The following is a 143,712-nucleotide window of genomic DNA, read 5'->3' on the forward strand; positions in this document are numbered from 1 at the left end:
ATCAGATTGATTAATTAGTTCTAGCTTTTAGTTATGAATAATGACCTTCTGTGAAGGAAAGCTGAGAAAGGACTGTTTATTTAAATGATAATCATTTGAATTCCTGTAATTGCTTTCTAAGAAGGATAACCAAGTTCCAGCAATCATACAGCCAATAAATCTGAGGTTTATCTGATACAGCAGTTTGCCTTGGTGGTGCAAAACCAATTTCATACCATTGTTGTCAAGAACAGGCTGCTGGCTGCTTTTGTGTGTCTGTGTTGCGCTTGCATTCACACACACACACACACACACACACACACTAATAGGTAGGTATGCTGCATAAGAGCTGTTATTTCTTAATACCAGAGGGTTTATTGTACACCAATGCATAATTACTGAAATTCTCATAAATTAAGCAGGCTAGATTTTTACACACACACACACACACACACACGTGAAATGCTACTGGTTCGGACCAGTTCACCCAAACTGGTAGTAAAAAAAAGGAAACCAGTTTAGGCGAACCAGTTTTTCTGACGATCAGCTGTAATGCACAATTTATATTAGCTAGAAAGAAGGATTTCCTGCTTTCTGGTTAATCGAAATTGCATGGCACAGAGGATTCCCCCCCTTGCTGTTCGCTTACCTTACCTTTTTGATGCTCTGCACATTCATGCTTGAACGCTCACATTGCTACCGAACCGGTAGCAAAGGTAAGTGGATTTTACCCCTGCAAACACACACCAACTGTAGTAAAAGAGAACAAATAAATCAGACTTGGGACCAGAGGTATTTTTTACACAAGAACATAGATACTGCTGAATGATCCTTAGAAGCAGAGAAACAGCATTTTCAAAATATTTGAAGGACGTCTAGTGTCAGAAATAATTTTCTGGGTTGCTCTAGGGTAGGTACGGAAATTAAATTTCTTTCTCTATATAAACCATACTAAAACTGAGTGTAGCCAAGCTCCTGCTGATTACTGATTTGTGCAATGATTTGAATCCCTACTGTATTGGGTAGGGATACAATACTTGGCAAAACCAAGATGTAATTCTCGGAAAGTGGAAATTAACATACCTTTAAAAGAAAACAAATAGCAGAACGCTACTGTCTGTATAAAACAAAATTGGATGCCTGTTTGTATCAGTTTCAGTGGTACAGTGGGCCAGTAACACAGATGGAAACGTGTATGTAAAATCACTAGTATCCTGCCTCAATACTGCAAAAAATAATAATAATAATACATGAATATTTGACAATGTACAACTTGTAGTATGTGTACAAAATGGCTCTATAAGCTTCTTGGAATTTACTGGGAAAATGCTTTAGCACTTTAAGTATAAAAGGGCAAATAAGTTGGGGTGGGGTGGGGTGAAGATGGTACTTTGGAAATAAGGGACAGGATTTCACCCTCTGTGTTCCATGCCTGCCATTATAAATGCTCTTCCATTAAGGAAGCCTGAAATATTTCACTTCTAAACACCAGGGGATGATGAATAAGACACTTTCACTAACATCAAAACAGGGAAAGCACATATGGCTTTGTGTGCAAGAGGAAGCAACAAGGAGCAGAGGTGTGTTTTGTGTATCTGGAGTGTAATGTCTATACAAGGAATTCACATGACTTCCCTGCAGTAAGACGACTGGCGCCTTGCACAGAGACACCTCATATCTCTCAACACGTTTCTTTAGGTGTTAAGCTAAATTCCAAAAAGCTGATGCCAGTCTTCAGCTTCCTGTTAATACCTGAAGCTGCTTAAGATAAACCCCTGAATTCAGACTTCCTTCATTGCTACCAAATAAGAACATTATGGCAATTATTATATTAACAAGTTTTTTTGTTCTTCATTGAATCAATTGCTCTAAATTGTCTATGCTTTACTTACCCACCCCAAGCACATATTACACCAAGGTATTGTAACTTGAAAGCAATTATATTTCCAATGAGCACCAATTATTACAACTATTGACAGTTTAGTTACATAAATTGCATAATTTCTAGTTATATGTATCAGGGGTGGGCAACTGTTTTATCTGAAAACAAACATTGTACAGAGGGAGGACCCTCAGTTTAGGTCAAGATTCAGTTATACACAACATAAAGTTCTTGCTTACCAACCACAATTGGAACTGACAATTCTGTTGCCAAGCGCCACAAATGCTAAGTGAAAAATCTTATGACCTAGCAGGACTTATGTCACTTCTGCTTCCATTATTAAGCAAACCACAGAGGTCATTAAGTGAGACATCATGTGACTGACTTGCGATTTCACTGCCATCTTCCCCATTAATTTCGTTATGAAACAGTTATGACTGTGAGACAATGCAATGGTCATAAATGTTTCCACACCAGTTGCAAAATATCCACATGGCAATCACATGACTGTAGCACATGTGACAGCTGTAAATATCACAAAGCTGAGGTTTTCTTTTTCAACCCAGTCACTAAAGATGATAGTGAGGACTATCTGTACCCATCTCCCTATCTTTTTTTTTCTTCCATTCAATTGTGTCCAATTCTCAGACTGCCTGGGCAAGTCCCTGCAGTTTTCTTGGCAAAGTTTTTCAGAAGTGGTTTACTACTGCCGCCTTCCTAGAGTTGAGAGAAAGTGATTGGCCCAAGATCACCCAACTGCCAAAGGTGGGACTAGAACTCAGGGTTTCTTGCCTGTCATTCTAGCCTGATGACTTAACCACTGTACCAAACTGGCTCTATTGTCTATTTAGGTAAAGGTTCCCCTCACATATATGTGCTAGTCGTTCCTGACTCTATGGGGCAGTGCTCATCCCTGTTTCAAAGCCGAAGAGCCAGCATTGTCTCTGTGGTCATGTGGCTGGCCTGACTAAAGGCGCACGGAATGCTGTTACCTTCCCACCAAAGTTGGTCCTTATTTTTCTACTTGCATTTTTACGTGCTTTCGAACTGCTAGGTTGGCAGAAGCTAGGACAAGTAACGGGAGCTCACTCCATTATGCAGCACTAGGGATTCGAACTGTCAAACTACCTATTTAACATTCCCCTTTTCTTTGTGATCCAAATGAATTACTGTATTTCTTTTTATCAAGGTTAGCAGTTTTCTCTTTCTGCTTAAGTAGAGGGGTGTCCCGACAATAGGAAACTTATTCTTGATATACTACATATGTGTGTGTGTTGTGTGACCTTGAGCCAGTCACACTCTCTCAACCCAATTCACTTCACAGGGCTGTTGTGGGGAAAATAGGAGAAGGAAGGTATATTGGATATGTTCACTTCGTTGCGTTATCTGTCAAAATAAGAAAGGTGGGATACAAGTAAATAAATACATCATACTGGTATGTAATATTCAAAAAATTATTTAACAAAAATCTGAAACATAATATTTATCTCACACAAATTATGTTGTATATTTGTTGGACATAAATGTTCAAATTATTTCAACACAATAAGCCTCTCAAAGTCCATTGGTTGCATTCACATTTGATGCAGAGGAGACACAATTTAAAACAGTGCCATCAGATTGAAAACTGTTAGCAGATGCAGACTGTTTTAGTCCAGATTTAGTATCCTTAGTTTAAGTCTTTTTATGGATTGAAGTAAATTCTGAAGGTCTCAAAAACTGGATAGGATAGCGTCTTTCCATTTATTCTTTATATTCTCAGGCAGTTCAACCTCCCAATAAACGTACATATTTGTTAAGTGTGTTGAAATACATATTTTATCAGCAATCGGGCATTAAGAGTAGAGACAGTGCAGCAAAGAATATACGAACAACGTATAAAGTTAATTGTAACTTTGTGATCTTTTCTGTTGGATACACAATCTATTAAAAATCCCATGCAAGATTACAGCCCTTTTCTTCATTTTACTAGAACTGTGAATTTCCTTTCCTCTAGATTAGTTGTGAAACGTGTCCACTCAAATACGGGCGCTATCTTGGAAATCTCAGTCTTTTATCGTAAACATTTCGGCGGCCTCCAAGCCCCCCTCTCTCCCTTCGGGCGCCTCAAACCACTCCCGCCCCCGCCGAGCGGCGGACCCTTCCCTATGGCCTCACTCTCCAGGAATGCACACGCTTCTGACTATCACACAGGGTAAGGCCTTTCTCGTCGTCAGGCCCACCCGGCGAAGACAAAAAAAAACCCTGCAATCAGGAACGGTCGCGGCAGATGAAAGCCTTATTCCCAGGGCAACGGCGCAAAGAAGAGTTTTCGGGGGAGGGAGGACGAGGGGGAGACGATCAGGTTTTCAAGGCCGAGCTAGACCGCGGCTTTGTTTTCCCCCAACCGCCGTGCAACCTGCAAAGGAGGCCTAGCTTAACTCCCTTTGTGAGAACCCGGAGGGGACTTCCTAGAAACCCCGCTCTCCCCTCTCACTTTCTGCCTCCAAGGCAATCGTGGAGGGAGCGCTCTTTCCCCCCCCCCCTCCTCCCCGGCAGACTTGAGCAATATGGGTTTCCATGTTCCCCTCCCGCGGCGCCCCCCACCCCACCTCCGTAGCCCCAGAAGGCCTCCTCTCCACCCCAGTGCAAGCGCAGGAAATTGCTCCTCGGGAGATCAAGGCTTCCAGGCATGTGTCCCGCAAACGATCGTTTCCGACGGGAGTCGCCTTTTTTTCTCCCGCCGCCTCTCCCAGCCAGCAGAGAGCCCAACACCCGCCCCGACTCCCGGGCGCTTTCCCCTCCCAGCTGCCTCCTAAACGTTGAATCACGGGGGTGATTAGTGGTCGCAGCGGGGCGTCCTGAGAAGAAAAGACCCAAAAGTAGCCCTAGTAGCGGTTGCCAAGAAACCGGGCCCTGCGGACGCGCTACTCCCGAGAGCTAAGAAGACAGAGCCGAAGCCCCGGTCGTGCGGGGAGGAAACGAAGCCTCGGAAGATTAGCTCTCGCAGCCCCAGAGGAGCTTCCACGTACCTCAGATGAACTGAAGAGGGGTCGTATAAAGAGGGGGCAGAGAAGCTGGCACCCTTCTTAAGAAGGCCTTGATAGGGCTGCGCGGGAAAATGCTTTACTCACCGCTGAGTGCTTTACTCAGATTGTCTAATCTCCATTGTTCTTTCAACATGTGGTTCGTTGCACTCCTGCCCTGTTGCTTCTACCTCTTGAAACTTGTCGCAGATTTGGGCAAATTAGGGCTATCAGATCTGGCTGGAAAAATGGAGATGGTCAGAAAGAGGGGTTTTCTAGGCATGACCAAGATGGAACCTGGTTTTCCTTTTGGACTTAAAATAAAGCACTACATTCTAGAATTCTGCTACATGGTCTCAGATCTGCTGCAGTTCTGCCAAAGTGGAAACTTAGATGGATCCCAGTATGATTTTACAATGCACGGAACTGTGCATGTGAGTGTGATAGGTAGCGCCTATCTTGGCCTACTAACTAGAATCTCTGCCAAGATGTCAATGCTGCATTGAGTTCAGAGATCCTGTCATTGTTCCCCACCCTCAATGAAAGGCTTCCCCTCCACCTGAGGTATCCTAGGAGAACCAGGGCTGAGAGTTGGTCTCCCCTCCCCATATCACAGTTCCTCTTTGCTGCAGGTGTAGAATATGAGGTGCAGCGAGAGCCCTTGGCAAGGTAGGCTGAATGGTGGCTGAGCTTCTAGCCTTGCTTGAAGCTGCTACCAGAGCTAAGACCTATTCTTGCAGCTGCAATTCCTGCTAAGGCTGGAGGAAGATGAATAATGACTCCATCTTGATCTACCTACCTTCCCCAGAACCACATTCAGTAGACCATGAACTTGAGACCCTTGCCCTAGAGCAGGGGTGTCAAACTCGCATCGTCATAGCTGTGTCACATGTCAGGACTCTTTCCCCTTCGCTAAACCAGGCGGGGGCAAGACCAGCACATGATGCATCTGGCCCACAAGATGCAAGTTTGACACCCCTGCCCCAGAGCATACCTCCACATGTTCATCTCCAGCACCCAGCAGCTCTTAGTTGGCCTTACTGGGTGGGGTTGTCTGCTGAAAATTAAGTTGACCTCTGCAACCTTCACTCCGGGCAGCCTATTGTGTCTTATTAATGAACACTCTTTTGTTCCCACAGGATTGTGACATTAATCTTGCTTTAAAAAATCAAACATAATTGTGACCACAAAAAAAAAAAAGATTCTAGGTGAGTAAGAATAATCATTTGTGCTAGGCCTGTGAATATTCCCATTTGCCGAAATATATGAAGTCTAGCAGAGAATGGTTTGAAAGCTTCATATAGATTCTCAAGTTATTTAATGGATAATATACCCAAATATTTCTTACACTACTTCACATAAATATATATTTAGACATATATATGTACACATAATGCTAATGTAATACACTATTTTATTAGCTAATGTAACAGTATTGCTTATATGCTTATTACTTTTATAAATGATTTAATCATTATGTATGAAAATGACTTACATAGTCATAGCCCTTATATGCAATTATCCGGGATACTTTACACCAAGATCAGTAATACAAAATAAACGGATAGTAGCCATGGCTAAGAGTGCCTTTGTGTACCTTCAGGTTATGCACCAGTTGTGCCCATTCTTGAAGCAGGAGGCTCCACTCATTGTTACTCATGCCCTTGTTTGGACTACTGCAACACACTCTACATGGGGCTGCCCTTGAGCATCAACCTCAGCTGACAGAATGCAGCTGCACAAGTTATAGTGTGGGTTATTTGGCACATATAACATTTCTTCATTGCATTGATTGGCAGTGAAGGTGAGACTCAGGAGACATGGCTTTTCTACTGGAATAGCCTATGGCTATGGATACTCTCCCTCCAAAAATTAGAATGACCCTTGATGGTCTTTTGGAAGGCCTTGAAGATTTTGCTATGTGCCTAGGCCAAGGGTCCAAATGGCCACGTTTCTTGGTTATGTTGACATTAGTACATTATATTATCTCTTGGATAATATATCTATTTAATTTATTTTTATATTATGTTCTAGCTTTTGATTACATTTATGATTGTTGACTGCCCAGAGTCACTGGTTTGAGATGGGTAGCTATACAAACTATAGCCTTATAAATAAATTAATAGCCTTGCAAATAACCATTGTTATCTGCTCTTTATATGTGAAAAGTAGGAGGTAGCCTTACCACTGACAGCAGATTTTTTTTAAAAGATTGACAGAAAAATTAACAAATTATGAAAAAATGCCACTGTATTTAAAAGAATCCATGCAACTATTAGACTGCCTAATTTTAATAAAGTTTACTTTTTTCATTGTAAATGTCAGTGTGCAATCTACATCTGCAAGCAATTGTATTAATGGTAAGCAGCATCAGGTATTTGGAGCTGTAAATTTATTTTTCCAATGTTGAAGAACTGATCATTTAACAAAAAAAAAAGACATTATACAGCCCTCCAGTTTCTCTGAAATAGATGTGTACATCCAAAGAATATGAAGATTTGAAAATATTAAACCATTCCTGAAATTTAATTAATATGTGTAAATTACATATTCCCAGAAGATACTCATTTTAGAACATCACAAAAACGTGTTGTGATCATACACTATTTTGATTGCCTCTTAGATAACACAGTGATTTACAATTTTACTTTCTAAAGAAATAACAGTAGAGTCCAATATGTCTGAAATATATTTTCATTGAGTAAGTTACAGGTTATAGAAACATTACATATTTCAGGATAATTAGCAATTGTTTAGACAAAATAGGAAGTTTAAATTCCTTGTTCCATGAAGAAATTGTAAAGATAAGGGAGTCTTTAAAATGTGCGTGTAAAATTGTTCATCAGTAACAAGTATAAACACTAAAATTGTTTTTTTTTTAAATCTTATAGGACTTAGTGATCACTTCTATTTGTTTAGATATCCTTGAAGCTGAAAATGTCACTTTTTCCGAACCGAGATGCCAATAAAATGTTGTAACTGTAACTATTGCTTAAATGTTGTAACAGACAAATGATATTTAACCTTTAACACCAGAAATGTTGCATTAGTTTATTAAAGACATTTATAAGTTACATCTTGGCTTTCAAAGTGATTCACAAAGTACCCTACAATATAAAAATACAGTACCCCCTCTAAATTAGGATACACAATCCTATACTTCACCATATACTGTATATGATTTAGTAAAATGTGAAAATGGGAGATGTGATAGGTCCAAGGAAAACACAAAAAGAGACATCTCAGGGTGAGGTCAAATTTACTGATCCACACCCAAATTCCCCATTTTTCAGTCTCTGCTTACTGGAATGCAAATACTTCAGTACATCCCATTTGGGGGCTCTAGTTATTTTCCAATGCTCAGCTTAAAAATGCTGCCCGCTTTGGAGGCCAGATCACCTTTTTGAAAGCTTGTGTGTTTTGTACAGTTTCTAGTGCTGCTTTACTTTGTTACGTGAAAGGCATTACAAAACCCAGCTGAAAGTAGCCTTCTGTATTAACTTTATACATGGCAGCCGGGGAGCAGTTTTAGAAGACTGATGTTCAAGTGTGCTTGAGGGCTACACAAGTTTTGGCAGCAAAGACACTTGCATAAAGAAAAGCAGAGCATTTTCCTACCCCAAAGATTTATATTTGTTCTCCTGACAATTAGCTATAAAAGGTAGATTTGGAGGAAGTGTTCCAGCCCTGAGAATATCAACACTAATGCTTGTAAAGGGAACAGATTCACAGCAGACCAAAATAACAGCTAAACAATATGTGTATTCTACAGTTGTTCTAATAATAGTATAAATGGCTGATTGTTAATTCCAATAGGAGCTACTTGTTTTGTTTCCATTACAATCCACCTTCTTCAAGATCCTCTAGTACGGCGGTAACCAACAGGTGGTCCATGGACCACTGGTGATCCACAGAAAAATTATTTGCATTTTTTATATTGCACTAAATACTATTTATCTTTAAATATTCCTATCCTCCACTCATGCCAACATTACTCTAAACTGTCTTTAAAGAATCCTGTTCAGACTGAAACCCATTGACAATAGCTTGCAACATATTCGGTTTGGATTTGACAACATCCAAATTAATAAATCAGCCTAGATAACTCGTGGCAGAATCAGAAGGGCGATGAGCATTTATCTGCTCCAAAAAAAAAGTGTTCTTGCTCTGAGGTAGTCCTATCAAATCATTGTGCTGCTTCTCCTGTTCAAGGATATAGGACAGAAGGCAATATCAGCCTAGGAGCTGAGGTGAGAATTGCTGCCAGTGGCAACCCTAGTTTTCCAGAAGCTCTGCCGATTTTCAATAATACACATGAAAATGTCATTTTTCCCCTGCAGTTGAATGGGAAATAAATTAGCTTAGCTGCCCAACAAACAATATTGTGGAAACAGAAGAGCAGAGTTAATTCTGGAGCAGCACAAAGGGAGGTATTCACTGGCTGCAGATCATATAAAATGCTTCAGTAGTAATAATAAAGAAGAGAGAATGGGATGTTAAGAGCTGGAGGATAATGTTACTTTTTGATTGGAGGGGGGGAATTTGCAGGGCAACATAGACTTGAAATTTGATCCTGATCCTTTCAAAAATCTTTCATGTTCTTTCTTTCCTCCCAACATTCCTTTCGCTGTAGTTTAAACAATTTCCTTTGCTGCCATGGCAACATTAAAACAACCTCAGAGCACAATGAAAAGGATGGCAGTCTTTTCATGAATCCTGGGACCAACCAGAACAGAATTTAAAAAACAACAACAACAACCAGGAAGAATACTACAAAAGTAACCTCAAGGGGAGATGATAATATCAGGTTACACTTTCCAATAGGTTACTTTTCTAATTCTAGTTTCATACAAAACTTCTTTGTGGATTAATGTTGCTGTTATGAAATTGAGCTATACTTAATAACATTGTTAAGCTCTAAGTCAGATGAGAACGTCTTATAATGAAATATAACTCTGCTTTTAGAAGCAAAGGGAAGACTCCTGAAGCGGCATTGCATTCATCTTAGAAATGTCCAATCTGTCTCTCTTAAGTCGTGGCACTGGGCAGGTGATCAGAAAGAAACAGGAGAAACTGGAAGTGCATTTTGATCCCCAGGTGAGTTGAAGTTTTAATACAAAAAATGAGTTGCTAATACGAATCAGCTTACGCTTCCCTATATACCACTAAGTGTGTGGAATCTCTGATCATCTTGTCCAGAGTCTTAGGATAAATATTAAACAAGAATAAGGTTTTTGACTCTTGAAAATAATTCCAAAATGAAAGAAAGACTGCTTTTTCTTGGTTTGGTTTTGTCTGCAAGATGGGGTGCCTTTTTCTTTTGCCTGGATAGTATTTCAACACTGGGAGTCTTGTGAAATTATCCTCTTCTGTTTAAACAGTCAGTAACATACTGCATGCCAGAACTTCAGTGATTCCAAAATGATGGACTTTTGGTGATGCTCAGTTTAAACCTTGAGAGTTTTGTTTCTTGTCAGTTAAGAATTTTAAGATGCCTCTTTTGCACTAATTGGGGCAACAGTGAGAAGTATGATGTTGTATGAGGACTATGGAGAAATCACATTGATTCTGAAGATTTGGTAGATCAATGAGATGATAAGAATAGGGTTTCAAGATGGTATAGAGAGGCTGCATAGTCTGGGAAGATGAACAGTTGTGTTTTTTTCTACAGATTACTGCATAGCATAATAATTTAGCTCATTGTAGTAACAACTAATAATAACTGGATGTAACATATAGAAGCTTGCCAAAGAGAGAGCTAACCTAGAATTAAAAAGAAATTTCCTGTCAGAGAACAATTATCGTAATCAATAGGACAGCTTGCCTCCAGAAGCTGTGGGTACTCCAGCACTAGAGGGTTTTTAAGAAGACATTGGACAGCCGTTTATCCAGAATGGTAGAGGATCTCCTGCTTCAGAAGAGTGTTGGACTAGAAGACCTCCAAGATCCCTTCCAACTTGGTTATTCTATATTCTACTACTATTAAGTTGGGTAATTTCCCAATATTGCCCAGTCTTCTGCATTCAATTAAATAAATGAATATTTTGGAGGGGGGGTGTACAATAGGATCAAAGATCTTACTAATGTATCAAAAGGATCTAGAGTGCAATGATTTAGCAATTCTGCTAAAAAAAATAGATTTTCAGAATGTTCTGTTTTCTTACTAGCTTTTTGTTCTAGAAGGGAAATCTGTACAGAGCCAATATGAAATAATTGCACTCTAGATTTTCAATTTTGTTGTTGATGTTATCATCCCCAATTTTGTCACATCTTATCTATGATATTTTGGCCTAAAAATGCAAGTGCAAAAGTAATATGAAAAGCAATGTGGTATTTGTAGATAACCATTCTTTTTATTTCAAAACCATCTTGTTTATTTTGTTATGCTTGTTGTTTGGAAGTATCATATCTTCTGCACATATTCTTTCCTTTTCTCTTTATTTTAATGAAATATATATTTGGCTAACCTGGGAAAAAGAGAAATTATGAAAACAGATCAGCTCTTTTGAGCTGGAAAAGTATAAATGGACAGAATATCTTAACAGGAAGCTTTCAAATAACATAGCTAAAAAAAATTTTGTAAACAGACAGCGGTATGGTTTAGATCATGAAGTTAAATAATTAAATATGACATTAAATAGTATTATATAATGTTTATATATCAATTTCCAAATTTTATTCTATTTCAGCTAATTATAGTATTGTTCAGCAACATATAAGAATTCTAGAAGAGAAATAATGTATAATAAACAAAGTATGTTTAGAATGATATATTATTAATCTTTTATTCACTGAATTAGTAAGAAAAATAAATTTAAATTGTCCCAGTGTTATTTTCCAGTTACAGTACCTTTGGTGATGGAAACAAATAAGTGGCCTACCAAATCTATTGTGTATTTACTTAAAAACAAATCTCATTATATCTAGTGGGGCTTACTCTCACAAAAGAGTAAATATTTTGCAGCTTTCCTATATATTATGATACAGAGAAGTTACACACTTTAGCTAGTAATATTTGTTTCTTCTTAATTAGGTGCTATGAATATTAATTTTCTGAGCATTTTAAGTTTTCAGTTTGTGCTCAGTCCATATAATAAAACCTTTCCTTTGCTTATTATGATTGACAGTTTCATTTTCTGCTTTTAAGTATGTATATATCCATTTTCCTTAATGGCAAATGCTATAATAGACCAAACTACCATACCTTTGACTAAGCAGTTTTATTTATTTATTTATTTATTTCATGTTCATATAGTAAAATAACTTTATTGTTATGGATTTCACTTTTCAAGTTCTTTTTTAATGAAAAAAGAAGGAAACTCTAGAATCAAACCTACCCCATGGATCACACATAGGCTGAAATCTTACATCTTTATTAGTGCCCTGGCTTATTTTCTTGTGACTTTTGAAGTCTTTGACTGCACAATTCATTTATTCAAGCAATCATTCATGTAGGCAGTAGAGGAAGCCCAGTATAAATCTACTGGACAAGTGGCTGAAATAAATCTGCAAACCCCCTAAGCATCATTGTCCATGCATATCTCTGATATCCTGGAGAGTTGACACTATACAAGCCCCCATCCCAGAGATCAGTCAGGTATCACGCTGGGCCATAAACAATATACAGGAGCGGTTCATGCAGGCAGGGTGAAATGGGAAATGAAAGAACCTATCACATCACTGTGAGGGTCAAAACAGAACCCGGGACTAGGGAAGTCTGTCAAAGAGGAGTGTAGATTACAATTGATCCAACATCTCTGAGCAAATTATGTGGGTTCTAGAAAGAATTTATCCAATTCATTTCTGTTCCTTCCAGACAGCAGAAAAGTCAAGAATTCTTCCAAATATGTTAGAGAACTTCCTTTGATTCTCCATCAAAGAAGTCAAGTCTGAAGGGCTGTGATTCAAATCTGCTTTTTATACCATGCTTACAATCACAATGTATATGGTTAGGAGTAGACTCATATTTATTATGGCTGTAAAAAAAAAAACATTGGGAGGGGGAACATTATGAAGCATAGCTCTCCAAACCCATTGCTCGAATCCTCAAAACAATGCTTCCTTCAAAGGCTCAGCATAGCTGTTTTGCTTTGGCTACAATTATAACAAAAGGCCATGTGTATATGCACACACATACACAGAAAAAAGTGGGGGAACCTTGAAGCAGCTGCACCAAGTTTTCAAAAAGACGTAATTCTTCAGGAACTCTTTTGCAGAACCTCTTCAAATAGCTTTCCACAGTCTCACTTTTAGGCAGTGAGAAAGTATCACATCTTGCATGCTGGGTCAAAACATCAATCAGATGATGTAGCAGAGGCATGTTTCTGTCAGACACATTTGGAAAGGACTTCAGAAGCCGCCACTTGAAAAGCAATGCCTCATAATGTTATGCCTCAGGACTTCCTCCCATATTCCACAGCGGAAGTCACGAGCCACAGCTAAGTCTGGATAAATTACTACTGGAAGCTATGCTGATCCCCTGTGGATGCTGAAATGTAATCCCTCTTTCTGAGGTTGCTATCTTATGACTCTGTCATCATGTGGGAATTGCAAGAATGGCCTTTGCTAACTGCCAGCAGCTTCTGGGCCCTCCAAGTAGTCACATGATGGCCTCTCGTTGGTTTGACGTGTGCAATCCGTGCAATGCTCTTGAGAAGCTGCTGGGTTCTGCTTCACTGATCCAGAGAAGCTCAAGCTGAGACACCAGAACTGTCTCCAGCTCTCTTATTTTTATTTAAATAGCAAATAAATAAAAACCCTAGAGGACTCCAGGGATGGTTCCCACATTGTAAATTTTAAAGTGCTCATACAAGACCAGAGAGTAATCTTTATTTAAATACAATGGAATAAAATTCAGTTTCTGATTTGACCCCACCTATTACTTTGTGGGAAATAGCTTCCAAGATCCTATTTCAAGGCTTGGTCTATATTGCACCCACTTGAATTAGACCCTTCCCACAGTCCAATTCAGTGGTTATAATAAAAAATTATAACTATTTATTTGTTAGATTCTCCAGCTGCAGTATAACCTTAAATGGCTCACAAGCAATAATAAAACATTTTAAAAATCCTTAAAATCCAAATTAAAAATCTCCTATATCCTCCAAACTCAATATACCTTCCAAAATCCAGAAAAGTAATCAAGTATTCACCCTAGTTAGAAGCAAAAACTTCGGGAGGTTATTAGGTAGCTAATCTCTGCTTATGGGAATATGTTTGATTGTCTACTCTCTTTATTACATTGCTTTAACGGAAGAGTTATCTGCGCCTCACACCCCCTTACTTGTCTATTCTAAAGGAGGAAGGAGATTCATATAAAATGAAATGTTTCAAAATAAGAAGAGAAAGCAGTTTTGTCAAATATGCTGCTGGCATAATTGGAAAATTCATGAAAACATCTGCTATGCCATCTCACATTTTATTAATGTGATTGATACATCCTCTTCAAATGACAGTTGTTAACAATTCTCTGTGTGTGCGTGCATATGTGTGTATGCACACAAATGCCTTTGAGCCAGTCTTGACTCCTGATCACTGCCAGAGCAAATCCCTGCAGTTTTCTTGGCAAGATTTCAGAAGTGATTTGCCATTGCCTCTTTCCTAGGGCTGAGAGAAAGGACTAGAACTCCTATTCACCCAGTTTATAGTCTTATGTACCAAACTGGCTGTCAACAATAGGACTGCCATGTACGATATGTGCAAATAGAAAATAGTATTATAAATGAAGGTGAATATATGTGCCCCAAGATAATGTTGCAGGATCCAATCTGGGACCAGAGGTTTTGTCTTCTGAGCTTTTGGACTTGTGTTGGAGCCTATCTTCAGGGAACCTCTCTCTAGCAGTGTGTGTGCTGTTCTGTATATGGTATTTATATGGTGCCTACTATATGTGGCTTTTTAGATGCTAATTGGGGCGTGGTATGCTGGTGGTAAATCAGCACTCCTGTTGACTGACAAAGGGCCTGTTTCCCAGGCTTCAATCACTTCCCTGGTTGTTTTTGTGCTTGCTCCTCCAACAATCTTAATAGCTGCAAAGTTGAATACCTCAAGTACTTAGAAGGCAAAGACTAGGCAGCACAAGCAAAGGACAGTCAATGACTTAAAAGCCAGCCAACAACACACTCCAATCAGCATCTAAAAAGCCACATAAAATAGGCACCATATCAATACCACATGCAGAACAGCACACACACTGCTAGAGAGAAATTCTCTGAAGATGGGCTCCAGCACAAGTCTGAAAGCTTGGAAGACAAAACCTCTAATCCCAGTGACCGACCCAGATTGGATCCTGCAGAAAGTTGTATTGAATTTTTGTTTCTAAAATCCATTCTGTTCTTGCATCTTCTCCTTCTTTTATTCATATTAGGATGACCTGAACTGGATGTCCCCTGAAGGCCTTTGTAATGTACTGGATCACAGGCAGATCATGAAGGAGTACTGGGGGCTGTGTCTCCCCAAAACATATTGCACAAGAAGAGGCACACTCTTTCTTTATTCGGAAGATGTAGCCAAACCGTGGAAATGGAAGTTGCAGCATGGATGTCAGAACAAAAGCCAAACATTAAGTGTAGATCTTCACACACTTCAAGATTTGGCATGGGCTATCTTAGTATATGGAAGCAAACAGGTATTGTTCATATATTTAAGATGTACACATGTTCAGTTAGGCTAATGGCATTTATTTAAAACATTTCTATGCCACTTGTCATTTTAAAAATTCCAAACCAGTTTACACTCATTAAACATGCAGAAGAGAAAAACAGGATGAAAATAAGAGATGCCTATCTCTGCAGCAGTTTGCTCTTAAAAGGTACAGGCCACATGCTCAAGGCTTTCCAGAAATTTTAACGCTTAGCTTTTCCAGAAGAAATCATAGAGCTCTGCATACAGTATTCTCTTATTGGACATGCATATTTTTGCTATTGAAGCTTTAATGCATAATTTTATTTCATTGCTATTTTAATATCATTAAATTATGTACAGACCTTGTGGACTGACATGACAGATAAGTTGGAGAGATGGATAGATATTCATGAAATCCCAAATACTAGGGAAAGGTAAAGACAGAAGGAATAAGAATAAAAGATACCTAAACCATGCCATCACTGTAGTCTGAAAAACAATGGAAGGGATGTCATTCCACAGGGCAACTAGAAAGCCCATCATCCTCAAACAGCAACTTGCAATCCATGTTTCTGACTTTACTATGACTTGCCAGCTCACTCCAAGCAAGTAATAAATTCTATCAACTAGTGCTAAATTCAGTATGGCATTTCACATGATGAGAGTAAAGAAGTTGAAATTAAACCTAGTTAACATTAAGGTATTATGATCAGTGGAAAACCGTTTTCTCCACATTTAAGGTTCTGTGCAATTGACCTGAAACAATAGGTCCAGGAATTGGGAGTGCCTTTTTGACCCTTCCCCATCTTTTTTTTTTAGTGCAGGGACATCTTGTGATTTTGAAAACAAAAGATCATCAAAGAGAAACTAAGAGATATGGAACTGCAGAATAACCTTGCAGCTGGTCCAAGCCTACCCTGATTTTTTCTTGGAGGATAATAAAATATTTGTTTCATTCAAAACCCCTTGCAATCTTTGTAAACAGGGTGGCCGAGGCAGAAGCAGTCCATACAAACAATTCTGTCAAATATCCCAGCTGCAACTGACCCTTAGCTGATGATATGGTGTAATCATAGACCAGACTGAATGTTACAGTATTATTAGGTCATTCTAGAGAAGTCTGGAGGTTTTAAGTGTTGCAAAGTGGAACATCCCATTTGCTTACCACTGCACAATACTGGAATTGTATTACGCCCAAGGGTGCCGGTTACTTTTTAGTATAGTTTAGAGGGTTGGTTTGAACATTTCAATGCTTGTTGCCTGTCTTTCTGAGGGGCTGTCCACCTCAATAAATTACTGTAATGTCTCAATATGAAATATTAAAGTCAATAGGAGAGGCTGTCTTAGAGAAGCCCTCACATTTGGGGGTCCTTAGTGGGGCACCAACCCCACTTAAGAGAAAAAATGTAATTTATGATGATTTTTACTTCTTTTATCAGATTTTACATTAAGAATGGTAGCTTTGGGCAGAAAAGTGTTATGCGTATTAAATTAACACTAATACTAGCAACAGGAGCAGCAAATGTCAGTTTCACATCTAATTAAGCAAGAATCACTTTCATAGGAAAGAGGTAGATGTGCATAAACATCTGTTGCTTCGTGGCTTGCTTCCCCACAATTGTTTTTAGAAGTATCTTTGGGGAAAGTACTTTGACTCATTGCTTTGTGAAACCCCTTGTTCTTTTGCCCAGAATTAGGAGTCTCAGGTTTCATAAGAAGACAATCCAACTCAGGCCGCTGTTTATACATTTGGGAGTTTGAAACAAATGCCCTTCAACGGCTCCTTTAAATGAGATCTCAAACAGTTCAGGAATGCCTCCAGATGCTTCAGCTAGTGATTGCCAGAAGCATTTGGCATATCTGAATACATTTTCCTTCCAGTCAATTCTCTGTTGAATACTCTGGGAAGAGATCCATTCAAAAATACTGTCCAGCCCAGTGCAGACACCATGCCTCGACTGTGGACAAAAGATGCCTCTAAAATCACTGCCTGTGGTACAAGTCCATCAGTGTACCCAAGCATTGCATCCGTCAAAGATTAAAGGAGCAGAAAAAGAGGACTGCTGTGATGAAACAGATGAAATCCTGTGCCGATTGCCACCAACAATTAGAGTGCAGCAGGGGTACTCCAGGCGCTTTCAATGCATGCTGCCATAAGAGGAAGCGGAAAATTAAGATAGAGCATAGACTGAGACCAGGCACAGGGTTGCATTCTTACCAGGAAATCGTCTTAGGAGGCTGCATTTCTAGACCTTCCCTTTCAAAGTTACTCTTGAGTCTTCCAAGATGTGGATATAAAGTGTAGAAAATTACTGCTTTTCTAAATCAATTACTGACAAGGAAAACAATTTTGATTTGTTGGTTAATTTATTAAATATGTGATTTACCTTCCCACTTGCAGTATATAAGATATGGAGAGTTTGCTTGATGCTGTGTTGTAAAAAACACTCCCTCCCAAAAAGGCCTAACCTCATGCTAAGAGTTGTGATCTATGTAATGCAACCTGTAAGTTACTGGTCTACCTACCTCAGTCAGGAAAAAAATATTGGGCTGGATATAGCAGAGATCTGTTTTAAATAATGAGTTGTTGCCTGACATCTACTTCAGAAAGACTGACTCAAAGGTTATCTGTAGATTGCAAGGAATTTGGGAGGGTGGGAGGCAGATTGGGCTAAGTTGCCTGTGAAGGCAGAGGTAAACAGCTGCTAATTCCAAATGAGAGCTGAAGTAGCACTGCCCAATTGTTCTGGCCTTTTCTCCTTAACAATTTTTCCATTAAAAAAGTGAGGAAGGAAATATTAGTAAAACATGGGAATATTGCATGTGTCAAGTAAATGTGTCCAGTTCCATAAATCAGTGCGTTTTAGTGTTAAAGGCCTCATCTAGATGTACCCCAAAGATAACATCCATTATAAGCACTCTCTGTGGGCTGCCATCCTGTGTCATTCCTATGAGTGACATCTACCAGGAACTGCGTTTAGGTCTCTTTCCATTTTCAGGAAAAGGAGCTTAAAACAAGAGCGCCTGAAGGTAAAGTCAAAGAATTCAAGATGGCAGCCACAACCATAAAAGGAAAACCTCACTTCTTTTTATATGCATCCATGAACCAAAAAAAGAGAGAGCAGGGCTACAATCATCTGGTCACAGCCATCATCTTGCATTAGTTTCAGTTGAAAAAGTTCTCTTTGAACAAGTATTTTAAATGGCAACAATTTGAAACATTTAAATTCCTTTTTTATAGTTAGATTTAGCCACTATGAACACAAATGATGATGAGGCAAAGTTTGAAATAAACTACTAGTAGTGCTAAGCTCCTTTCACATTAAACCGTTACTTACTAGCCTTGTTGAAGATTTGCTGCTGAAACTATAAAGTACTGGAATTGAAATGCCTATACAAATACCCTGGAGCACAAGTGTATAAACTGAAACTTGAGAACTGAAAATAACTGGCTGCTACCAAAGAAAACAAACAGGTCTACGCATGTCTGCTTTGACTCAAATCCACTTGAGTCATTTTCTTAACAAAGCCCCAGTACATGCTAGAAGTAGGAGACAAAGTAGCATTCAGCTTAGTTAGAAACCAAGAGGTTTTGTCAACTCTCTGCTTTTCAAATCTTGATTCATATTATGAAAGGGAGGATAAGGGGACTGAAGAAGAGGAGGCCTGCCTTGCCACCGCAATTTGGAGAAGGGAATTTGAATCAGGAAGCATATTTCATGAGGTAACCCAATCTCAGTACCTTGAGATTTAAAAATAAAATAAAATAGAAACTAAAGAAAACCTTGATTTATTCCAGCTTCTGATTCAATGAAATTGTTTTCAATTCTGGAAAGATTTAATAGCAATTTGACAATAAAATTAAGTATTCAAATCATTATAGAAGACAATTTCTGTTCAATAAAGAAAGAAGAAAGGATTCTGAACCAAAAATCCTCCAGTCACCTCTAAGCACAATTCATTCTGTGAGTCTCTTCCTCCGGCTTCATCTGATCAGAGACAGGATGTTTTCTAGAGCCCCACGGAATCAGAGAAAAGTCGAAAATAACCCAAAATAGTTTTCTACATTACATTTTATCTATTGGGATGGATTCTTGTTCGCAAGTACATATAATATGATCGTAGTCAAAAAGTAACTTCTGTTCCCATGTATTCTTAAGTGTCCGAGATTAGACTCAATGTCAGCATATGGTATATCTAGTAGTACCAGAATTCCTGTGACCTGACAAGGCCCATTGTTCCCTAGTTAGGGAATTGAACTTCCTAGTAATCCATTGCTGGTGGTTAGTGCTTCATCATTGGCCCAGGTCTTCTACCAATCCAACATCGTTATGTGTAGGAGGGAACCCCATGCTCTTCTAATTGCTGTCATTTTATTTCCCCTCTGTTGTCTCAGACAGAAAACAAATGGCACATCGGGGGTGGAGTAGAAATAAAATGTTAGCTGCCAGAAAGGAAACCTGATACTCCTTTCATGAGTTGAAAAAATAAATAAATTAAAAATTGCAGGGAGAAGCTTAGTAATACACTATGAAATAAGCACTCCCTAAAAAAAGATTAGGAGGGCCTATCAGCATGAAGGTCATTTTACCCAGCAGCTGACATTGCTTTATTTCCATTAAACTTAAAGTCACTTTGCAATCACTTAGGTGAGATCAGTGATGTATAACATAGATAAATAAATAAATAAAGTGTTTGTGAGTCATAAAAAAGTATTTTCTCCTTTTCTCAGCATTGCTTCAAGAATTAAAGTATATTGTGTGTAAATATTACTTTAGGGTTTAGGCAATGTAAATAGTTCCCCTATAAGTCTACCATAACTGGGCTGAAAGAGTCCACATAACCCCCAGAGGCAGAGGAGAGCAAAATAAAGTTCTAACTCTTTATTGCCATCTTGTGTTCTTCTGAATATTTACATCCCAGATACGGGAGGCTAATTCCCACTATCACAACTTGCATTTCCTCTTTACTGTGAGGATTCTCCATCAATTCTCTAAGGCAGGGGTGTCCAAACTTGGGAACTTTAAGACTTGTGGACTTCAACTCCCAGAATTCCCCAGCCAGCCATGCTGGCTGGGGAATTCTGGGAGTTGAAGTCCACAAGTCTTAAAGTTCCCAAGTTTGGACACCCCTGCTCTAAGGAAAGCAGTCATTCATTTTCACAAATACATCAGATTACTCAGCTTTGTAAGACAGTCGCACTACAGAAACCAAAAGGGGGTTGCATGTTACATACATTTGTAAATGTCTCTGGAAGTCTAGCAGGAATTTATCTAACTGATGCTGGACAATTAGGTGCTGCTCCTAATCCAGTGAGACATGCATGCAGAGACCCCTACAGGCATATTTACGAAATCCTCACCTGGACCTGGATTTTCCTGGAAGTCTACTTTACTTATTTATTTATTAAATGTGTTGGCTGGCCATCTTACTACAAGGTATTCCTATGGGAGTCCCTTCTCTCAAAAGAGAGAAAAAGAGCACTTTTCTGGATGGGATATTAGGTTGTTTTACGATGGCACATATTTCATTTCAAACAAATTTGAAAGACTAAAGTATTCTTGCTTTGTTGTATAAAAAATTGCAAACCTTTCAAGACCAGTTGCAAAACTATTGAAAGAACTGATTATTCCCCAGCTATTAGCCAAAAGGCAACATTATGTTGGAATAAATGTCTATCTGGGTTCAGTTTAAGTGGGGAGAAAAAACTAGACACATTGAAGCTGCTTGGAAAGATGGTTTAATGGTGGATAGGATCACATGGTTTGAGATCTTGGGCAAAAGAAAAAGCACATGGAGAGAGAGAGAGAGAGAGAGAGAGAGAGAGAGAGAGAGAGAGAGAGAGAGAGAGAGAGAGAGAAATTTATTTAATTTTAATTTTTAATTTTATTTAATTTATAGACCGCCCCCTCTCCCCAAAGGGACTCGGGGCGGTGTACAGACCACAATAAAACAATATACAAACTTAAATAATTATAAATACCCATTAAAACAAATTATATGATAGGCTGTACAGTATAGTTAAAAATTAAAACAACCTATAAAATCTATCCCTAAACATTTAAAATTTAAAATACAGGCTAGAGGGACACAAAAGCTACAGTTAGGCCAGGCCAGCTAAATTAAACAGGTGGGTCTTTAGTTTGTTACGGAAGGAGCGGAGATCGGTTGTTATTCTAATGTCGGGGGGGAGGTCATTCCAGAGGGTCAGGTCCATCACAGAGAAGGCCCTACTCCTGGGCGTTGCCCGCTGGCACTGCCTAGTGGAGGGCACCCGGAGGAGTCCCTCCCTGTGAGAGCGAATCGGCCGCAGGGATGTATGGGGCAGGATGCGATCCCGCAGGTAGCTAGGTCCTGATCCATGGAGCGCTTTAAAGATGATAGTCAATACCTTGAAACGCACCCAAAAAGCCACAGGTAGCCAGTGCAGCCCGCGCAGGAGAGGTGTTACATGGGAGTATCTGGTACCTCCCATAATTGCCCACGCAGCCGCGTTCTGGACCAACTGCAGCCTTCGGGTGCATCTCAAGGGAAGCCCCATGTAGAGAGCATTGCAATAGTCCAGTCGGGACGTCACCAGTGCATGGGTGACTGTGCGCAGGGCGCCCCGGTCCAATAGGGGGCGCAATTGGCGCACCAAGCGAACCTGGTGGAACGCCCCCCTTGCCACGGCCGTCACATGGTCATCCATTGACAGCAGGGCATCCAGGAGGACGCCCAAATTGCACGCCCGCTCCACGGGGGCCAGCTGTTCGCCCCCAATGGCCAGTGATGGAACCCACTGGTTGAACCGGGGCGCCGGTAACCACAGCCACTCCGTCTTGGAGGGGTTGAGTTTGAGTCTGTTACTGCCCATCCAGACCCGTACGGCCTCCAGGCACCGGGACATCATTTCGACGGCCTCGTTGGGGTGGTTCGGGGTAGATATGTACAGCTGAGTATCGTCAGCGTAGACTTTGTAGTGTATTGGTTCAAATTTGGTTGAATCTTGCTGGGTGATGTAATCTCCCCCCCCCCCTTGCCATGTAGTGAGTTTTGTTGCTAGATAGGTAGAGGGCTAATCCTACCTTTGTTGGATCATGGGTGTGGGCATTTGCTTATGAATAGACCTAGCTAAGGTATCTATTTATCTCTTAAGTGCTGACATATGCTGTGGGATATTCAGGAGGGTGGGGGCTATTAAGAGTGAGTCTGCTTTCTGCCTAAAAAACATGTTTCTCCATTTCTCATCCAGGGAAATATAATATTCTGCCTTTTTAATATTTTCTAGAATATTTCATTCTTCTAGGAGAAGGATGGGTACTAACTTCCTACAATTCAGAGTTGATTTTTTTCAATTCAAAATACACTGAAAATTCAAATTATTATTTTTAGCGTGTGCTGCAAAAGCCATATATGCCTGGCTGCTTTCTAACCTGCTCTTACAGTATGCAATATGTCTACCTTCACACTCACGTGGCTCTTTGTAGTTTTCCATTATTTATTTATTTATTTATTTAGTAGGATTTATGTGATGTTCCATTCTGAAAGAATTCTGAGCAGTTTACTGCGGGTTTTTTTTCAGTAAGAAGGTTAAAAATAAGAACCAGTGCAACAAAATAAACATTAACAATTAAACTGAAATCATAAAAAGGCTTTGGAATTTGAGAACACTCAGACATCCCCAAGCCCAACCCATAATGAGGCTCTCTCCTTTATCTGTCTGTCTGAACCACCACATTGTTTCCTCTCTAACTCAAGTGAGCTGGCGACACTTTCAAAGAAATTTTGGGGGGAAACTGAATAAAATCTATTGTTCCTCAGTTTTATGTAGAGGCACCCATTTTAAGCTTTTAATATTTTGTTTTCATTTGAAAGCTGTGGCAAGATGAGAAAGGAATTGCTCAGCAGCCATATCTGTACTTCCTGAGAGATTCAGACTGTGAGATGAAGAGATCGATGAGACCAGGCTATTCAGCTAAGAGGTACCTCCTCAAACTGTCCCAAAGCTGGGATCCAAATGTTTTGCAAAAGCTTCAGAATGCAGGTTAGTATTATAAGAAAAAAAAACCCAAATTATTAAGATAGTAATTTTCACCTTATCTGATGAAACCAGAAAATAAAATGGTAGAAAGTGCCGTATATTTTCAGATCAGTCTTAACCTTCCTTACATAATCAATTCAAATAAATAGAAGAGTAGATTGGGCCCAAATTGCTACATTCCTGGAGGACAAATTGTGCTTAATAATAATTTGCAGAGAGAAAATACTTGGTTCTTTCCTCGTATGCTATGCCCATCCTCTGTTTAAATAATTAAAACACATGCTTTGTGAGCACGGTGTCTTCATTTCAATCCCTTTCCGTTCCCAGATGATGTATTGTAGACAATACTCAATAGATAGATCAATGTTGAGTTATTTTACCCAACGGCAGGTATATGCTATATATTTTTCAGGATATATCAGTGACCCCTTGTTGTTTAAGGAAAATGCAGCCGCTCTCAAGAAGAAATTACAGGATCTATCAGCTATTTCACCAAAGTATAATCTACATATTTTCTACACTCCTTGCTTGTACTCACAAAATGAACGGGAAGAACAGACGTATCCAGGTAGAGTACAAATACATATATTTTAACAGAATTAGTTATGATTGGATTGTAATTTTTGCAAAAACATCCGTAACAATTTAGGATGATGTCAAAGGGGCAACATGCATGATATCATCACACAAAAGCCATAATTATATGCTTACATCACAAAGATGATAGAAGTATGTTAAATTATTAGCTTTCCCTCTCCCGCTCTGCAGATGTCTCCAAGATTGTTGGCAGGAATGGTTTGGAATATCTGCTATATCTGCTCCTAATTTGGCCATGTTTTTACATTCATGAGATTACTGCATCCTGGTTGACATTGCTTTTCAAACTTCAAATGTGATGGGGGAAAAATTCTGGGGATGTGTGACCCCTTTTTTCCCACCTGCCTGCAAGTATCTTTCCAAGTACAATTCAAGGTCTGAATATTAACTCTAACTCCGTAAGGCAGAGCTCTCCAACCTCCAGGCTGCGGCCTACTACTGGGCTGTAAGCCATTTGGAACTGGGCCGCAGTAGCAGCAACAAGTGTGTGGTCACATATCCCCACTTGTATTAGCAGCAGGCAAGCACAGGTGAGCACGGTCCATTTGCACAAGCAGTGGCACACATGACTGCAGCTTGCGCAAATGGAGCTCCACACATATGCACGCACTTGCAGGCCACTTCTGCGGAAACCCCCCTCCCCCTCCCACAAGTCCACAAAGCCAGAAATGTTGGGGAACTCTGTCCTAAGGAGTTTTGGAAAAGGATCCTGGAGTACTGTATCCTGTTCTGTGTAATAAGTGTGCCAAACTGTTAAACTCTTGGGTGATGGCCTTGTTACTAAGAGTTATAGTCCATTTACCAGTGACTGACAGAGATGATCAGATCTGGTGCATCATTTAACTACCCAACATACATGTAACTTCTAAATGGCTGAGAGACTAATGAGATTGAGGCAGTATATACTGTACATTCCCTAAAAAAATAAAATAAATGTTGGTGTCAGGGATGGGTTGCAAATCCCGTTCCAATCGGTATGGTTGGAACAGGGCCGGCGGCATCCTCATGGAGGCACGCAGCGCACGCGCATGCATCTAAGCACCTCTGTGACGCTCCAGCTGCTCTGCGGAGCGTCACACAGGTGCTGTACGCGCCATGCGCATGTGTGGCAGCGCAGAAGCTTTAAAACACAGGTAAGAAGCTTGGGCGGGCAGGTGAGCCCTCCAGAGCACCGTACCAGAACGGTATCCGGTGCTCTGCGCTGGCTCCGATATGCCCATACCGGGGCGTACCGCCTGCAACCCACCACTGGTTGGTGTATTATTCTCCTTTATTTCACTAAGGTACACTGAGAACATCTTCCATAATATATCATATTGTCACATCATGTCATAATATTCATAAAAAAGAAAAACCATCAATATTTTCTAATTCAAGTGAATACCTCTAGTTATCAGCTAGAGCAGTACGGGTAGTCCTTCACTTACGAGAGTTCATTTACTGACTGTTCAAAGTTACAACGGCACTGAAAAAAGTGACATGACTGTTTTTCCACAGTTACGGCCATTGTAGCAGCCCCATGATCATGTGATCAAAATTCAGATGCTTGGCAACTGCTTCATATTTATGACGGCTACTGTGTCCCAAGGTCGTATGTTTATCTTCTGCAAACTTTTGACAAGCAAAGTCAATGGAGAAGTCAGATTCACTTAATTCACTTAGCACCTGTGGCAAGAAAGGTTGCAAAATGGGGCAAAACTCACTGAACAAATGTCTCACTTAGCAACAGAAATGTTGCGCTCAATTGTCGTAAATCGAGGACTACCTGTACTATTTTTAGGAAAACATCAAGTTTAAAGTTTCTAAAGCAAATGAATAGGATGGTCGTTTGTTAAGCCTGATTTGTGAAAGCTGCCCATCCTATTTAGGAGTGACCCGCTGAATGTGCTTAGACCAGTGGGGGGTTCTATTTTTTTTTACTATCGGTTCTGTGGGCATGGCTTTATGGGCATGGTGTGGCTTTGTGGGCATGGCAGGGGAAGGTTACTGCAAAATACCCATTCCCTCCGCACTCCTGGGAGAAGGTTACTGCAAAATACCCATTCCCTCCCCACCCTACTAACCTGCTTTCCAGCTCTGTTCTCCCGTTCAGGGCAACAATAGAAGATCAGCTGGGAGGCAGCAGGGGTGGGGCCAGCCTTTTTGCCAATTCTCCGAACTACTCAAAATTTCCGCTACCGGTTCTCCAGAACCTACCAGAACTGGCTGAATAGCACCTCTACCTTAGAAGTATTTATGAATAGCACAGACAAGATTAGGCTGAATCATAATTGTTGCTTGATGTACAATGCAGCCACGCTGGTCATTTATTTCTGGGCTGTGATGTTCCTTAATTCTTAGGTCTTGGTCCTCCATTGCGTAAAAAGTCAGAAAATAAAGCTTGCCCGGTGAAAGGTGACACAGAACATAATGCCAGAGAAACAGGTCGAATCCCTTTAAGAATTTCTGTAAGAAAACTGAGTTTTCATCTTCAACCACAGCATTCCAGAGGAAGCATCTGGAATCAGAATGAGGCACACTGGCAGATCTCTGAGGTATTATATTTTCTTTCCCCATCAAATAGTTTCTACAGCGCCCAACTGTTTAATGATGTCCTGTTCCCATTAATAAAATAAACAAAGAGTTGAATGCTCTTTCAGAGATGCAAGGGTGGCTTGAATGCCTCAGAGGACATATGTGGGGATGTATGTATTTGCTGACCTGTTATACTGTTCCTATTGTCACCGGGTCTGAATGGCTTACATCTGCTATTCCATAATTGTTTTTCATCAAGATTGAATAACTGTTAAAGTCACAGTTTCTTGCCAGGACAATAAACAGACTCAGTTCAAAACAGAGTATCAGACCTCAGCAGGAAAGCCTCAATGCACGCCTGTCCCCAAGGCCTGCTGAAAAAGAAATTGTTGTGGCTTTTCTAGGGTCCACTTTAGTGGGGCTTTAACAGGGAGGGGGGAGGCTGTTCCCAAAAAGAGGGGCAGCAATTAAAAAGCTCCTTTACTTTAGTTAGGTCTCTGTCTAATAGCTGGCTGGAAAGGAGTATATTGTAGAACAAGCGAGGGTGCGATGATGTCATGGGATGGGAGAGAGGGAACATAGGGAAATTGGAGAGGAATTGCAGCCTCTCCCTCCCGCCTTTGTTTTAAGGTTATATTATGTTTTACATACAATTTACTGCAATCACAAGGAGTATTATAGGAAAAAGCTGCAATAATTTTACTTCTACTATTACTATTACTGCTACTACTACTATTGTAATTGCTTGGTAGCAAACTCTTATGTGCTTCTCCCCTCCTTCTCAGTTTTTATAATATGTTGGCCACCATATGTCTCCCCTTTTTTAGTGTGTAGGGATATCTGCATGTTAGGGAAAAATAGAGAGATTCAAAACAAAATGTCCCCCCCCTCTCTCTCTCTCTCCCTCCCTCCCTCTCCTTCTCCCTCTCTCCCCCCCTCTCTCCCCTCCCTCCCTCCTTCCCTCCCTCTCCCTCTACCCCTACCCCCTGTTATGTGTGTTTCATACATACAAAGATAATATGCTTAAGTAAATTATGAAAGTGAGGCCTACCCGAGTATAATTGTTCAGGAGTAGGAAGCTTTCAAATATATGGATAATTCATTGCACCTCCCCACATAAACCAAATAAAACCTTTAAACTGTAACTACTGCTGAAGCAATGAGAACAGTATAACCACTAAATTTCCTCCTCTTTTATAAAGAGGAGAAAAATATCCTTTGTCCTTTTGTTTTCCTTTTCTCCTGATATTGCAGTCTTCTGAAATAAAGGCAAGTGTTTTACCTTTAAATGGCAATTTGGAAAGTTAAGTAAACTACCCCAAATGAGGGTCCCTCTGTTATCTTGATTTCAAAGAGAAAGTAGGTTCTACAGCCTTTAGTTCATTTTTATCTCTTTTGGCCACCAAGAGGCAAGACATTGCTGGTTTCACCTTATTGGGAATCATCAGATGTGAGTGGCAAGATGTTATTCTGTGAGGCTCAAATTCTTTACTGGGACTTGAACTCATGGCCATTTGCACTTGAATGACTATATACAGTGCAATAGCTTTATATGTTACTAGGCTGCTTACATTTAGCAGTTTGCAGGGAGGGATATACAGAAGTTACTAGAACATTACTATATTATAAAATTACTGTATTAACCAATTTTGTTGTATTTATTTTGTACAATGACAAAACAGGCTACATACATACATACATACATACATACATACATACATACATACATACATACATACGTATATAGCCTGTTTTGTATGTATATGGAGAGCTTTATTTAGCTAGTGAATTGTTCTCTGTTGGCATCAAATAGAAGTGCTTGGCGTTCATTTAATGAAGCTAGATAAAAGGAAGTTTTACTTTACACAATATTACCCACCAACGTGAGAGTTTTCAAAGGGAATTAAACAGATCTGTGGAGAATACATCAGTGGCTGCTTAATGGAAGTTGAGGCTACTGCTACTTAATGACTGCTTCATTATCTTACCAGTATTAGAGATAGTATTCCTCTCAATAATAGTTGCAGAGCAACACAACCAACATAATGCTATGAACTTAATATTGTGTTGTGAGCTTTTTGTTGGTATCTGGTTGACCATTGTGAGAACAAAGGGATAGGACAGAAATGTCTTTCATCTGGACAGGCTAGCAATTTATAGCACATCCAGTCATTGTTGTGGTGCTACTGTATATCACTGCAGCTTTGTCTTCCCGTGGTGGTGGTTAGATGATGTTATAAACTGCTAGTGCAAGAGGACTCTTTATTTTCTTATGAATAGAACAGTTGGCTTTCCCCCCCTCTTTGCTGGTTTTTAAATGTAGCCTTTCAAGTGGTCTTGTTTACCTTCTTTTAGGACAGAGGGATAGAATGTCATCAAGGTGGAAAGACGAAGAAAGAGCCACATAACTCTGAAATGCCAAACCAATCAGTAAATTTTCCATTATTGGGAAACACACGAATTGACACTTCTGAATTTTGGTGTGAGCAATCCCATGTGAATTTCTATGGTGGCTTCTTTCCAGGAAAAAAGATCACATACAGTGGTAAGAAGATGCTGCAAATTTATGAGCCAAATTAAAAGCCCCCACTATATTTTTATTTGTAGAGACAGTGGGTAGTTGAGAACCATTAATGACACCAGTGTTTTTGCCATTCAAATAAAGGTATTTAGTATTACAGAATGTAGAAATAAATGCAGGAATGAATGATGTTGCAGGATGGTTGTATTTATATATTTGTGTCCATGACACATTGAACCACAAACTGAAATGCCAACTACATTGTAGTTACTGTCTGGTAAAAATTGAGTGTGCATAATGTAGTGGTCCAGAAATTGGACTAGAATCAGGAACACCTGGATTTGTACTGGAGAAAGGAAGAACTATTTAATTGGCAAACAAATAAAGGTTCATAATGTTATGTGGATTGAGAACATTGAGCTAATTGAGTAAAGCGCAGCCGGGAGAGTTAGCATGGTATGCAAACACAGTCATTATATCTCCCTCTGCTGGAATTTTTTGAATTAAGTAGAAAAACCAACAAATATCACCACGGGGCTACACTCTGCTGTATTATACTTGCTTTCTGGTAAATAACCTCTTTTATATCAGAAGCAAATACTGCAACATCTGGAAAAGAGAGAGAGATACAAAGAATTGGAAACTGGTTTTTGCCAGTTGGTATAATGTTTGGTTGGAAAGCATATCCTACAGTAATATAGAGTTTTATACCCCCAAAAGTTGGTGGTGGGTAGCATATCAGGGAAAAGAGTATGCTAGTTTTTTGCATCTAAAGTTGTAAAACAGTCTTGTTGGCTCCATTTCCAATGTAATATCTACAGCCTATCACAGAGTGAGCACTGATTCAATCATCAGTTCAGCTATCACAGTTTCCTTCATAGATTTTGATGAGCATGAACCATGGCTAGAGAGATGGAAGGCGATTTTGGATCTCTGTTTTCCTGTTTGTTTCACAGTTAACCAAAATCATCTGAAGAGCACAGCTAGAGGAGGAAGAGGACTCTCTGAAGACACAGAAGTGTTCCCCCCGATTAATCCAGGAGGTAGCAGAGAGCAAGATGAAATCACAAAGAAACACAGGAAGCAGGTCAGTTCTTTTGCCCATCTGCCAAATCCTACTATTCTGGGGTTGAAGGATGACTCTGAATGCCTAGGAACCATAAAAATAGTTCAAATATTTAGAATTTGTTAGCTTTAAGAAGGATTAATTCTGGAAAAACTTCACATATGTATATGGAATAAGTTGGATATTACAAACAAAGTGCACTATTTTGCTGAAGACAGAGGTCTGAGGCAAGACTGATTTGCATGGGAGATTTCAAGTATGCCTCTATAGGTCTTCTGCATGAAAAAAGATCAGGAGACAATTGTTCCAAAGTTAAGAAAATATTAAATCAATGAATTAATAAGTCTAGAAATGGAGGAGAGGCTACCAATTTAATAAACATGGCTAGTGATCTAGTCTTCAGCTTTCTACATGGCCTCCTATTCTAACATTGTATCATAAGTCAACTGAAATGCAATAGTGTGTCCAACAATTAATCGCTCCCAAAGTATATCCCAATAAGGGGAAATTGTGCTCTGGGGTACAATATGATGTAATTCAGTGTCCCTGAGGCTGCATTTCAATTTTAATTGGAGGGAACTCCAGTGAACAGTTGATCAGACTGTGTGGCTCATTAAAAATCAAAGGGAATTAAGCCTGTTTAACGGTTTATTGCACTGCGTCCTGTATACTTTTTTTTTCATGTTGTATATATAACAGAAATTCTCCTAAGCATGGTGAAAAGCTTAACACAGCCTTCCCCACTGGGTGCCCTCCAAGGGAATTGGACTTTAAGTTCTTCTAAACCCCAGGCTATATTGGCCATGCTAGTTGAACTATGGAAGCAATGCCCAGTATCAAGAGGGATCAGGCTGGGAAAAATGACACACATACACACACTCCTTTTATAAAATCTGTCCATAGCAGGGTAAGTGTGCGTTTTTAGGCACATGATTTTGACGTGTTTTCTGTCATTTGGAACAATTTGTTGTGCAAAAACTGTCAAAGATCTGTGGCATTCGCTATATTAAAAAGTGCCTTGAAGCTCTGTTTTTCTCCAGGTGCCAGAATTTTGCAAGCTACCTCAAATAGCTGAAAGCTCACCCAGCGTTCAAAGGGAAAAAATAAAACCCAGTGAGCTTTCAAAAGAACTTGTGATCCTTCCACTGCTGGTTCAGTCGGAGTCTCCAGCTAAAGCAAGAAGCTCAAGAGGTACAGCCCCACCCTTTGAATGAAGGGGACTTGCTCATTACGGGTAGAAAGTCAGAAAACCAAACTTCCAGAATGGGTCTGATGACTTTATGTCTGCTTAAAATACCTACCTCTGGATAGGCTTGGTTTAGGTGGCTGTTTCCTTCTTGGTTGAAACACGATGCATACATCAAAGGCAGTCTGTCAGCTCATTTCAAAGGGTGCTGCTCCCACCAGCACAACACTTGCCAAACTCCAAACACATCTTCTTTCTCTAGCTTTGTCTTGTGGGTCTCTCTGTTTTTATCTTGTGGGTCCTCATCACTGCTTGCTCTCCCTTTCACATATCTTAAAAAAAACAATCTGACAATCTTAATCTCCCTTTCCCAAGAATTTCCTTGATTTTCTGGACTGGCATTGCCTGTTAACATAATCTTAATTAACTTCTTTTCTTTACTATTGAGCAGCAGAGCAGCCTCTTCAGCGAGAGAGATTTTAAAGTTTTCCTCACTTCTAACCATCAAAGTGGTTTCACGAGCATAGATATTCATGACATAATAATTTCTTCCATTAGCTTACATTTATTCAAACTTTTGTACAATCTCCAAAATTATCCCATTTTTTATTATCATAATTCACTGGATTATAATATGGAACTACCACAACCTATGAATTTCTATTTTCAGGTAAAAGTGTGTACAATAACCTATAATCTCCCATTCATAGCTTCTGATATACAGTTTCAATCCTTTGTTCATAGTTAAACCCGGATCTTTACTTCCCTGCCTGCATCTATCAACTCCGTTCCACAATATCAGTTTACCTTTGTCCAGATCTAATACATTCCCTTTCTCTTAATTTCACAGATACACAATATATGTAAACTCATATTTGTGGCATATTTACTCCAAGGATATGCACAGTGTTCAAGCCAAGTTCTCTTATCTAGATTAACCTTGCAAGCTCAGAGATATATATGGTGTACTATTACACTAGTTCAACTCTTACTCTTTTTGTATAAGGATTTGCACATTTCTTTGGGGATCTCAATTTCAGTTATTTAGTCAATATTGTGCAAAATGCATGACGTTTTCCATTTTACTACAAGTTTACTTTCAGATCTCCTTTCAGCTTAGCTTATGCATTACAACAATAATGCTAAACAATTGCAGAAATGAACTAAAACTTAGTGATACTGATTACAGTGTGCATTGCAGTTTTCATTGTCAGCATTATATAATTCTAAAGTTTACATACTTTCTGCAAGGTAGCTATCATATGTAGTTACATACCGTATTTTTTGGAGTATAAAACACACCTTTTCCCCTCAACAAAGAAGGTGAAAATTTGGGTGCATCCTATACACTGAATACAGCATTTTTGGCCTCCCGAAACCCCACCCCCTTTGCAAAAATGCACGTGCAGAGGGTTTGGGAGGCTTGCAAAGTGCTAATGGGGGCTGGGGAGGGCAAAAAAAGCAAAAAAACAGACAGTTTTTGTCCCCCCCCCCCCGTCCCCCCAGCCGCCAAAGGCACTCTACAAGCCTCCCAAAGGCTCTGCATGCCCTTTTTTTCCCTGCAAAAAGCTTTTTTTTTTAATTTAACTCTTCAAAATCATGGTGCATCTTATACTTCGGTGCGTCTTATAGTCCAAAAATATGGTACATATTGACCTGAATTCAGTTTATTTCTCAGTAGACATTTAGATAATTGCATTATATGTGATTATACATTAATCATAAACTTTTAGCATGTTAGTTTTAATTAGGGTATGTTCATAATTTGATTGTGGAGCAACAACTACTGTGATCTGTTCTCTTACTTTGCAGGGACTTGTTCTAAAGAAGTCAAATCTGAGACTGATGTCATTGATAAGCATTCAGCCCTTTTGCCAAATGATCTAGTTTTAGACACCAAACATAGAAACAAGCAGAAGCAAACTATCAATGGTGGCTTCCTAAGGGCTTCCCAAGATACTTTTTATCTACCCCTAATAAATCCAGACAAGTTTGCACTGAATAATGGGAAGAAAAGAAAGAGAGAAGTGACCACTGGAACTGACAACACAGAACAAATAGGTCAGATAAATTTTAGTTAATAATAGAATGATCTTAAATGGCCATTAATTAGAATTGCTTGATTTTAAACACCTTTTCTTCAATGGTTCCATTTTCTAAAGATTACAAATAGCTGAGTTTTCTTAAATTATATGTCAGACTCGCAAATTTACAGATATGAAGACTGCAGATAGTCATGAATATTACCACTAAAATAGCAGTGGAAAAAATGACTTATAACCAGTCCTTGCACATATGACCATCACAGCATCCACATGATCAAAATTTGGGTGCTTGGCCACTGGCATGTATTTATGATATGCTGGGGTCATATGATCATTATTTGCAACTTTCCCAGGCAGGTTCAGACAAACAAAGTCAATGGGAGAAACAGGATTCACTTAATAACTGCATAACAACTACAGTGAACTGTGTAACAACCATGGCAAAAAAAAGATGAGAATTGGGTGCAACTCATTTAACTGCCTTGTTAGCAATCATGGTTATAAGTCAAGGATTACCTGTAAGGGTTTGTTTAGAAGAAACAGTAAGCTGCCTTGTTAGCAATCATGGTTATAAGTCAAGGATTACCTGTAAGGGTTTGTTTAGAAGAAACAGTAAGCTACAGAGAAATATTTAGGATTTTTAATGTTGCTAATTTCCAATAAGGGTTAAATCTGAGATTTTCTCTTAGTCCAGAGAATTTATTTCCATTGATATAATATTATTCCTCTTTCTCTCAATTTTCTTATTTTCAAGAAAGCCATAAAAGCACTTCACTCAATATCCTTCTGGCCGGTCCTAATGGCGAAATTGTCTGTCCATCACTCTTGAGATCTGTTCAAACTACAGATAATCCCAGGGAATTTCAACTAGCTACAGATGAAGAGGGTAAGGACAAAACATTTGGTTTAAAAAGAACAAATTGCTCATATAATGTAAATGTCAGGCAACAGGAATAACGAATGTAGTCAGATTAATAGATCTTCAGGCAATATTGCTTTTGGTATTAACAAAACTGCTAATGTATGTGTTCATTTATGTAAATTATTGTTACTTAATGAGGGGATGGAGCTAAGATAGGGAAGAGGCATCCTCCACTATAAAGAGCTCCTCCACAGGAGTACTATTTTATCATCATACTTTTGCTATTTGTTCAGTACAAGCAATATTTTCTTTATAGTACATCTCTAAATAAGTGTTGATTGGTTAATAATGTTCTATCAAATCAATAGCACTTAGCTTATATGCCACTTCACACTGCTTTACAGCCCTCTCTAAGCGGTTTACAGAGTCAGTATATTGCACCCAACAATCTGGGTCCTTGTTTTACCGACTCGGAAGGATGGAAGGCTAAGTCAACCTTGAGCCGGTCAGGATCAAACTCCTGGCTGTGGATAGATTTAGCCTGCAATACTGCGTTCTAACCACTGTGCCACCAGGATTCAGTGTTGACTCTTAGCGACCATACTGAGATATTTTCTCCATTGCCACTTTAATTGAGTGTATCCACTTGTTATTGCTTGTTCTTTTCCCTTTCCTTTCACCTTTGCCAGCTCTAGAACCTTCTCCTGGGAGACAGATCTTTGCATGTGTCTGAAGTTGGATAATTGGAGCCTGGTAATTTGTACACCGAACGAAAACTCTTAAGTTGATTTGTTCAATGCCCCCCTCATTTGTTTCCTTGGCTGTCTATATTATTCCCAGGAGTCTTCTCCAACACCAAAATTCAAAAGTGTCAATATTCTTTCTATCCTGCTTCTTCAAACTTTCACTTCAATAGAGTGTCTCAAGGAATAGCATTACCTGCTCTGTTTTGATCTTTCTAAAGGAGAAGGCAGCTTATTTATATCCTGGTCAGGTGTGATATTCTGCATCAGCCAGCCAAGCCTTTCAAAAGTACTTTGATGTAATTTTCAGAATTTGATTGAGGTTGTTGGTGTGCAAAGGGGAAAAAATAATCTTATTTTTTTAATTTGTTTTATTTGTTGTGCTCCACACACTTTTCCAATATATATGCACATATATTAGCATCCGCACAAAATTAACAGGGCATTCCGGTGATTCTGTTAACAGTGATGGTTTGCTTGTTAGATAGGAGCTATTCATTTGTACAGAGAAATGCTTTCCATCTCAGCCTATCCTAAGTAACCATCAGCAGCAATTTCATTCTATAATCTCCTTGATCTCATCCATCTGTGTTATTCCTGGTCTTCCCATTCTTCTATTTCTCTCAGCTTTGCCAAGCTAGCTGTTTTTTCTAGACCATCTGTTAGATTGGGTAATGGATAGGCACACACAGGCTTAACGGTAACAACCGCTCTTTATTAAGTACAACAAGTGAGAACAATCCAGCGAAGGTTGAGTCTGACAGCAGCCCTTTTATAGGAAGCTGTCAGACCCTTCAACCAATAGGATTAAACCTCTGTTCCCGCTGGAACAGAGGACCTTGTTGGAAACCACTGTAGTTAGAACAAGTATCTAACACCCCTCCCCTCTTGGATGGAATAATCCTACTTGTTACGTAGTCACGCAGGTAGGCGGGCTTTTGGGTAGCTCTGCCTGACCTGCGCAGTTCAGTAGGAGGGGTTTCCTTGGACAGGTCGGAGAGACCTGTTTGCTCCGCAGCTCCGCTTGGTGGAAGCTCCTGGAACCTTTCACAGGCCGCGGCTAGAGCTCCTAGAGCCAGTTCGCTCGGAGCTCACTGCGGGCCTGCAACATAACCAGATAACTATCCTGGTACCCTCGGGCTTGAGCTGGCCATGGAAGGAGTGAGTGTTTGCTCTGTTTGGGTAGGGCTTTGGCTAATTTGTGCAGGAGTTACCTGTGGTTGTCTAAGAGTGGAGTTGGAGAGCGGCGAAGGAGTTGGTCAATATGCCTTCTCCAATTCCTACTGTCCTCGAGCTCTAGGAGGTAAGAGCGAGGACCGGTGATGCCTATCACTATGGCAGGAATCCAGAGTTCCCCCGGCGTAGTTGTGGGCGTATACCGAATCCCCTACGCTAAATGTCCGAATCTTGCTTGTGGAGTCTGGGGGTAATGAGGCAGAATAATTGGGGTGTAGCCGGTCTAAGTGGGACCTTAGCCGGAGACCCATGAGAAGCTTCTCCCTGTAGTGGCACTGAGTGTGATGTGCTGAATTAGCAAATAGTGGTCAAGCCGTGTTTGCCAATCTCCCGGGCCCTTTCTACAGAGGGCATCTTTTGCAGATCTCACCATTCTCTCTGCCTGACCATTGGAGGCCAGATGGAATGGCGCGACCAGGGCATGCCTGATTCCCTGAGCTGCTAGGAAGGTCTCAAATTGCATGGCCGTGAGTTGGGGCCCGTTGTCAGAGACCAAGACATCGGGCAGGCCATGCGTGGAGAAAAGTCTCTGAAGCACCTTGATGACCGCTTCTGCCGTAGTGGAGGTCATCAGGACTACCTCTAACCATTTTGAGTAGGCATCCATAACTATGAGAAATGTCTGGCCATGAACTGGGCAGGCAAAGTCAATGTGCACCCTAGACCATGGTGCTTGAGGTCGCTCCCACTCCTTACCGGGCGCCTCTGGGGGAGCTGGTCTGGACTCCTGGCACGGTGTGCAGGTAGCCACCCATTCTTTGATCTCCCTGTCCATGTTAGGCCACCACACGTAACTCCTAGCCAAAGACTTCATCCTCACAATTCTAGGATGCCCTACATGCAAAGCCTCTAATACTGCAATGCGCAGTTTGGGTGGAACAATGACCCCATCCCCCCAACAGTAAACAGCCGTTAACAACAGACAGGTTATTTCTCTTATGATAATACATTTTGAAATCAGACCCAACAGGCCCCTTGGGCCACCCCCTCCACACCCAGTTCAAAACCTGTTTGATCATGGAGTCTCTGGCAGAGTGGTGGGCAACATCACTAAGTGAGACGGAACCAGTCTCTAAACAGTCAATGCGAAAAACTGGCATCTCAGGGTTAGGGTCTGCAAGTAGTTCGTCGGTGCTCTAGTTGACACCGGTCACTTCCAGCCCCAGGGCTTCGAACCAGTCAAGCCCCAGGAGGCTCCACAGGTTTCTGCTGACCACCGTCACCGGGAGCTGGCTGCTGAGGTTGTTGAAGTTCACCCGGAAGGTGCCTTGGCCCACGATGGGGACTCAGTTTCCCTGGTAATCATGAAGGACGATGTCAGGGGTGCGTAAATGTTGTTTCTTCAGGCTAGGGATAGCCTGCTTCAGGGTAGATCACGGCATGATGATCAGTGATGACCCGGTGTCGATCTCCATCTCGCATGGAGAGCCCTCAATGAGGACTGTGACCTTCAGCTTCTTTGACCGCCTTGTGCGGGCTTGGCCGATTGAGGTGTGATGGGTGACTCTGTTGTCTCCCTCTGAGCACTGTAGTGGTGGCCGCCATGCCCCTTGGTCGGGCCTCTGCTGGCGGTCAGGTCGGCTTCGTCGTTGCCAGATCGTCGGGGGGAGCTTGCTTTGGCAAACCTTGGCGATGTGCCCCTTTCTCTTGCAGCGCTGGCAGATAGCGTTGCAGAGACGGCAAAACGATCTGGCATGGTCTCCTCCGCAGCTAGCACAAGGCAGGAGACGCAGTTTGAATATGCGCGCCGGCTGGGCGCGGCTACTGTGCATGCGGCAGCTGTCATCTTCTTCACCTTCTGAGCTCTCAGCCTCTGCAGCCTTGCGATGTGAGCATGTGCTCTTCCGTGCATCCTGTGAAGCGCCCTGGCGCTGCAGGGTTTCTGCAGACTTAGCGGCCAATTCTGATGCCCTGGCTTCGTCCAAGGCAATTTGCAGAGTGAGGTCAGACGTGGCAAGTAACCTCCTCTGTAGGTTAATATCCTGCACGTTGCAAATTATGCGGTCCTGAATCAGCTCGTCCAGGTCTCGGAATTTGCAGTACGCGGCGGCCTTCCAAAGCGCCGCAACATACTCATTTATTGACTCACCCTCTTTCTGGTTCCTGATGTTAAACTCATGCCGGTGAACATGCTTGGACAGCTTGGGGGCATAGTGGGTCCTCAGCGTCTGCTTGAGCACGGACCAGGTGACTGATTGCAGCGGTGTCGGCTCAGAGAGGTCTTTCGCCATCTTGAACACTTCCCGGCCACAGTATCCGAGGAACATGTTCTTCTTGCGGCCTTCAGAAAAGCCCATGAGGTCATTTGCCTTGAGGAAGCAGTCAAATCGTAGCATGTACGAGTCCCAGTGCTCGGTGACTGGTTCATACAGAGTCGGTGGGGCGTGCATGGCCATTTTGTGTTCTGAGGGCGTTTTGAGTTTGCCGCTCAAATATGGCTGCTTGAAGCCGTGCTGAGCTCCGGGCTGGATGTACTTGCTGGATTGCTACGCTCTTTTTGGTTCGCCTAGTTGCCTTTCAATCCCACCTTCGTCACCAGTGTTAGATTGGGTAATGGATAGGCACACACAGGCTCAACGGTAACAACAGCCGGAACAGAGGACCTTGGTGGAAACCACTGTAGTTAGAACAAGTATCTAACACCATCTGTCTACATTATATGTCCAGAGTATGGATATTGTTCATGCTGTTCACTGCCTCAGTTTTTTGTGTTTGGCTGATTGATTCAGATAGCCATTAACACCAGTGTAATGTCTGGGTCACATAGCTGGGCATTCTATGTGTGCGTATGCACGCTCGCACACACACACATGCACACACACATCCCAGCAAAGAAAACAGCAATACAATACCACTTTAAAGATAGCATAACATCTATCATTCCAGTCTTCATGGATTGTCACTTCCAGCCACTTACTACCATATACTCCATGTTGATAATAACCTCCACATTATCCAGTCCATGTGCAATTATAGTACAATACTCATTGGTCTCTCCAATATACACAGGAAACACCCCTGTCCAATATGAGAGCATTACCTTATCAGAATACAGTAACAAGACCAGAGCCAGGATCTGGTTCCAGTGCTACACATTGCAGGATTTTCTGCAGATGAAGGATATATTCTTTTTGTAATAGAGACTACTATTAACACTCTTGTTAATAGGCAAATCAACCATACAAATAAGAAATGATGACTAATCCCATCACAGGCACAAGAACCAATCTAACCGGTGCTTCTTTTTCTCTGTATTGTCATGTCTGGCTCACTAGAATGACAGCAATGCACTCTCTGCATTATTCTTATTAATGCTGTTTCTCTTACTTTTCATTTTTCGGAAACTAGTTTCATTATTCTTTTCCAGTGATTGTGTTTGTCCGATGCTTCTAAATTGTGTTCCAATATTCACCGACACATTCAAACATCAAATAAATAATGCATTAACCCAGCTGTCAAGGCCTTTGTAATCTCCTCAGGATACAGTACATCTTACTGAGCTAGCATGGAAGTGGCCTGAAAGGGAGTTGTAGGCCTCTAATTGTAGAGATATAATCTAGGGAGGCTCACTCTGGCGCAAACTTTTCATTCTAAAGCTGCAATCCTTTATAGAATCACACCGAAGTGTGTGAATTTCCGGTGAACATCAGTGAGCTCTGAAAGCAGTGAGGTGAAAGCAGTGAGGTGCTGCTATTCTTATAATTGGGCTTCTGTGCCTTTGAACAATATACAAAACAGAAGATTAATCTCAAATAAATGAGATACTTGAAAGAATAAAAAAATATGATTAAAAACCCCAACTGGAGAGATATAGCTTCTCTGTAATACAAAAGTTTTCACTGAAACTATATCCAGTAATGCTTTGCCTTGGTCAAAACTAAATCAAGGATCTTCCAAGCAGTGAGACATATTAGTTAGAGGCATAGCCCTTCTGTGCTTTTCTGATGAGTTTTGCCAGGGTCGTATAGCCAGCCACCTGTAGGCATTAGCAACCTGCTATTTTGAGTTTGTGATTAGAACAGACAGTTGTTTGGGTCTCCTATTGTGGAAAAAGTTCTGAAATGCAGAAACATCTCTATTGGCACTTTGTAAGACAAAAAAAGAAAAATAATATCCTGGGCTGCCTAAGAAGGAGAAGAGTGTACAAATTATTATTAGTAATAGTAGTAAAAACAAAAAAGTTAGAATAATGGAGTCACATTCATCCTCTATTGTGTAAGATATGAGCTCCACAACTGAAGTTTATTCCTTTTTGGTATTGTGCAATGCTGTAAGTTAATCAGATGCCAATTTCTCTGATTCTTGGTGGCTATGAGCTGAAGATAGAGATTCTCTATAGAATTAAATTGCAAACAGCTTCCAGGTAGTGGGGAAATGGTGGGCCCTGTGCCTCCACAAACAGCAGAGACAGTACGGCAAAGAAAGCCAATGGTGCTTCTCTGGACAAGGAAGATTTCCCCCTTTGCTCCAAAAGTCTGTTCCTCATAAGAAGACCCACACTGCTGCACACTGGCCAAAAAAGCCAACACAGTGCTAGGCTGCATAAACAGAGGGATAGACTCAAGATCACGTGAAGTGTTAATACTACTTTATAATGCCTCAGTAAGGCCACACTTGGAATACTGCATTCAGTTTTGGTCTCCACAATGTAGAAAAGATGTGGAGACTCTACTGTAGAAGGAGTACAGAGAAGAGCAACAAAGATGATTAGGGGACTGGAGGCTAAAACATATGAAGAACGGTTGCAGGAATGGATATGGATATGTCTAGTTTGATGAAAAGAAGGACTAGGGGAGACATGATAGCAATGTTCCAATATCTCAGGGGTTGCCACAAAGAAGAGGGAGTCAAGCTATTCTCCAAACACCTGATGGCAGGACAAGAAGAAATGGATGGAAATTAATCAAGGAGAGAAGCATCCTAGAAGAAATTTCCTGACCGTTAGAACAATTAATCAGTGGAACAACTTGCCTCCAGAAGTTGTGAATGCTCCAACACTGGAAGTTTTAAAGAAGATATTAGATAACCAATTGTCTGAAGTGATATAGGGTTTCTTGCCTAAGCAGAGGGGTTGGACTAGAAGACCTCCAAGGTTCCTTCCAACTCTGTTATTCTGTTCTGTTAAGATCTAATGAGATTTTGCAGGCATACTGTGAGTCTGAGCAACAGCAGCCAAGGAAGAGATAGCAAGCTAACATCCTGCATAAAGACACTGGTTTCTCAAACAACCCACCCTCCACTTTTTAAATAAATTTGGAACACAGTTATCTTAAAGTAAAAGAGATCTTCAGAGGAGCCGAGCAAACAAACCACTCAGTGAGTGATACTTCACCCCAGATTAAGGATGAACCAATTTAAAGGATTTAAAAATGATTAAGGGCAAAAAGTTGCCAAAGATTTAAACAAAGAAATTTTAAAATCAACTAAGGGGATGGTTGAATTTAAAATTATCGACTTTAAATAATTTTTGAAACAAGTAAGTAAACTATATTTCCATGAGAGAGTTTTGTATGGATTAATTTGAAATGATTGGTTAGCTCTGCAAAACAAAAGATAAAGGAAAGTTGCTAAAGACCATCTGATTGCAGAACTACAAAATGTTAAATGGAACTAAAGACTTAAAGATCCAGAAAAAGCTGGGGGGGGGGGAAATAAAAAATAAGCTCTTCTTTTATTTTAATTTTTTATTCTTCTATTGAAATGGCTGTTACTAGAACAGTAAAACTTATAGAAATGACAGAAAAAGGATTACACTTGAGATATTTGAAAGGATCTTTGAGGAATTGGGAAAGGACGTTACAGCTGTAATAACAGCATCAATAGCTGCTTTTGTGAATGCAACATTTAAAAGAGACTGTGACAGAAAAGATGGAAGAAGAGATGAAAAATAAATTTGAATAATTTGAAGGATGACTGAGTGGAAAGGTGAAGCAAATGTAACTCAAGTTGGCAATTTTGGAGAACAAAACAGAAATACTAGGGGTAAAATACAAATATTAAATCGAGCAAAAAAATGTAGATAATGGACTATTACTGGGCTTACAAGATTAAAAAATCATGTTTCAAACAAAAAGTTTTCACTTGGTGAAAACAGTACTAAGAGCACTGTGGCGCCTTTTAAAAAATTAGAATGGGAGGAAGAAGACATGGATGGATATCAGGTGCTACATCTTAATGTCAGATTAAGGATTAATAAAGCTAGAACAACATAGAAGAAAAAATAATACAAATTGGATCAGGGATAGATAATAAGTATTTTTTACAAACTTATTTTATATCTTTAATACTATTAAAATGTTTCAGTAAAAATACTTTTAATAAGAATTAAATGACAAAGGCAATTTTTCAGCAAAATCTGGTTGCTAGGGATGGGATCTGGGGCTGAGTGAGCATGAGCTATCTATTCTGCCTTAAGGCCAAGATTTCCAGCACCAACTTGATTTGGAGATTTGCCCTTATATACCCAGATCCTGCCACATACATCTTTATTTGCATCTGTTTTTCTATTAACCACAAGATTTAAGGAAATCAATTGCAAGAATGAGGAAGGATGCTGAAACAGTGCTTGTCAATTTATTATTACCATCCAGGGTATGAGTGATATAAAGTAAACAGTTGTTGGAGAAAAGAAATATTTCTGAAGGAGCCATGACAGTCACTTAGGCAGGAGTGGGGACTCTCACATCCTAAAAATGTCTCCGAGCATGCTCATTCTCATTCCCAAATATCAAAATTAATATTCATATTATTGAACCATGGAAATTCTTGATACTAATCTCCTTTTTTCAGATGTGGTTGCTTTGCCTCCCAATAGCTGAGATGCACAATATCAAACAAATAAAATTTGGCCAACAATTCATCACCATACCAGAAAAAAGCTTTACCTGGTCCAGTTTTGTGCATGGCATGTCTTGAATTTGCCAAACAATGCAAGATTTCAAACCCAGAGGCTGGCCTGAGCTGGCAGAAAGGGATTGATCTTGGAAGATCCTGTATCTTAATGGATGAAGGCATCTGCTGTCTCTGTTTCGAGGAAGAAAAGGCACATAAAACAAAAATGGTGTTTAACAAATCCTAGATTTGGGCTTGGGTTTTGAAAGGACAATACGTCTCCTTCAGTTTTTTTTAGCTTAGACAATAATTAGAGAAGAGCCAAGCTGGGGACTTTGATCAGGACTCATATAATGCTTCTACCTTGGATCTGGGGTATTTCTTGGCTCAAGCAGTGAAATTGCACAGCTTGAGCAATTAATTCTCAAGCCTTTGACAAAGTCAGATGGATTCTAGTAATGGTCTGGTTCATTAATGTTTGCTTTGCCTTTGTACTACTTTTCTTAGAAAAAGGGGCCATACTTTTATACGGCTCTCAAACCCCAGAAGCCATGTTGCCAATTAGCCCAATGCAGGAGATGTTCTCAAATGCCATGGTCTTTACTCCAACCAGAGCCATAGTGATGTGCAAGATTAACTGGGTACAAATTGATGCAATCTTCCTGCTGTGCAGCTGAAAGGTGGGAACAGTGTGAATCATACAGTTTCTCGCTGAAAGATTCTTTTGCCACTAGATTGCCTTGAGCAAAGTATACTTTTACCACCCAGTTATTATCTGAACCTTGAGACTGACAGCCTTATAAGGTAAAGTTCTCTTAAAGTCAAGCTCAACTCTAGGTGACTCATCTATGTGGTTTTCATATCATGGGATATTGTTACTATTGCCTTTTTCTTGGATTTTTTAAAAATCCCTATCTAGGGTTCTTCTGAGATTGTTATAAACCTGTTCAAGAAAGTTTTTTTTAATTGTTTTAATTAAACAAAAACACACAAAAAAAGAATCATTCTTCATTACATCTTCCAGAAAGCATGTTGATTGGTTACAAATAGATTTCGTGCGTTACTACCACAATTATTATTTATACTTCCTTCATATTGAATTGTACATTTTAAATCAAAAATCTTTATGTATTTTACTATCAATGTACCATCATTCTCATTTGACTAGAATTATTTAAACATGTTTCTATCTAGAATCATTTGTTTTTTTAAAATATAAATCAAAAGCAGCTATTTTGAACTGAATGCCTATTAAGTTATGATATAGACAAGCATAAAGTATTCACATATTAGATATAATTATGCTTGAAATAAAGTATATAATAATATTGTAGTTATGTGATGTCAGTTTTTCCCTAACCAAATAAGTCAATACAGTGCGAGGACTACATGCTATTATTTCAGAATTACTCACTTATACAATAGCCAGATTCTTTGTCCAAATCATCCTTATGTTCTTCTGTTCTGCATTTGGTGACCAATTAATTTTTTCAATTTTCAATTTTCAATTAACTTCTAAGTTCCATTGTCTTCCCATTGCTATTCTACACTGGTTACGATTTGATTTTAATGAGGCTTCTCATGTACATTTTAATTGATTGTATGCTTTATTGGATGCCTATAAACCAGGAGTGTCAAACCTGTGTCATCATGGTGGTGTCATGACATATCACAATGTTTTTCCCCTTCTAAACCGGCCAGCGTGTGATACATCTGGCCCGCAGACTGGGAGTTTGACATCCCTGCTATAAACCGTCATGAATCCTGATTGGTTCAGCAGTGTAAAATAAAATGAATGAATGATAACTTGGGAAAAATATAAAATGTCTAGAACAAGCCATTTTCAAAGCTGCAGTTGATCTCAAGAGCTACTAAATTGGGAGCCAAGATTTGGAGTTCCCCAAATTTTCAAGCATCCTTATCGCTTGGCACTTCCTTGGTGTACCTGAATGGCTGCAAATAGAATATATATAGATAGCCTCTGCTGCAGAATATATTTTATTTTAAATGTGTTTTAATACAGTTTCTTGGAGATTCTGCCTATTTCTATTGCTACATTCCTTTTGGAAGGATTGATCTGCCGTCTCTCACTGTAAAAATAAATTCATGTGGCATTTTCAGTCAGAGTATAATCAAGCTCAAAATCCATTAAAGAAAGTCCTTTAATTTTTCATGCCCCAGAGTATTTACCCTTGAATTCATGCCAAAGAATTAACATTTAATTAAATCTTCACAGCATGGTGTTGGTTCTCTCAAATCCAATTTTAGCCTGTTTACAGGAAATCCTTCTTATTGGGCTGCTTTCTCTTTAATTGTGGTTGCCTTTATCCACATTCCTAAGATTGCAAACATTTGTACTACAATAAATAGAAGCTGGCTAAACAATACAATCCAGAGACTAATAAGACAGAGAGGATTGGTATTTAAATGCTTTGTTTTTTTTAAGATAACATATTTATCTACTTGAAAGTAGCATTGGAACTTAGTGTTTGTATGTCACTGTGGTAGTTAATGAGATTTCAGATACGTTGTCTTTTTTTTTTTTTTTTGCAACTACCCAGCCTTGAGATAATCCTTGCTCTAAATTAGGATATTTATCTTTTTAGTTGAAAGATGTAAATCACAATTTTAGGTTTTGCAGTGGAGAAGCAACATGTAAGTAAGCACAGATTTCCTGCTGCAAGTATGAATAAGTAATCAAGGGCATCTCCTTCTTTGCAGCTGGGAACCATCCCAACTCTGCTCCTCCACTGGCTCCAAGCAAAAGAATGTCCATCCCATGTAATACAGGTAATGTATCTTGCAGAAGTGTCATAGCCTTATTGCTTGGTTTCTGTAGCAGCTGTGTGTGCAGCATAAACTTATTTTTTAAAAAGGTTCTAGTGCTCACTACTCAATGCCACAGTGCTGTTTCATGTCTGTAACTCTGTTGTTGTTGTTATTTTTTCCTCTTCGATTGATAGTCCTTCCTTGTCTGCATTACATATCCATTATTTCCCTTTTTAACAGTAGACATGGTACTTTAGAACTATTGAATATTCCATAATACCAAGAATCAAAGGCTTCCTGCCACTCAGTAATATTTAGAAGATCTCCACATCAGTCATCTCCAGAGGTGTCTGTTAGACTATTTAATACAAATTTGTGCAGAAATTAAACACATTTTATTCAAAGAGTAAAGTACATTTGATTAATTTGTCAAAGCAAATATTACTTAATTAAGGAACTCAGTGATTACTTCCTAATTCATAAATATTAATTATGATCAAATGTTGTTGCCTAACACATTAAAGTCTTTACTTATTTGATGATTTAGTTTTTGGAATTGGAAATCTTACAGTTTGAGATATTAATTAAGGATATAATAATTAAGGGGTATACTTCTCTGACTTAATTAAGCAGGAAATGTTAGAATCCTTAAATTCAGCCATTGATTGATGCAATGCACTCAGCAATTTTAATTATTTATGGTTTTAGTTTTAGGAGAAGATGAACTATCTATTGAAGTAGGAAGACCTGCTTCCAGTAGTCTGCCACAGATTTGCTCTGAAGATCAAACATCAAAAGAAAAGGTATCACCAATTACAGTGTTTGATCTGTGATATATAAGTGGTAGAAATGATTACTGGTAGTCCTTGATTTATAATCGATCACTTAGCAACTATTCAAAGTTATGACAGATCTACCCAGGGCTAATTTCAACCTGGATTCAAAGTTCCAACGACTACCACCCCTACCCAGCAGTCACGCCTTCACATTTTGGACACTTTTTGGCATTTACAGCCATTTGCAGCATCCTGCAGTCACATAATCATTTATTTATGTGATTTATTTATTTTTTGGCCAGAAACCAGCATTTACTTGTGGTTTCCGGCAAATAGACATTTCCGGCAAATAATGAATTCACTTAACGACCTTGGTCTGTGCTTAATGACTGTAGCATTCATTTTATAACTGTCATGCAAAAAAGACCACTGCAAAAAAGGTCAAAAAATTGGGCGCAATCATGTGGTAACCTGGTTAAACCTCAGCATGAGTGTTACCACCATAATTCTGGGATCAATTATGATCCTAAGTGAAGACTACTTGTACTTGTACAGGCTTATTCTCTGAATTCTGAAGGGATATTTTACTTGGGAAGCAGAGTGAAGGAAACCATGGTTCTCCACTAGAAAACAGACCTTATAATATGCCAAGGAGAGCTAGTTGAGGGGGTAGGTGGTTAAGTCTCTAAGCTAGAAACCAGGAGACTGAGTTCTAGGCCCATTTTAGGCATAAAACCTAAGTGACTTTGGGCCAGTCTCAGCCTTGAGAAAATGAAAAAGGAACTAATTTTAATAAAATCCCTACTTTAACCCGAGCCTAAATGGAATCATCCTAATCCTTGCTTTTTCTAGCCATGGTTAACATGTTCTTTGTTTGTTTCCTCTTCTAGGTCTATCTTCATTTAAAATGGCCAAAGCTTTTCTTTAATCTCACAAAGAGGAAAGGCTAACAAAAACCAAGTCTAGGAATATGGTAACATAGACTATCTCTCACTCAAGGATTTATATAGTGTGGCTGAATTTGTTTGGCATGAAAGCCTCATTTGCAATCTAGGGGATGGATCCAAAGGGCCTTCATTAGTCCTCTTCTTTGTACAAAAGAGTGTTTTAATAGTGCAAGACACTATGCTTTGAGAGCCACCCAGAGTTGGTAGTAATATGGGTGGCTATATAAATGTTTTTTAAAAATACATTTAAAGAAATAAAATCCTTGCGTGAAAATACAACTGTGACCCCAAGATGTTCCTTGCGTGCTCAAACATTGGCTAATGTTTCAAAAAATGTGCTAGCACGAGGCCTTAAAGAGATTCAGATACTCTCTTTGCTAGTGTACCAGAGTTCACTGAATAGCAGTTCATCTTGGAAACCAACTATTAGAATAAAATATTTTCCTTTCCAGCTGAGAGAATCTGATGGAGATAGTGTGGAGTGGAGCATTTCAGACATGATGAGAGGGAGATATAGAGAACCTATTTATACCTCAAGAGCATTAAGTGTGTCTACAATTGTAATTTTCATTCTAGGAAACCATCCAACTGTCTGTTACACTGGAGAATGGACACTATGCCCCACCTGCATATAAAAAGTTGGTATGTTTAAGCATACATTATTTTCAACCATAGTTAAAGAAAACTAAATATGGAAATTGTTCTATCTGGGAGAACTCGGGTGGAGGGAAGGACTGAGGCAAGCCAGATCTCTTAATGCTAACAGTTTATTGCCAACAGGTTGCCAACGTGGCATTTCACTATGCACGTGTCTCAGATAATGGCAACACTGAGACCCTGCTTGACAGCTCTTTATATATGCCCGCTGTCAAGCAGGAACCAATCAGAACTGAGTATGGCACCCCCTAGTGGAATCAGGAAACTGCTATACACAACAGAAATAATAAACTGTTCAGAAAGAAAGTCAGAGAAATCTATTGTGACATAATTCCAAACATGTATAATATGTTCAATCTTAATTTTACTGGCTAGAATTATAAATCCTCAACATAGATCCTAAATAACATACATTTTGATTTATGTAATTGAACAAGTAAAATAATAAGCCTTATGATGATCTTGGGTGAGCTCTATTCCATAGTACCACTTTACTTAGGGCAAAGTTTGGGGAATACACATTCTGATGTGCAAAAAAGAAGCCAAGATGAAATTAAAATTGGGCACATGCCTATTACATATAAATAGGCTAACATCTAGATAGCATCCTTCATTCCACCTGGTACAGTAGATCAGTTCAGGTGGCCTAGGACAGGCTAGGTAGCATGTGCCCTTCAACAGAGCTGATCGTCTGAAGAATCCAAATAAAATGGCAAGATAACTGATAACCTTTTGTTCTCTAGAATTTGCCCGTTTGAAACAAATATTTCATCCATCAAATGATAGGATAGGCCTTGACACATTACATTTAAAGTCCACTCATACTGACCTAATATTTGGGCCATTCCCTATCACTACCTTAATGTATGTCTGCTTTGCCTGTTAGAAATAAGCCTTCGGTGTGGAGCCATTTGCAATATCAGTATATTTGTAAAATAAAGATAAAGTGGCGGCCCGCCTTTGAATGTGCTTAGTATAGAAAAGGATTCCAGTTGAAGCATACAAGAAACGATAATTCTGTTTTGGAGACTATAATCCAAATTCCAGATTCCTGGCACTTTCATACAATTAAAGTTGTATGGTTCTTAAAGGAAAGTTTCAGTATTTCCAGGTGCTTAACTGCTTGCCTGGTTTTATAACTTCATTTAATTGTATTAGTTTAAGGAGTATTTTGTATGCGATGGTGTTGCTGCAGCTCAGAAGTATGCTAAACTGTACTTTAAATTCCCGTAATCCTTCACCAGTTTATTTAAAGTTTGTTGAGACTTAACACATTTATAGGCATCAGGGTGGGAACACTGGGGTGTTCCATGTGGTAACAACTTTCTGGAGCATCAGGCAGGTTTCAGGTTTTTCCCCCCAACAGTTATTATGAACCTTGAAAGGGAAGATATGCCCTGGATTGAAACAGTCTGTAAAACAAGTCTGTTTTGTTCTTCCTTCTCCTGCAAGAAGGCAGATCTTCCCGGCCCCTAAAACCCATCTGGCAAAAGGACCTCATGAAGCTGAACTGATCCCAGTGCGGGAAATCTCTCTTCGGCTGTGGGTTAACTTTGCTCTTCTCGTCTGGAGAAACTGAGTCAAGGCAAAGCTCCCTCCCCAATGGCTGTTACCCAGATGCTTCTTTCATCACTTTTCAATAATGGCTTTCCCTCCCCAATCCAGCACTTCCTGTTTTTCTCATTTCATTTCAGTTTATTACCTGAGGGAGAAAATAATAAGAACGTAGGAGCCAAAAAAGGAGTCAGTAATTTGTACTCAGCATCTGGAACTGACTGCCTCTGAGACTGAATCAGGCCCATCTTATAGAATCATAGGGTGAGAAGGGACAGTACAGTGCTGACACATACTTAAGTGGTGGCCCACCAGGATACCTAGATCCCTCTCATGGGCATTACTGTTGAGCCAGGTACTGCCTATCCCGTACCTATGCATCTTGTTTTTCCTGTTTAAGTGCAGAACTTTCCTTTTCTCGCCATTGAACTGCATCTTGTTGGAACTAGAGCCATGCCTTCTTCTCAGGCCAAAAATGTGCCCTGTTTGCCCTGTTCCTCAGAATAGTTGTTGCAGCAATAATCAAATTAAAATAAGCACCACACTGATGTGATATATTGCACATCAAGGTGGAATTAACAATTGTTTAATAGGAGTTTAACCTCATCAGAATAGGCAAAGGTGAAAGTTGATTGGAAAAAGGAAAAGGGGAGCAAGGTTTGCATGCTAATAAAGTATGTGTAATCTCAACTTATGACCTTAGCGATTATAAAGGTCTCCCCTGCCAGTTGTGTCCAATTCTAGAGGTGTGCTCATCTCCAATTCACAACCAAAGAGCCAGTGTGGTCCAAAAATGATTCTCTGGTCATGTGGCCAGCATGACTATATCCCGAAGGTGCACGGAACATTGTTACTTTCTCACCAAAGTGGCATATGTTTATCTACTTGCATTTGTGTGCTTTTGAACTGCTAGGTTGGCAGGAACTGGAACATGTAATGGGAGCTGACTCCATTACCTGGGACTTAATCTCAAATTACCAGCTTACCAGTCAACAAGTCTAGCAGTGGTTGAGTGGTTCACATTTACAAGATCATTTATGACATTTTTTGCCAAAAATCAATAATTTCCTCTAATTTTTGGCAAAAAACACCCCATAACAAATAATGGATTCACTTAACAACTGTGATGTTCATTTTACAACTGCCACATAAAAAGTTCATAAAATTGGGTCAGTCACATGATGAGCCATTTATAACAGCCATGATTTACAGCCATAATTGTAAGGCTTAATGTAGTCATACATCAACTACTATCTGTGTATGAAATTAAATTAAGACATGTTAGCATAAAAATAAGATTAAATATTTACCGGAGCTCTAGCGTTTTCTTCCACAAGAAGCAGAAAACTCAATGGCAGAAACAAAATAACTTTTAAAATGCAGAAATGAAAAAGAAATCTACCTAAAGTGCTGAAGTGATAGAAATATAGTTTGCAGGAAAGGACTTAGTATGGATCTTTCTCATAATGTTGTTATATTATGTGCTGTAAATGCTCGACACAAGATAATAGACTATATATTGTTTTCCCCAGCACATACCTTATTAAAGAGTCAAGAGAATAACATAACTCAAATTTGCTTATCTTTTCAAAAGGAACTTCCCCTAACTCAACAGACTCAACATTTACCAAGAAATGGGACTGGCTTTGAAAATCACGAAGTCATCACAGGTAAATTTATCTCAGTTTCTCATAAAAGTATTTATTTTTGCTTCAGGAACAGAAACTGGAATTAAAGCTGTATCTTGTCTTCTGCGCTAGGAAATGAGAGTGTTTCTGCTGAGTTTGGAGAAAGACATCAGCCAAGTCAAACTGGTCTCTGCAGAAACAGCTACCCACAGCAGAGCGAGGAGGAAAAGGGTTACTCCAGCTTGTCACAAACACACAGCACGAAGCAGAGGGAGGCTAGTGACATTATGCAAGGTATTGTTGATTAATGCATTAAGGCTGTAGTTCTATATACCCATATATAGGGATAACTCCCTTGAATTGAACAATGCTAGCTTGCTGAGTGGTTATATATTGGATTTCATTAGAAAAGCATACTTGTATCGCATCAATTGTTTTCTTACAGCTGTACCCAACAAAACTAGCTTCAGAAGCAAAAAGCTTGGGAATTGGCCCTCTATAGGCATCACAAGTCCTATGGAGAAACCCCTAACTTGTAAATATCCATTCTGATTATGAAAACAGAACTCAAAGGAGCTTTCACTTTCCATATCCTACCATGCTCAGATTGTTCCCAAATTCTCCATCCATTCTATCCTCACAAACCACATTTATACACCAACACATATATTGCCTTTGTTTTTTTTAAAAAAAATCTTCTCATGTCTCTTTTGAAGATCAATCACATGAGCTCCATCCAACCTTAACTAGCCCAGTCTTCCCCTTCCTCTTGTTCTATTCAAGTTGCTTTGCAACCTGATCCTCATTCATTATTTCTAATGAGTGAGTCTCCTCAACATACTTCTTTTCTTCTGGTTACCTTTTTGATCCACAGTTATTCAGTACTCATTCATTCTCGATCCTACGTCTCCCTATTTTACTCTGCACATTTCTCAAGTAACCCATTCCCTCTGCATTCAACTTGTTTCTCCCGACATACCAATTCTCACTTCTCTATATCAAAGTGAGCAAGAAGTATGCTTTTTTGTGTGACAAACATTCATTCCATGAAATGGACCACATGCAACCTACTAACTTTTTACTAACATTTGTATATCTTAACATTTCTCCCTCCATTTTCTCAGCTTTAATAAACATTCTACCAATATACACTAATTCATCTTATTCCACTGATGTGCAATTTGCAATCATTTATTCCATTTACTCTATGAGACACAATTACAGCACATGGTGATTGATACATTAATTTTCAGATCAATAGTTCTGGTTACAGTCAATCGAAAACTTGTATTATCAGCGGATAAAACTGCTTCAATAAAATATACAGTAAAATGTACCGTGACAAATGTAGCTGTAATGTTTCCCCAAAGAATTTCGTATATATTTACAGGTATCCCTCAGTACAACAAATAACCAGAGACATCACATATCTTTGATTTGCTCCTGTCTCATTATGAAAATATTGAATAATTCACTAAGCATTTTATTTATTCTCACATGCTTTACTTCTATTAAATACAGCTCTTTCTGTATTCAGCAACCAACCATCAACTTTGTATGTGAACAAACTATTTGATAATTCAAGCTTATTCACTGTCATCTAAATCAAGAAACATGCAGTAAATATTATTTCACATTCATGCAGTCTTAATGACCTGCTGAAAAGTAAAAATCTGAAGGGCTCATGGAAGCCCTACCTGACACCGAGCCATACAGCACTCATCACGTTAGTTCATTGTTACCTCTTGTTATCTTTCAGGCAGAAATCTACCAAACACATTCCTGGGTACACAATAAGATAATTCCCTTATAGTTTTGCATTCGTTCTTGCTACCTTTCTCTTTATTTTGGAAAACAATAACCATATTCTTCCAATTATCAGGCACAGCTTCAGCTTTCACATAGCTATTACATTAATCCACAGTCATCCAATACATAAACCACATCTTTATTTTAATATGTCTCCTGTTAAACTGCAACCATATCATTTTTCAGTGTGCTCAGAGCATATATGACTTCACTTGCATAATTTTTTTGAAAGTAACATTTATAGCATTAATTTCAATTTCATTCTTTGGCATATTATCACTCCCATATAAATCTCTAAAGTATTCCTTCCAGCATTTCCTCACTCCCCTGTCATCCCAGATCATTTCCAAGTCTTTTTTTATTTCCACTCACTTTGTTGGAGGATTTTTGTTTATCCTTTTTCACTCCCCTTCCGAAGTATTTTTTTTTCATTTCTTAACAGTTCTTTGCTTTCTTTACATTCTTTGCAAATCTCTTTTTCTCTGTGTACAATAGAAGTCAGTCATCCTCTATTTCTCCAGCAATTATTCTCTTATATGAATCCAATCTCCCTTCATTCAGTTGACAGATTAATCTCTCTCATAATAATTTTTCATAAAATGATTTACTCTCTCTGTCTGCAGCTTCTCTCTATTTTCTTTCCTTTTTTGCCAATGTCCTTTTTGCCCAAAGACCTACTCTTGACAGCACTAGAAAAAGTGATCTATCTCATATTTAAGATCTTTCATTATACTTGTAACCTTCACTAATTCATTATAAACAATTAAATCCATTATTACTCATATCCTTTTAAATAAATAACAATTAAATCAAACATGTTTAATGTTTAATTTCTTTTCCATTTTCCACCAGTAAACTTACGCTTAAAACACAAATTTGAAACAAATAAACCTTTTCTAAGCAAATATGCACCAAATTATTGCAATTCTCCTTTGCTCTTGGAATTCTTGAGCACAAATACATTTTCTATATACTCTGTTACTCTCACTAATTCCTTTATGCCTCCTAATGGAAAAATGTTTAAATGGATCACATTTATTTCAAATGTTGCAGAATTTTTTAATATACTCACCCATTACCATCATTCACTGGGGCTGTAGCAAATGTAACATATAATTATCATCAACCTGAGATGTGACTTTTATAACCCTTCACACAGTGCAGATGATACATAGGCACTCTTTTTGACATTCATTTGAGTCACTTCATTCATAGTAAACATTAATTCATTTTCTTGTATGCATTTATCATTCTACAAATCCAGGCCACCTTTATTGAGATCTATTAATCCTTTTGACTTTCAGGCATATATTCTTTAGGCAAGAATTTTTTAAATTCAAATTCAGATTCAATGTTTTTGTTTGCTTTCTACTTTTTGCTTCTACACATTCCAAGTAACTATCTTCCTTATGCCGTGGCCATCACGAATTAGGCTCTTAGATTAACTACAAGCTTTAATCATACTTATGACTTGAAGAATTGCCTGCAAATAGTGCTGATACTACTAATCATTTGATGCATATCACCCAGAATATCCAATAGTTCCAATGCAAACAGAACTTGATTTTAACTGAGCATACTTTTGCTCTCATCCCAGCAATAAGGAGATATGTGGGATACCAATAATCCTGAGTTTTTAAATAAAACTCTATGGAGATTCTCAGTCATCCAGGTCATGGTTGTCCCAAAGGTGTTTTTACAGGAGGCAACTGGATTTTTCTTGTTTTTCTTTGAAGACATTTTACTTTTCATGCAAGAAGCTTCTTCAGCTCTGACTGGATGGTGAGGAATGGAAGGATTTATACTCCTTGCAGTGGTCATTTGCATTCTTTTAGAGAGTCATGGAGGACAACTGGAGGTTTATCTGTGTCCTCAGGATCACTTGACTTGTGCAAATGTGCGTGGAACCTTCTTGGCTGCAAGATGTTTTCTGCCTTGTGTCCCTTGACTGTTGACAACACAGACTCATCCCGAACAGCCTGTGCCTGTCTTCATCAGTGAAGGGACACAGGGAATCAGCCAAGAAGGCTACACACACATTTGCACTTCTCCTGTAAAAGCTTCTTTGGGACAAAATAATTTAAATAGTACTTTAAGCTATGTTTATTTAGAAGGGGGAACTGATGTTGTTTATGTGCATAGATGTATGTGTTGTGTATGCATGTGTATGCTAATAATGGTGTCATTCTGTTGAAAAACAAGGCTGAGTAAAGACATGTGAAAAAAAGAATGTCTTTTTAATGCCAATTGTTGTTTTGCTTCCTTGATGATCTCCCCACTACCATACATACTTCATGTTTTAGGCAAGAATTTTGAAACTTTGGGATGTTCTTTCTATATTGTGATTTCGCCTAGCATTACAGTGAGCAATACTTTTTCAGATTGACACACACCCTTGTTGACCTAGAATCGTGCAAAAAAGCCAGGTCTTCCGTGCTTTTTGAAAGACTGGCAAGGTTGTTGGGCTGTTCAAATCTCTTAAGGGATACTATTCCAGATGGCAGGAGTTGCAATAGAGGCAGTGTGCCTTCTATGTTCTATCAGAAGTTATTGCTTAATGGACAGAACCAGAATTTTCCATGCCCATATAACATGTATAACATGTAGAAATAGTTTTATGCTTTTTAGTTGCATATTACTCATAATCAAACAATTGTTTTCTATAAGCAAATGTTAATTGTCTATGTGTACAGTATATTCACCATACAGACATTGTTAGCTAAGCTATGTCATTTGGTGTACTGAATATATGCACTGAATATATATTTACTGCCATCGTGTGTTAAATGGATTTGTAAATGCCATCAGTTTACAACGTGTGTTCAGGCTGAATTTAACACAAAATTTCTCAGGATCCTTCCTAATTAGCCACAATGATTTGTTTTGTGTTTGCACAAGAATGCATCAGGAAAAAGTTAAATTAAAAGCCTGAGCATATCCCCCTAGGAATTAACTCTGATCCCAATTTACTTGCAGTAAGTTTAAGCAGCTTCTGCAAAGGAAGATCAGTCAAAATATAAACTTTGATGAATTCTGAGGAGTGTGAGTTATCTAGGGCACAGTTATTACAAAGCCAGCTGGTTTAAGCTGCGATAGAACAATGTAGAATATATAGCAGCTCAAAAATATCTCCATGTCAACAAGATCAGAATAGTTGGGACTGGAGCCATTGATTGTTTCTCATCTTCAGAAACGTGAACGCAATCAGCTTTCTCAATTGCTTATGAACATGTTAATTAGGTAAGAGCTAATATTTATCTATTCATACCTACCTCTCTGCCAGAAATTCAAAGCAGTGTGCCCAAAAGTTCACCTGTTTCTAGAATCATATGTATGACACTGTAATTAAAATGTTCACAGATTTACAGTTCCAAAAACTGATGAAAAATATGACTGAAAGGCTTCTAGACTTGATTCACATATTAAGTTGAATCAGCATTTCAGAAACCTGGGCTGAAGTGCTAGTTCTAAGCATTGCTCCCTGTTTTCTCGAAGCCTCTTCACTTTCCCCTACTTTACTCCGGAAGTTCTTGGCGGGTTGAAAGAATTGGAAAGTGATTAAGAGATTGACATTTATTTATGTTAATAATGAGTGTTCCTGTTCTTTCCTCGTGAAATCAAATTAGATTTCTTTCAGTCCGCCATCTTGTGAACAATAATTTTAACATCCTCATTTGGGCTGTAGGGAGGTGATTTTGTTAGTAGCTATGAACACTTGGCACTATGGATTTAGATAATATAGACACCTGTGCAAACCAGTGACATATTTATACGAACCGGACTAAAGCACAAGGAATATTAACCAAAGAGCCAATTTGTTTAAGAAACCACAAGCATCAGATAAGAACTTACAGTACAGCACTTTGAATGGGGGGGGGGGGGACTTGCCTGTTTATATCATTTTCTCCGCAATATACACCAGCAATACTGACATAATTCATATATTGCATTAAACCCACATAAGATTGATTGGTTTTTTACTTTAACCTCTTATGTGACCCCTAGCCATTGTAGTTTGAAAATTATAGTTTATGATTTTACAATCCTGGCTACCTGGATTAAACAAACAATATCTTATAGTACGAAAAACAAAATATTAGCTACTTCCTAGTCACAATTTCTCCATTTATTTTAGAGCAGAATGGCATTTAGAAATAAAGTACATGCACCTTTCACAATAGGTGTATCATGCCTGTCAATCAGATGTTGTATAAAGTCTGATAAGATTTAGTTTCATATACCTATCCTGAACTTATTCTCAGATTAAAATTTAGTTATTTAGTTATTTTGCAGTTTTTGAACATTTAGAAGTGTTTTTCAATATTTTGCTCAAAAAAGGATAAATAAGAAATACTTTGATGTAAAAATGGGGTGGATTTATTGCTGAAACCATATTACAGGTACCTGGATCTAGAACAGATTAGATTTCTTGTGCTTAATTTGTAGAATTATATAAACCAGAATTCAATATTTTATGTATGTTTTTTTTCCCATCCACATCCAGACACAGCTGAAATCTCAACTCAGAATAGAAGTCACAATATAAAAGTGCAGCTAAGGAATGACAGATGTTAGTTTTTAGAAAAGGAAAACAAATTTTAAATTAGATTTCTAAGGGACTTGAGCTAAGGCCTGTTTGTACATATCAGACAATAGCTAACCAAAGACTGTTTTCTTCTGATGCTGCTGGCAGTGCTAAAGAATTGGTGCAGTGCATTAGCAGGGGAATTTCATTCTCTTGATCTGTGATTTTCCAACATTTGTTAGCTAAACTGCTTAACAACCCCAGCTACCCATTGCTCACACCAGGGAAGTTCCTAAAGCACACCTTTGTGTGGATCTTGGGCTTTATCTCTAGTTGATTTCTACTTCTGAACTTCACACACATAGAGATTCTTGTGAGTAAGATAAGCTTGTAACAGTGAGACAATTTCTGAAAACTCCCTACAGAGTTGTATCCAAAGAGCTCATTTTGTGTTAGTATTTCCCTTTTCTTCTTCCTACAACAGCTAGCCCAACGAAGCCCAAGGGAGGGAATCTTCACATCTGTCAACTGACTTTTCTAGTTCTACAGATATGCAGGAAAGGATAGCTGTGCAGAAGATTTAAAAATCTAAGGGCACCTCAAGGTGTGTAAAATCTGCTATTCTTCATCACCCTTTACACCACAGGGGAAGAGAGTGACCAGTGAGGTTAGAGAAGCTATTACTGATAATTTCAACTGATGGGGGGATGGGTCCTCCCCTCCCTTCCAGTCCCCTATATTTGCTGCCTATAACTGAACAGGGTCAGGAGAGGGGATATAGCAAGGAACTTGGAGAGCTTGGGAGGAGATCTGCAATCAGGCATGCCTCATTTCTACTGCAGAGTAAAGTTGACTTTCCTACCCCTAGTGATGTGCCTAATGAGAGAAAGCAGCAAAACTGATAGTCAGCCACATGCCTTATTTACCATACATTTGCATACCCACAATCAAGACAGCATTACTTGACAGTGACTCAGAATGGAGACAACAAATGTGGGAGAAGGATCAGCATGAAGGAAGTTCATTTTTGCTGATTGATGAATGGGTAGATAGCTTTTAACTCAGCAAAAGGGAAGGGCCTTTAGGCTCTCTTTAAATGGAGCTTCCCTAATTTCTCACAGCAAGAAGGGTTATAAATGGATGCCACTAATATGCCCCCTTAGGGTGATTGATTTTTGGATCTGAACTTGTAAAGTTTCCAAATGCACATAATAATGTGTTAAATGCATAATGAGGGTGTCTGTTTACGTATAATGTACATAAATCCAAATCCATGCTAGGAAGTGAGTGTATGATGCGACCTTGTGTCAAATGTCTCAGTCCTTATCCAAAAACAATTAATTGACTTGGTGTCAAATCTGTCTCTATCCTTATCCACAAACGGTTTGCTTTTCAGTCCTTTGCACCAGCCAGTATTCATTAGTAAAATATGTTACACATATAAATTAAACAATAGTGCTATGGCCTTTTTTTAAACATATGACATAATTTGAAATCCAACTCTAATGGTTTTAATAAATCATTAACCCACTTTAGATTTTTTTTAAATGCTTTTTGATTACTGTATATTGTTATGTTATTGAATTATTCTTGAACTGCTGTCTGTTTAAACTTCAGAATATTTGAAGACAATCTATTTTTGCCTTCTAAAGACAGCTACACATAAGCCCTGCCTTATTAACTAATCTCCAAATTATTTTGCATATTGAGTAAGAACTCTTGTGTTTTTGTCACTGTGATCCTCTGTGGAATGGAACTAGAATACTTTGATTTTATCCAGGTTGTTATCATTCACACAAATTCTCCATGTCACTTCTACTACTTTAGGCAGGAGATTGATGTTTGTGTGAAGCAAGGTGCTCTGCAGTTCCATCAGTCAGAAAGTGGGAGTTACTTCTGACAGATTTCTACCTCACCAGCATTGGCACCAGAAGGAGCCATATCATGCACCCCTCCTATGGGATCTTCCCGTCTCCTGCCTTACAAGTGGTGCCTGGCAAAGAGCCAGGCAAATGTGGAAATGACAGAGCCAGGATGCCATAAAGCCCCCCCCCCCAATTAGATTTCAAACAGTCCAAAGGCTAACTCAGTGCCTCAGTGATTTACTGCCATTTAGACATGTCGGCGACATTATATTTCTCTCTCATTTTTGGCAATTATCTGGGCACATAGTGAAGCAATCAAAATATTCCATCACTCTATGCCAAAATACCTTTGACGTGTAGTTAGAATTCTCCATTTTGCACAGTATCTTTGTCCTAGTGGTATCTCTTAAATGGCCTATTTATCACATGGAGGATGAGGATACAGATCTAATTTAATCAGAAGACTCTGACTTTAAATCTATTGCACCAGGGGTAGTTGCCTTCTCTCTAAGTGCTGACAAACAGGCCATCATTGAGAGACAGCCCCCTACCTGTAGTTTGGTGACATTCTCTGTACTCCCTGGAGCTGCTATGTAGTGATAACCATAAGAACGATGGCTTCCAATAGGCTAGAAAGATGGTTATGTATCCCAGAGCTCTGCTGGCTAAAAATAACTATGATTTATGCTGCCTCTTCTTGAAACCACTCCTACTACCTCATATATTATCAGCTGTCATACATTACATGGCTATTTATTTATTGGACTTTTCATCTGATTTAATGTTGGGCTGTTCATATTATTTAAATGTTTTTAGCCGATTTAATGTTTTAGCTGTTTCTTATGCTTTTTTCCTAGTTTTGAACAGCACCCCCAGTCCATTGAAATTGGATGGCCAATACATTTTAAATAACAAGAAGTCTTGAGTACTCTGTTGAAGAATTATTTTGTCTTTTTACAGGGTGCCCACTAAAGCTGCACACAAAAAATAATTCTTCATATTTTTGTGTAAAGGTATCAGATCAGTACCTTCAGACTGAAATCTTGTGTCCATTGACAAGGCACCAAATTTGGCAGTTCTTTCTTCGGAGTGATCTTTTATGTAGATCTTGTAGGATCTTCTCCAATAGGGTCTTCTATAGGATCTATAGATGTAGGATCTTCTATAGTGCTCATAATTTATCTAAGAGGCTACTGAAAACAGTGTGTAAAATTGTAGCTGGTTTCTCTTGACCAACTTCTTCTATAGCAGTTACATGATACAACAGAGCCAGAAGAACAGGATACCTAAAAAAATATATTTTAGTACAAAGAGTGCTCTATTTATAAACAGAGGTTATATTCCAAGTGGCTATTTTTAAATATATTTTATTTGCAAGTCCAAACAAGCATAGATATTATTATGTCCACGCAGGCACAAGCATATCCCTGCATTGTCATCCCTCTTGCTCTTCTGGCTCCCCACCCCAGTTCACTTTTTCACTGGCAGCTGTCCCCACTGCACGGCTCCGAAGCTGGTCAATATGTCGGTGCCACAAGCTCCATCCTTGAGCTCCACCTGATATGAACAGGGACCCGTGACTTCTGTGATATGTGCCGGCACCCATACAGGTTGACCAGTATAATTTCAGGCATATACTCGGTCATCTTGCTCAAATGTTCTGACTGTATTTTCCCAGTCTGAAAGGGTTTCTATTGAATAATCTGGATGTATTCTATCTAAATTTGTTCTCAGGCGGCGACCCATAAGTAATTCAGCTGGGCTCCTACCAGTGGCTACACAGGGAGTGACATGTTGGTTGAACAAATGCTCATTAAGTTTCTCCTGATAGCCCCCGGGGCCCGTCTGAGTCAACGCCTCTTTCGTCGTTCGCACCATTCGTTCCTGTCCATTACTTGTGGGGTGAAATGGCACACAAGGGCGTGATGTATTCCTTGATTTCCTAGGAATATCTCGAATGCAGTTGCCATAAATTGAGGCCCATTGTCTGATACCAACACGTCCGGCAACCCATGTGTTGCAAACATTTTGTTTAATACCCTGATAACAGCATCTGTTGTAGTTGACCTCATCATGGCCACCTCCAGCCATTTGGAATACGCATCTACGACAATTAGAAAAGACATTCCATTTATCGGCCCCGCAAAATCAATGTGAATTCTAGACCAGGGGTCTTTCGGTGTTTCCCAGTCCCGTGGTGGTGATGAAGGAGGGATTCCTGGGCTCGGAGCCAACACTGAGAACTGCTAATTGAGAGGCAACAAAGAATAAAAAGCATGCGTGAGTGGCGACTGTTTTGTTTTGGAAAGATAATGGCTAACCCACCACAGTTTGCACCATTTGATCCTGAAATGCAGACGTGGAATTCTTACTTAATCCTTTTTGACTGTATATTAAAAGATAATGACTATACAAATATGACAGATAATCACAAACGAGAGGTTTTTTTGAGCATTTGTGGAAAAGAAGTATTTGAGATGGCAAGAGCCCTCATTGCACCCAAACCCCTTCAGATGGATCCTTGGGACATATTATTGGGTAAACTGTGGGAACATTAGGCGCCCTGACCAACTTGCATTGCTAGAAGACATACTTTTTACCATAGGGACCAGGTGGAGGGTGAGTCTATCAGCTGTTACATGGCGGCCCTCCGGAAGGCAGCTATCTACTGTGAATTTAGCAACCTAGACGAAGTCCTTCGAGACAGATTGGTCTGTGGGACTTGGGATGTTCGGTTACAGAGACAATTACTGGCAAAACTGATGTTAACACTACAAACAGCAGTAGAAGAGGCGCATGCCACTGAATCATCGAATAGATTGACTGAAGAGATACAGAAGTCAGGCAGTCCCCAGACGGCTAGAAGGGGGGGGCAACTGTCCATCAGGGACAGAATTGCAGGGGGACACTGAAGATGAATAAGATAATCACACTGACATCCATCGGTTGAGGGCGGCCAACAAAGATCGCAGAGTGACCGAGGATTGGAGGCTGTTCTCATCATGCATAGGTTGCAGAGGAAACCCCCTGAGAGCTACGTGTCACCATAAAAATACCATTTGCAGATGGTGTGGGAAGAAGGGTCATCTAGCGCAAGTTTGCCGTGCCACACTGCCTGCCACCCCAACAGGACAGACTCCAAGTTATAATGTTGGGGGAAAGCGGGGCTCATCAAGACTGAGAACCCCAGAGGATGATTGTTTTACTATTAATACGGACACCCGTCGTTTAGAGAGGGTGAGCAATCAAACAGAGATTCCGGGAAGTAGTAAAATTTACATTACTGTCCACATTGCAGGATCACTTTGCCAGATGGAAGTGGATACGGGGTAGGCAACGACAGTTGTATCCTGGCAGACCCTACAAAGATTGTTGCCACACAGAGCTGGCTTAGGCAAAGCCGTATCCGTTTGAGAGATTATAAGGGAAATAACATCCCCATCAAAGGAAGTGGAATGTTCCATGTAGAATATAAAGATTTCTCTGGGCCACTTAAATCGGTTGTCGTAGAAGGCTCACTGCCTAACTTCCTGGGACTAGATTGGTTTGCAGCCTTGGGGTTAAGAATTACTGGGGTTCACAGAATCCTGGGAGAAACCATCAGAGAGTTGAGTAAAGAGTTCGTCGATGTGTTTGATGGGAAGTTGGGAGAATATAGGGGTACCCCGATATCCTTCAGTTTGGACCCTAAAGTGGCACCAGTAAGAATGAAACCAAGAATGATGCCATTTGCATTAAAGCCCAAGGTTGACGAACAACTGGATAAATTGATTCAACAAGGCATACTGGAACTGGTGGACCACGCCAAGTGGGAAACCCCCATCGTGTCGCCAGTGAAACCAGATGGATCGGTCGAAATTTGTGCTGATTATAAATGTACTTTGAATAGGGCTCTTCAACAGAATGCATAACCACTACCAGTGATGCAGTACTTGTTACTTCACTGGGTGGTGGTGGTGGTAAGGTCTTTGCAAAGTTAGATCTCACCCAAGCTTACCATCAGCTCCCCATGGACGATGCCACTGCAGAAGCCCAAACTATTATATCTCATCGAGGGGCATTCTGTTGTCATCACCTACAGTTTGGGATAAGTGTAGCCCCGGGTTTGTTCCAAAGCCTGATGGAACAGTTGTTACATGGCATCCCTGGGGTTGTCCCCTACTTTGATGATGTGCTCATATCCGCTGCCAGTAAACCTGAACTATTTGAATGACTGCAACTAGTGTTACAAAGATTCCAAGAGGCTGGGCTAAAGGTAAAGGAAGAAAAGTGTAAAGTAGCAGTAAATCAAGTCAAGTTTCTGGGTTACTTGGCTGATGCGTCCGGATTGCACCCTACCTAGCTACTTGCGGGATCGCATCCTCCCACACACATCCCTGCGGCCAATTCGCTCTCACAGAGAGGGGCTTCTCCTGGTGCCGTCCACTAGGCAATGCCAACGGGCGACACCGAGGAGTAGAGCCTTCTCTGTGATGGGCCCAACCCTCTGGAATGACCTCCCCCCCGACATTAGAACCACTACTGACCTCTGCTCCTTCCGACAGAAATTGAAGACTCACCTGTTCCGACTGGCTGGTCTGGCATAATTATAACGTTTTCCTCCTGGCATACACACTTTTATTGGTTTTTAGAGGGATTGTCTCTTTTAAATTTAATTTTACAGGATATTGGGATTTCAAATTTTGTATATCCTGATTTATTTATTCAGCTGTACAGTTTGGCATATCTTTTATCCTCCTCACACTATTTATTTAATAATTTTAACTTGTTGTATTTTTGCTACGGACTGTACACCGCCCCGAGTCCCTTTTGGGAGAGGGGGCGGTCTATAAGCGCTAATAAATAATAATAATAATAAAGAGAAAGTACAAGCAATACATTCTGCGACAACACCAAAGAATAAGATGGAATTCCAGGCCTTCTTGGAACTCCTCAATTTCTATAGCGTGTTTTTGCAACAGAAGGCATCTGTGGTCGAACCACTACACCGGCTGTTAGGAAAAAAGGTGCTATGCGTTTGGGGACGCAGAGAAGCGGCCACATTTGTGGGGGTGAAAAAATTAATTTCCTTGGACAATGTCCTAATCCAATATAATGAATGCCTGCCATTAGTCCTGACGTACGATGTATCCCCATTTGGAGTTGGGGGAGTGTAAAGTCATCCCTTTCCAGACAATTGTGAAGCTCCAATAGCGTTCTTTTCCAGGATGCTATCATCAGCTGAGAGGAACTATAGTCAACTTCATAAAGAGGCATTGGCTGCAGTTGCCGGTATTAAGAGATTCCATGAATATGTTTATGGAAGGAAATTTGATTTAGTAACAAATCATAAGCCTCTACTGGGACTAATTGCAGGGGACCGACAAACACCACAGATCCTGTCCCCAAGGATGACACGCTGGATGGAGTTTTTAGCAGCATATAACTATAGACTTATACATCAACCTGGCACGGAACTGGGCCATGCTGATGGCCTAAGCCATTGTCCTGGTCTAGAATCCACATTGATTTTGCGGGGCTGATAAATGGAATGTCTTTTCTAATTGTCGTCAATGTGTATTCCAAATGGTTGGAGGTGGCCATGATGGGGTCAACTACGATGGACACTGTTTTCAGGGTATTAAACAAAATGCTTGCAACACATGGGTTGCCGGATGTGTTGGTATCGGATAGCGGGCCTAAATTTACGGCAACTGCATTCGAGGTATTCTTAGCAAATCAAGGAATACGTCATGCCCTTGTCACGCAATTTCACCCTGCAAGTAATGGACAAGTGGAACAAATGGTGCAAACGATGAAAGACGTGTTGACTCAGATGGGCCCCGGGGACTATCAGGAGAAACTTAATAAGTATTTGTTCCACCAACAAGTCACTCCCTGTATAAGCCACCGGTAGGAGCCCAGCCGACACCGGTAGGGTCACCACCTGAGAACAAACTTAAATAGAATACATCCAGATTATTCGATAGAAACCCTTTCAGACTGGGGAAATATGGTCAGAACAATTGAGCAAGGTGACCGAGTATATGCCTGAAATTATACCGGCCAATCTGTATGGGTGCCGGCACATATCACAGAAGTCACGGGTCCCCTTCATATTGGGTGGAGCTCGAGGATGGACGGCTGTGGCGCCGACATATTGACCAGCTTCGGAGCCATGCAGTGGGGACAACTGCTAGGGAGCTGGAAAAAGTGAACCGGGGTGGGGATCCAGAAGAGCAAGAGGGACAACAATGCAGGGAAATGGTATTGGAAAGGCTGAGTCCAGTGCAGAATAAAACACCTGTTATTGAGGGTCCACTGCCACGGAGTCCACCTTGCTCTTCTTCATCTCCAGCTGAGGGATATGCCCAGTTGGAGGTCCCGGAGAGCATTAGTAATCCATCTGATGTAGTTGAAGAAGCGCCGAGGATGCAGTTGATGGGTGGAGGTCCGACAGAAATACAAGAGAGCCACAGGTCAACACGAAGCCGTCGAAGACCAATGTATCTGAACGATTATGTTTGTGTAGTACGAAATTAATGGAACATCCCGCGGGTGGGAAGGGGTGTTATGTCCATGCAGGCAAGAGCAGAGGCTTTTCCTACTGCCGTGCAAGTGCGGGATATATTTTAAAGTTATTGGTTAATTGGCTGAGAGCTTCCCTTAAAAGGAGCTGTTGGCCAGAAACTAGATGTTGGTTTATAGTCTGCTCTTATCTTGAATAAACAGCATTGTTGGAATATGGCTCCTCGTCTGTTCTCCACGCACAACATTGCAGATATGCAGCACACTGAAAACTCTCCTCAACTCTTGGGACCTTGTAGGTTATAATTGTGAACAGGTTTATTTGTAATAGCAAACGTTCATAACTCCAAAGTTTGTAAGAAGAGCAATGTCTGTATTTTTCAAAAACAATATTTCCTTACTAGATGTCCTTTGGTTCTTTTAGGGGTTAACTAGCCCCTGTTGTCATTCTGGGCAGGGATGAAGTTAGATGAAATGGGATTTATAATATTATACACCTGAAGGATATCAAACTGAGTCTGCTGACTTAATACAAAAACTTTGCATCTGCTCCTTTTCCCTTGTAAATCAAAGGGTTGAGGAAACACTGTATGGGTTTGTTGTCTATTCTTGGATCACGAGCTCCCTCTGTTGGTAATAGCCCATTGTTAACGTATCAGACTGTTCAGTTTAGGATTTTGTCTAGTTCAGTATTTCTCAACCTTGGTACCTTTAAGATATGTGAATTTCAGTTCCCAGATTTCCCCAGGTAGTATAGGCAGAAAAAACCCTGTAAAATTAAGCTTTTTTTTATAAAGTGAATCCTCCAGTGACTTCACTTTTAAAACTACAACTCACTGCGCTTTGTGGGCATGCAGAGGGCTGGGATGGCAAAGCTGTTTCCTTCCAGATGTTCCACACTGTTGCAAGGAGCCGCTTGGCTGAATGCTGCAGATTCAGAGACTTCATTTTTAAAGCTAGCATTGCCAAGTCTTTGGGGGGGGGGGCATGTAATGTTCTTGTGATTATACATGAATTAACAAATGTGATTGTAATTATTCTAGACCAGTGATTTCCAACCTTTTTTGGCCATGCCCGACCTAAACATCTTTAAAATCCTGATCCCCCCACCCCCACCCGTGACATATAATTCTTACTTTACTCAAAAAGTGAACTCTACTCAAGGGCACTAACTTGGTTTAAACAAGGTTCAAATCCCCCCCCCCACCATGGGCCCCATGTTGGGAGCCACTGTTCTAGACATTATCACTCTTCCCCTCAGAAGCTCACTCTAAGAAATTGCTCCCATGCAGTCAGTTAGCATATGATAGGGGTAAGGTTACAAAAAGCAAGACACATAAAGGCACTGCCTTTATAAGGCCAGCTGAAGAAATCACTTTAAGCTTTCAGATTGGGGTAGGATGAGGCTGGAGCTCATAAACACACACACACCCCTAGATTTTCATGTATGGAAGAGAGTTTTTAGGGGTGGGTGGTAGGGTTCCAGGAGTTGCCTGTAAATGATTTCTAAATATTCTTTGATGATTTATTGTTTTGTGGGCCATCTGGGGTTATAGTACATTAGATGACCAGCAGCCATATACATCTTTTACATAAAGAAAAAGAAATCAATAAAATTGATTGGGGGGGGGGAGAAATTAAAATATGGCAAGGATGACATGTACCAGCCTATGCATCCAGATGCGTTCTTTTTTTTTTAAAGAATTTTTATTAAACACACAATAAAACATTGGACACAGTGTATCCGTCTTGGCTTTGTCTTTGCCACACATACATACTAAAATATAAGTTAGATATCATAAACACCTTGCTTATTTACATTTGGTCTATTCAGTATTGACAAATATAAAGACATCTTCTATCCATATTGCTTTCGATTTTATCTTATCCACTTTCACTCTGTTATAATTACATGCATAACTCTAATTTTCCATTCTATAAATCCTAATCATTTCTTATTTTAGGTCCCTCTTTTCTGTTCCAACCATCGATAAAATTTATTCCAGACCTTATATTATTCTGTTTCACCTTTATTCTTCACATCCAGATGCATTCTTAAGAACCTTCAAATATGCAAATAGATTTTGTCATACTTCAATTATGAGAAGGGTTTATAAATTCAATGGGAAGAAACAAAATTGTATATATTCTCCATCTCCTAAATTATATCCAGTTTGCTAAATAAAGTTGCACCTAATCCCATCTGTTAAGGGATCTATCTATGTGACTAGGATAATCACATATAAATTAGAATAATATAAATTATTCTAATTTATATTAGAAATAGATATTAGAAATCCTTGACATCTAATTTTGGCAAATGAGGTCACAGCATTCCCTCTCGTGCTGAGCAAATACAGTATAGTTAACATCACATTAAATTACTAAAAATTTGCTGCTGTTCATGATACCAGGATCATTGCTTGAGGAGATCATTTCACTCTGCTTAAGGGGAGGGCCAACTTTCTCAGAAAGGGATGACTTATCTGGCTGATGATTTCCATGTTTACCTGGTTCCTTGCCAAGATTCAAAGTGTAACCTGCTAAAATGTAGCTCTTTTACCACCCCTCTTCCTTCGTAGATGAAGGCGAACAACTAGATTCCTCAGCTCGATCAACTAACCTCTTCCACTATAAACCACGTCTTGCTCCTTTGAAGATTTCTACATCTGAAATGTAAGTATATGGGACAGCTATTCACTTGTAGAAGAGCTCAGTGTAAGAAAATAAGACATAGACCTGATGCATTAGGAAGCTTGGACAAACATTTTAAATTCTCAATAGTTAGAAGATTTATTTAGATACCTGAGAGGTATACTATGTATGTAGTCTATTTTCCAACTAGTAGTCTTTGAGACACTCCAACTATATTGGACTACAAACTCTAGAATTCCAGACTGTCTAAACTGGCTGCCAGTTTTGAGAATTATTGTCCAACACATCTAGTAGGTGCTACATTGCTAAAATAGCTAAGAACAGTCAACTTTTGCAATATTTGGGAGAGGTTAGATTTCTTTTTAAGCTCTACCTCTATTGGTTCATATAATTGTAATGTTATTATCTTTGCCATAGACTGCCCTGAGTTCTTTTAGAGTAGAGAAGCATAAAAATACCAGTAATAAATGAACAAGAAACAAACAAGCTACTTTCATCAAACATTATCAAAAACCTCAGGGTCTCTTCAACCAACTTGGGCCACAAATTTGTGCTGTACTTCTGTGGATCCAAAACAGGATGGACTTTCAAGATTATCTATTTCCACCCACCATATTTCCATATAAGAATATGCATATTTCATATACAAGAATACAAAGATTTCATCAGACTGAATGTGCAGTAACTCTAGGGAATTAAATCAGGTAGTGCTTCCCCAGAAAAGCTTGTGGCTTTGGAAAGACCTTTTGGGAGATTCAGAGATTAAAATGGCGTAGAACCATTTTAATGGGGTTCTCAACCTGTAGTTGAGCTTGATGATGTCACTGGCAATCTGAAGGCTTGAAGAAATGTTAGGATTTAAATTTTGAATTAAGTCTTGGGGTTCCATACCCATGGTCCTTCGCCACAAATGATATTTAAAGGGAGTCTGTTATAAAGAAAAGGTTGAGAACCACTGGGGTAGAATATTTCTGTAACTATCAACTGGGAGGTCCATTAATATTACATTTTTCCCCTTTCTCAGTAATGACGAGACGGGATAGGGCTCATTCCTGAGTTATAGCTCAAGAAGTTATAGCTCAAGAAGTATCAGCACTTGAAAGTAAACACTAAGAGAACAGTATTAGGAAAGGTCAATCAAAGCTATCTGTACTTTGATTGATATTACTAATTTTACAAGGTGGAAGAAAGATTATGTGCTTGTGCGCTTTCTAAGAGTTTATCTGACCTAAATATGATACCCTGATTGTATTAAAATAGAAGGCAAGCTCCAAATCCTGAACATGCTTCCATAAAGCCTTTTGACTACCCTGAAGAAGTTATGGAGAATCCAAGAATTGACCTGTATGCTTCTGAAATATTTGGCATGGAGGAAGATATGACAGCATTGTCAGAGTCAACCAGCCAGCCAGCTGGGATTGCCTGCCTCAAACAGGTATGGGCTGGGGTTTCAGTCTTGTGCCTGCAACACAAATAAAATTGATCTGGATCTGGGTTATTGAGGAAATGGGGAGGAAAGAGAGAAACAAAGCTAGATTGGATGACATGGACTTATTTGGTTATAAATTACCATTTTCTCATCATTTTTTAGAAAAACTGGAACTTGTCAAATGTAATGCTTCGTGTATTCTTTCTGCCAGCAGTGGTTCATTTATTATTTATCCTTTAATTGTCAATACACATAGGAAGGTTGGTAGTTGGTTGGTCAGTTAGTAGATTGATGCAGTTCACTTCAGAGGTGCTCTGTGCAGATGAGAAAAAGATGCTGCTTTCTGAAAAAATTACAATAAGGATGAATTGGACTAGGCCCAGCCTCTGCTTGCACTTGCTTCCCAGACAGAGGATAGGGTGACATTAAAAAGGAAAGGTTTTCTGATTCTTCTTTTCTTGTTTTCAGGCTGAAGGAGTTTTAAAGAGCAAAAGGACTGAAAGACCAAAAAAACAGCCAATACAGAAAGCTGGAGATGGGTTGAAAAACCAAAAAAAGAGTTTGAAGAAAGAGAAATACCAAAGTCAGACAGAGTTTGTTGTAGGTACGACTTTGCATAACAATTTAGGAAGAAGGGGAGAGAGAGAGAGAAGGAGAAGAATGACAGAATTTTCTAAGTTTCTCAATAAGCAAGGGCTTGATTGATGGCTATGTAACCGGCTTTACCAAAACTAACCCTTTGTCAAGTTCAAGATAAACTGAAAGAAAATTAGCCAAGAAATGAATAAAGGAAAATTGGGAAACTGTCTATCCACCAATGAGCAAGGAGTTTTAGTGAGATTAAATATAAATATAGTTGTATTATTTTTATAAAGTTGAAAATACTCATTTAAATTGGCAGGGGCAAGATTTTGGCACATTTATGCCATCTTCGATCTCCTTTCCTGATGAAGCTTCCTTGGTTTTCCTTTAGTTTTTCTGGCCACGACTATAAAGAAGTCATTAGTAGACTAGGGCATTGATGATGTTACTTAGTTGGGTATAAAACATCTGCAACCAAACAACCAGCTCAGAGGCCACCAAGGACTCCACAGTTCAACCCTGAGCTACGTATATTCTCTTCTATTAGAAATGCCTCTGGGGAGGGAACACCATTGTAAGCATTCAAAAGATTGTGTGGATCAGCCACATCTGTTGCCAAAATTTTATTTATTTTATTTATTCTTCGCATTTCTAAACCGCCCCCTCTCCCAAAAAGGGACTCGGGGCGGTGTACAGTCCACACAACAAATAACAGATAAAATACAAATATAAATATAACTATAAATATACGTATATATGTGGAGGAGGTTAAAATTAAGAGTACTGTACAGAAGAATAAATATGGGTCTTAAAAACAATTAAAAATTAAAACATTACCCTTAAAATAACCAGATGAGAGTATACTACCAGGAGTTCATAGTTGTAACATTTATAATTATGCCAGGCCAGCTAATCGGAACAGGTGAGTCTTCAATTTTTGTCGGAAGGAGCGGAAGTCCAAGGTGGTTCTAATGTCGGGGGGGAGGTCATTCCAGAGGGTTGGGCCCATCACAGAGAAGGCTCTACTCCTTGGCGCCGCCCGCTGGCATTGCCTAGTGGACGGCACCTGGAGAAGGCCCTCCCTGTGAGAGCGGATTGGCCGCAGGGATGTATGTGGGAGGATGCGATCCCGCAAGTAACTAGGTCCTGAGCCATGGAGCGCTTTAAAGATAGCAATCAGGACCTTGAAACGCACCCGAAAAACCACAGGTAGCCAGTGCAGCTTGCGCAGGAGCGGTGTTACGTGGGAGAATCTAGACCTCCCCACGATAATCCGCGCGGCTGCATTCTGGACTAGCTGCAGTCTCCGGGCGCGTCCCAAGGGAAGCCCCATGTAGAGAGCATTACAGTAGTCTAGGCGAGACGTCACCAGCGCATGAGTGACTGTGCGTAACAATGGAGCACCATCTAAAGTACAAAAAGTTTTCCAAATCATCTACAAATAAAGCACCATAGAAGGACTCACTCTCCTTCCACATACAAAAAAAGTAGTTAATGTTTTGGGGGAAATACTTCAGAATTTACATGAGGGTAGCACCTCTGAGTGACGTGATAAATCAGCACATCTTTTTCAGGCTTCCACAAGATGTGGGATTTTTGACAAGCCAGCTCATGAACTTCAATGGCTTTTTTAAAGCAGTTACATTTTTTCCAGGTTGAGGCAGAAACCTAAATAAAGATCAGCTGCTTTAAAGAATAGCTGTGAGTTCTAAGGTTCTTAATTTTCTAAGTGCTCAGCCCTAATGATCTACTGGGTAAGTTCTCTTAATAGAAAGCTCTGGTGGGCTGACTGCCCATGTTATTAAAAAAAAGTATAAGAGTAGATAAGGTGCTGATGCACAACAGATGGGGTGGGGGATGAAGCAGGTGGGACAAGGTTCCTTCTTAAGGTATAGATTTGGGGAACAGAAAAACTCAACTGTTTTTTTTTTAATCACTTTGCTCCCAAGTGCCTGTGAAGGTACTATGGCACAATTCTCTGTAACATTGCCCTAAATCCTACAATTAATAATTTTAAAATCTCTGTGAAGTCACCCCCGACCCCCCAAATGAATTACAAAAGGTAATTTTAGTCCCAACTACAGATCTGTGGAATAAAGCGGAATAAAAATACTTCCTCCTTACAGGGAAGCCCAGAGAGAGAAAAAATATTAGGAAAACAATTGCTCGCTCCAAGGGAAAACCCACAGTGGCCAAACGATCAGCCAGTGTGGAAGAACGAACCCACGAGAGAGATTCAGGGGAAGAAGATGTTGAAGCAGAGCCTATTAGATGTCTTGTAGAGGAACAAGGAGAAGAAGGAGGAGGAGGTGACCAAAGTCTTCCTGATTCTAGCATTTTTATGGAGGAGCATCCCTTGACACTTGATATGAACCAAACATTTAGCGAAGAGGTCAGCAATACTTCTGGGTTTCATCCAGGACCTGCTAGTGAAACGTCCATTGCTACCTACAAAGCAGTCTCCACTGGAAATGGTTCCCAGGCTGATGCAGAGCAGGGAAATCAGCTAATGGAGGTAAGCTTTACTTTCACACCCACCCACCAGAATAAAGGTTCATTTAAATTTTCCTTACATAATTTATGTTTACTGAAGCTGATGGTAAAAAATAAGAAGCTAACTGTTCATCGCCACCTTTGCACCAGATTTATCTGAATTAGAAGTGGACACTGTTTATTGTCTGCCAGGCTAACAGCAGATTCTCATGAATGTCTTATGAAAAGTAAGCTCCACTGCCTTAGTAGGATTTCCTCCAACATTTATGTGTGGAACTACAGCGCTTACTGGGATATTCCAAGGCCTTGCGCTGGTTGCCTTCCTCAATTGCTCCATAGGTGAGGCATTTCAGAAAACAAAATTGTACAGAAAAAAAGCATGTGGTATTGGACCTCCAGCTAATATTAGAAATTATAGCAGTAGTCCTGCTAAGGCTTGCTTGCTGTGTTTAACATTTCCACTCAGGTATGTTATGGGAGCCCTGTTTCAGGTCATCCTCCTTTTCTTGCATATGGTAATTCTCTATTCTTGGAAAACTGTGCAGTAGTCATACAGTAAGATTAGCAACAAATGTTTGGGTCCATCTATAGCTATGGTCAGCTATGCCAATTCTGTTCAGATGATGAAGAAATATGCTATTGTATAAGCTTAATTTTTAACTTCATAGCTTTGCCTTCAAAAGAGTTTTTCCCATACAATTATAATGGAGTTCTTCATATAATTAAAACAACTCAGTGTATTTGGTTTGTATTATCTTTTATTAATGTTGTATTGAGTATTAAATAACTTCAGTCATTTTCTTTGTCCACTTATTAATATTATTTTCTGAAGCTATATCTTTATTTCAAATATAAGAAAATATACGAGGAATAAGGCACAATCCATTTAGAGACCCTATAAGAGATCTGCAGAGGGGTTTAAAAGATGTTGACTTTATAACTCATAATGTAGCTGCCCTCATTAACTGAAGCTTCAGATTATGTCTTATGGATGAGCCAATATTCCATACTCTTCATCTGTTGTCTTTTTCCTAACATGGCATGTGGGAGAGATAGCGCCCCTGCCTCATTTTACTGGCAAGTGTGTGTGTCTTTCTCACTGTGTGTGTTTGTGTCTGTGTCAGTGTGTATCCTGTTTCCCTGAAAATAAGACCAAAATATTTTTTGCTTCCAAAAAATAAGCCCTAGCATGTTTTTACATGTATGCCTAATGTAAGTCCTATCCCCCAAATAAGCCCTACTTAAGAGCCTGCGCAGCTGCCTGCCCGCCCATTCAGTCTGGTTGCTCATGGTGCCACAGCCATGAGGTGAGATTTGGGGGTGGAGCAGCCAGGCCATCCACACTGTAACAATTGCCTGGCAGCAGCAGCAGCAACTATCAGGATTCCAAGTAACACCCCCAACAGAATCAAAACTCCGAGGAAGGCATCTCCCTCAAAGTATAGATTTATTTGAGATGTCTTATTGGCACATCTGGGGCAAACCCAAATCTGAAAGTCCTGCGTTCTCCCCACCCAAAGTAAAGTCAAAATTCCTTCCCCTCAGTCCACATGTACATCACGTAGTCCAATCCGGTCACTGTCCCAACTCCGGTTAACTTCCATTCATGCCTCCCCAGGTGTTGGCGAGACATCCTTGATTCGCAGGGGAAAGAATATTGTTAGGATTACACACCCCACGCCATCTCCACCTTCACTCTCCCATTCCCACAGCTTGCCCAGCCACCTCTGTGGCAGCCCTGAAGACTCCCATTAAAGATGGCTCCAGGGATGACACCAGCAGCCATGTCCAGCAGGAGCCCGCTGCTTCTGCTTGCTCACGACTACAATGGAGCAGAAGGCCCAGTGACATGCCGGTGCCATGGCCACAAGGCGAAGCAGGGGGTGGAACTGCCCCACGCACCCCACACAGCTGACCTCAGGGCCTCTGCAGCCAGGCCATCCATGCTTTGACCTCACCTCATGGGCACAGCACCAATGTATTTCTTGGTCTCCTGCTCCATTGCAGCCATGAGGAAGCAGAATAAATGGGGCGGCAACCACATGAGCTCCTGCTGGACAAGGCTGCCAGTGCTGCCACCAGGGGGCAGTTGTCAGGGCATGGCTGGCCTGGCTGCAGGGGCCTTGTGATAAGCCAGTATAGGGCACGTGGGGCAGCTCCACCCCAACTGCCTCACCTCATTTCATTTTGGCACCCCAAGCAACCAGACGGAATGGACGGGCGGCCAGCTGCGCAGGCTCTTAAGCAGGGCTTATTTTGGGGGATAGGACGTATATTAGGTGCAAATGTAAAAATCATGCTAGGGCTTATTTTCCTGATAGGTCTTATTTTGGGGGAAACAGTGTTTTCATTTCACTATAAGCCAGAAAATGCCAGTTCTCAAAACTAGCAATGTTATGAAAACTAATTTTGAAAATGGTGAAAAGCCACCACGTGGAAGCACTCTAAAAGACCTGGGGACAATCAGAACATTGTTGTTACAGCATTTGAGTAAAATAGGGTGATTTGAGTTCAAATCTCCATGCCAGGATAAGTCCCATTGGGTGACCTTTGGCCAATCATCTCTCAACCTAACCTATTGAATAGAATTGTTGTGAAGGTAATAGTGTGGGGGGGAGGGGTGTTTAAAGGCCCTTGGAATAAATGTAATAATGCTTGCTATAAACTTGATAAAATTTGCCAGAGTTTTGAGAGTTTAAATAAATTCCTTATCTGTCTTCTTCAGATACCAAGTATATTGGAAATGCCCTTCTCTACATTAGTGAAATCCAGGCCAGGTTTAGTGTTTGAGCCTAATCCTCTTTTACGCTCCTTTTTCAATTGAACAGGATTTGTCTCTGCACAAAGAAGAGCTGAAACTATCCCGAGACAGGTTAATAGCAGAGAGGGCAGAAAAGCGACGGCTGGCAGTGGAGACAAAGCGAAAAGAACGGGAAGAGCAGAAAAGAAAAGAGCAGGAAGAGCAGGAGCGTATGGAGAAAATGAGAGAAGAAATGGAACAAGAGAAGCAAAGGAGGATTGAGGAATTTCGGTGAGCAGAAAGAAATAATCATCTCCTATTTGACAAGATAAGTTGTGGGATGCTTCCACGCCCTTTCCTTTCCCACCATGCAAAAACTGCCAAGAAACCATGGATACCTATGGTAGCCTTTTCTGTCCCTGTTTTTCCAAAGTCCTTTGAAGCTTCAGAAATGAAGAACAGGCAAGGACCATAATTAACCAGTTAGTGCTCCCTCCAGATAACCCAGTGAAGGCTGTAGAAATGGTTCTTAGCTATCATGCTACTCCTAGAGTTATTGGAACAAGTTTTTTTGCCCCACCATATAGAAAAAAGGGGAAAGTAAATTGCAAATACAATGGCTCTTGACATAAGTTTGGGCTTGAGAAGAATGTTTCTAATTTTTATTTCCAGTCTCACCTGTTTCATCTACAATACATTCCAGGGCAATATTTATCTGAGTCCTACTGGACTTTTATGACCAACTTTGTTTTCTCTCAGTTTAAGAAAACAGCAGCTTGAAGCAGAGCGGCAGCAGCAGGAAGAAGAGGCAGAAAGGGAACGACAAGCTGAAAAGGCAGCCCAAGACCAGGCCCGGTGGCTACAGGAGGAACAGCGCCGGAAGTTTTTGGAGATACAGAGGAAGAAGCAAGCACAGGAACTGGAACGGGCAGGTAACCTAAGATGGGCCATGATGTCAGAGCCAACCCCAGCTCTATGGAGATCCTTAGCAAGACTGTCATGGGACTCCTCTTTCAAGCTTCCTAGGAAGTTCCTACCGTATGTGCCTGGCTTTGTGATACTTGGGGATCGCCAAGGAAGATAGCAGGGTCCACTAGATGGGAATGCTACTTTAGTATATCTTACAATGCCTTGGGCTTTTAAAAAGTAAAGTGTATTTGTGTTTGTTTTAAATAGAGGAATAATATTAGTAAAAGTTGCCAATCAATTTAAACATACCCATATTTCTTTTCAGTTTATCCAGTGGATTTTAAGAATTCTTATTTTTAATTCTACATTTTATTTCTTTCTCCAAAGAAATCTTTAAGACAAATTTTGTCACCATGCACAACTCTTTTATTAATTTTCAACATTTTATACTGTTTTTCATAAAAATAAAATAATTGTTATAACTATAATAAATTGTACAGAAGCTTAACCCAGTAAAGACCGTAAAATTTAAAAGCAATGTTAATGTTAACAGCAACACAATAGCTGAAGGAAAGGCCTACACGGGCAAATAAAGAAGTGTTCAATTTCTGGTGAAAATACCGAAGAGTTCAACTTTTATCAGCTAGAGGTTTATTTTGGTTCCACTTCACCACACTCCTGTTTTGTCTCCACAAGAGCAGATTGTACCACAGTGCAAAAATATGACTGTTTTGCAATAAAAGATCTAATTAATCAGGCACTTGAGGTTTCCCCTAAATACAGTGTTTTTCTATCTTTTCACTTCTTTATTTTATTTACTTTATTTCTCCTGAAATAGAAATAGCTATTAGCTCACTCACTTGCTTGCTCTGTTCATCAGAAGCAGAAAAACGCAGACAAAAAGAAATAGAGATGCAGCTGGAGGAAGAACGGCGACAGCTAGCAGAGATGGCCGAGGAGCAAAGGTTGGAATATGAGAAGAGGAAAAAGGAGGAAGAAGAGAAAACAAGGCTTGAGGCTGAGGAGAGAAGGAGAAGAGCTGAGGAAGAGGCTAGAGTTGCTTTGGAAGAAGCAAGAAAGCAAGCGTTATTACTCTCAAGGTATGCAGAACTTCCTAGGAAAAAATCATTCTTAATAGTGAATTATGGCAGGATGCCCGTTTTTGGGTGTTACAATACTGGATCTACCAGAAGCATAACTTAACGTCAGATAGCTTCAGTCTTCCTCTTAGACTTAGCCTAAGTCCGGAAGTCACTTCCAGTTTGCTCAGAGGATCGTTTTAAGTGCTCCTGAAGGTCCCTGAAGCCTCCGGATCACTCCAAACGACTCTCCAAGCAAATCGAAAGTCGTAGGGTCTTTTTTTGCTCTCCAGAGGCTCCTATAAAGGGGGGGAGGGCTTTTTTCGCCTTCCCCAGGCTCCTATAAAGCCTCTGGAGCCTGGGGAGGGCAAAAAATGGATGCAAAAAAGGGGGGTCATGCCTGTAGCATGCGCATGTGCACTGGGAGGGGTCGCACATTGCATTATGGGTGCGGCGCGCCCACGCACAACCCTCCTGCGCTCCCCCCACTTATGGCACGCAAGCCAAAAAAGGTTTGCCATCGCTGGACTAAGTGAACTGAGTCACGTTTCTAAATTAGAACCTCTTCCTGCATCCAGTAAATACAGTATTATATTCAACAGTCACATTACATTGACTGGGCCAGGAGCAATGCTCAGTCTTTGCCCCTCACCCCAAAATAAATGCAAAGAATCTTAGATCACTTTCAGGCTGATTTCATAGGCAGGAATCACCATGAAGCTGTATCTTTCATTTAAATGTCCAGGCATCCAATAAGTATTCATCATAGTGTGTTCTGCCCCTTACCAGTAAATACGCTCCTGTAGTTTATGATAAGAATGGTTTTTTATTAGCAATACACTTCTGCCAATTGATAATTTATTAATGCTTAATGTTAGGCAGTGAGTTTCCTGTGAAATTCTCCCTAATTTCTAGCTGCTCCCAAATGCTGTGGCAAGGATTTTTAGTGGAACACGTACTGTGATTCTTATTTTACAAGTTACAAATTGGCGATTATTGCATTAATGCTCCATATTGCTTGAGATCAAGATTTAAGAAAGACTGGGTTTGAAACTAGCTTGCCCATAAGGTATCATGAGGAAGCTCTGCTCTGTATCCCAACAGGGGATGAGTTATAAGAAGTCCCTTCCTGCTATGTCTTCCTTGTTCAGCTAGGGACTGGCCTTTGCTTTTCAACCCACTTCAACTTTCCATATCTGTTCCCTATAATATTGTTAAAATTACAAATTTTCTTTTATTAATTATCTGGTTCCAGACATATGGCAGAACTGGAGAAGGAGCAACAATTTCAGTATCAAGTACTTGTAGAAGCCTGTGGACTGGATCGAAGACAGGATATTTCGCGTCCGTGGGTTTATTCCTACTTCCAGCATCCTTTTTCTACAACAGAAGATGATTAAAGTCCTATCCATGCTCAAATATCTTTTTGGGTGTGTGATAAAATCAAGCTTGCATTCTGACAAGTTTTCCAACAGACTTAAGTAGTAAAATGTAGAACGACTAAAAATGCTTTTCTCCAAATTTTGTCTGACACATCTAGACAATGTTCTAAATAATTTTTAACCCATACTGGGATGTGTGGATATATGTAAATATAATCTATTTGTTGTTATTGCAAACATGCTGAGTTTCCTTTAATACTGACCCAACCACAATCAAGCTAGTTTGATGGGTGGTAGTAAATGCCATCTGTGAGTCCTGCTTTTGATTGGTTCCTATGCTCTAAACTTGCTAAATTATTTTTTCCTCTACCCTTCTATTTCTTTTTTAGACTACAAGTAGGCTTTTTCCTTTGAAAAATCCTAAAGCATATGAGACTGTCTTTTAGGTTATGAATCTTGAGATTAAATTTAAAATATGAACTATATTTTTATTTGTAAAATAGAAATGTAGACGTTCCTGATGAATAACATGTTTGAAATAGCTAGGTGATCTCTAGAAATAGTGGCCTTGGGATTTCTATTTAAGAGACAACCTAAGAGCATGATTCATACTCTCATTTCTGCAGCATTTTGTGTTTCACTGTGAATGAATTTTTACGGTCCTAGAAATTGGTCTGGTGTAACGTACTGCTCGGGTGTAAGGAATTCTCAGCTGCACAAGTTCTTCTAAAGCAAGTTTGGCTGGCTCTCAAATTTTCTTTCAAACTAATTATGCTATTACTTTTATTTTAAAAAAATGAATCTTTAGTAACTATGGGTTTTATTATAGATATTTAAAACCTTTCTCTTGCAACCTGCTGCCTGCCCTCTAGGAGGAACAGCAATGTAAGAGGCAAATAATCATGTTACAAGGATCATGTTACAAATCTTTCCCACTGACTTCATTCAGATGTTTAATGCTAAAGATATGGATAACACTTAAGCCCAGATTTTGATTTTTGAAAACAAGTTTTAATTTTTAAAAAAAGTTTGGCATGCGTACAAAAAGGCATCAGAAGTGGGACATGGAAACTACAAGCATTGGAGAAGATCCATTTAACACTTTACAGTTAAGTGCCTGAAAATTAAATACAATTAAATGGTTTGTTAAAAAATGCTTAAGAACATTGCAGTCTTAATTTCTGACCTTTCCCATTCCCCTGGCAACAAAAATAAACCCGAGGTAGAGCAGCGTTTCTGGTCCTGCCATCAATATTGCAAACCTGAGCTAAAGAATTTTTCTAGCATTGACATGTTTTCTATGACAGTTCTGCAATTGGCTAAAAGAGATATGAAGATAGAACGTTTTCAATTAGACAATCACTTAGGGAAAAAATGGTTTTGTTGATCAGGCCTCATTCCAGAACACTATTTCACATAATTTCCAAACACGAATAATTTATTTCCAGAAAATTAACTTATTTTCAGAGGTACTTACACTCTAAGATTGCCAATGGGAGCTGTCTGAAAAATAAACTAGTTTACTTCTCTATACAAACAGGATTTAATGCCAGGTTTTCAATCCTAAACCTATTGAAGTCAAAATAAAAATTCTTGAATTCTAAAAAGTGAGGATATTGATAGTGTTTTTTCAGTGTTTCTAATCTTTATCACACTAATAGTGCATGCATATGGGATGCATGTAACTCCTCAAAGTATCTAGGTTTTCCAAGACCCAATACAGATTACAAGGCAGTATTAACTTGTATTAACACTAATTAATGTTATTTAGTATTAATTAAGAAATCAATAGGTTAGGTTATTCATTATCTAATTTGAGTCCCAATATTTTCTGTGATTCTTTGAAACTGAAGAATTGGTACATCCCTGTTTTTTAAACACCAACCAACGAAAGTGTTTGGATAGCATTTTTATTTTTTCCATATTTATTCTTCATTACTTTACCATTAATTTTCAGAGTTCCGGATCTACAAATTACAAAATACAACTCCCAGTGAAAGATAAATTCTTGATTTCTATTTATATACTGAGAGCAAGCAGCAGGGAAAGTGCTAATTCTCAAAGGTGAATCAATTTTTTTCCTGTGTAACATCCTCCAGCATTGATAGAAAAAATTATCTTCTTTAAATATTCTTCACTAGTTTTTCAAATAATCTTCCAAATATATATCTTAAAAGAAAATGCAGAGGTTTATGAATTTGTTTCCTCTTATTTATTTAATGGGAAGCCAATACAATCTATGTCCATTGAAAAACCACATTCCAGGCAAACAGGTACAACATAAAAATCATAACTCTTGTTGCATGAAGGTGTACATTAGTTAGGACTTTCCTAGGATCTTCTGTTGACAAAAACCACAAACAATTTCCATGTTAACTTCAGTGAAGCCATTTCAAAGATAATGTTACCATAAAGAAACTACATTTTTGCCATCAGTATTTGGATACTTCCCAATAAAATCTACAGAAAACTCTTCTTAATATTAGGACACAATCCTTCCGTTTATATTTCAAAAAGTTTCCATATCTTCTTCTCTTAAAATCCACAAATAAAAATTCACACACCTAAATTTCAGGCCAACGTGAATAGTAGAAACCTCTGCCCACTGACAAATAGTCAAGGCTTGGATACATGACCCTTGCCAACATGTAACTGCAAGTATAGACAGTTGCTTTTCTAAAAAGGAAATGGGAAAAATTGGGAAGCACAACTGCAGTAGGATCACAAAAGTCTGACACAATTGACAGTGTATAATGAGCACAAGAATTCAAAACAGACAACTGGAAATAATATTTAAAACATAGGAATGTGGTGTTGGTTTTAATTCAGTGTTATATACCACATTACAAAAGAACTATTATTTTAAAATAAAAAAGGAGAAAGGGAAAGGGGAAAAAAAAAAAACATTCTAAATTGTTGAATGGCCTCCTGTCTGTTCCTGATAAACCTCAATCACGTCTTCTTCTTCCATTCCAAGCTGTAAAATAAGAACCACAATTTTATTTTTAAAAAACCAAAATATACAGTCATATTGGATGCTCACCATGCACATTGGTTTTGTGGATTTTTTGCAGAAGAGTTGACAAATACGTAAACAGTGCTTATATATAAACAGATTCTCAGCAAGTATCGGATTTATTGAAACTTTATTTAAAAATATAAATATGCCACAATACACAATCATTAAAAATCTTATACCGCAAAGGATGATTTAAGCCCTAATTTTAAATTTAAATAATATTCCCATACATATCGGTAACTTACTCTTTGGTTATGTCTTCTGCACTATAGTAAGATAATGATCAAACTTTCTCCATGCATAAGAGAGTAAGAAATTATTGACTTCTGTGAAATGCAGTGCTGTTTAATGATAGTATAGTTATGAGCTTGGTTAAGATGGATGAACACATTTTAAATAAATAAATAATTGTATAGATTATAAATATTTTGCACGGCTTGGGTAATCATTTCCTATATTTTAAATTCTTAGTCACCTAGAATCACACACTTGAGGTGGATGGCAAATAAATTTAATAAATAGTTATAGAATGAAATAAAAGGTCGTTCTCATGAGTTTTGTGGACAATGTAGGAAAGATGCAGGGTGGGAACTCCAGGAATAGCAGGTACATTTTAGTGCCTTGTCAGTTTTTTTAGTATTATCAGTTCTTATGTATACAGGTAGTCCTCACTTAATGACAGTAATTGTAACTGGAAGTTCTCTAAGTGATGGAAATGCTGAACAAGCATTTAATAAGAGTTACAATTTCCTGGGAATTTCATGGCTTTCATATTAACAAAATGGTTTGCCACTGCCATCTTCTAGGAAGTTTTTTTAACTGTCCTGTCTTGCCTGCAGCTGTATGTATGTATGTATGTATGTATGTATGTATGTATGTATGTATGTATGTATGTATGTATACATACATACATACATACACACTCAAATCGAATTATACTATTTACCTAATAAAATAATTCAAACTCTGTTGTGAAACCAATTTTAAATATATTTTAGAGGAACATGGATTGAATCCAAAATTCCAAATATGAAAGAAAACAAGGCAGATTTTTATGTGCCCTGCCTTTCAATTTTTAAAGACCAATGCATTTCTTGCCAAAAACTAGCACTTATCAGTTTAATGGATAAATTTTGAAAATCAGTTTATAAAATGCAAATGTTACTCTGCTGTTTTACTTAATTTAGGTAACATTTAAAACTGTTCAGTTTTTAGAAAATATATTTTTAAAAATCTAGGACTAACTTTTAAAAGTTACAAATAAAGCCCTTTACAAGAGATGAAACAGAACTGTCATAGTAATTATCACATGGATTGCACCTGCAAGAAAGGCTTCTTAATAGCCCCTTGCTATCTTTAAAATATCTGGACCTCATTTTCTGGAAAGTGATATATTTTATTCCATCGTGTATCAGCAAAAGCAAAATATGAATTACACATACAAGTTTTAATTTACAATTCAAACAACTGTATTGAACTGTATTAACTGTAAAAAGGTTTTAACTAACCTACTTAAAAATAAGTTCTGTAATATAATGGGACATCATTTTTATTTGAATCCATTTGGGTCATACAGAACTATTTTAGAGTCACAATTTAACCTTCAGAATGTGTCTTTTCAGGCAATGTTTGTTTCTGTAAATTTAATCAAAATTTATTCACCATTCTATATTCTAGTATACATACAGATGAAAAAATGACTAGATAAACTCTGTGCCAGAAGAAATACAAGCACAATAGATATCTAAAGCTGTATACCAAGGGAACATTTGAAGATCAGTATCAATTATTTTTCTTTGCCAGAAAATGAAGATGTAAGTTTTATAGAGTAATACTATCCAGTCAAATGTTTTTGAACAATTCTGGAGAACCTTGTCAAACATGAGGACGTTAAAGCATAGTTCACATTTGGACATATGGGAAGTAGGAGCTGCTTTTCAAGAAAACATGTCTTGAATATTGTTGTGTAATACAAACTCTTGAGTACTTTTATATGAGATAAGAGATATCCAGAATCTAATTTAGTTTTTCTAGAAGCTTAAGATGTATCAATTAAGAGCCTGGTACAAAAGATATTTACAAATAATAAATATCCAGAATTTTGTTTTGTACTGAAATATCTGAAAAGTGCTGACAATTCTTCACAGCAAATGTCCATCCCAGGTTTCCTCAAGCTTTATTCAATTCAGCAATATAATTTAAAATGAAAATCCATTTCGTAAAATAAATAAATTTCTACTCTTAAATAACCAGGATTGGATTATTTGCTTGTTTTAGGCCAATCTAACTTCTTTGAACAGCTGTTGCAAAAATGCTATACGATGCTGAAATAACTACAAACAGTATTATATATTGATCTCCAAGAATACTTGCCTCTTTTGGAGTATGATTATCAGTAATTCTCTGACCCTCAAAGAGAAACCTGAGTGAATTCATTGGGACTCCCTAAAATAAGTGAAATGGAAAGAGTCAATTTAAACTGATTGAACAAAAACCCAGTTATTCACTACTATCTACCATCCATTTCTTTATTTTAATTTTTGGATTATGCAGTAATACATTCAGTCAGGTGCAGAGGAGCATAAAAATTGAACTTATATTTGACATCATGTGAGCAAGGAAAACTTCAAGTCACAAACCTGTCTCTGACAGTATGATTCTTTAAGTTTCTTTAGATGCGTTGTCATTTTCACCTTGAAGTGAATTTCACTGCTGTCCTACAAATTGAACACAAAATATAATAATTCTACATAGTATTAAGATGGCACTTATTATAGATATGTAAAATGTTTTGAGCTTGAATCCAATACTTTTTTCCTTAAGTATGATCCTATGCTTGAGATATAACAGAATGTGTCATTCTATGCATGAGTTTCAAGCTTTCTTACATCTCACAATTTGCTTTTTCTTAAATTCTTCCACACACACAAGAGATTTAGGGAAATCATTTTCTAATAAAAGAGATTACATCCCTACTGCCACTAGCTTGCAATAGGGTTAGGAGTAAGAATCCATGAGTTCAGTGATCAAGAACCATTTTGACCATAAAAGAGAGACTGCAATCTGTCTGAAAGCAAGGTTTAATTGTTGATTCTTACTTATTAATAAAAATATTTTAATAAAAACTTTTCTGTAGGTAAAGTGTAAGTATGTAACTTGGTATAGATTTGGTAAGTAAATGTAATAGATTTTTACTGTCAGATTCTTTATTACCATTGAATCCATACTGAAATATAAACTTGCAAGTAAAATCTTCCATTATAAAAACAATGTTAAAAATAAAACAAATTATGAGGTACACAATAACATTTTGTTCCAAGTTAGCAACAAAGCTATAAATTTTTCAAGTATCCTATTATAGGAAACATTTTTGTGTCTTTAAATCATAAAAACACGTAACACGTTGATTCTTATTCATCAACCTGTTTATTTTTCAATATCTATTTTGAAGCATGAATAGATTGGCTACATCTGTTTTGTTTCTAGAATTTATAACTTGTACAATATCAGCAAAGCTCAAATTTAATACAAAACCAGACTCCTGATTATGTTAAGGATTTTTTTTAGAGTTAAAGAGAAAGGATGATTCGGAATACTATGCGGTATGGGAGAAATGGTATAAATGAATAGACAATAAAAACAAGAAATGGAAATGTACATTGGGTTAGAACGTTTGGAAACAGAATTTATATAATGTATCAAATACTGATTCTAGTTGTATGAATAATGCCATGGATCTGTTAAATATGTCATAGAGACACGTAAAGAAAAATTGTGCAATAAAAATACATATTTTTAAAATGTTAACTAGAATACATTAGAACTCACCTGCCCAATGACCTTAAGTTTAATATATTCTCCCTCTTTTTTATCGCCCAAATCCTCTGCTGAAGGTTTGGCTTCCTGCAATAAAAAATGGTAACTCTGAGAATATTCTTTTCAGGCTTCTCTTTTTTCATATTAATAGTGAATTAGTTCATAATAGGATTTTTTGGAATTTCCTCTAGTTCTTTTGTCCTCCTTAAACAAGATTAGAGGGAGAAGAAGAACATAAAATAAACTCAAAATGACTAGCTTCATTAATAAAAACATAAAGCATCTGTTAAAGTTACAACTAAATGCCACAAAGTACTAAACAATTCCCAATTTTTAGAATTCTAATTTCATTCATTTTATAGTTGATTATATTTTTTGATAAAAGCATCAATTCAGAGCTTCAAAAAAGGCTCTAAATTCCAATTTTAATACCTATATGATAAACAATGTAGTCACAAAACTGAGAAGAAAAATCACTGAAATATCTCAACAGGCAAAATTATAGCTGTGTGTGTGGGTGCTTGGTCCAATCTTCAAAATCTAAGAAATGATTACAGACAGTCCTAGACTTACAACCACAATTGAGCCCAACATTTCCGTTGCTAAGTGAGAGAATTGTTAAATGAATATTGTACCGTTTCACAAAATGGGACAAAATTCTTACCAGAGTTGTTAAGTGAATCACTGTAGTTGTTAAGTTAGTAACACAGTTGTTAAGTGAATCTGGCGTACCCATTGATTTTGCTTGTCAGAAAGTGACAAGACCTTCACATGACCTCGGAACAGGGTAACTGTCATAAATATGAATCAGTTGCCAAGCATCTGAATTTTGATCTTGTGACCATGGAGTTGTCGCAACAGTCATGTGAAAAATGGTCATGTTTTCAGTGCTGTATTAACTTCAAACAGTCACTAAATGAACTGTTGTAAGTTGAGGTCAAAGCGACCTATGACCAGTTGTCAATACCTACAACCTTTGCAGCATTCCCATAGTCATGTGATCAGAATTTCGGTGTTTGGCAACTGGCATGCATTTATGAAAGTTGCACTGACCAGGTGTCATGTGATCACCATTGGTAACCTTCCCAGCCGGCTTCCACAGGCAAAGTCAATGGGGGAAATCAGATTTGCTTAATGACAGCATGATTCATTTAACAACTAGAGTGATTTGCTTAACAAGTATGGCAAAAAGGTAATAAAATGAGGCACAAATTGCTTAGCAATTGCCTTGCTTGGCAACAGAAATCTTGGGCTCAATTGTGGTTATAAGTGAGGGACTATTTGTACCTGCTCCTTTAACTCAAATCCCAACTTAAAATATAGCTAGCAATAGCTTAGCCTCTCTTCACTTCAGAACATTGTTAAATTACAACTTATTTTGCAATGAATCATGAATAAAAGGCTTTTGTTAGTCACAATCTAGATCAGTGGTTCTCAACCTTCCCAATGCCGCAACCCTTTAATACAGTTCCTCATGTTGTGGTGACCCCCAACCATAAAATTGGTGTCTCGGTTCCTAAGACCATCGAAAATATGTGTTTTCCAATGGTCTTAGGCGACCCCTGTGAAATGGTCGTTCGACCCCCCCCCCAAAGAGGTCCTGACCCACAGGTTGAGAACCACTGATCTAGATGGAGACAGAATGTGCAACTACCTAAAAATACGGTAAATACATAAAATGAACCTACACTACTTATTCACCCAAAAAACAATCTATTAGTAGTGCCTAATTAAATGTAAATCCCCTTATGCTTCTCTGAAGTGGAGAGTTTGATCTCTAAGTTTCAGTTTTATAGACCATAGTTCAGAAAGCACCAGAACGGGCTATTTATTTACATTGCTTTTAATGGTCTTCTTACTGATTCATTCCTATTTAGTATATATTCTGAAACTAGTAAGTTGTAACCTGTAAGAGAAATTCCATGAAATACTCCAATGAAGTAATGGACAGAGCAGTTCTAAGTCTTAACTGACTTCAGAGGTCCCTAGTATTTAGTGCTCTGAAGCCCTGTCCCTCCCACATATCTAGTTCTCCAAATAAAAAACATGTGAGGACAGAATTTGGTGCCTTTCTCTCTGACTATGAATGTCAATTAACAGTTATACAAACCAGAAAAAAATAATAAAAACAAGCAGCATCACATACATATAACCAGTACTATTTCCTTTTGATACTGAAGAAAATCTGATGTGCAGGATTACCGACTGACATGGCACTGGGGTAGTATCACTGGTTGAAATATTTAGAAAAATGTTTTTTTCATTAAAAAAAATTAACAACCCAATTTCTTCCCCCCTTTAAAAGATAGGGATTCTCTATGCAAATTCATAAAACAGTCCAACTGCTCAAATATAACACTTAATGATAGCATTATATGAATCCTGTGTCCACGCTGAATCTCTATTTGCTTGCAAGGAGACTGGAAGTTTGCACTACTATATTTAATACTTTCAAATTACTATTTCCTGAAACAAGTCAATTTTAAAACAGATTACCAATTGACCTTATCACTATTGTTCTTAAAATAATCCACGATCTGCATTAATTGCAAGAAGTGAAAATGAAAGCAACCTTTTGTAAATTCCTGCTCATGAGATCCTGGCTGAAGAGGATCCCATGAAGCAAAGACTCATAATAGGTATAAGTTAATGTTATGATTAAGACAGTTCAACGATAAAACTGGGCCATTGCATTTAATTTCCTAAACAAATTTAGTTTGAATTAATGGCTAGCCACTGCATGTAGTATGCCATAAAAATGAAACAAGGCGGCTATCCTACTACATCTTTATTCTGGTGTGACTTTTGTTCAAACAATGTCAAAGCTCATGCAATTAAAAAAAAGGCTACCCTGCCAAAACATGCTTCAGGCAAGCTAAACAGGAAATGTCAGGTCGTGTGAACAAGTCTTGATGTTCCCGGTGCAAGCAGCAGTCTTGCAGAACATCTCAAAACAATGATTCGTTTACGATCATCGTGGTCGTTTTTAAAGAAGAAATTTCGCCCCCTTTTCTGAAAGTCAGACTGCAATGAAAGCCGCATCGAACGAGAAGCGGGGTCGTGGAGGGGGGGGGGAGAGACAAAAAGGATCCCAAACAGAAACTTTGGCCTTTTGTTATTTCTCCCGATGGGCTCCCACCGTAGCAGCCGACTCCGACTCTGTCTCCCCATCTTTACCGCGGGGGCATTTCGGGGGATCGGGGCGATTCTATTTCATGGCCCAGAAGCACGTTAGGAAGGCTAAACCTGGGGCACGAAACGGATGCGGAGAGGCAGCCGCGGGTCAAGCCGGCTTAGGTTCGGCGGAGGGAGGGGGGGGCGTCCCATGCCTGTAAGCCCCTCCGGCCGAGGGGACCCGGCTTGTTGTGGCCCCATTTGGCTGCCTGCGGGCTGCCCGGGCGCCTTTCAACGGGGCGGTTGGGGCGGCCGACTGCGAGCTGCTTCCTGCCCAGCGTGAGCCTCCCACCTGATCCGACATGTCTCCCTCGCAGAGCAGCCGGCCCCTCCGCCACCCCCGGAGAAGCGCCTCGCCGATCTCGCTCTCGGCGTCGCCAACACGGAGAGCACAACACACAGGCCGGGCACGGGCAGGCGGGATTTCCTCTGCGCCTGAGCTCACTTCCCGCTCTCCAAGCACAGCCCACCGAAGAAGCGCAGTGCAACTCTGCTCCGCCCCCGCCCAGGGACTCCGGGAACAGTTTTGCGCGAGTTCCAGAGCCGCTCGCAGCTTGCTCTTTGCAGCGTTCACGACAGTCGCAATTCAGTGGCTGCTCCGACGTTACGCACGGCCTCCTAAGAGCAGAGGGGGAGGGCACGTCTTGCAGCCTTTCCGCGTTTGCATCGCTCATCTCTTTCCTCCGAGGTTGCATGCTGTCCCTCCTAAATAGTAGCGAGATTAGAAGACGGAAAGCGGCGTATTTTCCAACTTTGCTGAAAAAGACCAATCACTGATTTATTTCTTCCTCCATCTTGTGCCCAGGTAGAGAGAGGCGGCGGCTATGCGGGCTTCGATGAGGAACCGTCTACCTACATTTCAACCCTAACTAGGTCACAAAAGGGGTGACGCAATCCACATGGTTGGACGGCAGAAGATAAGAGTGTTCATTGACAAAACATGAGTTGCAAAAAAAGACACGAATTGTATTGTGATATTTGCATACATTAATATGTAAGGTCAAAAAAATTATAGAGCAACGCAGCCTGTTTCATTCAGATAGTTACCAGTTTGCATGCCTGCTAGTTTGGTACGGATGGGTGCTGCTAAGCAACAAGTAGAGTACCCTTTTCTCTTGGTATTTGATACTGGACTAAGCAGAAGATAGATATGTTAATATGGAGGCTATGTTACTCAAGTTACGAAAAACATGATTGGCTGACATGCTAAACCATCTTCTAGGTGCCAAAACAACTGCAGATTTTGAACTTTAATGGCATGTTCTATTTTTTCATCCCATCCCCTTCAATTTATACAGCTGCTGAAACATGAAAGCTTGCTATTTGAATGTCATATAGTTCGACTTTCTAAAATCATAATTTTATCACGTCAAGCTAATAATCTGGGGAGTTGAGCAGCAGGAATTGCAGAAAAGATGTGGGGCAAATCACTGTATGTTCTCACAATTTGTAGGTTGCACCAAAGGGGAAAAAATTCAGAGATCAACTGATGAAGCAATCTAGATCTACAGCTCTAGTGTGTCTACAAGTAGTATTCAACTTGCAACCACAAATGAGACCAGAACAGCTAGTTGGTCTAATGATTAAGGCATCAGGCTAAAAAACAGGAGACCATGAGTTCTAGTTCTGCGGGCTGGGTGATTTTGGGGCAATCATTTTCTCTCAGCCACTCACCCCACAGGGTGGTTATGAGAAAAATGGAAGGAAGGAAGGAATATTACATATGTAATATAAGTTCTAACCCAAGGTTATAAGTAATTTGATCTATTTGTAAAAATATAAAGTAATAAAGACAGCTATAAAAACATTTAATACAATATATAAATAAAATTGTAACTTTGAATGTAAAATATGCTATTGCATTTTGTTGCATTTTTTCACTTAAGCATTTATGTATACTTTTGATATGTTTCTTTTTTCTGTAATTTGAAAAGCAACAAAAATTTTTTAAAAATGATTCTTTTCTTATTTTCCATATTATCAGTGTCAATATATCTGACATTTTTCATATCTCTCTTTACACCAATGTGGTCTTGGTCAGTTATTTTACCATAACCCCTTTGCAAGAATGATGCAAAAAACGGTATTAAATCATTAAGTTTTATATCATTTTCAGGTTTAACATAGCTGTTATGACATGTCTATTTTTATCTTCTAAATTGCATAATAGATTTTAAATAGAGGCGCTATTCCAAGCTAATTAACGAGGGTGCAGGCATATTATATCTTATGTTGTATTTGTTTAGGTCCGGTTCTAAAGGCTGTACAAGCATATTTTTCTTAAGAGGCTTTTTTGTGACAAAGCCATGCAAAGCCATTGTTTTATCATCAAGATAATCGATATATTTAATGTTGCGATGAATTATTGCTGTTGTAGCGAAGCGAAGCTCCCATCGAAAAATACACGTTTTAGTAAGAAGCAAATACTGAAGTAAATATCTTGGTCAATTTATATACACTTTACAGTATTTACTTTGGGTCCAGGTTTAAAATATACAGAAACGCAAACGAAAAATCTTCCCAACGAGTTTTACTGAAACCTAGAAAAACCTAGAAATTTTTTTTGTAAAAAAAAAAATCCCTCCCTTAGACCACACAAGCAATTACGGGACGAAATCAGATAGCGAGCCCCGCTGTTTCAAACATGGAAACGTCCGCTCCCTGTCCCCGCCTTCTGCTCCGCTCCGTTTTCCCTGAAGACCATCTAAAAGTTCTTCCGGGTGAAGAGAGGCCAGAGACTTCCGCTGGTGCTGCGCGTGTTTCCTGCAACCGCGTGGTCCGTTCGCCCGCGCGTTCCTCTGCCAGGCGCATAATCTCCTCGGCTTTTCCTGGGGAGCAGCTGCGTTGCCTGCTCTTGTTGATCCCGGCGCAGCGATGCTGGTTTTGTTTGAAACGGCGGCTGGGTACGCCATCTTCAAGGTGAGGATGGGGCAGCCCGTGTTCCTGGGCTCCTCGGGTGGGGTTTTGGCTGATGGCGGGAGTGGAAAGCAGAAGGCTTGTTTTCGCCTTTGCTCCGCTGAATGGCAGAAGGAACTGTATAGCGTTACTTCACCCACCCACCCGTAAAGGATTACGTCCCTTTTCCTACTGGGTTAGCAACTTGAAAGAAATGCTGACCGCTTTTAGATGACTAGCCTTCTCAAGCTTTCCGAATCCATTTTGAAATGCCCCCGAAATTGATTGGTGGTGTCCTGCCTACTTGATGCTCTTGAATGGATCATCTTTTCTCCTTTGCCACGGGTGGGTGGGTGGGGGAGAGAGGACAAATTGTTAAAAATATGGAAGAAGCAAGTTTTGAAACATTCCTACTTAATGCATTTCTGGTTTGGTGTGAGCTGAGTCCCCTAGTGATGAAAGGCAGTCATAACTTGGAGGCTTACAATTGCTCTAAACCTGGTTCTATCTTTATCCGATTGGTTGTCTGGACAAAGAATTATATATATTTTAAGGCAGTTGCTTTTAATCCGGGAAGGGCTCTTGACCTTTTGTATGCTGACTCATTACTTCCAAAGAAAGAGAGCTCACTAACGAACTACAGCTAGTCCTCGACTTACAATAGTTCATTTAGTGACCGTTCAAAGTTACAACTGCAATGAAAAAGTGACTTATGACTGTTTTTCACGCTTATGACCAGTGCATTATCGCCATGGTCAAGTGATTTACATGCGGATGCTTGACAGCAAGTTCATATTTATGATGGTTGCAGTGTCCCAGAGTCATGTAATCCCTTCTTCTGACAAGCAAAGTCAGTGGGGAACCAGATTCACTTGACATCTTGCCACCTGGGTGGCAAGAAAAGTCGTAAAATGGGACAAAACTCACTTAACAAATTTCTCACTTAGCAACATAAATTCTCAGCCCAATTGTTGTTGTAAGTCGAGGACTGCCTATATATTTTGGAAACAAAAACCCAACCCTGCGTTATATGTAGTAGAAATTCTCCCATGCAACTTGGTGCTCGTATACTTTTTCCTTTAGCCTTTCTGCTGTTCTGTTGCCAATTAATTCTGGTGAATTATATGGACTCTTGTATGTGTTGCAAAGAATTTGAAAGTTGCAAGGAAAATGGATCTTCAAAGGAATTTGGATCTATTTGGGAAATATAAACTAATCTTTCTCTTGCAATATTATTAGGGCTCATTTTGTATTAAAACTGAATCAAAATCTTTTTAATTCCCATGGACATTCTTGGTAATACTTAATTTCTCTGTAGCTTGAAGGAACTCCCCCCCCCCCCAAAGAAAACCCTTGTCTGAGGCAGAAGTACCTCACTCTGTTATTGTATTCATTCAGTATATTCATTCAGCCTCTCTACTGATGGACTTTAATGTTAGGCTTGATTCATAAACTTGGCTCCAAAATTGTGACTTTGAATAGCAGTATATAAAAGTTCATAATCTTTTTATTCATAGAATAACCATGGTTAGATGGTTATTCTATGAATAAAAAGATATGCACTTTTATATACTGCTATTCAAAATCACAATTTTGGAGCCAAGTTTTAACTCAGCTAAATAAACATTAGGAAAAAGGTTTACAACTTCCCACTGGACTTTATTCTAACGGAAGTTGGAAAAATTAAGTGGCATGAATATACAGTTCATCAAATGGACCTTTTTTTTTTTTTACCTCAAAGCTGTTTCACATTTTTAATTTCTCAGTGACAAGACAGATATTTTATTACCAAATGTTGCATATATTTCATTAATCTTTATCTTTACCACAGGTTATAGATGAGAAAAAGCTTCAAGAAATTGATAACTTATGGAAAGAGTTTGAAACACCTGAAAAAGCTAATAAAGTGTAAGTAAAGTTCTTCAAGAAATAGTGACAAATATTTCAAGAACATGGCCATTAGTTTTTTGTCTTTCTTGATCTTTTTCTAAGGGGTTTTGGAATTACTTTATATTCTTGAATACAGGATATAAAACACTTAAGTCATCTTCTCATTGATAGAAAAATCATCTATAAATCAACTTATTATCGTTATTATGTCTTAGCCATCTTCCAGATGATGGTGAACACTTGAGTTTTTCTGATGGGAATTTGCATTATGATGCCTTGCTGTTTGGCATTGTATCTTTTGATATTTTGTGTTTTTTCTTTTTTTATATTTCCCTATTTTTGTTTTATTGCACCTGTAAACTGTTATATTGCAAAGAAGTAAAAAAAAATCTGACAACTAGGTTGACATTTTTAGCCACTTAGAATTTTTGGAATGAATGGCAAAGCTACTTTATTCTAAGAGTTGGGTTTCTATAAAGTAGGCTGTACAGGTAGTCCTCACTATAGCAATCAGAATTGGGACCAAAAATTCCATTGTTAAGGAAAGTGCTCACTAAGTGAAAAATCGTGTGACTTCAACTACTTACATTTTACATTGGACAACACATACTAATGGACTGTAATGGCAAATGGGACTGAGGAAGAGATCAATCAGAGTTTGTAAATGTGCACATTGGTCACAGTTATTTTTTCCTCACTGTCATAACAGCAAATAGTTGTTTTCTAAGGCAGTTGGTAAGCGAGGACTACATATAATTATTAGATGAATGGCCAACTTGCCTAAAAGTTAATTAACACCTGAAACAAAATCTTTTAAAATATAGTTTTCTCTTTGTATAGGAGACACTGACCTCATGGACTGGGAGCTTTAATTAATAATAATAAAAAAGCCAGAGATTGCATGCTTATCAATTTTTGACTTTCCTGAAAAATGTTTATAATTGATAGCAATTGCTCAGTTCCTGATGATAGCTGCAAAAACATTTTGTTGTTTTTATTTTAGCGTAAAACTGAAACACTTTGAAAAGTTTCAAGACACAACAGAAGCTCTTGCAGGTAATACTTTTACTATTAAGGCTATTGATTACTTTTAAGGATAGCATTAGCTTAAAGTAGATTCCAGACATTGAGTGCAATTTTCAGGGATGCATAAGTTGACCTTCTAGAGCTGTTATTGTAGAAGAAAAAGTGATTTACTTGAAGGAGGGCTCTTCAGTTAGTTTAACAGCGAGCTGGTTAAGGTAGGAGAAGAAGTGCTGGCCATCTGGGATGTTGGATTCCAATTCTTATCAGCTCCAAAGAGTGTGATAAATGATTATGTGTGAGCAGGATAAAGTTTTAATTTTTTGTAAATTAAATTTACTGTTTTAAATTGGACTTGGAAGTAGCACTTACTCTATGCCGTATTGAGTCATTTTGTACCCTATCTTCCTTTCTTTCTTGCAAAGTTTATATAATGACTCTTGAAAGCTTTGTATAGCTTTACTTACGTCCTTGAAAATGTCTTAACTTTGCAAATAAATTTCTGAAAGGTACACATGCACTTTCAACTATTTTCACATTTGCTAATATACACATCAATAAATATAATGTATGCAACGGTAGAAAATCCATTAACAAAAGCATTCTCACCATTTAAAGCAGCCTTCACCAACTTGCTTTCCTCTAGAAGTTTTGAAGTATAATTTCCATTATCTCCAGCATATTTGGAGAGCATCAAATTGGATAAATTACTGCATGGGAGAATAATCTAGTCGGGTTGATGCTACTACAGCATATTTGTATTGTCATTATGCTTTGGAATCATCCAAAACTGAATTGTGGCCAAGATTGTAATTCAGACAATGTTCCTCCCCAGTCTAATGCCATGGAACTTTTATTATGTTAATCCAGTTAAACTATAGTGTTTCACGGTTTCTGAACCCAGATTGGGTGACATAAAATGGCTACCTTTTCCAACCTCAAAGCAGAATTGAATGTTAGGAGCAACTTTACTTTTATGGGATTATCGCTATTTAAATAACATTTTACTTTTCATTAACCAGTAGGGGGAGGTAAATTCCACTTAAAAACAAAGGACTTGATTGAAAAAGCCTTTTCTCCTTTTGTGCCTAGTGGCATTGATCTTGATGGAGGTCCCATATATTTAATCTTGTTTTAGTAAAGATGCTTGATAGCTGAGAGAAAGAGTGCACACACTATATGTTTGCTATCCTTTCTGTGCTCACTGCTTCTATTTTTGTGTGACTTCATCATGTTTTTTTAAAAATTTATAATATATTTATAAATATATTTATTTATAAATTTATAATAATATATAGATACATTCAGTATAGTGGAATTTGTATAGTATTAACTAGCTTTTAGTAAAACTAGATTACAGGCTGGAGAACTGAATATGCAGGCTTCATACCAATTTCTGTTGTCAATGATGTATTGTTAGTGGACTGAATCACTGTGATTGCATATAACATTTCGTCACTACCACTGAGACAACAGAGAAAATGAACTGTTTTGTGAGTACCGTGTTTCCCTGAAAATATGACATGTCCTGAAACTAAGGCCATGCCAGATTTTCGCAGTGGGCAAAAATATAAACCCTCCCCCAAAAATAAGCCCTAGTGCAGGGGTGGGTTTAGCCAGAACAGGGGGCAGCCCTTCCCTGGTCACCTCAGGGCTTCTTGGCCCCTTAATCGGATCAGCCGGGCCGCTCTGTTCACAAAACAGCTGATTCGCGGGTGCCGCTCAGGCCTTTGCTCCAGCAAACTCCGGTCGCTTTTGCAGCCAATTGTGGCTGCAAAAGAAGCCAGAGGCCAAGCAACACAACGCAAATGCCTCATGCCCTCCTTGCCTAACGGTGACAGTCACAGCTCGCAATTCCATCCACAGAACAGGAAAAGAAGGCATGGAAATCAATACACCTGGGACATCGGAAGAAGCCATGTGAAGAGATCCTGCTGCCGAAGTGCAGGAAATCTTTTTTTTCCTCCCCTTACAGATCGTCCTTTAAAAGAGGAGTTTCACCAGGATGAAAGCGACACAAACGCCGCCTTCAGCCACCTCGGCAGCAGTGTCTCCTTGCAGGGCTTCTTCCGATGTCCCAAGTGTATGGATTTTAATTCCTACAAGAGGTCGTTTCTCACCTGCATATTCACATTGAAGGCTCGAAATGGAACGTTTTTGAAAATGGGGAGGGAGATATTCCTGCCTCTCCCCCTGTTCTGAAGGTCAGCACAGACTGAGAACAGGATAAGAGACAAAATCCCCCCCTCCCATTTTCAAGAGGTTTGAAAAACGCCACATTTCAAGCCTTCACATTATGCAGGATTGAAGGCATGCGGGAGGGAGGATTTTGTCTCTTACCCTGTTTTTAGTCTGACCTTCAGAACGGGGAGAGGCAGGAATATCCCCCTCCATATTTTCAAACGGTTTGCAAAAACGTTCCATTTCGAGCCTTCAGCATATTGCAGGATTGAAGGCTCAAAATGAGGCATTTTTGCAAATGGCTTGAAAATGGGGAGATTTTCCTTCCTCTTACTCTGTTCTGAACCTCAGTACAGACTCAGAACAGGATAAGAGGCAAAGTCCCCCCCCCCCCTTTTCCAGGCAATTGTTCTTTCCTTGGGATCTCGGCGCAGACACACGTCCCCCAAATGCTCTATCCGAAGCCTTCTCTGGGTCTGTGCAGAGCTCCCAGGGAAAGGATGGTGTGTATGTGTGTGTGAGAAAGAGATCCCTAACCACCACCAACCCTCCCAAGGCAGCCACATCCCTCCACTAACCTGCTCTCCTGCTCCATTCTCCACTGCCATGTGCAGGGCAAGAAAAGTAGTTTGTGGGACTACTTCCAACTTTGCGAGATTTTTTTTTTTTTTTTTTTTTTTTTGTGAGAACTTGGAAGGTATTTTCTGGTATTTTTTTTTTTACCATAGGCACACAGTCTACTTTTCTTGTCCTGCACATGGAGCGGAGAATGGAGCTGGAAAGCAAGTTAGTGAAGGGATGTGGCTTCCATGGAGGGGGAGTGTGTGTGTGTGTGTGTGTGTGTGTGTGTGTGTGTGTGTGTTCGTTCATTCTTCCAGGAAGAACACCACCACCCCGGCGAGGCCAGAGCAGCACAGTCAGCTGGTTCCGTGGCCAGCAAGCAGGGCAGGCGAAGGCCAGGACACAAGGAGAACTTGGGTCATTGTGGCCGCAGGCAAGAGGGGGTGGGATGGGGATGGAGATGGTGAGGCTGCTGGGCTTGCTGCTCCCTGCACCTGAAAAATAATAAGCCCTCCCCCTCTAATAAGCCCAAGGCCATATTTCGTGAGTCAAAAAAATATAAGACCCTGTCTTATTTTCGGGGAAACACGGTACTTTCTGAGCTTGATTGTTGCAAGCATTTCATTACCTAAACTAATAACATCAGTGCATTATTCTCTTATCAGAAGTATTTTGTAGTTAGAACTTACTATATTTATTATTCCATGCTCATTTTTCTGGCTGGGTCTTTTAGAAAATTCTAGATTTTTTGAAGCTTTTTGTTTTCTCCTCAAGCATCCACAGCACTGGTAGAAGGAAAAATCAGCAAAAATTTAAAGAAAATCTTAAAGAAAATAGTAGCCAAAGATGCTCATGAACAGTTAGCTGTAGCAGATGCCAAACTGGGAGGTGTAATCAAGGTGAGTCTTAATGTCTACATTGAAACGGCTAAGTGGTATTCCAATAGCAGCCATGTACTAAGGGCCTATGATAATTTCATTTATTCAGTTATTCAATGCATATCACACTATATGCATTATGATGTGACTGTGCCCCATCACACCATAAATTAATTTATTAAATTTATATGCTTCTCAACTCCTAACAACTCTGGGTGGTTTACGATTCTTATAATATTTTTAAAACTATATAAAAAACACAAAAAGAGCATAAGACAAATAGAAATATTAATGACAAGGACATTAAATCGAGAAGGGAAGAGAAAGGAAGAAAGAGACATTGTCCTCTCTAAAGGCCTGTGCAGAGACGTTTCCTCTAGACGTTTTGAAGTATAATTTCCATTATCTCCAGCATATTTGGAGAGCATCAAATTGGATAAGGTTACTGCATGGGAGAATAATCTAGTCGGGTTGGTGCTACTATAGCATATTTGTATTGTCATTATGCTTTGGAATCATCCAAAACTGAATTGTGGCCAAGATTGTAATTCAGACAATGTTCCTCCCCAGTCTAATGCCATGGAACTTTTGTTATGTTAATCCAATTAAACTATAGTGTTTCACGGTTTCTGAACCCAGATTGGTGACATAAAATGGCTACCTTTTCCAACCTCAGCAGAATTGAATGTTAGGAGCAACTTTACTTTTATGGGATTATCTCTATTTAAATAACATTTTGCTTTTCATTAACCAGTAGGGGGAGATAGATTCCACTTAAAAACAAAGGACCTGATTGAAAAAAGCCTTTTCTCCTTTTGTGCCTAGTGGCATTGATCTTGATTGAGGTCCCATATATTTAATCTTGTTTTAGGTAAAGATGCTTGATAGCTGAGAGAAAGAGTGCACACACTATATGTTTGCTATCCTTTCTGTGCTCACTGCTTCTATTTTTGTGTGACTTCATCATGTTTTTTTAAAATTTATAATATATTTATAAATATATATTTATTTATAAATTTATAATAATATATAGATACATTCAGTATAGTGGAATTTGTATAGTATTAACTAGCTTTTAGTAAAACTAGATTACAGGCTGGAGAACTGAATATGCAGGCTTCATACCAATTTCTGTTGTCAATGATGTATTGTTAGTGGACTGAATCACTGTGATTGCATATAACATTTCGTCACTACCACTGAGACAACAGAGAAAATGAACTGTTTTGTGAGTACCGTGTTTCCCTGAAAATATGACATGTCCTGAAACTAAGGCCATGCCAGATTTTCTCAGTGGGCAAAAATATAAACCCTCCCCCCAAAATAAGCCCTAGTGAAGGGGTGGGTTTAGCCAGAACAGGGGGCAGCCCTTCCCTGGTCACCTCAGGGCTTCTTGGCCCCTTAATCGGATCAGCCGGGCCGCTCTGTTCACAAAATAGCTGATTCGCGGGTGCCGCTCAGGCCTCTGCTCCAGCAAACTCCGGTCGCTTTTGCAGCCAATTGCGGCTGCAAAAGAAGCCAGAGGCCAAGCAACACAACGCAAATGCCTCATGCCCTCCTTGCCTAACGGTGACAGTCACAGCTCGCAATTCCGTCCACGGAACAGGAATGAGCATTTGAAATCCCAGCTGGCAATTATTCATAGTTATTCTAGGCAGCTAATTAATAGTTAAAAAAAATCCTGGCCAAGTGCAAAAACCAGCATCTGGAAACTAATGAAACTATGATTATTATAGCCCCACACAAGGCTAGCTTTCTGGTTCCCACCAGATGACGTGTTTTGATTGGTGACAGGTGCAAAGTGCTTCTTCTGCAGGGTCTCGTGGGAAAGACAGGCTCTTAAAATCTTACCATTTTTAAGTATGATTCTCTGCAACCCTATTGTTATGGTTTATAAAGTGTGTATATGTTACTAAGTGCTATGTCGAGATAAAAAGTTAAAAAATCAAGACATTATTTACCCACAGGGTTCTAATTTAATAAACATTATACAATAGGAAAAATGAAAAATTATATTTATATCAGTCTGTCTGATTTCTCCTTCTTTAAATTGATGGTGTCGTTTTTTTCCTGGAAGTTTGTAGCCTGTTGATTCTTATGTCATATGTATGAATATGGGTGAATAGACACAGTGGAGACGAACCTGGATTGCCATTTATAAGTCCTTTACATTGGCCTTCATGCCTCGTTAGATTGGAGGGCAAAAACAGTCTGGGGAAGAAGTTGGGGAAGAAGTATGGAGTATACAACAATGTAGTGCATTAGTCTTGGGCAAACTTATATTTGTTATATACTGAACAGTAAATATTTTGCAGCTTTGTCCATATTGTGTGCATTTTGATCAAAGTGATGCAATTTGAATTTCTGCAGGAGAAACTGAACTTAAGTTGCATCCATAGTCCAATGGTTACTGAGCTGATGAGGGGCATTCGCACTCAAATAGAAGGACTTATCAGTGGCCTTCCATCCCGGGAGATGGCAGCTATGTGTTTAGGATTGGCACACAGGTATTGTTTTCCCAACTTTCTTATATTAGCTTTCTTATATCTCTCTAGTATATTAGATCTCATCCGCAACACAGAATAATTGTAATTAAATTGGATTAATCATTTGGATTCAAGATGGAAGTATCCATGTTGATATGGATTCTTTTCAGCAAGTATACTTCAAGGATGTGAACTAATATATGAAGAGATGAAAGTTGCCACCTACTGGCTTGCTGTACATGCTGACTGATTAAGATATCTTCATGGATATGAGAGGCAGTTCATATATTCTGGAGTGAGGGGTGTTTTCCCAAAAGGAGAAAGTTGTACGACTATAATCAAAAAACTCATCTCCATGAACCTGGAAGATTTTTGTAATCATACAACACTCTGTAATCTAGTTAAGGTGACTAAGAAGTTGGTAGTCTCACAGCTCCAGATGCATTTTAGTGGAACTGATTATTGTAGACGGGGGTGTCAAACTCACATCGTCATGGCAACATCACATGACATATTGGGACTTCTTCCCCCTTTGCTAAACCAGGCAGGTGTGTGGCCAGCACGTAACACAGTGATGGCGAACCTATGGCACGCGTGCCACAAGTGGCATGCGGAGCCATTTGTCAGGGCACGCAAGGCGCTGCCCTGTCCAGCTGAGTTCACCTTTTTAAAAGCCATTTTTCTCCCTCCCCAGCTCCCTCCAGAAGCTTTATAGGAGCCTGGGGAGTGCGAAAAGAGCCTCCCCCGTCCCCCCTGAGGCCCTCCGGAGGCTTCAGGGACCGTCCGGACATTCCCTGAAGCCTTTGGAACGCTTAAAACCACCCTCCGAGCAAACCGGAAGTGACTTACGTCCGGAGGCTTCCCTGACGCCTTTGGAACGCTTAAAACGACCCTCCGAGCAACCCGTAAGTCTGGACCCTGGGGAGGGCGAAAAAGCATGTACAAATGGGGGGGTTGTCCGTGCATGCACACTGGGGGGTCGCGCGTTGCATTATGGTTGCGGCACGCCCGCACACGACCCCCCTGAGCTCCCCCAAAAAAGGTTCGCTATCGCTGACGTAACGCATCCAGCCAATGGGCAGGGAGTTTGACTGCCCTGTTCTAGACCCATTTCAATCAGCATTTTGCTTGAGATACTCTGCTGACTCTGCCTTGGTTTCATTGGTGAATAACCTATACCAGTAATGGCGAACCTATGGCATGCATGCCACAGGTGGCACGCGAAGCCATTTGTCAGGGCACACAAGGCGCTGCCCTGTCAGCTGGCCAGCGCACATGCGCGCGCTGGCCAGCTGAGTTCATCCTTTTTTAAAGCCATTTTTCGCCCTACCCAGGCTCCGGAGGCTTTATAGGAGCCTGGGGAGGGCGAAAAGAGCCTCTCTCTCCCCCCCCCCCCCCCCCCCGAGGCTTTCCGGAGGCTTCATGAGCTTCCATGAAGCCTCCAGAGCGTAAAAAACCGGCCCTACGGGCAAACAGGAAGTTCGGGAACGGACTTCCGGTTTGCTCGGAGGGTCGTTTTGAGCGCTCCGAAGGAATCAGGGAAGCCTACGGACGGTCCCTGAAGCCTTCGGAGCGCTCAAAACGACCCTCCGAGCAAATAGGAAGTCACTTCCGGTTTGCTCAGAGGGTCATTTTGAATGCTCCGAAGGCTTCAGGGAAGCCTCCTGAAGGTCCCCGAAGCCTCCAGAGGGGGGGCGGGGGAGGCTGTTTTCGCTGTCCCTAGGCTCCTATAAAGCCTCTGGAGCCTGGGGAAGGTGAAAAAAGCATGTAAAAATGGGGGGGTGATGCCTGTAGTGCGCACATGCGCACTGGGGGGTCGCGCATTGCATTATGGGTGCCATCTGCCCGCACACGACCCCCCTGCGTTCCCCCCCACTTATGGCACGCGAGCCAAAAAAGGTTTGCCATCGCTGACCTATACTAAAACCAGATGGGAGATTGCAATTATGGTAGTTCTTTTAGATTTCTTGGTTGTATTTGATTCCATCATATTCCAAGGAAGCACTTGATTTACTTAAATATAACAGGCTGAATGAGGAACAACAAAGCTAAAAGTAAATCTGATCAGATGGTTGTGATCTTGGAAAAGAGGAAGCTCATTTGAAGCACCTGGATCAAGGTGGATCTTGTTTCAGGTGGGCTTGCCCTCCTCTAGACAGAGCAGTCAGTGGGCCTTGGAGTGGTTCATAAGTCCCAGCTGCAACAGTATTTGTAAATAGTAAACTGGTGATGAGTGCCTTTGCACAGCTACATCTGATGCACTAGCAACAATCCTTCATAAGTTAGTTGGATTTAGTAAAAGTTAGCTATGCCAGGAATCCATACCCTTTTGATTTATGCAGCATGCTTTATGTTAAGCTTCCAGTACAGGGAATGCTAATAATGAATTAATATAAATTTTCATTAGTGTTGTCACCAGCTTGTATAGAAAATAATTATTTTTGTATGTTTTATTTTAGCCTCTCACGATATAAATTGAAATTCAGCCCAGACAAAGTTGATACAATGATTATCCAAGCAATATGTAAGTACAATTTAAATGAAATTAAAAGAATTCCTGTTTCTGTCATTTTATCATAGTTATAATTGGGTCTTTTTCAGAAAAGCGAATTAAGATTTCCAAGTGCTTTTCCCTAGATTATTAAAGAGATTCCTTATGCTCAAGGCAGCCGTTTACATAAGACATCATCCATATCTGGAAAAACTTTTGTGATTGTAAGTCGCTCCAGCACAAGACTACATAACTTCTAAAACATTTCTGTACTCTTGGAAGCTCTTTACAAATTAATTGGTTAAACTCTATACCCGTGATGGCAAACCTATGGCACAGGTGGCAAACAGTGTCCTCTCTGCAGGCATGCCAGCCATCGGCTCAGTCCGGCTCCATCGTGTATATGTGTATGCCTCCCGCCGCCCAGCTGGTCTTCTGGCATGCATGGTGGGTGGGTCCGTCCCTGATCTCCACAGTTACCCTCCCCAGCATGCCCTATCTTTCTGCTGCCCGTCCCTTTCCCAATCTCCACAGGTTCCTCTTTCCGCAAGGGCCTCTCCATGGCAGAAATGCAGGAGAAAGCTAGGGTGTGCGGGGGAGGGGGGGACTGGAGATTGGGGAAGCCAAAACAGGAAGCCAGGCCCAAAACGTGCCCCGTTTTGAATTGAGGAATAAAAATATGAATGGCAGCTTTTTTCCATCTTCTCAGACTGATATTTTTAGGGCACCTTACAATGTTAGAAGAGTTGTCCTTTTAAATCTTGTAAACAATCAGAAATCCTTTGATAACTTTAAATTGTCATGTTTCACATGAGTTTTGAAGAAATAAATACAATTGAGGCATTACGTGATACTGATACTATTTTCAAAAACGTTTATTTCCAAAATATAACTGAACTAAATGAAACCCGTATTTTCCCTTTTCCAGCTCTTCTTGATGACTTGGACAAAGAATTGAATAACTACATTATGCGTTGTAGAGAATGGTATGGATGGCATTTTCCTGAACTGGGCAAGATTATCACAGATAATCTAGCATACTGTAAATGTGTACTAAAAATTGGTAAGTAATGCTTAAACTGCAAATGGTGAACAATCTGACCTATTCAGTATTTCTGAAATTATACAAGTTTTCCTATCAGCTGTGAGGCCCAAGCTATAAAACAGCTGTAGAATGTACTTGTGCTAACTTTCTCTTCTTATTTACATAAATACTATTCTTACATAAAGAACAAAACTCTCTTCTGTATTCTGCCGACTTTTTCAGCAATTTAGCAATGAAAAATACTACATATAGTGTTACTCTATTTTCCAGTTGTATGCAGGATGAAATGAAAAGACTACCGTGTTTCCCTAAAAATAAGACAGGGTCTTATTTTCTTCTCCCCCCCCCCCAAACAATAAGCGCTTGGCCTTATTTTCGGGAGGTCTTATTAGTTTTGAGGTGCAGGAAGCGGCGAGCATGGTCACTTCATGACTGCTGCTGTGTTGCAATATTTTGGGGAAGGGTTTATTTTCGGGGGAGGGCTTATTTTAGGGCATGTGCTCAAAAGTCCAACTGGGCTTATTATCCGGGGAGGATTTATTTTTGGGGAAACAGGGTAGTTATTGAAAAATTGTTCTTAATTGCATAGATTCTTATCTAAACTATTAATTAGAAATTCCTTGTTAGACATAAACAAATGAAAATCATCCATCTCCTTAATTTCCTTTTCATGCTCATCTTTGTATGACAAACCTATAGCTAGATGAACTCATAATTTCTGTTTGATGTTTGTCCTTATTTCTACTTTATATTTTTACTCCCCAGGAGACAGAATAAACTTTTCCTCTTCTGATCTGTCTGAGATCCTTCCGGAGGAGGTGGAAGAAGAAGTGAAAGCAGCTGCAGAGATCTCCATGGGGACTGAAGTGTCAGAAGAAGATATAAGCAATATACAGCATCTTTGTGATCAGGTAATGTGTAGTGGCAAATTAACAGAGGCAGCAGTTTGCTGGTTAAAAGAAGTTACCAGTCAGAAGGCCATTTAACACATCTAAGTGCCACTTGGTGTAGTCTAAATCTATTTTTAAAGCTAAAGAAATAGAATCTGAGTGGATTAATTCAGTTTGGTTGATCATGTCTTGGTTTAATGAGCTCTGGCATGAAGAAAGACCTGTCTACAAATAGTCAAAGTCCTTGCAGCTGTTTATATCTCATGTTCTAATTAATTCAGAAAGCATCTATTTAACCACAGTTTATTTAGAAATGGTGGTTACTAGCTTTGTTAATGATAGTTCAGGATAGGAGTCCCAGGGGTTAAATTGCAGTACAGTAGGCAAACTGCCCATATTCTGGAGTTTGATCTTGACAGGCTCATTTAACTCAGCCTTCCATCCTTCCGAGGTCAGTAAAATGAGGACCCAGATTGTTGGAGGCAATACTGTATGCTGACATGGTAAATGGCCCAGAGAGAGCTGTAAAGCACTATGGCAGGGGTGTTTTTTTAAAAAAATTCCTGAAACCACCACCTGTCGTGCTTTAATTGGTTTACATGAAGAAGAAAGTAAAAAGGAAATACATAGGTACCGTATTTTTCGGAGTATAAGACGCACCGGAGTATAAGACGCACCAAGATTGTGAAGTGGCAAATAAAAAACAAGTTTTTGCACTCTGCAAACCTCCCAAAAATGGCCCGTTTTTTGCAAAAATGCCCCCTTTTTTTTCCTTCAAAAAAAGGGCATGAATAGCCCTTAGGAGGCTTGTAGAGTGTTCAGGGGGTGGGGGAATGAGCAAAAAATGCTCATTCGCGAAAACAGGCCCGTTTTTTTGTCAAAAAAGGGCATTAGGAAGCTTATAGAGTGCTCCTGGGGGTGGAGTCTCCAGAGCTGTCAAAACGAACCTCCAAGCAAACTGGAAGTGACTTCCGGTTTGCTCGGAGGGTCGTTTTGATCGCTCCAAAAGCTTGAGGGACATTCAGGACGCTTCCGGTTTGCCCGTAAGGCCGGTTTTTTGCGCTCCGGAGGCTTCAGGGAAGCTCATGAAGCCTCCGGAGGGCCTTCGGGGAAGGGCGGGGGGGCTCCTATAAAGGCTCTGGAGCCTGGGGAGGGCGAAAAATGGCTTTAAAAAAGGGTGAACTCAGCTGGCCAGCGCGCACATGCGCCTCACGTGCCCTGACAAATGGCTCTGCGTGCCACCTGTGGCACGCGTGCCATAGGTTCACCATCACTGTTCTACATGTTCCTGTAGCCTGCAAGTAGTACTCTGATTCCTGAAGTCATGACCTGGATGACTGAGAATCTCTCTAGACTTGTACAATCAGTTATAATATCCTGTGGTCACATGACTGAGATATGCTTACTTTTTTCTGTTTTCAAGTAGAAAATGGCAAAAAAAAAAACCACTCATTGGATATGTTGGATTTGCTTAATGATCACATGATTCACTTAACATGGTGATCCACTTAATGACTGCAACAACCTAAAAACCAAAATTGCAAGTTCAGTTGTATTCAGTTTGCTTACTAGCTATATGTAAGCAAATTTATGAAATCATGATATGATTGACCCCAAATCTTGTGGTTTGTTTTTAATCTGTTTAGCAATTGATTGTGTTAGGATAATTTTTTAGAAGACAAACCAAATGTGGAAATTATATTAGTTTCCGGTGGCAAGTGATGATTCTTCTAATGATGCTTTCCTGATGTACAACCTATGAGGGTTGCATAGTCACTACCTCTTCTGATGCCACCGCAAGTAACTGGTTATCATAATTGGAACATGTTCAAGACAACAGCTTGGTTGAATATATATACTCGCTTATTTCTTTCTGTTCTGAGACCTGCAGACGCTTTTCTAAGATATAAACTAAGGTAGCAGAATGGTATCTTTCAGTTAGGACATTATAGTGCCAGGAGGCCAATGCAACCTAGTGCTAATAGGGCAAAAATATCACAATAAAATACTACTGTTTTATTTCTTTATGCTGGATTAGATTTTTTGTTGTTGAAGTATTCTTACTGTAAATCATTATTCGTAGTAATAGTATTAATAATAAAAATCACTATCAGTTAGTTATAAAAAGTAGCTTTACTTGGAACAGTTTGCATCCTGTGACAATATCTTTAACAACAACTCCTATCCCAGGTCCTTGAGTAAGTCTCAATTGATGGATAAAAATGCCGATTCCAATCTATAAACATCTTGACTGATTGTGCATAATAATAGATTATCATACTCCTGATGCCTTAATACCTATTAAGAAATATCACCTCATTCCCAGTTTTCTTTGGCAATATTCCATAGTTTGAACCGTCTGTTATTTTGTTTTTCAGGTTATTGAGATCTCTGACTATCGAGCAACGCTGTATGACTATCTGAAAAATAGAATGATGGCTATTGCACCTAACCTCACTATTATGGTGGGAGAACTAGTAGGAGCAAGGCTTATTGCCCATGCTGGTATGTTGCAATTCTGAGTTTGTGTGTTGGTTGTGTGCAGCATCCTTTACCATAATTACCTTGGAGATTAACTAAATAAGAAACCATAATGCAGAGTTGCATTGTCAGGTCAAGAAGTTGTCGATGATGACATTATTTGAACTTTGCTTGATTTCCGCTTGGAAGGTGAAAGCAACTTTAGTCACTACCTCTTCTGAGACTCTTCTTGAGCCGTTCTCTGCTTTTTTCACTCATTCACTGCCAAATGCCAGATTTATGCTGCCCTTAGGTTATTTTCAAAACATTTAATGGGGAGTATAAGCTTTGGTTCAGGATTGTCCCTACAGTTCTCAGAAATTGTACAGTGATGCCCATCCCAATGAGGCCTTTTGTTCCTGTTACCTAGATATCATTTGTCAGTTTGGAGGGTAGTAGGTATGAGGCTTGTCATTTCCAAATCTTGAACGTAATGATTTGTAAAGGGCCTATTTCAGAGTTTACTTCATTCATACAATCTTCTATTATATCTTGTCTGCAATAGGTTCCCTGCTGAATCTAGCGAAGCATCCGGCATCAACAGTTCAGATTCTGGGAGCTGAGAAAGCACTTTTTAGAGCACTGAAGACTAAGCGTGACACTCCAAAGTTTGGTCTGATTTATCATGCTTCCCTTGTAGGACAAACAACAGCTAAAAATAAAGGAAAGGTAAGAGGTTGGACAATCGCTTGCTTTGTTGCTCTTGCTTTTGTTTCTGAAACAGGCAGATTGAGATATGGCAAGTTTAATTTGCAGGGGATAAGAAAATAAGTTAGGAACGGTGCTTAAAGTTCGGCTTGATTTTCAGTGAGGTTTTTGTGCGTCAGTAATATACAGTGCTTTTGCTCTACATCACCTCTGAATAGTTCAATGGCCTAAGAACTAATAATTCAATGGTTCCTATATGAATCCAGTGTTTATGTGAAAAAAATAAAACAAAATCACCCCCACCCCCCATCTATCAGTTAAATCATACCCAAGGAATGCTTGTTTAAACAAAGAAGCAGGGCTGTCTGAACTTGTCTCTTCCTAGTCAGTTTGGCATGAGGAACCAGAACAAATGGATTTGTCCCAGCAAGTATAATTAAATATTCACTACCCTGAGCATTCAGCTTGCACAGGTCTTGGCTGATAGGTATATTCTGGTGTCCTCTCAGCTACATCAGTGCTACGCAGTCTGGTCCTGAGGTTAACATCCTCGTCTATGAGATAATTTGTGACATTACCAGATTTATTTCACTTTTTTTCCCACAGATTTCACGTATGCTAGCAGCCAAAACAGCTTTGACTATTCGTTATGATGCCCTTGGAGAGAGCACAAGTGCTGAGATGGGAGCCGAGAACAGATTGAAAGTAGAAACAAGATTACGGCACCTGGAAGAGAAAGGAGTATGTTTATAAAAGTCATGTATTTTTTGCAAATGGACATTTTAAGATAAAAATGAGTAAAATAATTATTTGAAGTTGTTTCAGAAATACCTCAGGCTTGTGTGGTTAAGCAACTGGTGGCTACAGGGTGAACAGGAAGGATACAAATCCTTGTTTCAAAAGGTTTATGACTTTAGAAAGTTATAAAATTCACTTGCCCATGATCCCCCTATGTTTTAGGAGACTGATGGCTACAGTAGTTTGGAGTTTGGAAATTGATGAAACACATCTGATTAGAGACAGTTGGGAAGGCTGCTCTTTGCCCTAGCAATTTCCTCCCTTCCTTTTGGGATGTAGAACTAATATCCTGTATTGATTAATATGAAACTCATTATAATTGCAAAGGAGCTTTTATTCCCATCAAAACAAATAGATATGGAATAGCATATTTTTTCGGAGTATAAGACGCACCAGAGTATAAGACGCACCAAGGTTTTGAAGAGGCAATTTTTTTTAAAAAAAAAGTAGGTAGGTAGATAGGGATAGTGGGGGAGAGAAAGAGAGAAATACAGTAGATAGGTAGGGGGAGAGAGAGAGTAGGTAGGTAGGTAGATAAAGGGCTAGAGAGAGAGAGAGAAATAGAGAGAGAAATACAGAAGGTAGGTAGGGGGATAGAGAAAGAGATAGAGAGAGAAATACAGTAGGTAAGTAGGGAGAGAGAGAGAGAGAAATACAGTAGGTAAGTAGGGAGAGAGAGAGAGTAGGTAGGTAGATGTTTCCAGGTGTATTTATCCATGTGCTGGAAAAGGAAATCGCTGACAATCTGCAGCACCTAAGATTTTGTTTCTGCTGGCACAGCACTTGATCAATGTAATTCTCATCAATCAGCTTTCCAAAAAGAAAAAAAAAGTTTTTGCACTCTGCAAACCTCCCCAAAACAGCCTTTTTTCACGAAAACGGGCCCATTTTTTTAAAAAAAGGCATGAATAGCCTTAGAGGGGCTTGCAGAGTGCTTCTGCGGGGTTGGGGCCCCAAAAATGAGCAAAAAATGGCCTGTTTTTCACAAAAACAGGCCCGTTTTTGTCAAAAAAATTGCATGCATAGCCTTCTGGAGGCTTATAGAGTGCTGCTGGGGGTGGGGGGAGAAAACGGTCCAGTTTTTGCCCCAGGAGCTCTCTGAAAGCCTCCATAAGGGTATGCACGGCCATTTTGGTGAAGGGGCGGTGCTTCGGGAGGCAAAAAATGCTGTATTCAGTGTATAAGACGCACCCAGATTTTCAGCCTCTTGAGGAAAAAAGGTGTGTCTTATACTCTGAAAAATATGGTATATTTATTAACCAGTTGTCTATTTTTTTTACCTGTAAGAACACAGAGCACTTGGTTCCCTTGCTGATTTAAGCTTTGTGTCCATGATTACAGTTTTTTTTCTTTCCACTATCATCTATTCTTAACTGTTAATCTTTTTAAGGGAGTGCATGGGTTATATCAGCGGTTCTCAAATAGTGGGGCGCGCCCCCCTGGGGGGGCGCGAGGCTCCGTAAAGGGGGGCGCGAGGCTCCGTAAAGGGGGGCGCGAAGGCTCCCTTTTCCATCTGGTGCAACGGCGGCGAAGGCGTGGGCGAGGCATAATATATCCCGCCTGGAAGTGGCAGCACTTCGGACTGTGGATTTTCATTGGAGCCGCGGGCTGGAGCTGTGCAAGAAGCCTGCTCGGGCGGGGGTGGGAGGGAGGGAAGCATGGCTGTCCCAGACTTCCCTCCCTTCCCCCCCCCCCAGCCCAAGCAGACTTTTTGCACAGCTCCAGCCCGCGGCTCTGATGAGTCTCTGAGCAGTCCCCAGCGCTGCCACTTCAAGCCGGGATATATTCTGCCATGCCCTCGGCGGCGTCTTTATGCAGGTAGCTCGCCTCCCCACCAGCAGCTCCACCGCCAGCATTCCGTCTGGAAGCGGAAGCGCAACAGCCGCTGTTGGGGAAGGGACAAAGGGGCGGCGGTCGCCCGATCTTGCCACCGCCACCCCTTCGCCCCTGGTAACGGCGACTGTTGTGCTGCTGCTTCCAGCTGGGATGCTGGAGGAGCTGCTGGCAGGGAGGGAGGGAAGAAGGGGAGGAGGGAGTAAGGATAGACAAGCAAGAGGGAAAGAGGAAAGAAGGCAAGCAGGCAGGAAGGAGGCAGAAGGAAGGAGGGAAGAATGGAACTGGAAGGGAGGCAGGGAAGGAGGGAGAGAGAAAGGAAGGATAGGAGGATAGGGAAAGAGGAAAGAAGGCAGGCAGGCAGGGGGAAAGAGGAAGGAGGGAACTGGAAGGGAGGCAGGGAGGAAGGGAGGGTGGAAGGAAGGATAGACAAGTAAGAGGGAAAGAGGAAAGAAGGCAAGCAGGCAGGAAGGAGGGAAGAATGGAACTGGAAGGGAGGCAGGGAAGGAGGGAGGGAGAAAGGAAGGATAGGAGGATAGGGAAAGAGGAAAGAAGGCAGGCAGGCAGGGGGAAAGAGGAAGGAGGGAACTGGAAGGGAGGCAGGAAGGAAGGGAAGGAGGAAGGAAGGATAGACAAGTAAGAGGGAAAGAGGAAAGAAGGCAAGCAGGCAGGAAGGAGGCAGAAGGAAGGAGGGAAGAATGGAACTGGAAGGGAGGCAGGGAAGGAGGGAGGGAGAAAGGAAGGATAGGAGGATAGGGAAAGAGGAAAGAAGGCAGGCAGGCAAGGGGAAAGAGGAAGGAGGGAACTGGAAGGGAGGCAGGAAGGAAGGGAAGGAAGAAGGGAGGGTGGAAGGAAGGATAGACAAGTAAGAGGGAAAGAGGAAAGAAAGCATGTGACTACGGTGGGGGACGAGGAAAGACCGGTGTGCTATGTTATGCAGAGGTGTACTTATAACAATTTTATAGACAAATTATACTATTTACAGTCGCGGGGGGGGGCGCGAAATGTTTTCTTCTTCCTAGGGGGGGCATGACAGAAAATAATTGAGAAGCACTGGGTTATATCAATTTTTGTTTTGTTTTATTTGGCTGTGACTCCTGTCCACTCCTGTCCAGATAAGACGAATAAGTGGTACTGGAAAAGCTGTGGCCCGTGCAGACAAATACCAGCACAAAAGGTGGGTATGTGAATGTTTACTTTACTCATGGATAACTCTGCCAAGAGTATTTAATTTTTCCGCTCAGATACTTCACTTTCATAGAAATGCCCCTTTTGTCAAAATAAATATTTTCAGGCCCACCTAGCTTGGTTGCTTTTCTAGCCATTGTGAAACTGTAGATTGTAATCTTTTAAAAAAAAGCTTTCCCAATTTTTGCCATAATGAGCTGATAAGATTGAGTTAAAGTTTGCTTTTCTTAATTAACATTTCTGTATTCAACATTGTATTAAAAAGATCCTCTGTTTTACACTGTAAAACTGTTGGGGTAATGTACCCAATATCCGCTCCTTTACGTTTTTCACAAATAGCCACAAATTCATTGAAGCTGTTTCACAATCTCCATTAGATCACAAAAGAACTCCATTGAAACAAACTTAAGGTCCTTATGGGTGCTGTGGCAGTATTTCTACTTCACTTTGCCACCCAGCAATTGGCATTAATGGGGTTTCCGCTCATTTACAATTTGCTTCTACTCTTAAACATTCCAGTGAAGTGAAGGTCTATGATCCTTCTGGGGAATCTACGCTCCCCCTGGTCCCAAAGAAGCGCAAGGAACGGGAAGAGAGTGAAGAAGAACAGGCAGTTCCACAAAAGGCAAAGAAGGCTAAAATGGAAATCAAAGGTTGGTTTAATGGTGTTTATTGGTGGATCTGTAAAAGGCTTTTGTATGGTTGAAGACTGATTTGCTGAATTGCATTTGTCAATAAGAGTAGGCCTTTTTTTCTCCCTCAATTTGTTCGGGGAGGGGGATTTGTTAATTGGAAGTCCAGAGAGAAGGGACAATCTTGGTTATTTCCCCCAACTCCTTGTTTCCTATAATGCAAAGTCTCTCCCTTTAGCAATTTTTGGGGTTTCTGTTTCTAGGCCTACTTCAAATCCTAATCCCACTGTTTTTCCACGTGGGTAGTTAACTAATTAAATTTAATTCCATGATACCAGGTCCTGGCATCAATGTATTTTTAAAGTATTAAAATATATTTTAAAGGAAAGTTGTTTGCCACCTAATTCACTGCTTTTCATACAAGGCTACCTGCTCCACCTGACTTTTTCTTAGATTCTTTAAAATTATAAATAAATAAATGGAGAGCTGGCACACTGCAAATGTACAGCTCCATAGACATTATTAGAACATAAAAAGGGTGGGTGGCTGTAGTCCAGAATATTACATTGAATTCTCCTTATCAACCCAGAGGAAAAAAACCAAGGTCAGTTGCTAGGGAGTGAATGGGGAATGGGATGGGACACAACTGTATGAGTTTGCCTTCTAGTAAATTGCTGTTTCGTGACTTGGCCAGGTCCCATATCATAATGCATTGTGAATAAGGAAATCTTCCCCAAGGTACCCATAACACACATGTGTGCAGTGCAGCACACAGCATTCTTCAGCATTTTAGTCTTTTGCATGCCTAATTAATCTTAGGGTAGTCTTCTGGGTCTTGTGCCCTGAATCTTAGGTACCTAACTGAGCATCTCCAGAAGAAGAAAAAACAGCTGCTTTTTTGTATTTTCTTTCTGGCAAAGCTTTTAATCAACTAAGCTTTCGTTGGCAACCTGGTAATTATATTCATTTCATCAGTAGGTTTTTAGTTAACTTAGGAACTGTGAATTGATTCTATGTGGCATTAGTGTAAAGATACATTGATTGTATCAAGGTTATATAAGATGGCAGAAAATATGTGGCTTATATTACCTTACAAATGAATTGAGTGTTGTTAGTCCAGATGTTGGATGTTAACTCCCAGCAGTCTTAAGCAGCATGATAAGAGTTGCATTCCAACATCTGGAGTCATATTTTGCTTATCTGTGTCCAACTCCATAGCATCTATATTTCTATAAAATGTCTCTATATCACGCTCCATTATGAATGGAAATGAGGCTTGTATGATTATTGTACAGATATGTTTGAAAGTTGCAGATGATAACCTTGGTGTATCAGGACACCTAGGTAAGCAGGAGTACAAAGCCCTTAAGCAGTATTACATACACCAACACTTTGAGATAGATAGGTTTCAGCCACGATTGAGAAGGAGAGGCTCATGGGCCCTTTTCACTGCCTTATTGTTCCTGCTTTACAGACGTTTTGAAGCAGAAGAACTTTGTTTTGCTTTTGGTGAATTAAGTCACACCTCTAGATTAAAGTTTCTTGGTGAAAAATTTGAGAAGTGAGATCCCCAACTCTTTTACTCACACCTCCACAATAGAAAAGATTCTCAATCTTGGAAGGACTTCCAAAGATGTCTTCAACAAGAAATACTCTTTAAGACTTTCTGTTTTAGATTTTGTCAGTTATTTGACAAGATGTTTAGTTTAATGGGTATTAAATATACTCTTTCTTTTGAATCATTCAAAGGGGAGACACATTTTTAAGAATAACTATAACACTGTATGATGGTTCACAACAACACCAAACAATGTATCTTTCGGGTATAGTACAATTTACATTATGGGCAGTCTGAAACATTCCTCAATAACTTCTTCCAGTTGAGTTTCATGAATGTAAACGCTTTAGGTCTGGAACCTTCAATGGAATGCCTTCTCACCACATCTCCTCCTCCCCAAAGACATCCATAGAGAGTAGCAAAGGTGGCTGCTAAATGTACTCAATTTGGAAATTGTTCACCTACGTAGGCAGGCAGAAAATACTTGCAGAGGGATAAAGCAGAGTATGTCTAAAATACTAGATGAAGTTGCGGAAAACATCTCTTATCAGCTTGTTTTCCAATATCTGGGTTTGTGATAATCCATAACTATTCCTTGATGTGTCAGGAATGGATCATGGCCAGCAGCATGCTCCCAGTTTTCAAAAATGCCCACTAACAGCTTTGGCTAACTCCTAGCATTTCTGCTTGGTTTAACTTGTTTTTGTAATTTTTTTCTTGCATGACACAAGAAGAGGAACAGGATGAGGATGAACAAGAGGAGGAACCTGTTAAAGAGAAGAAAAAGAAAAAGAAAAAACAGAAAACCCAAGAAATGTCTGTTTGCGTAGAAGACAGTGCAGAGGAGCCATCGACCAGTATGGTGGTGGAGGTAGGACACTGAAAATAGCCTTTCCCAGCTTGCTGCCCTCCAGAATTGTGTTTGCTGTACACCTTGAATGTGAATGATGCTGACCAGGGCTGTATATTTTCTGGTGCAACAAATCTTGACTGCCTTAACAAAGCCATCTTTACTACTTATGCATGCACCTGGCCTGAGTTTAAAAAAAAAACACCACTTGTTTAGCCAAAAGTCGACTTATTGGAGACATATGTTTGATTCACAGGGGAGCAGCTTAGCAACCTCATCCGAAGCATATTTAGCTTAGAAGAATATGGACTATCAGATAGAGGGGGAAAAGGCATATATATGTAGTTAATGCAGTAGCTAAAGGCTGTGGGAGACCATGAGATCTAGTCCTGCCTTAGGTACAAAGGCAGCTGTGTGATCTTGGGTCAGTCACTGTTTCAGTCCAAGGAAGGAGGCAGCAATAATAAACCACTGCTGAAAAATGCCAAGAAAATTGCATGGTCTTGTTCGGGAAGCCACCAAGAACCATAGGCACAGTAGGGTAGGAAGGCACCAGGTAGCCAGATTTGTTTTCTAGCTGCTTTGCTTAAAATCTTCCAAGGTTATAATACAGTTGCTACAGAATGTGATTGCAAAAAAAGTTTTATACCAATAGGTAGAGCCTCCATATTGGTGTTCTATTGATAGCCTTCTCTCCATTTAAAAACAAGACTTTAAATGTTATTTATTGATTACTGTATTTTTTGGAGTATAAGACGCTCCGAAGTATAAGACGCACCTAGATTTTGGGGAGGAAAACAAGGGGAAAATATTTGCCTCTGCCTCCCAGCAATTTGCCTCCTTGCAACAAACAGTACAGACAATATACACTTTTTCTAGTGTCATATTTCAGACTATACTTGTACAGACGCTGTTAAAATGTGCTTTCTGGAAGTATAGTTATTCTCTGCTATTTAAAAGAATAGCACTTTTAAAAACAATTGCACTGGGCCTCTTCAGATCAAGCATTTATTTTAAAAAGCTTCTTCATTTTGTTAAGTTGTCTAGAACAATAATAAAGCATTCTTTAAAAAATAAGTCTTAACAATTTGAACATTCTATAGGCATTTATAGTTGTTGACTTACCTCCTTGCAGCAAACAGCCTGATTGGCATAAGAAAAAAAAATCTGCCTCGCAGCAATTTGTCATGTGGAGCAAACAGATAGTTTTACTTTCAATTTCTCCCGATCATCAGCTGTTAGAGGCTACAGGGATTGCTATAGCTTATTGAAGCCTCCGCTGCAAAGAGGTAAATTGCTAGGAAGCAGAGGGCAAAGGGTGGGGGCTGGTGGGTGGGTGGGGTTATATTCAATGTATAAGACGCACCCAAATTTTCACTCCCTTTTAGGGGGGAAAAGGTGTGTCTTATAATCTGAAAAATATGGTATGTCTAAGTAAGATTTATAGAAAGGAATAAATCATTTTTTTTAATTAGAAAATTGCCTTTGCAAAAACAGTTAAGTCTCTTCATTCACCATTACTAAAGAAATCCTAGTTAGTTTCCTTTCCACAACTAATATGATTAAAGGAGGTTTCCAAATCTAATCTGAGGTTAAGTTCTCACCATTTAAAATCCCAAAGTACCTAGTCTTAAGTAAGTCTGTCTAAATTGCAGAAGTGGAACTGTTCCACTAAGATGCTTGGAGATAAAAAGCTTTCATATTCTACTTTGCAGTTCCATTGACTCATTAATGTTACATCAGTGCTAATCATGCGTTCCTACAGTTAGGTAAGCTTCTCTACCTAAAGATATTATCTTGTAGAAGCAAAATCAGACCATGAAGTGCTATGTATCTCTTTCTTACAGGAAAAAAAACTTTTAAAAAATATCTATAATATAGATATTATATTTTCATTTATCATAGTGAAATGATGTAACAATGCTTACGTTTCAGAATACAGAAAAGAAGAAAAAGAAAAAGAAGAAAATGAAAGAAGAGCCAGAAAATTAAGAACAAGGAGTTTTCTTGGATGGTTTGGCTCACGTTTGGACTTCAGGGACATTAATTTTTGAACTACATTTTTTCTAATAATTAAGATTAAGAAACTGTATATTTTCCTTCAATATTTTGTTTTTAAAGCTGATCTTAGTTTTCACATTGCCCTGTTAAATGGTTATAGTTTTGCTTCAGTACTACTATAAACTGTTGTGAAATTGCTTATCAAAAAAGTAGTATGATTGAAATAAGTAACAATGTGTCTCCCTGCTGGGATGAATTGGATTACTAAATTGATACTATTACTATCAATTTAATTTTATGAAGAGAATTTTTAAAGATCCTTTCTTGCAACAACATTTGGCAGATAGGGTGCAGTGTGGTTCTGTTACAGAACATGCTAAAATAATGCATACATACCGTTTTTCTCCAAAAACACCATCCATCCCAATAATAAGCACAACCCTAATTTTCAGGTGGTGGGCCTAATATTATCCCTACCCCAAAAATAAGTCCAGGGGGATGGGCATGGCCAGCATGAGTGGCGGATGGGGCAACTATCCAGCTGCAGCCCACTGGCTCCTTGGGGCAATGCAAATACCGCTTTTGCCCTTCTCTTTCTGGGCACAGCGCTTCTGCTTGTTGGGCCGCTTCCCCAAAGCCGGCAGCAGAAAATCCCCCTTCCCATTTTCCTCCCATTCACCAAAAAGCCTCCATTCTGAACACTGAAGGCTCGGAATGCAGGCAACAGTGCTTCCACGGCGCGTCAAGTCTAAAAGAAAATAAGACACAAGACTTGGTCTTATTTTCTGAGAAACATGGTAATCGTTTTATTGAATATATGCAAATAATGGCCTTTTAAATTTTTAACAAATTGAACTATGCCCAATTGATACAGAGAAACAGCTAGCATTTTGTTTTGTTTTTTAAAGTGCAATCAGCACTACTTGGTTAAATCCCTTGACATGTAGTCCTTGGGTTATAACGGAAATTGGGAGCAGAATTGTGGTCATAAAGCATGATATTTGACTTACCAGAGCAACTTACAACCTGCCCCCACCCCCTTTCCCCGTTGACTTTGCTTGTGTGAAGCCAGCAGGGAAGATTCCAAATGGCTATAACCTTTATAAGTGTGAACTGATTGTCGAGCATCCAAATTGTAATTATATGACAGGTGCAATAGTTGAAACATCAATGAGTGGGATATAAGTCCTTGTTCAGCAACATCACAACTTCAAATGGTAGCTGTGTCATTGTTTGGTAAGCAAGAAACCAAGATGTTTCCTTTCTCTTCTCCCCACTCTTTGTACTGCTGGCTGAGAAGCAGGAACCAGCCCAAACTCACATGAACTGCTGCTCCCATGATTTCCCTGAGGAGCAGCAAGAAAGGGCCAGCAAAAAAAGAGGCAATAACTTCTGGGACCTAGTGGAAACCACAAACTTTATAGGACAACTTTAGCATGAAAAGGGCATGGGAAGACACAGAAGTATCCCTGAATAAAAGTGAAGTGCCAGCTTTGATGTTTCACTGAATGGCATTTATGGTACAGTATGGTTTATGTTTTCCCAACCAGGCACCCCTTTTGAAATCTTATATCCAATACTTTCTTCGCCATAACCCAAAAGATAATGATTATAAAGAGAAGATTGGCCTATAGGTCTGTTTCTTCTTGAGTCAAAACAGCAGGCTGCATTTTTATCAGGGATATAGTTTGAAATGACCAAAAAGCTGATATTTTGGCTGGGCCTACAGAACATTGTAGTCAAAGATTTATCTGGAATGGATATGCTGAAAGATTGATAGCTTTCACTTCCATGACTTAAAATTGTTCCAAGTATGACTGGAAAATCAGCATGAAATAACTGCATACTCAAAGTCTGAATATTCAAAGAACACTTCTGATTGAATTACTTCAAGAGTGAGTCTTGGCATTACTTTTGGACCATGAAGAAAACAGATGGAAAATTCAGTTAGTGATCTTTTCAGCCGTCACCTCACTTCCTTTCTGCTAATAAAAAAATGCTGCACTATCTTAAAAACATGTATGGAAGAATGTGGCATCTTTGGCCAGGGTATTATTGTTATTTTTAGCTAAACTAATGTCAAACTAGTAAACTAGTGTTAAACTAGTGAAAAATGATAATAAGTTTGAACGCTGGAAATGATATTTTCATGCACTATTAAAGCAATAATATACTGTTAAGGATGGAGCACATTTATCAAGTGCCTCAATCCTAAACCAATAGTATTTTCTGTTTGGGGGTGGGAAATTATTAAACCCACCTTTAAAAAGAGTTTGACAGACTGATGGAAACTACAGTTATCTGTGAGGAACATATGCTGCCTTCAGATTCAGAAGCTGCATCTATAGTAAAATAATAGAGGAGTGGCTTCTTTACGTCAATGTCTGTCTGTTTCCTAGGGACATATGGCTGGTTGGCTGCTATGTAAAATGGTTGCTTAGCTGGATAGGCTGCGATTCACTCTACTTTTCTCTTCTAAATTGATGGGGGAAAAAACCTGCTGCTATTTTTCTTGATAGAACCAAATTAATCCCCTTTTTAAAGCAACAAATTATTCTCGGAAATTGCTTCCTCATGGAAGCTTGGGGGATGGAGCAGAGATCACATACCATTTGCAGAGGAAGAACAAAATTCCAGATTAATTATAAACACAAGAAAGCTGTTGCAGCCAAGTGTTCATGTTCTACTACTCTAAAGACTATAATTGCACATTTTTTCCAGTAGAGTGGAGGGAGGGGTCACAGAAGGGTTATCGCAGCCTGATTGGTCCATTTGACTGAGAGAAAACTTCTTAACCTTCAGCTTCTCCCGTTGGTTCCCAGTTTCCTCTCAGTCGATCGGTCCAATGGCTAAGGTTTGGTTCCTAGTAAGAGAGTTTTTTTATAGCTAATATAGTTAAGAATTAGTGAAAATTGAGCATTCTATATTTAATAATTTTTTTGTAGTTGGCCTGCCTTGCAGGGCTGTTGTTACTGCCCTCGGAAGGCTAAGAGGCAGTGGGGGGGGGCGTTCCATGCCTTCCCTCTCCTAAGGGGATCGCCCGGGCTGATGCCTGGAGTCTCGGGCGTGCTGGGCGATCCTACTATCTTGCTGGCTTCCCTCGCTTTCAATTGATAGCAGCCGCGGCGCGAAAGCGGCAGATCAGCTTCCCTTCAAAACGCTTTACTCCCGGGGCTGGTTACAGCTCGCGGCAGCGGCGCGGAAGCGTTTTTTTGCCTACGAGGGGCTTTTTCGGCTTCCTACTGTGAGTGCTGGCGAAAATCGGGGCGGCAAGCTTGCGAGCGGTCGCCCGAAGGCTTGGGAAGCTTAGGGCGAGGACGGCGGCCATTTTTAGGCGCGCTTTATCGGAGGACCGCCCAAAGAAGCCGCCGGCCATTTTGACTCATGTGGCTGGGCTGGCAGCACGTAGAGGCCGGAGAAACGTGTTGGTGCCAGAGGCAGCGTTGCTAGAAGCCCGGAGCAGGCGATCCTCACCAGCTGAAGGGCCATAGCTGCTTAAAATCTACCTGGAGCACGTGAGTGGGGCGATGGCGGAGAGATCAGAGTCCCAGCAGGCCGCGCCATCTCAGGCCGGCGAAGATAGGGCGGATCCTACCCCCCCAGGTAGGCCTCGAGCCTCTAGGCCTTGCGCAGAGGACAGGCCATCCAGAGCCCTACAGAGAGATGAGCTCAGGCGATCCAGGGCCATTGAAAAGGTCATTGAAAGGGCTGAGAAAAGACAGGCCCGGGACCCTAGGCCTAGATCCAGATCTCCACGCCCTGTAGCTTCCTGCCCTTCTCCTCCTGTGGCCAGGGGGTTTAGTCCTTCTTCTTCCTCTGCCTCCCCATGCAGATCTGATAGGAGTCAGGGGCGGGGGGATCCTCGCTCTCCTCCTTCCCTGGGGACTAGAGAGGCAGATAGGGAGGACCCGATGGAGGGTACATCTGCAGGCCCAGTCAGGGGTAAGAAACGTAGCAGGGCCTATGGGGCTCCAGACTATGATTCAGAGGGCGATGAGGAGGATCTGGAACACCTCCCTGAAAACCTCTGCGGCCATCTCTAGGGGCATAGCTCAAAGGGACAGGCCGTACCATCACAGTAGGATTACTCCCTTTAGTAGATCCAGGCCTAGGGCTTCTTCCCCCTCTCTCATGAGTGAGGTCTCCTCTAGGGGGGAGGCAAGGAGGGATGATTGGGGGTTCTCAGAGGAGGAGGATGCGGCTCCTGAGCCACCTCGTTCCTCAAACCTTTTCCTCCAGGCCATGTTCAAACCGTTGCTTAAGAAGGCTAGGAGGACCACCAAGGTAGGCACGGGGGACCCCACAGTCCCGCCGCCCACAGATCCAGACATGGTCATGTTCTCAGCGACGGCCACCAATAAGGAGGAGATTCCTGCTCCTCCCCTTTTCTTGGAGGTAGCTACTAGTCAGTGGGCCCGTCCTAACTTTTCCCCTCCTGGCAGCAACGACCGTCGCGCCTATAACATGGAAAAGTCCTTTGTGCAGGCTATTCAGCTTCCAGTTATAGATCAGCCCATTGCAGCTCTAGTCTCCTCTTCCCCGGTGGTTTCGGGGGATGCGGCAGACAAGCTTAAACCAGAAGACAAGAGGGCGGAGCTCACCTTATGTAAAAATTATAAGGCCTCTGCATGGGCGGTGCGAGCGGCGGCTGCTGCTTCGTACTTCAACCGCACGACGGTGATGTGGCTCCGCCAACTTCAGGATCGTATCCCGATCCAAGACGAACGCGTACACCAAGATTTGGCTAAAATTATGGCGGCGTGTCAATATTCAGCTGACGCGACCCTAGATGCTGTTAGGTTTGGTTCTAGTGCCTTGGCCACCTCTGTGGCCACCCGCCGGCTCCTGTGGCTCAGGAACTGGCAGATTGACTATAAGGCCAAATGGGATTTGGTAGCGGCCCCCTTCACGGGTACCAATTTGTTCGGGGCTTCCTTGGAGCTGATTTTGGTGGAGAATAAAGATAAGAAAAAGGTTATGCCTACTTCCACCAAGAAGGCTGAGTCCCGTAGTCAATCCTATCGCAGGACCCAGTTCAAATCCTACGACAGGGATCAGGAACAGCGTTACCAACCGTACAGGCAGGCAGTGGCGTAGCGTGGGGGGTGCAGGGGGTGCCGGCCGCACCGGGCGCAACATCTGGGGGGCGCGCGCTCGCACTCGCAGCTCTGACGATGCCATAGGTCCCTTCTCCGATCCGGCTCAGCTTCTCGAACTCCTTGACGCTCCGGCATCTTTCCAGCTGGAAGGAGAGCTGGTGAGAAGGCCGTTTCTGCGGCTTGGGGGCGCGGGGGGGGGAAGCAGCCGGTGTGTGTGTGTCGGGGTGGGCTGGGGGAGCAGCTCCTGCCTGGATGCAGCACTGGCGCCCGGCAGGTGAGCGCGGACTACACACCCCAGCCCGGGCTCTTGCTCCGCCATGCTCTTCCCTCCGCCACCTCCCGCTTCCGCACAGGCCAGCTGGAAGGGGCGGGCCAAGAAAGCCTGCTGGGTCGCCCCTGCCCGGCCCCGCCTGCCAGCCAGGAGGGCTTGCTTCGTTCCTGGCCACTGACGCTCTTCTCCGAACAGGGGCGATGGGCACCTGGGCAGCCCTTGCCCGGTGCAATTGGAGGGAGGGGGCTCACCAGCCTCCCGCCCCCACAAGGCAGTCGGTCTATTCCTTCTTTCCTCAAAAGCAGGGACCTCCCCCCTCGCCTGGATCCAACTCCATGCCAAGAAGCCTCTTACTCACTTTAGGAAGTGAAGAAATTCTAAAAGTAGGGTTGCTGCACCTGAAATTATAGCCCCAATATTAATTGATCTGTGCAGGTACAGTTCTGTTCTTGACTTACTGCATTTAACAAACACAAATATTGGAAGAGAAGTTACAGCTCCCTCATTTACCTCTGGCTAAGCTTTGCCATTCCTCCTTCTCTTCCCCCACCTCCAAATGTGGCCATGAAGGTGGATTTCCATTTATGGGGGGTGGGGAGGAAATATAGCCCCCTAGGAAATATAAAAATGCTTCTTGCTCCTGACGGTCAAAAGAAGGCTGGGAGACCAAGAGGGAAGGCATGGGGGGGGGGGTGCTAAAAGCTGCATGGACCTCTCACATTCTGTTGGGAGAATTTCCTGGGTTCCAAGGAAAGAAAACACAAAAAAACAGTTGCTTGGAAAGAAGTTCCCTATTTTATTCGGGTCTAAAATTGTTCAAAGCTTGTTTCTAGGACAGCTGACAACAGACTGGCACATCAGCAAGGTTTATATACCTTTTTTAGCCTTTGGTGTGAGTGAAATACGTTTTTATGACCACGAGAAAGCAGGAAATATTTTTATAGTTAAAGGAAATATTCTGCTTGTTACCTTCTTTATCAGCAGAAACTTTAATAACTGCATAACATTCCCCATTGGAGGGAAGCCTCTCATTTCAGCCAAATACAAAAGGCACCGGCAGTTTTAAAATTTCACACACCTCCGCTCCCTTTGCAGGTGCAAAGCAACCAAGGACGTCAGTGGCTGAAAGCTCATCACCCGGCCTGCAGCCCTCTTGGAGTCCACTTAGCCGACCGTTATTGACCCTGCGCCCGCACGGCGTTCAGACGAGACTCTAAGGGCATATCTGGGATGTATCTGCACGCAACACTCCCCAGACACGCATCCGGGGTCTCGTCTGAATGCATGGCCGACCCGTATGTGCACAGGGTCAAGGCTACCGCCGCGAGCAGGGTCGCATCGGGGGTGCGGAAAGAGGGTGCGTGGCAGCTGGTCTGAGACCGGGTTGGAGTCTCCAGGGGACTTCCAAACCCGTCATCCCCAGCCAGCCAATAGCGCTGCCTGGCAGTGGTGTAGCGTGGGGGGTGCAGGGAGGGCCAGCCGCACTGGGCGCAACATCTTAGGGGGCGCAAATTACTTGCCTTGCCCCGGGTGCTGACAACCCACGCTACGCCACTGCAGGCAGGACAGGCAGTTCAATAGGCAGAACTTTCAGGATCGTTCTAGGTATCAGCCGCAGTCCAAGCGGCCCTTTCGGGGGGGGGGGGCGTCCCTTCCGCAGGGGGAAATGACTCGAACCCGAGTCATCCCATCGGAGGCCGCCTGGCACTGTACGCGGACAAGTGGGATCAGATCACATCGGATGGTTGGGTCAGGGCGACCGTTCGCCACGGCCTAAGGTTAGAGTTCCTCTCCAAGCCCCCGAGCTTTTTCAAGGTCTTCCCCCCGGCTCGAGATCCGGAGCACCGTCGTCTCATGGACCTCGCTGTCGCCCACCTCCTAGACATCAGGGCGGTGGAGGTCGTTCCGGAGCCGGAGAGGGGTCTGGGCTACTACTCACACCTGTTCGTAGTCCCAAAATCCTCGGGGGGTTGGAGGGCAATCCTCAACCTGAAGCGCCTGAACCGCTACCTAGTCTACAGGCGGTTCAAGATGGCGTCCCTAAAATCAATCCTGCAGGGCATTCGGAAGGGGGATTACATGGCCTCAGTAGATTTGACGGAGGCCTATCTCCACATCCCCATCCTTCAGTCTCACCGGCGTTATCTCAGGTTTTCTCACAAGGGCAGGCATTACCAGTACCGGGCCCTTCCGTTTGGTCTGGCCTCAGCTCCACGGACGTTCACCAAGGTCCTGGCAGCACTGGCGGCTTACCTACGTTCCATCCCGGTGAGACTTCAGTGCTACTTGGACGACGTCCTTGTCCAGGCGGGGTCCCTTCCCAGAGCCACGTCGGATCTTCGGCTGACGATCCGTTGGCTTCAGGCGTTGGGGTTTTCCGTGAACTTCCCCAAGAGCCACCTGTCCCCATCCAGGCAGATCCTTCATTTAGGGACAGTGATAGACTCAGTGTCAGGGAGGGTTCGCCTATCCCCAGACCGGCTGGCCAGCCTACGTCAACTGGCCTCGTCCGTAAGAAGAAGAAGGTCTGTTTCCATCCTGACCTTGTCGCAACTCCTAGGGAAGATGGTCTCTTGCATAGGGATAGTGCCCTGGGCTCGGCTACACCTGCGACTGCTCCAGTGGGTCTTGATTCCGGTCCAGAGAAGAATGATGAGCAGCTCCTTACGTCCTGTCCCGGTACCAGCGGAGGTGAGGCTCTCTCTTCGGTGGTGGATGTCCCCAGCTCTGCAGCAGGGAGCGTCGTTTTGGGAGCCGGAGAGAGTGACCGTGACGACGGATGCGAGCCTCTTTGGCTGGGGGGCCGTGATGGACTCCGACATGGCCCAGGGGCGTTGGTCGGTCTCCGATCTCCGACACAACATCAATTGGCTGGAGCTGAAAGCTGCGAGGCTTGCCCTTCGGACTTTTCGTCACCGCCTGCGGGGGTGCCATGTCCTCCTGCTCACGGACAATGTGGCGACGAAGGCCCATGTCAATCGTCAAGGGGGCATCCACTCCCGCGCCCTGTGGCGGGAGGCACAGTTGTTGGGCCTGTGGGCAGAGAGACATTTGGCTTCGATCGTAGCAGAGCACATCTCGGGGGTGTCGAATCTCCAGGCGGATTGGCTGAGCCGCACGACCCTGGACAATGGCGAGTGGCAGCTGGGTGCGGAGTTGTTCCGGAAGATCTGCAACAGATTCGGCTCGCCCCTTGTGGACCTGTTCGCCTCCCCCGTCAACGCCCAGCTGCCGCGGTTCTTCACCCGGTTCCAGACCCCCTCGGCGGAAGGAGCGGACGCCCTCAGAAGCCGGTGGCCCCCGGGCCTTCTTTATGCCTTTCCTCCCCTTCCCCTCATTTCCCGAACGATAAGGAAGGTAGTCACAGAGAGGGCTCTCGTTATTCTGCTAGCCCCGTACTGGCTGAGGAGACCCTGGTTCGCGGACCTGGTCCAGCTGTCGGTGGTAGACCCCTGGAGGATTCCCCCAGGGGAGGTCGTTCTGAGTCAGGGAACCTTGCATCACCCAGAGCCACAGTGGCTTCATCTGACCGCCTGGCTCTTGAACGGGGGCTTTTGAGGGGGAGGAGGCTATTGTCGGGAGTCATAGCCACCTTAGAGGCGTCCAGGAGACCTTCCACGGTTAGGATTTACAACGCCACCTGGAAGGCGTTTGCAACATGGTGTGTCCCATTGGGGTTGGATCCTTCTAGGGCTACCGTCCCAGACGTGTTGGAATTCCTCCAGAAGGGGTTGGAGGACAGTTTGTCGCATAATACTCTCCGGCGACAAGTGGCGGCTTTGGCCACCATTTTGGGGGGGGAGGGCTCCCCGACTCTTTCCCGTTCCCCCCCTGATTAAGCGTTTTCTTAAGGGGGCGGCTAACATCCGTCCGCCTCCAGTTCATAGATTTCCAACCTGTGATCTGACCCTGGTTCTCCAGGCTCTGACGAGCTCCCCGTTCGAGCCGCTTAGGACGGTACACATGCGTCTTCTCACTCTTAAGGTGGTGTTCTTAGTGGCCATTACATCGGCCAGACGCATTTCAGAGTTGGGGGCCCTTTCTTCTCGCAGTGACCTGTGTGTAATACACCAGGACAGGGTGGTACTTCGTTTGGATCCTTCATTCATTCCGAAGGTGAATTCACAGTTTCACAGGGCCCAGGAGGTCGTGCTCCCGAATTTTTGTCCCAACCCTTCGAGGGAGCAGGAGTTAGTGTGGCACAAGCTGGATGTTCGCCTTGCTGTCCGCATATACCTGAAGCGGACTGAGGGCGTTAGGAGGACCGAGGCGTTGTTTGTTTCCTTTCATCCAGGCTCGTTAGGACGCAAGGTGTCTTCCTCCACCATCAGAAGATGGATAAGGTTGGCCATAGTTGAGGCTTACGGGGCTTCGGGAAAAAACTCCCCGTCAGGAATCACTGCTCACTCCACCCACAGTGCCGCTACCTCTGCGGCCTGGGCCACCAGGGCGCCCTTCGAGGATATTTGCAGGGCGGCTACCTGGGCCTCCCCCACGCCTTTCATTAGGCACTACCGTTTGGATGCTTATGCCTCGGCGTCGTTTGGACGGAGGGTCCTTCAGAGGGTGGTGGCCGATTCCTCACCTGGGACCCAGTCTGCCTGCCCGGGGACGAAGCGTGGGTATGTCCCTTCTGTGACCCCTCCCTCCACTCTACTGGAAAAAGAACGTTGGTCTTACCTGAACGAGAGTGGAGGGAGGGGTCACATTCCCGCCCTAAGTAGTTAGACAGGGTCCGGGAGGTGTAGAATCGGGAGGCCCCGGGGGGGCTTGTCCTTGTTTGTGTTCAACTTGCAGGTGCAGACTGTGACATCGCGGAAACTGGGAACCAACGGGAGAAGCTGAAGGTTAAGAAGTTTTCTCTCAGTCAAATGGACCAATCAGGCTGCGATAACCCTTCTGTGACCCCTCCCTCCACTCTCCCGAAAAAAACGTTCAGGTAAAGACCAACATTCTTTCTCTAAAAGTATGCTCAGTGCAATACAAAATATTGCATCATAGATATATTCATTATATTTTAAAATGCAGTATAAGCATGCATTGCACATTAAAACAATAAGTGAAGTAGTTGTTGCTCCAGGGCACAGATAGTTCTATTTATTCTCTGAGCACCCGGGTGGGAAAACAATATTGGGAACTACAAATGTTATTCTTCCTTGTGAAAAATTGGGGGAAAAACAAGAGGCTTCTCTGTAAAGGAAATCCTTGGAAATATTTTCAGACATATGGTTGGATGTGTTCAATAACTATGGTTATAAACTATTAGCTAGGTATGTTTTACTTACGGCTTTTTTGTTGGTTTTTAACGCCTGGTAAAATATATTGATAAAATGCCACATTTATTCTCTGAGCACCCGGGTAGGAATTTTTTTTTTTAAATTTAGTGGAGAGTTTTACAACATTTTTGAAATCCTAATTGGTCCTGTGTGAGGCAATATAAGTCAAGTGATGTCACCATTTTTTTCCTATCAGTTAGAATCATCTTGTTCTCCATCCAATTATATTGAGGCCCTGAATTATATAATGGAGCACAGCTTTTGCAGCAAACTTACCTAGACTAGTTCTTCAAGCTTCTGCAAGTTCCAGCCCCATATTGCTTGCAGAAAATATTTCCCCATGGATTTGAATGGGACAGAGAATTTTCCCAGAAGGTTGGGAGTTGTGTTTTTCTCCCTGGAAGAGGAAATGTGTCAAAAAATAAAGAGATGTATAACAGGTAAGTGCTAATTACATGTAATTACGTAGTTAAGAGCGCAGGGCTAAAAACAGGGAGAGTGAGTTCTAGGTCTGTCTTAGGCATGGAACCAGTTGGCTGACTTTGGGCCAGCCATTCTCAGCATTAGGCAGGGGCAAATCTGTTGTGAAAAACATTGCTAAGAAAATATACAAATGCCCAGAGTTGAGGGTTGAGAAATTAAAACAAAATACGTCTTGGCTCTTGCCAGTGGACTAGTGTGACTGCTTTGTTTTCTAGCTACAAATAGCAATTTTAGGACTTCTTCCATTTTATTTATTCGTATCCTGCCTTTATTATTTGTACAAAAAACTCAATGCAGTGAACATATCCACCACACCACCATCTATTTTTGTCACAACAACCCTGTGGGGTGAGTTGGGCTGAGAGAAAGGGTGTGGCCCAGGATCACCTAGCTTATGGTTTGTTTTTAAAACAGGTCAGACAGTACTTCAGTTATTAGTAAAATTGACACATACTGTAGACATTAGTCATATTTATCTTCCTTGTTTGGGTGTCTACCTGATAAAGGGAGAGGTCAGGCACTGCATCAACTGAGCAGAGAGCATTTAGTTCTATAACCAAATTATTAAAATATTTGCAGGGAGAAGATCCCAAAATAATAGATGTTTATGCAGATTGCCACTCAAAAAAGGGAGAAGGATAAGTACAAGTTGGAAGTGGTATCTGAATGATACTGTAATATGTCTTAAACCATGGGGTCATTTTAGCACTCTTTCAAATGTTCTTAAGTCTTGATGGTTCCTGAGCTGGCTTGTTCAGCATGTTTACATAAGCAACTTTTGTTAGCTGGGTCATCAGGGAACCCACAGAATGAAATTAAAGTGGCACTCCTAGAAAACCTGGGTCACAAATGTCTTAATTATGTTAACATGCTGTAAATGATAGCGTTGAAATGGAAAAATCTCAATACTTTAACAACTAGTTGGTCGAGGTATTGAAAACTTACAGAAATATTTAACATTCACTTTAAAACCAAGAAAATGTAATAACACTTAGTTTTGACTGGATTGGGCCTGATAAATTAGACAACTGGAAAATTATGGCAAAGTATTTTAAATATCCACAGAATCTACATTACACAGTACTTTTTAATTATGAAAAAATATACATATAGCTCTTCATAATAAATTTCCTTTTGGTAGAATTATATTATTGTTAAGATTTCCAAATTGGTATGAAGTGAAACCCCAAAGATGGTTCTGTAAATGGTCCAGAGCATCTCACCACTGTGTAAGAAACAAAAAGGAGGGGAATAGTTTACCTTTTGTTCAGTAAATGTATTGCAACACATTGTATGAAGCAATAGGGTGATATAATTGTGTATATTTTGCTGTCTGGTATAGCCTTTATCAGAATATGAGATTGAAGGATAGAGGTTTTCCTCATTTAGTGACAGCCTAATTTAGCAACCATTTGCACTTTATAGTGGTGATGAAAAAGTAACTTAGTAATCAGATCAGTAAAGCAAAGGAAAGCTGAAGTAAAATAATAAGCACAATTGCAGTTTCACTTAGCAACCAGTACACATAACCAAGCTGTCCCAAATGTGATCGCTATATGAGAACTATCTGTTATTTTATTTTATTTTTTGCTTCCCTGACTTGACAAAATCAGTGCAGCAGACAAAAAAGCATCTTAAATTCATCCTAATCACTCTCGGACGTTCACTCCCCCCTGAACTGGCAAACTATATTGCCTATTAAAACCCACTCCAAATCAGGCCAGGCTTGGTTAATACATGAAGACCCCTAGTGAATTCCAAAGCTGTAGGCTTGACTAGAAAATCACAAAAATCATGCAAAAGAAAGTAGCAAAACACTTTTGTACTATTCTCAAGAAAAGACTACATAGACATGTCCACAAAGTCATCAAGAGCTGAGCTTACTTAAACAAGATCTCAAGTCATTCCCATAAAAATCTTATCCTCTGCTCTCACCTCTTTGCTCAACTCGCAGCTTATCTGGTTTAGTGTCACAATGTTGCTTCATTTGGAAGATATTACAGTGACCAGTTGTGCTAGGTTTATGGCCAGAAGAACCCTAAAATGTGAACATGCTTGGTCAGTTAGTTGACATACTCATATAACTTTGACTCTATAGCCACACCTGCCAATTACAATATGATGGATGGATGGATGGACAAACAAATGATTTGATTATAGATCACAACTCACCAGGTATATCGAAATGAAAGTAATAAGATAAAATACAGCACAGTAAAAAGGAAATAATGCAGTAAAATCACAGCTATATAAGGCTCCTGCCCAATACGCCAGTGATCAATCCTCAATTTGACATTAGCAAAGCACAAGTTCTGCAGTCTATTAATGCAGACTTTGTGATTTAGCATTTTAGTGTGTCTTCTAGGAGTTTCTCATAAAATTTATCTAGTCTGGGAAAAGCCAAATGAGGGGTGTTAGACCCTAACTATGAGTATCTTTATGCAGCAAAAGTTAACATGGAATAACACAGTGAAAATATTCCATATGAAACAAAAAAAAAAGGAATTATATTAAAAATTCTTCAATCCTTTCTGACACACTGAGTCCAGCAATAAAATATGTTAACAACTGTACAGGGAAATAAATCTGTCCTCCTGAAAGCTGGTAAAAATTAGAAATGGTATTATGTGGATTTCTAAGGGAAGAGATGGCCTTTCCCTCAATATCCCAAATCAGGATGAGTGGATTGGGTAAGTTGGCTCTATCTGAAGAAGATGAGCATTGAAGATAACTGGGCACCAAGATACAAAGAAACCAGCATTTTGAATGGTACTCAGAAGCTCTTAGATACCAGTGCAATGTCTGCAAAATTATTGTGCTTATGGTAGCTGTCACCTACAGTAGGTGGGGGCTGCTTTATTTTGCACTAGCTTCAAAGGCAGCCCCATCGTGGGCCTGTTTCACCACTACATGACGTATTGCCTGAGTTAGAAATATGGTTCAATGGAAATTATAACCAAGTCAGAAGGCATTAAAATGAAAAAGGTATAGGAAGTTGAAGCTGCCTAATTGGGAATTCATCCAACAGATTTCCAGGGACAAATATTAACGCACTGATGAGCTAATTCATGCATGTAAAATAATACAAAGTCTTTCCACCTGTTCAAAGTCCAGATGCTAGACTGGGGCTTCTTGTTACATTACAGGCTCAGCTCTGTTTGTGTCAGATTTAACTATGTGGTTCTTTTGTCCCCAAACAGACACTTCGGTGACACATCATTCTACAAAGCTCAAATGTTTTCCCTTACTGTTAGCTTTGTTTTTCATACTGATTTTCATAACATCAAAAAGATCCATTGTTTTGCATGTACTAATTTAGCTGTTTGCACGCTGCGGAGTGTCTGGGCTGTCTTAGACTAAGTTCTTACATGCTGGGTGAGGCCTAAGAGAGAGGAGTAGATCAGCCAATGTTATCAAGCGAGTGGAAAGTCAAGATTCATAAGGATCTCTAATGACCAGCATAAAACCACCCACCCTGCTTCTTGAATAACCTTTTCTGAATTGGTTCAAGTTTGATCAAACAGGAAACCATATAATATTAGCTAATCAAAAGAAGGATGTTTAATGGCAAGAGTAGTGGTGGGTTCCAGGAGGTACGGCCTGGTACAGCCATACCAGTAGTAGCCGGGAGCAGCGGCCACTGTACCAGTACGTTGGCTCGTTTAGCCCACCCGCTCACCCACGTTCTATGGCTGTTTATGCCATGACTGCCCCATTGCGCACATGCATACAGCATGCGGTGCCCATGCAACCTCTGCCAAACAGCTGGGTGTCGCAGGGCGGTGGTATGTGCTTGCATGCGCAGCGCACGTGACCGTCTAGGACACCCAGCCCCCGTGTGTAGCTTACTGGCTGCGCCGGGTCCAGAACCCACCACTGGGCAACAGGTATTGTGAAGGTCCAAAGCTATAAGCTTTATGCCTACAGCATCAGGTGGCATTAACATGCTTGGTGGTGTTGCACTACACATTTTAGCACTGATATGGCACTAAAATAATTCATCCTTCCATTCCAAATAGTTTTAAAAATCAGCAAACAGGACAATGAAAGGAAATATTTTACCATCTTAATATGTTTGAGATTCCTTGGCAACAGTGCATTGTTTTTTTAAGTGAGGATTTATTGTTAGCATTATTTATTTTTTTATTTCCTTAGATTTATTATGGCTGCCAATCCAGCAGAGTCTGGGTGCTTTACGAAATCTAATACATAGCTAAAACAATTAAAAACCTAAACAAGAGGTACCCCGGACTAAAAATAGGCACATTAATAGAAATATCTCTCCCTCCCCCCCCCCTCTCACAAACACACACACACATAGGATATAGAGATTTTAAGGACCCTTCAAAATTATTTGGAGCAACTGCATCCAGTGCAGAAGTACACAACTTTTGCATTTCTGAGATATTAGCCTCTGCTTAAATACCTCCAGTGAAAAGAGGCACTAGCTCCCAAAGCAATTTGGTCCACTGTTGGAAAATTCTTACTGTCAGGGTGTTTTTTTGCCTTTGATGTCCAACTGAAATTTATTCTCTTGTAATTTAATCCCATTGTCTTTTCACCTGTCTTCTGAAATAAGTGAACAATGCTGCTTTATTTTTTCTATGTAACAGCCATTCAGATACTTGAAGACTGATTAGATCTCTGCAATCTTACCCAGCTTAAACTGAGTGCCTCAAATCAATCTCCCCCCCACCTTCCAGATCATTATGTTGATTGCTCTTCTCTCAGCATGCTCCAATGTCCTTCCTAAAATGCAATGCCCAAAACTGGTGGTAAAGTAGAAAGGAAATGACTTTTGATCTAAACATCACAATTTTGTGGATACAATCTACATTGCATTTCCTTTTTGGCAGTTGAGCACAACCTATTTCTGACATGCAGATATTCTGTTTCAATCTAAGCATGTGCCAGTATGTAGTCTTGGTGGGGCAATGTGAGATAGAAACTCTGTGGGGAGGTGAGTGCTGGCCTAGAAACCAGGAAACGGTGACTTCTGGGCCTTCCTTAGGCATGGAAAACAGCTGGGTGACTTTGGGTCAGTCATTCTCTGTCAGCTCAACCCACCTCACAGAGTTGCTGTTGTGAGGACCATACAAGGCAGAAGCATTATATGTAGGTTCAGTACCTACACACACATACAATCAATTTTTCTTTTCTGGAAAATTGCAAGTATTATTAGAATATCTCTGTACACACACACACAGAAGAATATATTGGAATATTCTATATTGGCCAAATGTGATTGGACACACAAGGAATTTGTCTCTGGGGAATAATCTCTCAGTGTATATGCAAACAACGAAGTGATAAATCATAACAATAAAAGAAGTTAATAGGAAAATGAGGATGATAGGAGCAATATACCCTATTATAGGGGTCTGCAACCCATGGCTCTGGAGCCACGTGGCTCTTTCATTCCTCTGCTGTGGCTCCCTGTCGCTCAAAATATGCATCACAATTGCCAATGTACGATACCTGCTGGCACGTGATTTATTGAGGTTTTCGACCCATCTTTTTTTTCGGAGTTCAAAATGTTTTTGTTGCATGCAGAAAAAAAAATTTTTTTTTCTCTGTAACGGTTCATTGATTTCATAAATGCAACACAATATAGGTTTTGTATATACATAGCATAAAGGTAATATATATATATATATAGAGAGAGAAACACCCCCACAACATGAATAAACGTGATGATACCTCCCGCCTACCAGACATCTAGAAACCAGCCCTAGTCAACAAACGAGCCCCACCCACCACCCAGGCTGTTACAACACGAAACAACAACGGATACACAGCAAGCACCAATTTACCAATCATGATACAACCACACAATCAATCATTCCACTTACTGAAACAAAGCCACACCCACCCACCAAGATTTATAGAAAGACGGCAGCTTCAACCATGCTTTAAGCCCAAAACCCAGCCTGAAGATGACAAGTGAGACCTCGCTGAAACGTTGCCAAGACAATCTCAATCTTACATGGGAAAAGACCTGAATACAACAAGACCAGCATACCTACACCCGTGAAAATCTACGAAAACATATATTTGGAGACGGGTCCAAAAGGCTCTTTGAGTGTTTAAGGTTGCCGACCCCTGCCCTATTATTACGTGGGTAAATATCATTAGGCATAACATAACATAGTGCTGTGGGAATTGGAGAGTGATGGCATAGGGGAAAAACTGTCTTTGTGTCTAGTTGTTTTGCCCTATAGCAGTGTCCTGAGGGGAACAGCTGAAAGAGTTTATGTCCAGGATGTAAGGGGTCTGTAGATATTTTCTCAGCCCTTTTCCTAGCTTGTGCAGTACAGGTAGTCCTCAGTTTACAACAGTTTATTTAATGACTGTTTGAAGTTACAATGGCACTGAAAAAAGTGACATGACCATTTTTCACACTTACGACCATTTCAGCATCCCCAGGGCCAAGTAATCAAATTCAGACGGTTGGCAACTGACTCATATTTATGACGGCTGTAATATCCTAAAGTGATGTAATCCCCTTTTGCAACCTTCTGACAAGCAAAGTCAGTGGGGAAGGTAGATTTATTTAACGACCATGTTACTTAACACCTGCAGTGATTTACTTAATGGTGGCAAGAAAAGCTGTAAAATGGAGCAAAACTCGCTTAACAAATGTCTCATTTAGCAACAGAAATTTTGGGTTCAGTTGTGGTCGTACATCGAGGACTACCTGTATACAGGTTTATGAAAGATGTCTATGGAGATTCTCAGTCATGGTTGTCCCAAAGTTTTTATTATTTGTTCACATTTTATTGTGATCAGCTGTGAAGAAGCTTCTTGGATAAGAAGCGAAACATCTTCAAAGGAAAAATAGAAAGTCCAGTTGCCTCTTGAAAAAGCAACTTTGGGACTTCAATGGAAGACTTTATCTTAAAATATAATACTTATAATTTGCCACAAAGGAAAAAATGTTTTTGCCAACAACAAAGACAGCCCAATTATATATTTACTTATCTTACATGAGGCCAGTTTCCAGAAATGCAAGGAGCAAAGGCTTCTGTTCTATCTCTTCCTTCTCCCCTCTCCCTTTTGCAACTGTACACTAATTCTTACTTAATCTTCAAGGCTTCTCCCCCTCCTGATAATTCTTTCTTTAGGAATGGGATGCTCTCAAGGGAAGTCCAAGTCTTGGCTTTACTAGATAAGTTACCTTATGCCAGGGAAAGGCAATTATAATCAAAGCGAACTTCTAAAAAGGCTAAGAAACTGGTGACACATTATTTTCTGTGTATGTTTGTGTGTGTGTGTGTGTGTGTGTATATATATATACATAGATGCTCCAATCCCCCCCCTTTTTTTCTTGCTCCCACCTTTTTATTGTGATCAAGAGTATTTCTCACATGGACTGTTTGCACTTGGCCTGTTTGGCCTAGTAGTAAGGGTGGGCTTCAAAAAATTCAGCAACAGGTTTGTTGCTGGGTGGGCGTGGCCATGGTTGGCATGGCCTAGTCAGCCTCCTGCACCACAGCGCTGGGGGGGGGGCATTTTCACCTTCCCCAGGCTCTGGAAGCTTTCCTCGAGCCTATGGGAGGGTGAAAACTGCCTCCCCCGGGCTCCGGAGGCCCTCTGTTTCCGGTCTTCTGGAACTCCCAGGAGGCCCATTCCCCCCCCCCCTCCCTAAGCATCTGCTTGGGCCCTGCACTTACCTCGCATCCAAAACGGGCCACGTGGAGACTCCTGGTAGGAACTGGGTGGAGGGGGAGGGGCCATCCAGGGGTGGGATTCGGAGGTTCTCCGAACTGCCCATAATGTTAGCTATGGGTTCTCCCAAACCTGGAAGAACCCATTGCAGCCCACCCCTGCCTAGTAGGGAATTGTGGATCTGAGGCTTCCCATTTCTCACTTTGCCAGTTCTGGGTAGCATTCTATTTAGATTAGTGTTTCTCAAACTTAGCAACTTTAAGATGCATGGATCTCAGCTCCCAGAATCCCCCATCCTAGAATGCTATATAGGGAATTCTGGGAATTCAAATCCACACATATTAAGGTTGATAAGTTAAAAAAAAACATTAATTTGGATAAATGAATGTTTTTTATTTATTCCAAGAGCAAACCACTTGAATTCTCGTTAGAGCTAGACAAATAAAAGCCTAATTAGGATAAATAAAACACTAGTAACTTAGGTAGGAAGTAAAAAATGATTGGCTGACATTTGTGCCATTTTGTTTTTCATCATCTCCATTTTACTGTCCAGCCATAGTACTAAGAAAAATTCATTCTACCAAATACTTGAATGTTAGTGTATTGTGTAGCGTGTAAGAAGAACTTTGCCTTACAGGGGAAGCTTATGTCAGGGCATGAAGCCACTCATCAGCCTGACAGCTTTTGTTCCATAAGTGGACTGCATTTCAATCTGTTTCATGAATAGCAGTCAATCTTTTTCTGAAATAAGCAGGGATTTCTAACAATGCTATGGAAATGAAAGTAAGCCACTCCAGACTGCCCTACGTGTATAGTCACTGTACAGTTCAAACCATTTAACAAAAATTGAGGTCTTTCTAATCAGCCTTTAACAAAATACATCTGTACTTACTGTCTTCTCTGTGAAGAATAGAACCAATTAGGTTCAGTAATCTGTCTTTTCAAAAATATTATAAAACTTGTATAGGTGACTGGTAAATTACCAGCCTGGACTTTGTCAGAACAGTCTGAAATCTTCTCTAACATAAGCTCCTTATACAAACCCCAGGATTTAGATCTAACAGTGGTCTCAGTCGGTCTTTACCAAGTTCTCCTAAGAATGGCTGTCAGTCTTCAACACAGGAAATCAGCTCAGGGACTTTTCTGAGACACATCTTATCTCTCAGATCTTCAGCTGCTGTCAGCATGACCAATGCTGAGACAAGGTTACAATATCTGGAAACCACAACTATCAGCAAGCCATGCTATTTCCTCTGAATGTATTAAAACAAACTTGAATATATTCATCTTTTAAAAGGGTACTTTGGGGAGGAATAAACTGACTGCATAATACATATGGATTAAAGTAGATAAATCAAGCTATTTTTTCCCACTGGGCTCAGAATGAAAGATGCTTACAAACGTATGATAATCTCTGCAGCGCCAGCTGAGAAAGTAAACAAATTGGAGAACATTACAATCATATCCATGCCAGATCAGAAAAGTGACAGTAAGTAAATAAATGACATTCTACTTCTTGATTAGCTATCAACTGATAATAATCTAAAAATATAGTAAGTAGAAATGGATAAGATGACACAGTTGCAAAAATATTAATTTAGCACCCAAAAGGGGCAAAGGAGATTGAAGAGATCAGAGAGGTAGCTCTGAGTCCTCTGAATGGTTTTGATTTAATCACTCTGTCTCAGCCCCAACTTACCTCACAAGGTTGGTCTTATGATAAAAAGGGAAAGCCATGTAGATCACTTAGTGCTCCTAAATGTGATATAACCAAAAGATGAACTATCAGGAAAACTTCAAAATGTACCTAAAGAGGGAAAATGCCTCTGGATATAATAGTTTTCTACCTAAAAGAACAAGAGCTGCTATTCCAAAACAGCAGACTAAGGCCTCTTTGATTAGGAAAACAAATCCAAATATTTCAAGATGTACCTCCAAGGATGTTTTAAAAAAAGAAAAGAATTTGCTAGCAGCAGTTTTAAGAATTAAACAATGAAGGTATACTGTAGGTGGAGAAATCTATTTGTACCAGAATTCTTCCTGGAAATTAAAAGAATATAATTACAAAAAGAAACTTTCTATTTCTACAAAGAATGAACTATTAAAAACACTGTTAAAACAAACAGCAGAGGGAGCTCATTTTAGATGTTAAGTTTATTAAAGCTCAGGCTGTAACAGGAATAAGAAAAACAAAGGTCTGTACTGCAAAAAATAATCATTCTTCCAGTTTATCCCGATGAGAATCCCAAAAGGTAATAGCATTCTTAGCATCTATTGTAACAAGGCAGGTATGGGGATGTTGTGCCTCTGTGCACATACTAAAAGTATTCCTTGCCAACTTGATGGTTTGCCAAATGTGGATAGTGCTTGATTTATGACCACAATTGAGCCCAAAATTATTGTTGCTAAATGAGACACTTGTTTAGTAAGTTTTGCCCTATTTTACTATCTTTCTTGCCACAGTTGTCAAGTGAATCATTGTTTCTCCGTTAATTTTATTTGTTAGAAGATCCCAAAAGGTGACTACATAACCCGGGGGTACTGCAACCATCGTAAACATGAGTCAATTGCCAAGCATCTGAATTTTGATCACATGACCATGGGAATGATGCAACAGACCTAAGTGCAGAAAATGATCATGTCATAGTTTCATTGCTGTTGTAACTTCAAACAGTCACTAAATAACTCTTGTAAGTTGAGGACTATATGCATAAATCCCATGATGTACAGACAGCAAAGACTTTGAAGAGTTCCAGTCTGATGCAAGTAACAGAAGATTTTTCTAAAACAACAATGTAGAAAACTTTAGTAGTAATATCAGGGGGGCATATATAATGCGGGCAACAGCACTGCCGATTGGAGACCGAAGATTATAGAGAATAGGATTCATCTCCATTGAGTTAGTTTTCTAAAGTGTAACACGTTTGACAAATTTGAATGGGTTTGGGGTAGATAGGAGGGACTAAAGAGGAAAAATGTTAATTTGGATACTGGTTTTTTAAATAGTTTACTGGGAACTGGTTGCAATATTACTCTTAAGCCAGAAACTGCACTATAGCATCAGTGATGATTCACATCCTAAGTGTTCCTGGATACTTAATGACATGGCAAAAAGCATTTTCAGACTTACTGAAAATGTCCTCTCTGCCTCTGTTTTGGCATAGCATAACCTTTTTCTGTACCTTTTCATCTGATTGCCAAGTTTCATTCACTTCTCATCCATTCATCTATCCTAGTAAAATTTATTCAGAATATTGCAGATTTCCCCCCCCCCCACTCCATTATCACCATTCACTGGATTGTAACAAGCTACTACCATCAACCTATGAAATCCTAGTTTCATATGCATTCACAGCTATCTAGATATCATAAATTCATATTTTGATACACATTTTAGTCATTTCATTCATAATTAAACATACACTTTCCTTTTCCCTCATGAATTAATCCATTCTACAAGATTAGACAGGCTTCATTCAGACCTATTATGTCATCCTTCTCTGCCTCTTATTTTCACAAGAATGCAAAAGATCAGTTTTTCTTTCATTCATTTCATGCTAATTTATACTCTTTATTTCTTCCATGTCAGGCTGCAGTCTTTCATATACCAGGGTCATTACCAGAGATATCTATTACCATAGATATTAATCTCCAGTGCCTATCTTGGTTTTGGCCAATTGAGTTTCAACACTGTGCTTTTTTAAGTAAGTCACAGAAACGGACTTGGGGTTGTCAATCTTAGCTGTACCCATACTACATGCAACTTGCACACCATTGTTTTGGTCAGTTGTGGCAGATTTTTGGCCAATGGGCTACAAACGCAACCAAAGCCCCATTTTGCACTATGCTACAAATACTGGCCTGAAGACTACTTTGGAAACCAAATTAGTATTCCTCCCATCCCACCAACTCCAAATATATGTCGTGTATTACATAGGATGTAACACGGGAAACAACAAGGATCTCTTCAGTAAAAGACCAGGCCTATGAATTTTCATTTCTTTTTATGGAACTAAAAGAAAGCAGTTGTCTGTATGATGACTATTACATAAACTAAGTTGCCCTCATGAAGACTGCTAAAAAAAAAAAACTGCCAAGCTTTGTCTTAAAATCTTATGTCGGTTTCTTGGAATGCCAGTTGGATGTATTAGAATAAATGGCTTGTATTTTTCTAGTAACATGCATCTATTTTGGCAGTTCTTGTTTGCCTGAAGTTGCAGAAGCCAAAAAGAACAAGACATCTTGTACAGACCCTTGCTGGCTGGAGTCTACATTACCCCAAGTTTGCTACTGGTGACGGCTGAAATGGTATAAACTGCAACTCACTCAATTTGCTTGCTGGAGCAGAATAAAGTTGGGCATCCAAATATCCCTTTTAGTTCACCAACAGAACACCTCATTAACTTCTGGTTTTATGATACGGAAGCTATTTCATTTCCAGAGCAATGTATGTTCCTCACTCTCCGTTCTTTTCTGACCAAGTTAAAAGGCATTAGAATAGAATAGAATTTTAAAAATTATATTATACTGTTAAAAATTGTTAGTTAGAACATGGGGAAGGTTCACCAGGTTTCTGCATCTACAAAAGAATATATTCATCCACTGGAAGGAATTTTTACAATGTTCAATTTAACCATTTCAGTTCCATGTAAAATCAGAATAGCCATAGCAACCACAAGCAACATTTAACATCCTGGTCAGGGATGGGCTTCAAATATTTCAGCAGCGGGTTCTCTGCTCTGCTGCTAGGTGGGCGTGACCATGGTAGGCGTGGCTTAGCCAGCCACCTGCACCAGGAGGGGTGGCTTTTTTGCCTTCCCCAGGCTCCAGAGGCTTTCCTTGAGCCTCTGGGAGGGCAAAACGTCCCTGGGCTCCGAAGGCCTTCCAGGAGGCCCGTTTTCTCCCCTCCCCGAGCCTCCACGCGGGCCCTGCACTTACCTCGCATCCAAAATGGGCCGCTTAGTGACTCCTGGGAGGAGCATGGTAGGGTGGCAGGAGCTGGGCATGGTGGGCGGGGCTAGCCAGGGGTGGGATTTGGAGGTTCTCCAAACTGGCCATAACGTTAGCTATGGGTTCTCCCGAACCCGGCTGAACCTGTCGCAGCCCACCCCTGATCCTGGTGTTTGCTAGATGTAATTGTTTTCGGTCTCACTGTTCTCATTCGCCATTGTGATGGGGGAGGGATATCAAAAATGCAAAGGATTTCAGTGCTCATTTGAACCATGCCAGTTACAAAACTCGGGCTACTGAAGCTCTCAAAGTGCAGGCTTGCTACCATGACAACCACAAAAGGGTTTTAAATGTATCTATTTACATATTCTACCAACAATCTTCCCTCACCACTGCACAATAGGGCAACCTTTCAGAAACAGTATTTTACCCATCCCTGGAAAAATGTAGACATTACATGCCGAATATTACATAGATGAGGCAGTATCAGGGATGGGAAGTACCTGAAAGTCCTTTTCTTTTGATAGTGTGAGGGAAAGTAGTTGTGTTAATTGATAGCCTCTGGAAGGTCAGAGAGGGAGCACAGCTGTTAGCCAGGTTGGAAGCAATGGGGATGGGTGCAGACTGGTTGACATTTTCTGCAAAAGATGGAGAGTACCAGTATAGCATTTGAAAAATGAAAGATAATTCAGAAGTTTTGTTCCTAAGGTTTAGAGAAAGAGGTAGGTGGTCAGGAAGGGCTTACTAAGACACTCATAGATGTATGTATCCCCTTCTTACAAGATCAGGGACCACTCCTCATTTACTATATGTTTTATCAGTCAGTCAGTGTGTCATGCTAAAGGTGCTTGATTTAATCCTTGAGAGGAAGGAGATGGAACGTAGTTGTCTCAAGAATATTTTTGTGAGTTTGACTGTTGTGCTAAGTTCTTGTTGGTGAATTCTTGTTTGCCAGAACAAAGAAAAACAGTTGTTCCCACATAGTTATGCTTGTTTAAACAAGCATAGAAGACAACTCAGACTTCCAAACTGGAATCTTGGTTTGCCTGATGAAGTCTGAAATCAAATCATAATCTAAAAGAAGATCATATGAACCATCTCATCATGGTTCCTGGGAGTGTGGGATGTTTTCAGATGATGAAATCACAGGGATACAGAACTCATTGTTATATTACTGGATGCTAGTCTAAGAAAAGACACAGAGAGAAATGGATGTGTGTTTTTGATTTAAAGTATTTCCTCCCCTCCCCGCTTGCAAAAAGCTGTCTCCTTCTGGCACAGCATCTGCTTTCCATAGTGCTAACACCCAAACTGTGGACAGCAAGGAGGCTGATTGCCTACTCCTTGACCCATGCTCCCTTCCAGTCTGTCCCCACCCACCCACCCTGCCCCGCAGCAGTTTAGATTCTGTTAACTTTGCCTGCTGTTGTGAGAGTAGCAAAACCAACCCTGGGAATTGGCTGACAACCACTCTCTCCCTCTCCAACTTCCCAGATCCGTTACTTTTGGGATAAGGAATAAATAGTATTCACAAGAATATACTTGTCCAGCCAGAACCTACTAAAAGTGTTTAAACTAATAATGAATAAAACCAAGAAGTGTATCATAAGAACAAGGATCGCTTTGAGCTGGCACATTAGGAATTTGTGATCATGCATGTAAAGTAGCTATTGGATTAGGCTTGCCTGTTCAGAAAATGTCTATTAATGGAAGACATTGCAAGTTACAAAGCATTGGTTTCCCATAGCCTCTAGCCCAGTGCTTTTCAAATGTTCTGCGATCATATTTGCAACTATTAAGGAAATGACTGGAGAACTGGGGACCATACACTTTAATACCTTCTATATGCTTGTCTTTAAGTGCACAAGAATTTGTATTTTTCAGGAATAAGGTTATGACTACTGTGCTTTTATGCATTCTGCCCAATGTTGTGTTGGTATATGTTTAAGAATCAGTTCTCACAGCTCCATTGCTGGCAAATATGCAACACAGCCAGAGATGGGTAAACCATGCAAATCAGCTCTAGAAAACCACTGAAATTATCTTTTTTAAAGCAAAATTTTATATCAGAAAGAGTTAATTTCAAATTAGATGCTTATTTACTATTTCTTTTATGCCCCCACCCACCCATTCCATAATGTGGAGAAACATGGAGATAGTCTTAAAGAG

At 40.5% G+C, this 143,712-nt stretch overlaps 3 protein-coding genes across 12 annotated transcripts; 2 read left to right on the top strand and 1 right to left on the bottom strand.

Annotated features, from left to right (window-relative positions):
- The first annotated feature begins 9,542 nt into the window (after window positions 1–9,542).
- On the top strand, window positions 9,543–80,282 carry KIAA2012. 9 transcript variants are annotated; one of them, XM_081938660.1, is made up of 24 exons: window positions 9,543–9,690; window positions 9,832–9,963; window positions 15,233–15,493; window positions 23,347–23,515; window positions 23,925–24,080; window positions 26,450–26,643; window positions 28,979–29,168; window positions 30,101–30,231; window positions 31,251–31,401; window positions 33,209–33,457; window positions 34,196–34,327; window positions 45,835–45,903; window positions 46,591–46,685; window positions 48,182–48,247; window positions 51,411–51,486; window positions 51,577–51,738; window positions 68,733–68,826; window positions 70,066–70,240; window positions 70,703–70,838; window positions 72,943–73,331; window positions 76,138–76,340; window positions 76,809–76,981; window positions 77,839–78,058; window positions 79,293–80,282. In XM_081938660.1, exons 2-24 carry the CDS (start codon window positions 9,877–9,879, stop codon window positions 79,435–79,437), a joined length of 3,723 nt encoding a protein of 1,240 aa, XP_081794786.1. In that variant the 5' UTR covers window positions 9,543–9,690; window positions 9,832–9,876; the 3' UTR covers window positions 79,438–80,282. The 9 variants fall into 9 exon arrangements, with proteins under 9 accessions (XP_081794786.1, XP_081794784.1, XP_081794789.1 ...); XM_081938658.1 differs by having other exon boundaries at window positions 9,546–9,673; XM_081938663.1 differs by having other exon boundaries at window positions 9,546–9,673; window positions 70,069–70,240.
- Window positions 80,283–80,408: 126 nt separating this feature from the next.
- Window positions 80,409–89,883, bottom strand: SUMO1 (small ubiquitin like modifier 1). Of its 2 annotated transcripts, none has more exons than XM_081938689.1 (5): window positions 89,721–89,883; window positions 86,267–86,341; window positions 85,078–85,155; window positions 84,812–84,883; window positions 80,409–82,396 (listed from the first exon to the last, which is right to left on the bottom strand). In XM_081938689.1, exons 1-5 carry the CDS (start codon window positions 89,730–89,732, stop codon window positions 82,328–82,330), a joined length of 306 nt encoding a protein of 101 aa, XP_081794815.1. In that variant the 5' UTR covers window positions 89,733–89,883; the 3' UTR covers window positions 80,409–82,327. The 2 variants fall into 2 exon arrangements, with proteins under 2 accessions (XP_081794815.1, XP_081794814.1); XM_081938688.1 differs by lacking the exon at window positions 89,721–89,883 and adding an exon at window positions 88,161–88,205.
- A 2,264-nt stretch (window positions 89,884–92,147) lies between these two features.
- On the top strand, window positions 92,148–119,417 carry NOP58 (NOP58 ribonucleoprotein). The gene is made up of 15 exons (XM_081938683.1): window positions 92,148–92,347; window positions 94,155–94,231; window positions 95,217–95,269; window positions 98,753–98,877; window positions 101,227–101,363; window positions 103,802–103,866; window positions 104,762–104,896; window positions 105,644–105,789; window positions 108,147–108,273; window positions 108,794–108,957; window positions 109,543–109,677; window positions 112,683–112,744; window positions 113,275–113,408; window positions 115,677–115,816; window positions 117,731–119,417. The coding sequence occupies exons 1-15, from the start codon at window positions 92,303–92,305 to the stop codon at window positions 117,785–117,787; spliced, it is 1,602 nt and encodes a 533-aa protein (XP_081794809.1). The 5' UTR covers window positions 92,148–92,302; the 3' UTR covers window positions 117,788–119,417.
- Window positions 119,418–143,712: the final 24,295 nt, after the last annotated feature.

This window comes from Natrix helvetica (assembly GCF_964273705.1).
Source record: "Natrix helvetica genome assembly, chromosome: 1".
Taxonomy (NCBI): Eukaryota; Metazoa; Chordata; class Lepidosauria; order Squamata; family Natricidae; genus Natrix; species Natrix helvetica.

Excerpts from the sequence above, each read along its gene's own strand:
- KIAA2012 (XM_081938660.1), top strand. The coding sequence starts at position 9,877 with ATGTCCAATCTGTCTCTCTTAAGTCGTGGCACTGGGCAGGTGATCAGA. Across the intron at positions 23,516-23,924 it reads GCAAAAGCTTCAGAATGCAG|GATATATCAGTGACCCCTTG; the intron begins GTTAGTATTATA and ends TATATTTTTCAG. Across the intron at positions 24,081-26,449 it reads GGAAGAACAGACGTATCCAG|GTCTTGGTCCTCCATTGCGT; the intron begins GTAGAGTACAAA and ends CTTAATTCTTAG.
- NOP58 (XM_081938683.1), top strand. The coding sequence starts at position 92,303 with ATGCTGGTTTTGTTTGAAACGGCGGCTGGGTACGCCATCTTCAAG. Across the intron at positions 95,270-98,752 it reads CACAACAGAAGCTCTTGCAG|CATCCACAGCACTGGTAGAA; the intron begins GTAATACTTTTA and ends TTTCTCCTCAAG. Across the intron at positions 109,678-112,682 it reads GGCACCTGGAAGAGAAAGGA|ATAAGACGAATAAGTGGTAC; the intron begins GTATGTTTATAA and ends ACTCCTGTCCAG.
- SUMO1 (XM_081938688.1), bottom strand. Across the intron at positions 84,884-85,077 it reads AATCATACTGTCAGAGACAG|GGAGTCCCAATGAATTCACT; the intron begins GTTTGTGACTTG and ends CACTTATTTTAG. Across the intron at positions 82,397-84,811 it reads ATAATCATACTCCAAAAGAG|CTTGGAATGGAAGAAGAAGA; the intron begins GCAAGTATTCTT and ends CTTATTTTACAG.